The sequence below is a fragment of the Vombatus ursinus genome, unplaced genomic scaffold, assembly GCF_900497805.2.
Source record: "Vombatus ursinus unplaced genomic scaffold, bare-nosed wombat genome assembly UNPS02014792.1, whole genome shotgun sequence".
NCBI lineage: Eukaryota > Metazoa > Chordata > Mammalia > Diprotodontia > Vombatidae > Vombatus > Vombatus ursinus.
In genome coordinates, this window is record NW_020954570.1 from 12,151,886 (window position 1) to 12,296,064 (window position 144,179).

General features: G+C 37.4%; 3 protein-coding genes and 1 pseudogene across 9 annotated transcripts; 3 read left to right on the forward strand and 1 right to left on the reverse strand.

Annotated features, from left to right (window-relative positions):
• Nucleotides 1-5,227: 5,227 nt before the first annotated feature.
• TEX43 (testis expressed 43) lies at nucleotides 5,228-10,062 on the forward strand. Its single transcript, XM_027869174.1, has 3 exons — nucleotides 5,228-5,310; nucleotides 6,080-6,188; nucleotides 9,853-10,062. Exons 1-3 carry the CDS (start codon nucleotides 5,228-5,230, stop codon nucleotides 10,060-10,062), a joined length of 402 nt encoding a protein of 133 aa, XP_027724975.1.
• A 21,311-nt stretch (nucleotides 10,063-31,373) lies between these two features.
• Nucleotides 31,374-94,146, forward strand: LMNB1 (lamin B1). Its single transcript, XM_027869195.1, has 12 exons — nucleotides 31,374-31,459; nucleotides 31,884-32,345; nucleotides 55,157-55,313; nucleotides 56,632-56,757; nucleotides 57,251-57,421; nucleotides 58,794-58,919; nucleotides 75,744-75,964; nucleotides 76,826-77,051; nucleotides 78,741-78,845; nucleotides 81,327-81,446; nucleotides 90,757-90,882; nucleotides 93,537-94,146. The coding sequence occupies exons 2-12, from the start codon at nucleotides 31,999-32,001 to the stop codon at nucleotides 93,576-93,578; spliced, it is 1,767 nt and encodes a 588-aa protein (XP_027724996.1). The 5' UTR covers nucleotides 31,374-31,459; nucleotides 31,884-31,998; the 3' UTR covers nucleotides 93,579-94,146.
• A 17,081-nt stretch (nucleotides 94,147-111,227) lies between these two features.
• Nucleotides 111,228-130,455, reverse strand: CUNH5orf63 (chromosome unknown C5orf63 homolog). 7 transcript variants are annotated; one of them, XM_027869200.1, is made up of 7 exons: nucleotides 130,404-130,455; nucleotides 122,850-122,972; nucleotides 122,060-122,139; nucleotides 119,550-119,791; nucleotides 117,114-117,234; nucleotides 112,105-112,161; nucleotides 111,228-111,595 (listed from the first exon to the last, which is right to left on the reverse strand). In XM_027869200.1, exons 4-7 carry the CDS (start codon nucleotides 119,558-119,560, stop codon nucleotides 111,425-111,427), a joined length of 360 nt encoding a protein of 119 aa, XP_027725001.1. In that variant the 5' UTR covers nucleotides 119,561-119,791; nucleotides 122,060-122,139; nucleotides 122,850-122,972; nucleotides 130,404-130,455; the 3' UTR covers nucleotides 111,228-111,424. The 7 variants fall into 7 exon arrangements, with proteins under 7 accessions (XP_027725001.1, XP_027725005.1, XP_027725003.1 ...); XM_027869204.1 differs by having other exon boundaries at nucleotides 119,546-119,791; XM_027869202.1 differs by lacking the exon at nucleotides 130,404-130,455 and adding an exon at nucleotides 130,320-130,355.
• A 4,100-nt stretch (nucleotides 130,456-134,555) lies between these two features.
• Nucleotides 134,556-135,038, forward strand: LOC114048265 (annotated as a pseudogene).
• The last annotated feature ends 9,141 nt before the right edge of the window (nucleotides 135,039-144,179 follow it).

Consider the following 144,179-nt stretch of genomic DNA (forward strand, 5'->3'; position numbering starts at 1 on the left):
TTATACTGCCTTTTCAGAGGCATAATTGTGGTACAATGGATAGAGCCCTGGGCCTAAAGTTAGGAGGACCTGAGTTCAAATGAAATAATGTTTGTAAAGCACTTAACATAATTCCTGTCACATAGTAGGAGCTATATAAATATTTGCTATTATTATTATTACTGAGATGAAAGTTCATATGTGAAGTAAGGATCAGTTGTTTCACCCCCAATGTGGCATGTGCACTTGATCTTATAAGCTCCTGTAGGTTCAGTTATCTCTTCTATATAGAGATGATTCCCAGGTCTACATATCTAAGGTCTTTTCTTTCTCCTGGGCTGTGAGTCCACAATTCCAACTACCTATTGATCATTTCAAACTGGATATTCCATAGGCATCTCAAACTCAACATATCCAAAACAGAGGTTATCTTTTCCCTGAAAATCTCCACTCTTCCTCCAAACTTCTCTATCTCTGTTGAAGGTATCACCATCCTCCCAGTCATCCAGGTTCACAACCTCAGTCTCATCCTCTTGTCCTCAATCTCATTTATTCCATATATCCAATTAGTTGCTAAATTTTATCTTTCCTATGATTGCAACTTGTTGGTCTTTAATATTCAGGTTATATATCGATTTTGATAACCTTCCTTTCCAAGATTATTTTCCCATCTGTGTCTTGTATTTACTTAAATCTGACAAAGGCAGAGTACTATAGTACCTTTAATTCTCATAAATTATACAGTCCTGAATACAACCCAGTATTGCATTTGCTTTTGTGGCTGCCATATCACACTTCTGACTCATATTGACAAGGCAATTCATTAAAACCCCTAGATCTTTTTCAAAACAACTGCTGTCTATCTATCCTTCTCCTATCTTGCACTTATAAAGATTTTTTTATTCAAATGCAAGACTTTACATTTATCTCTAATTTCATTTTATTTCACTTTATACTTATAACATCTCTTTAAAATATATTGTAAGAGTATCAATAATATCTCAGCTTGGCCCTTCACAGAGCCAAGAGAGCCCTTCACAGCAGGTGAGAGCCTGCTTACCCTTACAAAAATAATGTCTTATTTCATATTATTTCTATTTATGTAGGAACTCTATATTCTAGCCAAACCGGTTCACTTGTTTGCTAATATTGAATCTCAGCTAACTTCCACCTCATGCTTAGAATGTTGTCCCCCCTTCTGAAAATCCTTAGCTTCGTTCCAGATTCATTTTATATACTGCTTCCTACAGCAAGCCTCTTGGATGCTCCTTAAAGGGTTTTGTGTTCTTTCTTTCCTCAGATTTCTCATATTTCTTTGTCTGAGTGTTGTAGCTTCCCCTCCCTGCAAGTAGAATGTAAGTTCCACGAGGGCAGGGTCTGTTTTTCCTTTTGTCTTCATATCTCTGTGCCTAGCATAATGTGTTGTATGTAGTAGTTACTTAAATGCTTTTAAAATTGAATCAATGTGTTTTAGACAAGGAAACTGCAACTAACAGGAACTGCTTGATTGGCCCAAAGTCACACACCTGGTAAGTGGTAGGGCTGATCCATTTTTCCTTCTAGAGCACAACATTGCCTCTATAGAGCACCACCCCCCCTCAAAAAAATTGGCACTGATAGATCTGATAGATTAGGAACAAAAGGAAAAAAAGCTATCAGTTTCTTTAAAAAGTGATCTTACCTCCTTTACTGAGATTAATGCTATAGTCATTTAAGTTTACTTAAAACCCATCCTCTATACCTAAAAACTTTTGTTTTCAGTCATTCACTCCTTTTCTCTAGTTTCAAGAGGAGATATAGACTTATTCCTTACTAAGCACTGATCTTGTCTTGATTCTCTTCTCTCTTTTCTCTAGTGCCTTGCTCTAGCTGTCATGACCACATGTATTTTCATTTTTCTCCTCTTAATTAACTTCTTCTTCCTTGCCTATAAACCTATTTAGGTCTCCATGAGCCTTAAAAAACAAAAACAAAACAATCTTCCCTTAAGCCTACTATTATACTCTTAGACTATTGTTCTATATCTTCCACTAGACTATGAAAAGAATATGATCTATGATCCTGTATTTTCTACTTCTACTTCCTCATTACCTATCTTTTTTATGATAATATTTTCCTCAATTACAGGTAAAAACAATTTTTAATATTTATTTTTTTTAAAGTTTTGAGTACCAAATTCTGAGATAGTAAGCAATTTGATATAGGTCATGCATGGGCAATCGTGTAAAACATTTCCATATTAATCATTTTGTGCAAGAAAAAAAGAGAGAAAGAGAGAGAGGAAGGGAGGGAGGGGGAGAGAGAGAAAGGAAAGAAGTTTTGTTCTATATTCAGACAACATTTGTTCTTTTTTCTGGAGGTGGTTAGCATTTTTCATCATGAGTCCTTTGGGATTGTCTTGGATCATTATACTGCTCAGAATAGCTAAGTCATTCACAATTCTTCATCATACAATATTGCTGTTACTGTGTACAATGTTCTCTTGATTCTGCTTGCTTCACTTTGTATCAGTTTAAGTCTTTCCAGTGTTTTCTGAAATCATCCTGTTTGTCATTTCTTATAGCACAATAATATCCCTTTACAATCATATACCATACCTTGTTCAGACATTCCCCAATTGATGGGCATCCCCTCAATTTTCAATTCTTAGCTACCTTAAAAAGAGCCTCTATAAATATTTTTGTACAAATGGGTTCCATTCCTTTTTTTTTCTGTCTCTTTGGGATACAGACCTAGTAGCCTCACTACCTGTCTTAACCTACTATGATCTGGCTTCTGTATCTAACATAATCAGAACTATTCTCTCCAAGCTTACTATCTCTTTATTGCTATATTCAATTAACTTTCTTTTTTTTGCTTTTTGGTGAGGCAGTCGGGGGTTAAGTGACTTTCCCAGGGTCACACAGTTAATAAATGTCAAGTATCTGAGGTCATATTTGAACTCAAGTCTTCTTGACTCCAAAGCCGGAGCTCTGTCCACTGCACCACCTAGCTGCCCCCAGTTAACTTTTTCAGTTCTTATTCTCCTAAATCTTTATGTCTAACACTGACCTTTCCTCTAAGTTTCTCTCATGTTTTCAACTACCTACTGAGTATCTCCTTGTGAATGCTTCTCAGTCCTTAAACTCAGTGTATTTTTTTTTTTAGGCAATTGGGGTTAAGTGACTTGCCCAGAGTCACACAGCTGATAAGTGTCAAGTGTTTGGTCTGAGGCTGGATTTGATGCAAAGAGAAGTGACTTCTTCTCCTGACTTCAGGGCCATTGCTCTATCCACTGTGCCACCTAGCTGCCCCAAACTCAGTGTATTTCGAATTGAACTCATCATAGCATTTTCCCCCAATATACTTTTATTTATTTCATTAAATATTTCTCAATTATATGTAAAAAAAAATTTTAACATTTGTTTTTTAAAATTTTGAGTTCCAAATTCTTTCATTCCTACCCATTCTTCCTTCCTCCTTGAGAAGGCAAGCAATTGATATAGATTATATATGTGAAATAATGCAAAACATATTTCCATATTAGCCATATTACAAAAGAAAAACAGACCAAAAAAATGAAGAAAGTAAAAGAGTCTGTTTTGATCTTCATTCATTAGATTCCATCAGTTCTTTCTTTGGAGATGGATAGCATTTTCATCATAAGTCCTTCATTGTATTACCGAGATTACTTAGATCATTGTATTACTGAGATTACTTAGATCATTGTATTACTGAGAAAAACTAAGTCATTCACAATTGATCATCCTTACAATATTGCTGTTACTGGGTAAAATGTTCTCCTAGTTCTATTCACTTGTCTTTGCATCAGTTCACATAAGTCTTCCCAGATTTTTCTGAAACCATCCTGCTCAAAATTTCTTATAGCACAGTAATATTCCATCACAATCACATACCCCAACGTGTTCAGCCATTCCCCAGTTGATGAGCATCCCCTAAATTTCCAATTCTTTGCCACAACAAAAAGAGCTATTATAAATATTTTTTACACATAAGTCTTTTTCCCTTTTTAAAAAAAAATCTATTTGGCATACAGTCATCATAGGATTTTGGAGCTGGAAGACATCTTAGAGATTGTCTACTCCAATCCTTTTCATTTTATAGAGGGGAAAACTGAGATCCAGAGTACTCTACCAAAATTCACTACTCTTCCTAACTTATCTATTTCTTTTGAAGGTGGCACCACTGTTCCAGTTACCTTGGTTAGGAATTTTAGAATCACCTTTGACCATTACCTTCTCTTGTCTCCCATATCCAGCCAGTTGCCAATTCCTGTTGGTTCAAAAACTTGAATTATCTCTAGCATCTGTCTCTCTCTCTCTTTTTTTTTTCATTTCCACAGCTACCAAACTAGTTTAAGTTTTTATTGCCTCTAACCTGGACCATTTAAATAACCTCTTAATTGCCCTTCTTGCCTCTAACTCTCCCTTCTCCAATCCCCTGCTACCAGAGAAATCTTCTTAAAGAATAAAATGTTCAGTGACACCCCCTCCCCAATTGCCTATAAGATAAAATTCAAACTCCTCATCCTGGCATTTAAGGCTATCTGGTTCCAGCCAACCAACATTTTCAGCTTTATTTCACATTAAATTAGAATTTACACCAGAGGCAGCTGGTGGAACAGTAGAATTAGGAAGACCTGAGATTGAATCCAGCCTCAAACACTTACTAGCTGTGTGGCCTTGGGCAAGTCACCTAACCTCTTCCTCAAATGTAAAATAGGGATAATAATAGCACCTATTTCCCAGGGTTGTTGTGAGGATCCAGTGAGATAATATTTATAAAAACACATAGCATAGTACCTGGCCAACAGTAGGACTATATATGTTCCTTCCTCTAAGTTGGACTTTTATTCTCTAGTATATTATTCCCATATCTCGATTTGTTTAAATCTACAAAGTCATGCCTTGATTTCTCCAGCTAGAAGTGGTAGCTTCCTTCTTCATATCTTTTCATAAAACTCTTGGGTCACTATGCATTTATCATATTAGAACTTTTATTAGAGTAATTCATGTAAATGTCTTATTTCTTTCATCCTAGACTATAAAATCTCATTCCATCCTTGCTCTAGGGAAGATGTCTTAGAACTTGGAACTCCCCAATTCTGTGGCTATTGACAAGGATTGCTATGGAAACAGAAATCCCATTCCATCAGGGGCTTCAGTGTCATCACAGGAAGAATGTATCAGTGAGCAAAGATCTTTTGGATCAGTCAGTGTTGGAGCTCTGCTCTGGAGGACATCTAGTGATGGCCACAGCTTCAGCAGGAGAAGCAAAAGAAGCTGATACATCTTGTACTCCTGGTGCTAAAAAGGATGAACTGGAGAAATGGTGAGAAAACAAGGGAACTGCTAGAATTACATTGTCCCTGGACAGGATAGAGAGAAGATTGAAGACAGAAATTAGGGAACAATTTAATTGGTCTCTTTGGGCATCTTATACAGAAGGCATTTGTTCTAACTTCTGAAGTAGTATCAGAAAATATTCAAAGAATACCAAGAACTGATTATCCCAAGCTTTATGGATTATACAGAAAATGGCCTAAGGCTTTTTTTTTTGTAACAAGTTATTTCTTCCTTTGGAAAGGAGGAGGAATTACCTTTAGGTAATTAAATTAAAGTTCTTTAAACTATCTTTAGGGAATAAAGCGTGTGGAGTAGAATCTAGGACCCAGGGAAAATGACAAAATTCTCTTCCTTCTTTCACTGCTCCTCCCCTATGATTTTACACCAAGAGACATTGGTTTAATGTGTAAAGTTGACACATCGAGGGCAGCCTTCAAGGGGGAATGATAATATTCAGCTAGAGTAGCCCAGCCTTACCTACTTGTGGTGGAGTGGGGCAAGTAACTGTTTCATTGCGTCTACTTACAGTACACAAGAATTAGGTCTTTTTTCTTTTTTTTTCAAAGTAGCATCTAGAAGAGGCTCCTCATTTTCCTTTATTTGTCTTTCCCCTAACCCCCACCTGAGATTCTACAGCACCAGGCAAGACAAAGTTCAGGAACTTGCCACCAGTTTCACTGAACCTTAGAGCTGATGTTAGATTTCAGTGTATTCAGTTCTCTACATGTCCTTTCTTCTCAATCTCTCTTCTCCAGGCCCAACCAGATACACTTGCCAAGATTTTCTTTAAAACAAGGACTAATTCCCAGGCATTACACGATGAGCTGGAAACAAGACATGAAATTCAGGAAAGTGAATCTAAAGGTATCAGGGCCAGAAATTTTATCCACAAATTTTATGTACATGTGTGTGCATATACGTGTGTGTGTGTGTGTGTGTATATGTGTGTATATATATATTATACCATACATATACATATATTTAATTATATAGTTATAGTTACATCATTGTTATACATTTAGTTTTATATATTCAAAGGCTATTTATAGATAGAATTATATATACATATTTCAATACTCGAACTCTTACAATGAATGATCTAAGATGCATTCTCATTTATCAGTAACTATTTAAAATTTTAAGTTGTGTAAGTAGATGGAAGGGGGACAATAATTTAATTCAATTCAACAGCATTTATTAAGTACCTATTATGTGCCAGGTACTTTCCTAGGCACTGGGAGCACAAAGACAAAAATAAAAGAGTTATTGCCCCTGTGGAACTTAAGTAAATACAAAATTAAACAAAAAAGTAATTTGGGGCCCTGGACAGGAAGAGGGACCACTAACAACTAGGGGAGGATAAGAAAAGGCCGTGTATAGAATGGATCTCAGGACCATAGATCTAAACTGAAAAGGGTCCTTGGAAGGCATCTAATCCAATTCCCTAATCTTTATATTTAAGGAAGCTGAGGCCCAGGGAGGTTAGGAGATGTACCCAAGATCACCTAGCTGCTCAACATCAGAGATGGGATTTGAACCCTACTTCTGGCGGCATTTAAGCTGAGCCGTGAAGGGAGCCACAAGTTTCAGGGGGTGGAAGTCAGAAGATAGTCTGTTCTAGCTGCGGACTACAGAGAGAGCGTGTGAAGACACAGAGGTAAAAGGTGAAACGTCATGTACAAGGAACAGCAAGTAGGCCAGGTTGCCTGGAATGTAGACCTTGTAAATGGAACTATGTAAAATCATCATCAAAAGAGCTATGCAAAATCATAGGACAGAGAAATAAAGTTGAAAGAATTCAAAATCTTGGATTCAAAACATGGCTCTTCAACCATACTACCTGTGTGGCTTTGGGCAAGAACCTCTCTGAGCTTCAGATCTCTACAATTCTTTCCAGTTCTAATCTTAAAATCATTCTAGAAAAGATAGGTTGGAAACAAAGTAGTTTGTATTTTATCTTAGAGACAATAGGAAGTCTTTGAAACTTCTAGAGCAGGGGAGTAATAAAGTTAGACCTGTGTTTAAGAATATCATTTTAGTAGTTGTTTGGATCACAAATTAGAAGATAGAGATCAGAGATGGGGAAGACTATTTGGAGGCTACTGTTATAGTTCAGGTGATGGATAGTAAGGGCCTTAACATTAGGGTGGTGGCCATGTGAATGGAGGGAAGGCAACAGATATGTTGTAGAAGGACAATCAACAAGATTTAGCAACTGATTGGAAATGTGGCCTGAGAAAGAGAGTTAAGAACCGAAAATGACACCAAGTTTGTGAATCCAGGTGGCTATATAGATTGTGGTACCCTTGAAAAATATAGGGAAGTTAGAAAAATGGATGGGTTTTGGGGAAAAGATGAGTTCTGAGAAGCAATATTTAGTAAGACAAGAAAAAGCATTGGTTCTGGGGTTACGATACCTTGGTTCAGATTCCGTTTCTGATAATTGCTACCTTGGACGTGACCTTGGACAGATCACTTAACCTCCTTGGGTTCCAATTTACTCTAAATCTGTACAATGAAAGGGATGAACTAGATACCCTCTGAAATCTTTTACAGCTCTAGATCTTTGATCCTTTGGTTGTTTTGAACATATAGTGTTTGAGAAGCCATTGATATATTCAGTGGACAAGTATAAACAAAGGTGGGACCAGAGCAGTTGTTTCTACCTTTTGTCCCCACATTGAGAAATCAAGCCCACGTAAGGCAAATGCTATGCAGCACCTTAAGACAGGTTCTTAGAAACAGAAGCAAGATTCGTTACGTTGAACAGTACAATATAGCACCTATATTTTTAAGCTTATATTGCACATACTGTTAGAGTACCACAGTAAATGTTATAATGTATTTTCAGGTAAAGACAGACAGTTCAGCCTGTTGAAAAATTTTGCAAATTTTTTTTATTATTTCATTTTTCAGTCAAAGGGTGATTTTTTTAAAAAAGAAAAAGAACATGTAATTTGTTTTCCCTGACTTTTATTTGCTACAGGGATTTTATTTTTCTTCCTAAATAAGGGAAGGGTGGGAGGGAGAAAAGTTGGATTTTCATTGATTAAAGAAATAAAAATTTTATTTTAAAAAATGTAAAGGAGGACCCAGAAGCAAAGATTCCTGTCCCTTTCTGTATATAGAAAATAAATTGTTATATTGCACATATAAATTTACCCAGAATATAAACTGACCTGAATTTTTCTGATTAAAAAAAAAAGTTCAGATTTTGATATAGAGGTCAAGCAACACTTGTTGTGGGGAGGGGAAACAAAGTGAGAAGAACATAATCAAGACAAACTTCTCCCTAGATAGAATACCTTGAGGGCAGGGACTGTTTTATTTTTGTCTTTGTATTCCCAGCATCTGTCCTGGTAACTGGCACATAATAGATACTTAATAAATGTTTGTCAATTAATCTAAATAAACAAAAGTAACATAAGATGTTTTTTAATCATTAGACCACCCAGGTAAGTTTTATGCTTTGAAGAGAATATTTTTTCTGTGCTTGGATAATTAATTTTAAATATATCAAACTTACTAGGAAATTATTTTTTGCTAAGACTATGTTTTGCTAAATCAGGGAAGAGTTATAGATTTAGCAAGGAATCAAACTGATAACTAATCATATTCTTTGATTCAGAATAACAATGCATGAGCGTTTTATGCATAGTATAATAGTAAATATTTATTTATTCAACAATGCCTGACTTACTTTGTTTGCCCCTTCCCTATCCACCTTTGCAGAGTGGTAGGAGATGGTGACAGGAGGTGAGGTGAGGACAGGGACAGCTGGAGCAAGAAACCTTGCTATAAAGGTTGGAGGGGAAGCAGGAGTGATAGTGGCACCAGCCCTCTACCTCTACTGAGTCTGCTTATCTTCCCAAGGGAGGGTATGCCCCAGGATAGCTTCTCCCTGGTCCAGCCCAGCCTTACCTTGCTCTGCCCTCCAACCAGCCCCATGGTGGCTTCACTAGTTGTTTTACGGTCTTTATCCCTCTCCCAAGAGACATATTCCCCCATGTCCTGGGATTTTTCCAAACCTCTTTTTACTACAATTGTCTTAAAAAGTTGACTTAAGATGTTTTTGTGTCACTTTTTGTGAAGCTTGTACCAGGCATCAAAAAGCTAGCTGTGATTCTAGGAATCAGAATGGAAAAAAAATTATTTATTTAGCCTGAAGGAGAGAAGATTTAGGGGGAAGATTGTTATTTTCAAGTACTTGGAAAACCATTATATGGAAGAAAGATTAGACTTGTTATGCTTGGGTTTAGAGCTCAAAACTAGCATTAATAGATGGAAGGTAGATTTCTTCCTAATATAAAGGAAAACATCCTCATAATTATATTTGTCCAGAAGTGGAATGGTATGTAGAAATTCAGTCAGTTGGAGATGTTGTAAAGGGCATTAATACTTTGGTATAGGTTCTATTAGATGACCTCTGAGGTCCCTTTTAGTTCTACATCTATATTCCTAGAAACCTTTGATATATAAAGCAAGTGGTCACTTTATAATATACAAAACCTGTTGTTTCTTTCCTCAGCATGCACAGCTGAATGGGATCTACTCTGGTCCTTTAGAAGAAAGCCTGTTTCTGGATCACTCTGAAAGACTTTGCCATGGGGAAGATCGAAACATTGTTTTAAAGAAAAGCTCCCCCCACATAAAAATAGCTGATATGCCTTTATATTCTCCTCTGTCCAGATACCAAAGTACTGTCATTTCTCATGGATACAGGAGACAACTGATATGAAAAAAGAATGAAATCATAAAGTGTTCAAATAAGTCTGCTTTTTCTGTCATGTTTTAGTTTTCATTGATATTTTATAGTATTTGTCTTCATAATTAGTTATTGTATTAACTTATGAATTATGCCTGAGGTAGGAGGGAGTTAATTTTGGTGACTTTCTCCCACTTTTAAAAAGATGCATAAAGCTTCATAAAGCCTATTAGCCTAAAGCAGGGATGGGGACCCTTTCATAAGGTCAATATTCATAAAATGAAAGCTCCAGGAGGAAACAGATCTTACAAAGGGATACTCCAGGTTGAAAAGACATCAGGAGTGGTGGATGTTTCCGACCAAGGAGGCCTCAGGATCTGAGAGAAGTTTCTAGGATGAGTCAGCACCGTTCAGAAATTTGGGAGCCAGGAACAGGGTCATGAGGGGTGTATATGTGTGTATGTCTATGCATGTGTGTATACATATAAATGTATATGTATATGTCTACTTCTATTAATCCATTGCTCAAAAGCCTTCAGTGCCTTCATACTTCCTACTGAATAAAAAAAAATAGACTAATGCTTCCTTCTCCCTTCTACCCCTTAAGTCACCCCTAACTTCCTTCAAATCGTAGATAGGGTACTGCCTTCCACAAGCAACCTCTCCTAAATCATCTTCCTCCACTCCTTCCAACTAGTTGTCAGTGGAGCAGTGGACAAAGTACTAGGCCTGGAGGAAGGAAGACCTCAGTTCAAATCCAGCCTCAGACATTTACTTACTAGCTGGATGACCCCAGCAAAGTCATTTCTGTTTACTTCAGTTTCTTCAATTGTAAAATGGAGATTAATAGCATCTACCTCACAGGGTTGTTGTAAGGATCAAATAAGAAAGAGAAAATATTTGTAAACTCACTTAGCACAGAGCCTGGCACATAATAGATGCTACATAAATGTTTATTCCCTTTCCTTACTCCCCTCCCCCAAATTATCTTATATTTATTTAGGAGTATTGTGTTGTCCTAACAAAATGTATATTCCTTCTTCAATTTCTTTTTCTGAGATGGTGTTATTTAATTTAAGTATTTTACTTCCTCTTCTGTTAATCTGGGCAATTTATATTTTTGTAAATATTCATCCATTTCACTAAGATTGTCAAATTTATTGACATACAGTTGGGCAAAATAGTTCCTAATTACTGTTTTAATTTCCTCTTCCTTGAAGGTGGATTCACTCTTTTCATTTTTGATACTGGTAATTTGGTTTTCTTCTTTCTTTTTTTTTAATTAAATTAACCAAAGGTTTATCTATTTTATTGGTTTTTTCATTACACCAGCTCTTAGTTTTATTTATTAGTTCAACAGTTTTCTTAATTTCAATTTTATCAATGTCTTCTTTGGTTTTCAGTATTTCTAATTTGGTATTTAATTGAGGATTTTTAATTTGTTCTTTTTCTAGGTTTTTTACTTGTATACCCATTTCATTGATCTTCTCTTTCTCTATTTTATTCATGTAAGCATTTAGAGATATAAAACTTCCCCAAAGAATTGCTTTCGCTGCATCCCATAAGTTTTGGTGTGTTGTCTTATTATTGTCATTCTCTTGAATGAAGTTATTGATTGTTTCTATGATTTGTTGTTTGACCCATTCATTCTTTAGGATTAGATAATTTAGTTTCCAATTTTTAGCCTATCTTTCCATGGCTGTTATTACATATAATTTTTATTGCATCATGATCTGAAAAGGATGCATTTAATATTTCTGCCTTTCTGCATTGAATTGTGAGGTTTTTATGCCCTAGTACATGGTCAATTTTTGTGTATGTGCCATCTACCACTGAGAAAAAAAAGTATATTCCTTTCTATTCCCATTCAATTTTCTCCAGAGGTCTATCATATTTAACTTTTCTAATATTCTATTCACCTCCTTAACTTGTTTCTTGTTTATTTTGTGGTTAGATTTATCTATTTCAGAGTGGGGGAGGTTGAGGTCCCCCACTAGTATAGTTTTGCTGTCTATTTCTTCCTGTAACTCCCTGAACTTCTCCTCTAAGAATTTGGATGCTATACCACTTTGTGCATAGATGTTTAGTAATGGTATTTCTTCATTGCCTATGGTGCCTTTTAGGATGTAGTTTCCTTCCTTACCTCTTTTAATAAGATCTGTTTTTGCTTTTGCTTTGTCTGAGATCAGGATTGCTAGCCCTGCTTTTTTTTTTTACTTCAGCTGAAGCATAATATATTCTATTCCAACCTTTTACCTTTACCGTGTGTGTCACTCTGTTTCAAATGTGTTTCCTATAAACAACATATTTAGGATTATGGTTTTTAATCCATTCTGCTATCCACTTCTGTTTTATGGAAGAGTTTATTCCATTCATATCCATAGTTATGATTACTATCTGTGTCTTTCTCTCTATCCTGTTTTCCCCTGCTATTTATGCATTTCTTTTTCCTTTCTCCCTTTCCCTCCTCACTAGTGTTTTGCTTTTGACCACTGCCTCCCTCAGTCCCACCTCCCTTCTATTAGCCCCTTCCCTTTTCTTCCCCTTTTCCCTCCTACTGCCTATAGGGCAAGTTAGATTTCTATACCTAACTGATTATTATTCCCTTCTTGAGCCAAATCTGATGAGAGTAAAGTCGAAACAATGCTCATCTCCCTCCCTTATTTCCCTCTACTGTAATAAATTTTTGTGCCTTTTCCTGTAACATAATTTACCCTTGTTTGCCTCCTCCTTTCCTTTTCTCCCAGTACAATCCATTAATTAGATCAGATTAATCCACTTACTTAAATCCATTTACCCCACTTAATTAGATTTTTTTTTTATCATTACATCAAAGTCAACTTATACCCATCCCCTCTATGTATACCCCTATAAAATGGTATAATAGCAATACAGTTCTCAAGAGTTCCCTTTTAGGGATGTAAACAGTTTTCTCTTATTAATAACATGTTGTTTTTTCCTGTCCTGTTTACTTTTTATGTCTCTCTTGAGTCTTGTATTTGAAGATCAAATTTTCTGTGGAGCTCTGGTCTTTTTATCAGAAAGGTTTGGAAGTCCCCTATTTCGTTGAATGTCCACCTCCTCTCCTGAAAGATTATGCTCATTTTTGCTGGGTAGTTGATCCTTGGTTGTAATCAAGCTCCTTTGCCTTATGGAATATTGTATTACACACCCTACGATCTTTTAATGTAGAAACTGCAAGGTCCTGTGTAATCCTGACTGTGGTTCCATGGTATTTAAATTGTTTCTTTCTGGCTGCTTGCAGTATTTTCTCTTTGACCTGGTAATTTGGGAATTTGGCTACTATATTCCTTGGCTTTTTCAATTTGGGATCTCTTTCAGGAGTTGATCAATAGATTCTTTCTATGGCTATTTTTTTTTAGGTAATTGGGGTTAAGTGACTTTCCCAGGGTCAAACAGCTATTAAGTGTCAAGTGTTTTGGTTTGAGGCCGAATTTGAACTCATGGTGCTCTATCCACTACCCAATCTAGCTGCCCCCTTTCTATGGTTATTTTACCCTCTAGTTCTAGGACCTCAGGGCAATTTTCCTTGATGATTTCCTGAAATATGCTGTCCAGGCTCTTTTTTTCATCATGGTTTTCAGGTAGACCAATAATTTTTTTTTAATTTTTTTATTAATTTGTTTTTATTTATCAACAATCACTTCCTTAAATAAGCTTTTGAGTTTAAAAATTTTCTCCCCCTCACTCCCGACCTCCTTCCCCAAGATGGCGTGCGATCTGATCTACGATCTACATATACATTCCTATTAAACATATTTTCACATTAGTGATGTTGTAAGGAAGAATTAGAACCAATAGGAGGAACCACCAAAAAGAGGAAACAAAACAAAACAGAAGAAAAAAAATAGCAAATAGTATGCTTCAATCTGCATTCAAACTCCATGGTTCTTTCTTTGGATGTGGACAGCATTTACCATAGTGAGATATCTGGAGATTTCTTAGATCCTTGCATTTCTGAGAAGGGCTAAGTCTATCAACAATAGTCATCGCACAACATGGCTGTTACTATGTATCACTAGTTATGCTCACTTCACTCAGCATTAGTCCATACAAGTCTTTCTAGTAAACCAATAATTTTTAAATTGTCTCTCCTGGATTTATTTTCCAGGTCAGTTGTTTTAACAATGCGATATTTTACATTTTCATCTATTTTTTCATTCTTTTGTTTCTGTTTGATTGATTCTCACTCTCTCACAGAGTTATTAACTTCCACTTGCCCAATTCTAATTTTTAACAAATTGTTTTCTTCCATTAGATTTTGTACCTCCTCCTTCAAGATAAATTTCTGGCAGCTCACCTGGTGTTGAACTGGAATCAGCAACACTGGGGCTCTAGGGGTAGGGATGGTAGTCTGGCCTCTGGAGGTTGCCTGCTTACCCAGGCCTTTCACTTTCTTTGGCTCCTTGCAGGTGGATGTTTTGCTGCTGCTGCGGGATGTTTCTCCACCTGGGGCTTTCGCCCTTGAAGCTGCACTCCCCAGAGTTTTGCTGAGGCACTGGGAGACTTGGCTATGGTAGAATGCTGTGGCACATGGTGGTTTTCTGAGCTGGTTTCCATTGGTTCCCCAGCCTGTACTGAGGCACTCGCGGGTCCTGGTATTGATGCTTGCCTGCTCCACCACCTGGGGTTCAGGATCTCCCCCGGTGTGCTGAGATGGGGCTTTCTACTAGCTTGCTGGACCATCTCCCTTCTGTACTGATCCTCCTCCCCCAGGGCAAGAGGGGCCTTTCCTGTTAATCCGTTAAGCTTTCTGGGCTACTGGACTGCTACACCCGCCTTCTGCTGGTTCAGCTGTTCCAGGGTTTTTTCCTGAGGCAATATTTTCTGGACTTTCAGAGGTTAATAAGGGATGATGAGAGAAACTTACTTCCTACTCCACCATCTTGGCTCCCAGGAAGCAGAACTCATCAAAATGTATACTCTTTTAGGGTTGGCACAGTTTTATTTCCTAGTACATAGTAGGTGCATAATTTTTGTTGAATTCAAGACTGTCCACAGTCTACCTTTCCAATCTCTCTTGGATACTATGTTGTCTAAACAAAGTGGAAAATTCCCTTTCTCTCCATGCCTGGAATGACCTTTTCTCACTCCCAACTCTCACGATTCAAGTCATAGTCATTCTGCAAAATCCTTCAATTCATCTCCATGATGATGTTTCTGATTCTCTTGCTCCAAAGTGACACCTTTAAACTCCATAGTACTTTTTTAAGGTACCTCTCAGATGTACTTTCACAAGATATTTCAAGTATGTATATATATGTTTATGTGTGTATGTGAGAGACAGAGACAGAGAATGTAACATATCTAACAACAAAGAACTAGTCCTTCACCCAAGGAATAATGTGAGGCATTCACCCTTTCTCTCCAAAGGGTCCCCCAGCTCTGGATACATGGTCATGGACTGGATTCAGTCCAGAGAGAGCCCTGCCTCTTGTGGTAGGAGTATCTACCAGCCGGACTGGGCTAGTTTTATTTTGTTTTTTTTTTTTCTTCAAAGATATTGAAAATATACTCAAGACTTAAATGGCTCAGAGGACTAAAGGGCTCAGGCCCTTGACAATTCTTCCTGGTTTTCTGGGTACCAAAAGCCTTCAGGAACTCCAGATCCTCTCTGATGTTGGAACAGAATATCACCTTGGACAACACGGAGGTAGGGGTGATGTGCTGAACTGAATCAACAGGGTGTCTATGCTACCCCTAAGAAAACCAAAGGGAGAAAGGGGGAGGGGAGTAGATTCATCATTGTTTCAGCAAGAAGCCACTCTCTACTGGATTCTTTTAATAAATGAGCTTTGGGGCAGCTAGATGGCACAGTGGATAGGGTACTGGGCCTGGAGTCAGGAGGAGCTGAGTTCGAATCTGCCCTCAGACCAGACATTTGATACTTACTAGCTGTGTGACCCTGGGCAAATCACTTAACCCTGATTGCCTCACCAGAAATAAATGAGCTGCAAGCCTTGGAAAGGAGAAGGTCAAAGAGGCTTCCAAGTTTCCAGAAGAGTTTTCCATATGCCACTACCATTAGCATCCTTAATGCATTCTTTGAATCTCTTCCTGTCTCTCTCTAGAGAGATTTTTCAAATCTTATTGTACCAGAAACTCTCCTTTCCGTTCCTGATCTTCTTGAGCTTAGAAGAAATAAAACCCTAGGATTTTTTAGCAACTTAGGCCTCCACCAAGGCAGTCAGTAGAAGGGCAGTTACATTTGATTTTTTCTTTGTTATTTACATTTCTGTCATGTCTTAATAAAATGCTGTTGCTATTAAATTTATGTTTCTCTTGTATGATCTGGTATTTGTGCTGACTGGAGGATTGGTTAAGTAAGTACTTAATTAATTATCACACACACTAGACCTAGGGTTCATGAAGGGTTCCAGAGTCAATTAGGATACCTTGTAGTTACTTGTCAAGTCAGCAATCATTTATAAAACACTTACTGTGGCCCAATAACTGTGCTATGTCCTAGTGATACAAAGAAAGGCAAAGAGCTTACATTCTAATGGCGGAGACAACATCAGTAACTACATACAAATAAGGTATACACAGCACAAACTGGAGGTGATCTCTGAGAGAAGCACTACCATTTAGGAGGACTGGAAAAGACTTCTTACAGAAGGTGGAACCATGAGGCAGAGATGTAGACGGAGAGCATTACAGGCACAGAGAACACCTGGGGAGAATGCACAGGGTTAAAGTATCCCATGTAAGGAACAGCAGGGAGACTGGTGTCATGGGAGCGTAGAGTCTCTGAAGGAGAAGAAAGTACAAAAAGAATGTAAATGTAGAAAGAGGCTGGGTTATGAAGGACTTTAAAAGTCAAACAGAATTTTTATTTGATCTTGAAGGTCCTGAAGCCACTGGAGCTTATTGACTAGGAGAGTGATGCGGTGAGATCTACACTTTATCATTTTGGCAGCTGAGTGGAGAATGGACAGAGTTGGGGAGACAGGGAGATCAGTCAGAAGGTATGAGGTAATGAGGGCCTACATCCTCATTGGTTGGACGGATGGATGGATGCATTGTCAGAGCAAAGGGGAAAGCATATACAAGAAAGTAGAATTGATAGAATCTGAATAAGCAACAGACTAGATGTGGGGGGGGCAAAAGTAATAGTTGAAGATGATACCTAGGCTGCAAGCCTGAGTGACTTGGAGGATGGAAATAGGGAGTTAGGAAGAGGGGAGAGTTTTGGGAGAAAAGATAATGAATTCAGTTTTGGACATGTTGAGTTTAAGATAGCTGTGGGACATCCAACATAAGATGTCAAAGAGGTAGTTTGCAATGTGAGATTTGAGGTTAGGACAAAGATTAGAGCTAGATAAATAGATCTAAAAATAATTTGCATAGAGATGATAATTGAATTCATGGAAGCTGATAAGAAATCACCAAGCAAGAATATATAGAGGGAAGAGTGAAGAGCGCCCAGGACAGAGCCTTAGAGACACCAGTAATTAGTGAACATGACATAGATCAAGTACCTTCAAAGAAAGCTGAGAAGGAGCAGTTAGACAGGTATGAAACAAACCAAGAGAGAGCAAACCTAGTGAAGAGAAAGTTTTCAGGAGTCCGATTGATAGTGTCAAGAGTGCAGAGATCAAGAATGATTTATCTTACAATCATTCATTACAAAGGACTGAGAAAAGGAGATGAGATTAGTTAAGAGAACACTGGCAGATTAGAGGAAACTTAGCTGAATTCTCTCAACATCCCCCTCAAAACAATTTTAAAATAATACCTCAAATCAAATTTTGGAGTGGCAGAGCCAACAAAAGATAAAGGTGAGACATTTTTCTTGCCTAAGAAAACTTAGGAGGTTAGCAGGAGAAGTTAGTAACATCAGGGTGGAAGCCAGTTTAGAGCTCATACACAGTGGCAATAATAATGGCCACAGCAACAATAGCAGCTTCAGGAGCTCTCAACCCAGAGATGGTAAAGGAGTCAGACAACTGATCAAAAAAAGATTACAGGGGAGCTTTTGCTGGCACTAGGTACAACTGGCACTGATTGGCAATTCGATTGTGTATACACAGTTCTGAGTCACAGTTTCAGGGTAGAGAGGAGCACTGGGGGTTGGTCCAAAGGAGTAGGGGGCCTGGTTGCAGTTCCAAGGCAAAGAGAATGCTAGGTCTTCTGGCTACAAGGGACCAGGGTCCTTCCTGGGTAAGGACCAGAGTGCAGACCAGGGGAGGAGTGACCATACCCTCTCCCAGGATCACACCACCTTGACAGCTCCAAAAACTTGCAGACACTCAGAAATAGCTCTGAAAACAGTAGCACGAAAAAGCCCAAAGGTTGGGACAGTACCTCCCCACACCAAGGTGAGCAGAGTCCAACTTTTACACAAAGTTCAAAGTCAAAAAAATTGACTGAAAAAATAAGCAAAGAACAAAAACAAAAAAACAAAAAAAAAGACAAACTAAAAAAAAATATAATGTGAAAACAGCTACGACTAAAGCCTCAAAGAAAAATACTAATTGGACCCAAGCCCAACATTGGGCATTAAAGCATTAAAGAAGCAAGCATTAAAGAAAGAGATGAGTGGTAGAGGAAAAAAATTGGGAAAAGAAATGAGTGATGCAAGAAAATTATAAAAAGAGAATTAATAGCTTGGTAAAAGAGACACAAAAAAGAACACCTTAAGCAACACCTTAAAAAACAGAATTGGCCTAATAATAAAAGAGGCAGAAAAATTCACTGAAAAAAATAAATCCTTAAAAAGTAGGATAGGCCAAATGGAAAAGGAGGTACAATTCACTGAAGAAAAGAACTCCTTTAAAAACAGAATTGGCCAAATGGAAAAAGAGGTACAAAAGTTCACTGAAGAAAATAATTCCTTAAAAATTAGAATTGAGCAAGAGAAAGCTAATGACTCCATGAGACTCCATGAGACATCAAGAAACAATGACACAAAATCAAAAGAATGAAAAAGTAGAAGAAAATGCGAGATATCTCATTGGAAAAACAACTGACCTAGAAAATAGATCCAGGAGAGATCATTTAAGCATAATGGAGCTACCTGAAAACTATGATCAAATAAAAACCTAGATATCACATTTCAAGAACTTATAAAAGAAAACTTTCCAAATATCTTAGATCCAGAGTGTAAAATAGAAATTAAAAAAATCCAACAATCACCTCCTGAGAGAGATCCCAAAATAAAAACTCTCAGAAATATCATAGCCAAATTCCAGATCTCCCAGGTCAAAGAGAAAATGCTTCAAGCAGCCAGAAACAATTCAAATATTGTGGAGCCACAGTCAGGATCACCCAAGAATTAGCAGCTTCCACATTAAAGGAGTGGAGGATTTGGAATATGATATTCCAAAAGGAAAAGGAGTTAGGACTAAAACCAAGAATAACCTACCCAGCAAAACTAAGCAAAATCCTTCAGGAGGAAAAATTAATATTTGATGAAATAGAGGACTTTCAAACATTCCTGATGAAAAGACCAGAGCTGAATAGAAAATTTATCATTCATACTCAAGAGAAGCATAAAAAGGTGTGACATATGAGAAGTCTAAGAGACATAATTTCTGGGTAACTAACTATCATTTTGTTAATTATGGCTAGTGAACAATTAATAAAAGGATGGTCATTTGGTTTTCTCTCATAAACCAAAGACGAATCATGGAGGCTGATCAATGCTTCTATGCCCTTGGAAGAGTGGGTACCCAATAGGCAGAAATCAACTCTGATTGGTTAACAATGAGAGAGTGAATATTATGAGAAGTGGTCTTATTCTAATGAGGGGCTGGTGACATGACTTTGATTATGTCACTCATGGACAAAGAAAGAATCATCTCAAGCCACACCACTCTTACCTTAGGCAATCTATACAAAAGAATCGATCCTCTACCCAGTCAATGAACAATAAACCATGGTGGGGTAAGAATTCTAGCTAAATGAGATGGTCTGGGTGGAGTAAATTTTGGGGCAAGGTCAGAAATGTCCTTGAGAGACTGGGCTTTGAATGAGGAAATAGGAAGGAAAAACCTTAATTCTAATTTAATAATTGGTTATCAATATGAGAGAAACAATCATTTCACTCAAAGATAAACATGAAAGAATAATTATAAGGGTTTCAATAAAGCTAAACTGTTTACATTCCTATATGGAAAGATGATACATGTAACTCTCAAGAAATTCATCATTATTAGGGCAGTTAAAAGGAGTTTACATAGACAGAGGAAATGGGTTTGCATCAATTATGTTGGGATGATCTCCAAAAAAAAAGAAGGGATGAGAAAGAGGGATGCACTTGGAGAAGAGGGAAGGAAGAAGTAGAATGGAGAAATGAAGCACACAAAGAAGAACTACAGTGAAAGAGAAAATGGTGGTGGGGGGGGAAGGGAAAGGGAGAGGGGGAGAGAGCTTGAACCTCACCCTCTTCAGAATTGGTTTAAAGAGGGAAGAATGTGTGTGTGTGTGTGTGTGTGTGTGTGTGTGTGTGTGTGTGTATACACACTCAGTTGTGTATAGAAATGTAATTTACCCAACAGGGAAATAGGAGGGGAAGGAGATAAGAGAAAGGGAGGGGGAGGGACTGATAGAAGAGAGGGCAGATGGTGGAGGCAATGGTCAGAAATAAAATACTTGTGAGGAGGGATAGGATAAAAAGAGAAAGTGAGAAGAAGAAACAAGAATTACACAGTAACCATAACTGTGAATGTGAATGTTCACCCATAAATGGAAATGGAAAGCAGAATGGATTAGAAACCAGAATCTAACAATATGTTGTTTACAAGAGATACACTTGAAATAGAAAAACACACAGAGTTAAAATAAAGGGCTAGAGCGGAATCTAATACAATTCAGCTAAATTTTTTAAAAAGCAAGGGTAACAATCATGATGTCAGATGAAGCAAAAGCAAAAATAGACCTAATTAAAAGGAACAATCAGGGAAATTACATTTTTCATTTTCCTTTTTTTTTTTTTTGCTTTTTTGGTGAGGCGACCGGGGTTAAGTGACTTGCCCAGGGTCACACAGCTAGTAAGTGTTAAGTATCTGAGGCTGGATTTAAACTCAGGTCCTCCTGACTCCAAGGCCAGAGCTCTATTCACTGTGCCACTTAGCTTCCCCCGAAATTGCATTTTTCAATGAAGGTATAATGAAGATAATAAAGTAACATCAAACATTTTTACAGTAAGTTTGTCTGATAAAGGCCTCATTTCTCCACTGAATATAGAACTGAGTCAAATTTATAAAAATAAGACCCATTCCTCAATTGATAAGTGGTCTAAGAATATAAATGGATAGTTTTCAGAAGAAATCAAAGCTATCTAGTTATATTTCCAGCCCATTCCTGATGTTTCTTTAAGATACTTACCCCTGATGGTAATTGATTTCCCCTTGCTGTCAACCACTGCTGCTCCAGAGGATGCCACCATTGTTGCCTTGGTGCTGGGAGATGCTGCCAATGTGTCCAGGCCTTGCAAGTTTTCATAAGTCCCATAAGTATGTGCCCATCAACCTTCTCACTAGTGAGGACTATCCTGGATCCAGATCCTTCTGATAAAGTGAAAAAGCTTTATTAGTCTCTGGGAACTACCATTTCCAAAACAGCTGCTATCACTCTGCTTCTTTCTTCTGCTTCCTACTCATTTTCCTTCTGACACTTCCACAAAAGTTTGGTAAAGAAAGAAGAAAATGGCTCCCATGACCTGGTCACACAGTAGTCTAGGAGGGTCCCCTTACAGCTCTTCCAGAAGTGATACTTTATCAGTTCTGGTGGTGCTTCTGTTTGGCAGAAGCTGGTTCCTCTTTGAGCTCTCTCAATTACTTATGGTCATAAGGATTAGGTTTTTCTTTTCTTTTTTTTTTTTTTCAATTGAGGAGGCATTTTTTGAGGGGAAAGTAGAGTTAATTCAAAATAATTTGTCTTTAAAAAGATAAGTTTTCTTTAAAAAAAGGAGAAAAAAAAGGAACTGGTTTAGCAACATCAACTAATATGTCAGTCATATCTAATAGTATAAACAATATTCCACACCCATTGTACCCTATCTCTTCAGTGAAAGGAAGGAGGTACATTTTAACTTTTAAAATTATAAACTAGAATATCATAAACATGGACATTTCTATATACAGAGAGGGTTGTCTATGAAACTGTGAATCCATAATATAGCATTCTTTTCAAACTATATATTAAATTTAATTTTGTGGTACCAACTTTTTTTGCTTGTCTCTGTCCCCTTTTCAACTTCTTTCTGCTCTTTTCTGTGTATTTTTAAAATATTTCATTGTCTTTTTTCTTTCCTTTTTTTTTTGTATCATTAGAGCTGTATTTCACCACAACTCTTACCCTTACAAAATGAAAGTCACCCCAACTTCTAACAAATAAATATATTCTAGCAAAATGAATTTGTGTTGAATTGGTTGTGCCTGAAAAAAGTATGTCTCATTTCTTACTTAAGAGTCGGTCACATCTCTATGAGGTAAGAGGCATTCTTCCTCATCAGTCTTCTGGAATTAGGATTGGTCCTTTCACTGATTAGAATTCCTAAGTCTTTTAAAGTTGTTTTCCTTTACAAGGCTGTGATCATTGGGTAAATGCTCCTGCTTCTGCTCATCTCTGTGCTTCAGTTCATACAAGTCTTCCCAGGTTTCTCTGAATCAGTCCCTTTCGTCATTTCTTATGATACAATGATATTCCAATACATTCATATGCCATAATTTGTTCAGCCATTGTCTAATTGATTTTGTTCCCCAATTCTTTGCTACAACAAACAAATAAATAATTTTGTGGGTCTTTTCTGTCTTTGATCTTTTGGGGTTATAAGCCTATTCTGGATTGAAGCATATGTAAACTTAAGTGACTTAAATATTGCCCAGTTACATTATACTTCTAAATTCCTTTCCTGAATAGAAATTCACAAGTTCATCAGAAGTCCAAGTATTATTTTTTTTTTAAGTTTGAATAAAGCATTTTCACATGTGTCGCCAAGCAAAAGTTAGAGAAATAAGGAGAAAATGTAAAATAAATATGTGGTGTTTCCTTTAGCAAAGTAAAGGAGATTATTAGAGAAGAGACTTAGGTTCTTGTCTAAAACTCAAGAAAATCTCAGCTGAAATCCAATTTCAGACAGTTAATAGCTATGTGACCCTGAGCAAGTCATTTAAACTGTTTACCTCAGTTTCCTGATCTGTTAAATAGAGATAATAATAGTGCCTACCTCCTAGGATTGTTTTGAGGATCAACTGAGAAAATATTTGTGAGGTGCTTAGCACAGTGCCTGGAACATAGTAGGCACTATATAAATGTTATTATTATTGTTACTGCTATTATTATTCCATAATATTGTTGATACATAATCTGTTTCAATTTCTTTATATGTAAAGTGAAGTGGTTGAACTAGATAGAAGACATCTATAAAATGTTCTTTATTTTCAGATATTTGAAGACTGTATTTTTCTTCTAAACAACTTCAAGATGCAAAGAATTTGGTGAATCTCTCTAAAATTGTTTTTCAAGTGCTATAAGATATAAACTATTTTAAAGTAAACCTTGAAGTGCCATGTAACTGGTAGTTATAATTATAAAGTAGGTCTTTAACATAGGTTTGATGAATAAATAAATAAATATTAAGTGACAAAGGAAAATAAAGAGATTTTTTAAAAAGGAGATGCAATTTAAATATTTAGATGTGGACTGATGGAGAAAAAGCTGCTTTTGGAATCAGGAAGTGTTGGCTTTACTTTCTCCACCCTCCACCCTTGACATACATTGGATGTGACCAAGAGTAGCTACTTCACCTCTGAGAGCTACAGGTACTACTTCAACATCCTACTTTTCAGAGCAGTTGCTGATCGCCACTAGTAGAGAATTTCCTGGAGGAGTTCCCTACACCAGTGGAGTCAAACTCAATTAGAAATAGGGCCATGACGATCCTTGGCAGCTGCACATTGACTTAGAAAATCAGATATTAATATTATCTATGTTCTAGTGTGGACAGCTAGGCGGCACAGTAGATAGAGTGCCAGTCCTGGAGTCAGGATGACTCATTTCCCTGAGTTCAACTCTAGACTCAGACTGGCTGTGTGACCTTGGGCGAGTCATTTAACCCCACTTGCCTCAATTTCCTCTCTCTAAAATGAGCTGAAGAAGGAAAGGGCAAACCACTGCAGTATCTTTGCCAAGAAAACCTCAAATGGGGTCAAGAAAAGTTGGACACAACTGAAAAACAACTGAACAACAAAAAATGTTCGATTGTATTTTTATTTATTTTGCTAAATATTGCCCAGTTACATTTTAATCTGTTTCCGCAATCAGGGATGTTGTGGCCTACAATTTTGGCTGTGTTTGATACCTCTGTCCTATGCCAAGGAAATAACTGTTCTATTATTATCCCCATTTTATAGTTAAGAAAACTGAGTCAAACAGAGGTTAAAAGACTTTCACAAGGCCACACAGATAGTAAATCTGAGGCCGATTTTGATCTCAGGTCTTCCTGACTCCAGGCCTACCACTAAACTTTTATAGTCCCTGATTTTGTTTTGGTTTTGTTTATTTTATCATGAATGAATAATACCCTGTTACAATAATTAGCTAATTTTAAGCCTAGGAACAATATAATGGCCCCTCAGGTCTGTGTGGTTCTCTCCTCTGCTTCTTTATATTAAACAAAAAGAGTAATATTAAACAAGACATTAGGAGTGTAATCATAACCACTCTAAGCCCCCAGTTAGGAAACTCTTAATTTTAAGCAGAGGTTCGGTTCTCTTTCTTAATTCACATTTATGTTTCTCTCTAGCTAACCTCTGGTCTCTTTGTGATGGAGGCATATCAAGATGTTTTATCACCTTAACCTCTTCAAGGTTAAATGGGGTTGGCTGATTTTGACCCTACCCTTACAAGTGAATAGAATTTGACAATCTGTGAGAACAAAGTGCCTAATTAAGAAATGAACTATATTTGTTTCTATATATGCATGTTCTTAGGACATTGAAAACATTTTATCTTTCATAAAAATTAGTGAACATAAAATTAAAGACATCTTTGTCATTAAGTCTATATCTCATTCTGATGTGTTTGTTTCTTTTCTGTGTAGGCAGAAGGGGTGCGTCAGACAGCAGAGCACAGGAAGAATGAAGGACTCTCTACCCTTGCTGTCCAAGGGAGCCATACCCAGTTGTGCTGATCAGATGTAGTCCTAGGCTGTGGCTTCGGGCAAGAGGGAACATGCACCAGCCCAGAGAGTGTGGTTACAAAGGGGTAGGGACCCTGCTGGCTCTGGACATTTGCAGGACAGAGGAGTCCCTGGTTTCTATTCCAGTGCAGAGGGGAGAGCTGAAGTTTGCAGACACTGGAAGGAACACAGGGAGCAAGAGCACTTGTGGGTCATTGTGGCTGGGGCCCTACCTGTGGCTGTTAGGTAGAGTAGGAATGCCCAAGGTTGGGCCCCTGGACAGAGCTCAGAAAATAACAATAAGAAAGACCTGAAGCCTGAGGCACCATTCCCCACAACTTGGGACTAGAACTCGATTATAATAATGAGCTACTAAAAATAAAATAAAATAAAAATGAGTAAGCAAAAGAGAAAAAACCCAACCATAGACAGCTACTATGGGGATAGAGGAGATCTGGATTCATATTCAGAGGAAGATAGTGAAGCTAAAAAAAGCCACTCCTTTTTCAAAGAGAAATGTCAAAAGGTCACAAACCTAAAAAGAGTTCTTAGAGGAATTCAAAAAGGATTTCAAAAATCAAATAAGAGAGATTGAGGAAAAATTAGGGGAAAAAATTAGAGTAATCCAAGAAAATCAAAGAAATTATGAGAATATCAACCAATTGGAAAAAGAGATTTAAAAACTTAAGGAAGAAAATAACTCCTTGAAAACTAGATTTGGGCAAGGGGAAGCTAATGATATAAAAGACCAAGAAATAATAAAACAAAATCAAAAGAATGAAAAAAATAGAAGATAATGTTATGCATCTCATTAGAGAAACAACTGATTTGGAGAACAGATCAAGCAGAGACAATATAAGAATTGTTGGACTACCTGACAGTTATGACCAAAAAAAAAAAAAAGAATCTTGATACAATATTACAAGAAATTATTAAGGAAAATTGCCCTTAAGTTCTAGAACAAGAAGGTAAAACAGAAATAGAAAAAAAAATAATCCACCGATTACCACCTGAAAGAGATCCCAGGAGGAAAACCTATAGGTATGTCATAGCCAAGTTTTAAAACTCCCAGATTAAGGAGGAAATATTGTAAGCAAGAAGAAAAAAACAATTTAAATACAGCAGAGCAACAATGAAGATCACCCAGGACCTAGTAGCTTCTACATTGAAGCACCATAGGTTTTTGAACACTACATTTTGTAGAACAAAAGAGCTGGGATAACTTACCCAGCAAAGTTAAGAGTAATCTTAAATGAAAAAATGAAATGGACACTTAACAAACTGAACAACTATCAGGCATTTATGGCAAAAATACCAGAATTCAATGGAAAATTCAACATATAAGATCCAGGAGAAATATAAGGTAAACATTAAAGATCATTTATAAGGGACTCAGTAAGGTCAAACTGTTTATTTCTTATATGTGAAAATGTTATCAGTACTTTATGACTGTCATTACTTAGGTAGATTGAAAGAAAGGTTTGGGCTTAGCTGAGTGATGGAGTGATTCTAAAAAAATTAAATTAGATGGGGAGAGGTAAAAAGGAGCAATCACCTCATACAAATAAAGCATGAAAAGAAGAACTGTTTCAAAAGAAGTTGGAGGATGACTGGTAGTGCTTGAACCTTATTCTCATCGAAACCGGATTAAAGAGGGAACAAAACAAATACGTAGAAGGGTATAAAAGTCATCTAAAATTATAAATAACAGGGTGAGGGGATAGGATAAGGGAGGGACTTTTAGGGTGCATAGATTAAGAATTAGGAGTATGTCAGATGATAAGGGAGGGACTCAGAGGGGTGGGTAGATTAAGGAATAGGAAGGCAAGGTAGTGGATAGAAGTAATTAGATGAATGAGAAGGGATAGAGTAAATAGGGCAAGAAGGATGATAAGGGAAAATAAGATAGAGGGAAATACACAACTAGTAATTAATTATAACTTTGAATGTGAATGTGATAAATTTACCCATAAAATTGAAATGGATAGCAGAATAGATTAAAAATCTGAATTTGGCAATATGTTGCCTACAAGAAACACAAGAAAAAAAATGAGATACACAGTTAAATTAAGGGCTAGAGAAGAATTTATTATTCTTCAACTGATATAAAAAAAGCAGGGCTAGCAATCATGATCTCCGACAAAATTAGCGCTAAAATAGATTTAATTAAAAGAGATAAACAGGAAAACTACACTATGTGTCACCAATATTATTTAATATGGTTTTAGATCATTTAGAATAACTATAGACAGTATAAAATATCTGGGAGTATACCTGCCAAAACAGACCTAGGAACTACATGAACATAATTATAAAATACTCTTTATACAAATAAAGTCAGATTTAAATAACTGGAGAAATATTAACTGTTTGTGGGTAGGCAAAGCCAATATAATAAAAATGATAATTTTACCAAACTAATCTATTCAATGCCATCCCAATTAAATTACTAAAAAATTATTTTACTGAGTTAGAAAAAATAATAACAAAATTCCTAGGAAGAACAAAAGGTTAAAAATTTCAAAGAAACTAATGAAAAAATGTAAAGGAAGGAGATTCAGCAGTGCCAGACCTTAAACTATATTATAAGGCAGTAAATATCAAAATTATCTGGTACCGGCTAAGAAATAGAAAAGTAGATTAGTGGGACAAACTAAAAGCACAACTCATAGTAGTAAAGGGCTATAGTAACCTTGTGTTTGACAAATGTAAAGATTGGGGCAGCTAGTTGGCTCAGCAGATACAACACTGGCTCTGGAGTCAGGAGGACCTGAGTTCAAATCAGACCTCAGACACTTGACACAATAGCTGCGTGACCCTGGGCGAGTCACTTAACCATGACTGCCTTGTAAACAAACAAACAAAAATGTACTCAAGACAAATGTAAAGATTTAACTTTTGGAGATAAGAATGTATTATTTTGTAAAAATTATTGGGAAAGCTGGAAAGTAGTCTGGCAGAAATTGGACACAGACATATCTTAAGTCATGTACCACAATAAAATCAAAATGGTTACATCACCTAGATATAAAAGGAGCTATCACAAAAAAATTACAACATGGAACATATTATCTATCAGACTCATGGATAGGAAAATAATATATGAAAAAACAAGGGATAGAGAACATTTGAGGTGTAAAATGCATAATTTTGATTATATTCAATTAAAGAGTTTTTGTACAAATATAAAACCAATGTAGTCAAGATTAGAAGGTAAGCAGAAAATTGGGGGAAAACTTTCATAGATAATCTCTCAGATAAAGGTCTCATTTCTCGAATATATAAAGAACTATCAGATTTATAAGAATATGAACCGTTCCCCAATTGATAAATGGTCAAAGGATATGAACAGACAGTTTTTCAATGAAGAAATCAAAACTATGTATCATCATATGAAAAAATGCTCTAAATAATTATTGATTAGAGAAATGCAAATTAAAACAACTTTGAGATATCTTATATCTATCAGATTGGCTAAAATGATAGATACCTTTCAGTTGGGAAATGGCTGAACAAGTTGAGGTATATGATTGTAATGGACTATTACTGTTATATAAGAAATGATGAGCTGGTTGATTTTAGAAAAACATAGAGTTGGACCTATGAAGGAAGATATTATCCACTTCCAGATAAAGAAATGATAAATTGAAATTTGTATAGGATGGTCTTACATATATAGGTATGTATCAAGTTGTGAAATAAATCAAAACTATAAGTTGAAGAATAAAGAGCCTTTAATTGAGATAATAGGGCAGCAAACCTGCCACCCTGGGGGATGTCCAGTGGATTTTTTCATTTAAAGAGACCCATGAAAAAGTTTTTATAGTTTTAGGAGGAGAAGGGGTAGAGACAGTATGAGGTAGCAAGGCCTGGTCATGAGACCCCAGTGGCTCTTGGCAATCCGGGCAAGGTAAGCCACTTTATTCTGACTCTTTTGCCCTTCATGCTATGAATCCCAATGGAAAGAGGCAAAGATATCAAAAGCCTAGATCCAGATTGAGTCAGGTTCCCCGACAAGGCAAGATCTCAGGAAGGGGGGGACCCAGGGTGTGGTTCAGCTCAACCTAATCCAGAGTAAATATTTTAAGAGTAGGAATGCAAGGACATTACTGAAATTCTGACATTACAAGGAACATTTAAGGGAGTGGCAGTCCATAATACATTTTGTATTAACAATTTCTGTCATTGTATTAACAATTTTGTCATATGTATATAGAGATATATGTATATGTACATATTTGTGTTTAATTTTAACCTTCTCGAGTGGGGATCGGACAGAAGGAGAAAAAATAAAAAGTGTACAGCAGAGAACAAAAGAAAACTTGGAAGCACAGAAAAGCTGGGTAGCTTGGAAAACAATGTGTATATAGGTTTTTGAAAAACATGTTAACAGTTTGAAATGGAAATTCATTGTTTTATATTGAATCCATTCGTTCTCTATGTTCTGCTAAATACATGGAAGTGTTCTCTTTTTTTCTCATTTTGTATTTAAATTTAAAATGAACAAAAAAAAATTTTTAATAAAAAAACTCACTGTAGTGGGTTCTTTTTATAAGGGGAAGAAACCTTTCTTAAAGGAAATATTCATTTTGTACGTTTTCCTAAGTTGTATAGCTGGTGTATTTAAATTGTGGTAGATATACCATTTTGTTTTCAAGCTACCAAAAGGTTGATAATGTGCTTCCAAATTTAAAACTATTATCAAGGGAAAAATTGGTTTGAAAAACTATGATATACATGAATGATTCACATTCTAAGTCATCATATAGCCAAGTAACAAACTCAATTTCTGACTGTACAATTCTCTTTGTTTTATGATCCTAACATTCAACAAAACAAATATTTCCTTATGCAAAGGGCAAAAAGGAGGGTCATATGAACTTCGGTAATTAGGTTTTTTCAAATTATTTTTTAGGCAATTGGGGTTGGGGTTAAGTGACTTGCCCAGGGTCACACAGCTAGTAAATGTCAAGTGTTTGGTCTGAGTCCAAATATGAACTCAGGTCCTCCTGATTTGGGGGGCCAGTGCTCTATCCACTGTGCCACCTAGCTGCCCCCGTAATTAGTTTTTAGAAAGGTATATTAAATTGAATAAGAAACTAACAGGATTGTTATTGTGGCCCCTGTTAAACTTTTTTTTTCAATATATTTTAATTGCTTTATTGATGCTCTTTTCTCTTTTTTTTATCTCTATCACTACGTACTAACTGACCTGCCCACACAAGTACTGTATAGTCAAGTTTGCTTGACTATACAGTACTTGTGTGGGCAGGTCAGTTAGTGGTCTATATTAAAAAATATCAGTTCGTACCTCGTCTACCACTTTTCTCCCAAGAGTTAGGACTCATGCTTCATCATCAGCCTTCCAAAGTCATTATCGGTCACTGAGTTTATCGGATTTTGAAGGCTTTCAACCTTGTTTTTCTTTATGTTATTGTGGTCATCATGCATACATATTTTCTTCTGGTTCTGCTCATTTCACTTCACCTCAGTTCATACAAGGTTGTATTCTAGATATCACATAAAATGTGTATAGTTGTACTAGGTACATGTCAGTTGAAAGAGACATTTTAATATTTATTTTCCAAGTTACAAAAGGAAAGTGAATGATAAAATAAACTCATTTAGAGAGACCAACACAAATACAACCAATAAAATTTGCCACAGCACCTCTATAATTTGTGTCCTTCCCCTATTCCCAAATTGCACATATTTTGTTGGAGATTAATGTCCCACTCGATTTAATAGTCTAGTCTTTCTGTAACCCTCATGGAGTAGTAAAGCATTTAAGTTGGGAGTAGCAGGGACGGGGATACTCTAAAATAATAGGGACACTTCCTCCGACTTGCACAATTGTTTACTGGGGGCTGAGCCGCAGGGCAGCACGTGAGTCTGCCTAGCCAGACTCGGGCCACACTAAGCCCAACTGACACCCCTTCCTCCGATTCAATCTCCTCTCCCTGGTTCCCCTTACTCCCACGGCCTACACTAACTGAAAATCCTGGAACAGCAGCTGGGGGTCGTATTTTGAATTTAGTTGCTTGGCACCAGCTGATTGAAGAGACCTATCTGTCTGGAGCTGGTATTGGCTCCTCCAGCGTCACGCGGAGCTTTTGCAAGCCACGGTGGGGATTCTGAACCAATAAAAAGATCGGCTCCCCCGTCTCTTCCCTGCCCCGCTTTGCAGACCATATCGTCTGTCTTTTTCTGGCAGCGGTCCCCTTTCCTCCTTTACCTGAGAGGTCACAAAGTGCTGCAGATCTAAGGACGAGACGGCGGGCGGTGAGTGCGTGAGAATTACTAAGTCAGCCCTCTATTGTACTTTTCTTTATATAGTGTTCCTGCTTTTTAAGAAATATTTAAATCAGTAATTATTTGTAAACAAGCCTCTCCGTTTTCCGACCTCTGTATCTTTTAAAACTAGTCCTTTGTTACTGTTACATTTCCCGTTCACTCTTCCCTAGGTGTTTTTCTTTGACGCCTGAGCCTTGGGTGTGCGCTATTATATTTTTGTGTTTACTTTTTGCAAACTGGCGTCTGAACCCTGTGTACTAGTTTCTTGGCTTTAGTGGGTTGGCATCCTTGTTATCGCTGCTCGCGTTTATGCGATAAGCTTTGATTGCAAGCTTATTGGTCTCTCCCTCCCCGCCGTTCCCCCGTCTCTCCGCTCCCACTCATTCGCAGTTTCCTCCTCCTCTTTCTTCAGCTGCTCCCTCTTCTGCCCGGTGTTTACTGCCGCAGGGCTAGACAGCCAATACACCACGCTTCTCTACTCCAGCACCACCATCCACTGCAGATTACACCGTCTCACATTGTTGGTAATGGCGACTACAACTCCCTCGGTGCAGAGAATAGGCGGCCGGGCCAGTGGGCCTGCAACCCCGCTCAGCCCGACCCGGTTGTCCCGCTTGCGGGAGAAGGAGGAGCTGCGAGAGCTCAACGACCGGTTGGCGGTGTATATAGACAAAGTGCGGAGCCTGGAGCTGGAGAAAAGCGTGCTGCAGCTGCAGGTGACTGAGCACAACCGCGAGCTTACTGGGCTCAAGACACTCTATGAGACGGAGCTCGCGGACGCCCGCCGGGCCTTGGACGACACGGCCTGCGAGAGGGCCAGGCTGCAGATCGAACTGGGCAAGTTTAAGGCAGAACATGATCAGCTGCTGCTTAAGTAAGTGTTTGCTCAGCACGCTGGAGAAGGATATATGGATCTGGGTTTGGGGTCTGAAGGTAGAGATGGATCTGGGCGGTTGTGTTAAATCCTTTAAGGGATCTGAAGAGATTCGAGATTGTATTTTTATAATCCAGAGATAGAAGGGAGGAGGAGAATAGGCAATCAATTTTCTCTCTTTCTTCCTTTCAGTATTCCCTTGTTGGGGTGGGTGGGTCTTCCTGACAGGATTCTGTACTTGAGATAGAGGGGAAGAAGAGATCTTTTCCTTGTGTTCTCTAACTGAAAAGCTGCAAACTTGACCATCTTTTGTGGTGTTAAAGGAAGGAACCGGCATTTTTGCCATTTTACAAGTTATGGGGATGAGAGGCTAGTAGGAATGTGACTTGTGTTAAAAGGAAGGCTGATCCACAGAAATTTGTAAGGAAAACTATTTTCTTGGGAGATTGGAGGGGGAGGGGTGATTCTGGAGAAGAGGGAGCAAAAATGATGATAACTAAATGTGACAATTGCTCAGTCTTAATCTGTTTGCTACATTGGGATTCATGCTTTGCAGGCGTGGAAAGAAACTAAAACTTACAGCCATCTCATTCACTTTTCTTCACTTCATATGCAGGAGATGGTGGCTACATGGGGCAGCTCTAATGTTTAGAATGGATCTCCCTCTCTCTAAGTCCAGATAGAGCAGAGTAGGTAGGTTTATAACTTAATTTCTAGTCTTATGGTTTTGCTGTCAAGACAGGTACTCTAATGGTGCGCAATAGACATGACTGCCATCTCTAGTTTAAGATCAGTGAAGCTGGTCACAGCTTTGCTGGGGGTGGGGGGTGTAGATGTGGTAGCTATTGAGAAAAGTCTGAATGGGAACAAGAAATTATCATTCTAGTCCCTGAGGGCAGGGCAGGGTAGCACTGGACATTACTCAATTATATTGTTTCCTTTGCTTTTTCCCTGGAGGTGGAATGATAAAAGAACCCCTACCTACTTTGTGTGTAGGTGATAAAAGGACCCTTAGCTGCTATTCAGACCAGCCCTGGAATTTCATGGCCATAATTGAGCATGTATCACTGCTGTGTAGCAGAAATTGTAGATTTCTTTCTGTTAAACAAATGTATTAATATGTATCCAGTTCAGTATCTCTACTTTTGGTGACTTGTTGAATCCGCTCTTCCATGGGCATGTATCTTCATTGTTACATAGTGTATAAAATACTTGTTTTTCCCACCCAGAAATACTGATTTTACTTGTTTCCAACTATCTCATTTGATCCTCACAACAATCCTGGGAAGTGCTATTATTATCCCCATTTTACAGTTGAGGAAACTGAGGCAAAGGGGTTAAATAAGCCTCCTAGGGTCACACAGCTTGAAGGGTCTGAAGCTGAATTTGAACCCGGGTCTTCCTGACTACAGGCTTAGTTAGCTATTCAATGTCCTATAGCTGCTGGGCACTTATGAGCACGGGAAGTCATTTGCTTATATTTACAGAACCTGACTTCAGTTTTCTTTGGTGAAGGGCCAGGCTAGGGAGAAGTGATTTACGTTCTTATTGCTGTCAACTTAGACCCAAGGTTATAACCTCTCCCAACTTTATCAAATCCCCTCCACCTCCTGCTGCTGCCATTGTCACCTCTTGTTAGAGTTAGTTGTCCTTGGAATGGATAGCATTTTCCAGTGAACTCAGTAGCTGAGTGATTTGGTCACTGTGATGCTACTTGGGCTTTCTGTATTGATTTGGGACAATGGACTACACTCTAAGGATGGAAAGAAGCAATGAACTGAAAATGGGCAAGGGCTGAGGGTAGGTTGAACTGTGTGATCTTAGAATTCATAGCCACACTTGATAAAAATATAGCAGCATATTTTTGTTGAATAGCTTTTTCTTTTTAAAGCAAAATTTAACTAACATTAAAAAATGTTTGTGTACTAACTAAATGTAGACAATTATGCTAGTCCAGATTCGGTTCAGAAATTCAGGACCCTGACAAAAAGTAGCAAGGTGGTATAATAAAGTGCTGAATAGGAAGACCTGTTTGAAACCTGCCTCGGATACTTAGCTGTTTGGCCCTGAGCAAGCCCCTTAACCTCAGCCTCAATTTATTCATCTGTAAAATGGTGATAATAAATACAGGTAGTATGAGGGTCAAATGAAGTAATATTTGAAAAGCACTTTATGCCTTAATTCCTAGTCCTAGTAAACCTCACAATACTAGTTTCCATTTCCAGTTAAAATTCTTGCAAGACCAGGTTTGGTGGCTTTGCTTATTTTCTTTTTTTGAAGAACATTTGGAAGCTGAGCTTGGGAGGTACAAGGAAAGAAAGAAAGAAAGTTAGTATCCTTTTAGCTCTTATTTTTAAAGATAAATTTATTTTAAAACTGGTATCTTGTGGTTTTTAATCAACAAGCACAGTGAGATTTTATAGTCTCTACATCTCTCAGTTAATAGTGAGATGGCAAAGATATGATTAATTTTTTGCTTGTGAAAGGCTTCCTGTTTCTCTAATACCTTCATCAAAGAGATTCCCTTGATTTGTATTTAGATGATTTTCATAAAGTTTCTGTAAAGATGAGAGAATAGTCATAAAGGTTAGTTATTAATTTTGTCTTGGTCACCTGGGGGGGGTTCGGGGCACAAGGGGTCAATAAGGTCCAAGCCTTTTTTTTTTTTCATGCCTTTGATATCTTCCCCTGATCTATGAATTTGGTGCCAGGAAGTCTTGAATTTGATTTCTGCCTCATGCGCTTACCAGGTGTGGAACTCTGGGCAAGATACTTAACTATTCTGGGCTCAGTTTCCTAATCTGTACAAGATGGAGTTGGATGTTAAGACCTCTTAAGGTCCTTTCCAGTTCTAAGTCTACAATCATGTGATTCCCTTCTGATATCTTATATATTAGTCCCTCAACACATCCTCACAATTGTATTGCCTTCAGCACTTGTCTCCTTCCTGCTCTCTTTCTGTCTCTCTTTTTCTCTCTTTCTTTCTCTCTGTACGCATGCACACACATACATACATACATACATACATTCTTTGTTCTCTCTGGCTCCTTTCCCTGTCTTTGTTCTCTTTAGTGCCATTTCTATTTCCTTTATAAGTATCTTGGGGACTGTTATGTTAGGGTCTAAGTGTGGTGGTTCCATTATCAATGACAGGGAAAAGTTTAAAAAAAATTTTTCCATTCTTTACCATTTTCCTTTATTTTAATTTCCCTGTTTTTATCCTTGAATGCTCCTGAGATGACATTTGTTAATTACTTTTCTTTAAAAAAAAATTGATTCACTGGACTGTTTTAATAGTCTGTTTTTTTGCAGCACAATGTCTCCCATCCATTCATCATGATTAGGATTCCTTGGAAATGTAATGAGAAAATAACTGGGTGATAATAAGTATCAGATAGAAGCATAATATAGGGAGATGTATGTTCATCAAAAGTATTTCTCCCTGGGATGGCGATCCAGCCCGTTGTCTGGATTAAGAAGGAACTTCCAGTGGATTGTGGAATCCTCTAGAAGCTCCTATTTTCAGAGTTCCTTTTAATGACTGTATGAACCCCAGGACATTGCAGAACCTCTTGCAAGAACCCAAATAGGTTTAACCTATTCATCTACACAGGAAAGAATAGGTGGATGAAGAATGTCTGTGGCCCAAATTTGAATACTGTATAGAGCTTATCTAGCAGAGTGTGTGTGTGTGTGTGTGTGTGTGTGTGTGTGTGTGTGTGTGTGTATTCCATGTCTCTGAATGGGGACTTTTCTCTATAGCTACCACATCTACCCCCCCCCCAGCAAAACTGTGACCAGCTTCATTGATCTTAAACTAGAGATGGCAGTCATGCCAATTGCACAGTATTAGAGTTTCCCAGAGATTGGCATACTCAGTACTCTCAGAACAGCTCCCATGTAGGGGAGTCGCAGAATCAACAAGAAAACATTATTATGTCAAGTCTAAGTATAAGCTTTCCATATTAGTGGAAGTCTAATTTTTTTTTTTGATTTAGCAGTTTTCATAGGAGCTTATGATAGATGGTGCTAACCATGACTGTTCAAAGTTTGTTAGAACATCTGCTTTTAAAATGTTAGGAGACATAGTTAATTTTGGCAGGTGTAAAGTTGAAATCGTAGAAAAACAATGATAAAATTAGTTATGAAAAAGAAATTGCTCAAATTAGGTAATCTTTTAGGGCTTAATTCTGTAGATTTGCAGAATTCTTTTTTTGTTTACATGTTTTCAACTATAAGCTAACTTCTCTTGCATTTTACTTGACACATCAAATTCTGAAAACCTTGCTTCACGTGAAGGAGATTTCATGAAAAGGATAATACAAATTGCCAATCTTGAACAACTATAATATGTTTTTGGTCTTGAATCATAAGAGGAAAATTTTCCCTTTTGAAGAATATAAATGAATATTACTGAAACTCTACTTAGGGAAGCTGTATTTGATGCTTGATCCCAGCTTAGCTATTGGTAGGTGCCCTTTTCCATTCCATGCAAATTAATTAATTATTTCTCTTATTTAAATTTTTTGGGGGGGGTAGGCGATGGGATTAAGTGACTTGCCCAGGATCACGCAGGTCGTAAGTATTATGTGTCTGAGGCTGGATTTGAACTTGGGTCCTCCTGAATTCAGGGCCGGTGCTCTATTCACTGTGCCACCTAGCTTCCTCTCTCTTGTTTAAATTTTAAAAAGGAAAAAGCCAAAGAAGTTTAAGAAGGCTTAAAAGGTTTATTAGGCCTCTGTAATTTAATATTTTCAGATTTATCTTTATTGCTGAAAATGAAAGACAAGATCATAAGATCACAGATTTAGAATTAGAGGGGAACTTAGAGGTCATTTGGTACAAATCTCTCATTTTTTAGATTAGGACACTGAGACCCAGAGATATTAAATGACTAAAAAATTAAAAGATTTTTGTTATTGTTCATTCTTTTCAGTCATGTCCAACTTTTTTGTGACTCCATTTGGTCTTTTCGTGGCAAAGATAGTAGAGGAACTGAGGCAGACAGGGTTAAGTGACTTGCCCAGGGTCACACACTAGTAAGCATCTGAGGCCAATTTTGAACTTGGGAAGATGAGTTTCAGATATCAGGCCTGGCATTCTATCCACTGCACCACTTAGCTACCCCTACCCAAGATTACCTACGGAATAAATGGTAGAGCTGATTCCAACAGAGGTCCTCAGACTCTAGAACCAGCATGTTTTCTGCAACAGCAGATATATAAAAATATCTTTGGTAAAGGAAGTCAGACTTCTCCTTGAGGGCAGCAGTAGGCATTCATCTGATCTCTCCTCCTGGAACCTCCATTTATGGATAGATCAAGCACCTATTCATTTCCTACCCAGCTGTTCTCCTTTGGACTTCTGCATGGCTCCCAGACTTCTTCATCCTGTAAGATCTCATTGGTACCCACTGCCCCTGGTGCTTCTCCCTCCCTTTCACTGGAGAGCAGATACCTCTCCTCCCAGAGGAGTCACCTATCTCTTCATTTCTCACTCATCCATCTCTGGATTTATCCATCATGCCCCTGTGGTGGGTATTTCTACCCACTCCCTACTTTTGTGCTTTCTTTGTATATTTTTGTCCCCCTTTAGATTATAAGCTTCCTAAGGGCAGTATCTGTCTTTTGCTTTTTTGTATCTTTAGTGCTTAGCACTGTGCCTGGCACATAGCAGGAATGTTTTTTGACTGACTTTGGCTTTTATTTTGTTTTAATTGAAAACCAAAGAAATGATGGGTTTAAGCTTTATCCTTTGTGCCTCTTGTAATGGGGTAGGTGATGTATGTAGTTATATGAGAAGTTGATATATTTATATTAGCCTGACTTTTCCATTGAGTTGCTGTATGAAATCAGAGTAATCAAGTTTTATTTATCTATTGAAGGAAATAGGCATAAAAAGCACCTCTTTAATGGATAATTTGTGCCATGTTGCTGGGGTTCACATAGTGAGTAATTATGTGCAAATATTTGATTCTTAGCCTAGTGGGATAAAAATAGGAAAAGTCTGGCATAAGTTAATTGTAATCAAGTGAAAGATTTTTTTTTTAAGGACAGGATTATGACATTGCACTTACAGATATATTAAATATAATTTGAAATTTTTTTCTTTCTTTTTGTGAATCTGACTAATGTCAGAAATTATTTCCTTATACAAAGAATGATAAAAGAGGATTATATGTAAAACTGTACAAGTTACATAAATTTTTTTTTAAAACCTTTGGAAGACATGCTGGTCTTGTAGGCAGAAGGACCTGGATTCAAGTCCTGCCCCTGATGTATGTGACCTAACTTCTCAGTGCTCTAGGCATCTATCTAAGATTATATGTTACAGAACTGAGAGTTTTCTCAGTGTATGTTCCTCATACCATTGAAATCACAGGTCCTGTACTTATTTAATTTAACATGATAGTTCTAATACTGTCCTGTTCATCTGCATCTCCTTCTGAACTTATTCTGTTATTTTCTGTGCATTTAAAAAAAAGTTTCATGGGCACACTTACTTTGTTCTCTTTTGTTCCTTTTTGTTCCCACTTTTGGTTCTTCCCCATAAATTTCATTCCCACCAAAAATTCTCCCTTCTAACTAGTATAGTCAAGCAAAACAAGTCTGTTATTTGTGTATGAGAATATATATCTGCTGCACTTCTAACCCATCACCTCATCAGTCTTCTGGACTTGTGATTGATCATTGCAATAATCATAGTTCTTAAGTATTTCATAGAGGTTTCCCTTTACAGTGTTGTTGTTCAGTTATTTTTTCAGTTGTGTCTGACTCTTTGTGACCCTATTTGGGGTTTTCTTGGCAAAGAAACTGGAGTGGTTTGCTGTTTCCTTCTCCAGCTCATTTGACAGATGAGAAAACTGAGGCAAACAAGGTTAAGTAACTTGTCCAGGGTCACAGCCAGTAAGTGTCTGATTTGGTCAGATTTGAACTAGAAGTCTTTCTGACTCCAGGCCTGGCACTCTATCCACTGCACCTCCTACTTGCCCTTACAATGTTATAGTCATTGTATAAATTGTTCTCGTTTTCACTTTGCATAAGTTCGTGTAAATGCCCCCAGGTTTCTCTAAGTCCATCCCTTTTGTCATTTATACTGGGTTCAATACTATTTTATCATGTTCATATGCCATATTTGTTCAGTCATTCCTCAACTGATAGGCACCCTCTCTGTTTACAGTTTTGTTTTGGTTTGGTTTGGTTTGGTTTTTTTGCCATAACAAAAAAAAATTATACTATAAATATTTTTTTTACTTACGGGTCGAGTCTTCTTTGATCTCTTTGGCATATGTGCCTAGTAAAGGTATTGCTGGGTCAAAGGAAGGTGACTTTCCTTAGAAGATAGCTTAATGACTTTCTTAAATATAATTAACACATAATTCTACTTTAAACTCTGTGTTATCTTCCATGTCATACAAATAGAGTCAACTCATGCACCTGTGCAGTTGTATATGATCATATTTTAAACAGCACGCCTACCACCATATGCTGCCTTTCCCCTCAATTTTTAGATTCCAGTTTTAGTATTAAACACACACACACACACACACCGAGTACAATATTAAAGCTTCATTGTTTCATATTAGGGTCTTTTAATGAATATTTTTTTCAAGGATCATCAGGCTATAGCAGAAGAAAGCCCTTGATGTAAAGATATATAATGTTGCAATTTCCTTGGAATTTCTAGAAAGGATTTAAACTATCATGTCACTTGTCACCCCCACCTTCCTGAGATGTTTGCTAAGAAAATGGAAAAACCAGAAAGAATGAAAGACAGGCTTGATACCTTACAGTTATGTAGAATTTTATCTTTGCTAGGGAGAGCATGCCAGAGAATTTTACATCATAATATGTACAAGTACTCAGGGCATATAGGAAAAAAAAATTTTTTTTCCAACATTTTATTTTCTTAGTCCTCTTAAATAATTGATACAGCTCTTGGAGGTTTGCAAAGTACTTTTACATACATTTTCTCATTTGAACCTTACAACAACTGCTTATGTAGGTACTTTGTATTATTCATATTTTACAGATAGGAAAATTGAAGCCCGGGTTAAGAGATTTTACTAGTGGTCATGGTAGCTAGTGTCTGAAACAAGATTCAGGTCTTATGACTCAAAGCTCAACATTCTGTCACATTTTCTATGTAGTGGAATTGATGTTGTTCCTTTAGCTAGCCGGAGCCTAGAGAGCATGAAAATACAAGGTGGGGGCTTTTTTTTTTTTTTAATGTATCTCCAGTGACATATTTATGTGGTTGGTGCTTAATAAATGTTTGTTGAATTGAGTTGAGGGCAGGGAGGTCATCAAGTTATAGTCTAGGTCACAGGTTCTCTAACCTGACATCTGTAAACTTGTATTTTTAAATATTTTGATGACTATTTCAGTATAATTAGTTTCCTGTGTAATACTGTGTATTTTATATATTTTAAAACACTATTTTAGGAAGAGATCCATAGGCTTCTTCAGATTGCAAAAGGGGTTAAAAATAAGTTAAAAACATTATGTTCTAGTTAAACTTGGAATAGTGGTCAGTGTACTTAGTAGAGTAACTTTAAATGCATCAGGAAGCTGTATTTTGTTACTTCCTGTTAACAGACCTAAGATACAATGTGTAAAGAAGAAATATTAAAGAGAATAGATTAATGGAGACACATTTTATTATTTATTTCAGTTACTTTGAGTGCCATATACAAAACCCTGCCTATTTACCCATTTATTTGCATTTATCTAATCTATTACTGTTATAGTCTTTCACATACATTACCTGACCTTCATAATAACCCTTCAAAGTCATGTGTTATTATTTATCGTTTTTTTCAGTTGAGGAAAGGGAGGTTCAGAATGAATGAATGAAAAAGCATTTTTAAAGTACTTACTATTTGCCAGACACCATGCTAAGCACTGGGGATATGGATATAGCTAGCAAGATGGTCCCTACCCTCAAGGAGCTTATATTCCAATAGGGAATAAGCTTTGGAAAGCTCTAACTTGGGGTGTGGGGAGTATGTCACATGGTTTAGCTCACCAGTCAGAGCCCCTGGTCTGAGTTTTGGTGGGAGGTATATAAGAAGGAGGGCAGACTGCAGGTGCATAACTTGGACACTTCAAGCATTTAGATGATTTTATTAGTAACCTCATTTTCACTTTTGCAACCACACACATTTGCAGCTATGTGCAGTATGAAAAAAATGAGGGGAACAGTGCAGGCAAGTTTGTCTAATGGCTAGTTTCCTACTAGATGCTTCGCTGATCTTGTTCACTCTACTGTGGTAAAGAGCTCCCCATGCATCTGTTGCATGTTTTCATTGCCTTTAAAACTCAAGTTTTGTGTTGCAATTAAGCCCCCACAGCATAGTGCAAGTAGTGCAAATCCTTTGGGCCCTAAGCCCAAGTCTGCAAATGTCAGTGATGCAGCTTAGTGAGAAAATAAAAGTGCTAGATAAACTTCATGCCAGAATGTATGCAGCTGCTGTCAGCCAGGAGACCCTCACAGATCTCAAACAACATTGCAGGAAGCACATGTCAGTGATGGATTATTTCAGGCTGGTGTGTTATCTCCAATGCCATCCACCATCCATGAAGGACGACATGTTGAAGGTGATGTTGAGATCTCACCAGCCTCACCTTCTTCCTACAGCAGCAACTAAAGTCCCAGAAATTTCTTTCTTGGTATTCAGAGGGTGACCAAAGTAGAGAGGTTTACAGCAGTATAGTATACAGTATGACACCCTCACACTATCATCTGATATAGTGGAAGGTAAGATTCATGTTAAAAATGTTTTAGTTTTAAGAATTTTATCTGCTATACAATATTTATGATACTGTAGATTACATGTGCTATAAAAAGTGAATATTGCCAGAAACCAATGTTTTTGGTTTTTTAATTGAGATGTTGGCAGAAAAGGTCACAGAATTCTAGGGAATTACTAGCAAGAAAAAATATTTTGCATGTTCCCATTTTTATTTTGTATACACATTTTATGGGTTATTCGTGGTTACTGTGTTAGCAAAAGTGTATATTATCAGAATTAATGTTTCTTCATAACAAAACAAAAAGTGAATATTGTCAGGAATCAGTGTTTTTGTTTTTTTAATTGAGATGTTATGCAGAACAGTGTTTTTGTTTTTTTAATTGAGATGTTATGCAGAAAAGTATATTTTTAGCCATCTCTAGTGAAAACTTAGTTTTTGGTGGTCACAGGAACCTAACCCCATATTTTGCATAGATTCAGTGTATCAGCATTTATGTTTTTGACTTTTGCACTGTTTTCTAGGAATATTACCCCCATGAAAGTTGAGGATTTATGGTAACTCTACCCATGGTCATACAGCTAATAGCTGGCCAAAACCAGTAGTTGTGACAAGACCTTCGCAACTCGTTTCTTAATCTATACAACCAAGCAGATGTCTCTACTTACACATGACTTTGAAATTTATATACCTAGGCCTGATCTCTGACCACCCATCCTGCTTACTACTTGTGTGATTTTGGGTAAGTCACTTCACTTTCCTGGGCCTCAGTTTCATTACCAAGAGGGGATTGGACAGAATAATTTCTTAGATCTTTTCCAACACAATCTTATGACTCTATGACCCTTCCTCTAGGATGGATTGTAAGTCATATTGTCTACATTTTCACTTGGATGGTTTGGTAAGAGCAGTATTTACTATGTAGGCAAGGCCAATTTTTCCCTAAAAGGTATACCTTTCAAGGTATTATATGATAATTACAATAGTAGCTAGCATTTATATAGCTCTTTAAAGATTGCAAAGTACTTTATGTATTACCTCATTTGATCTTCGCAACAACCCTGTGAGGGAGATGCTATTATTATCCCTTCAGATGAAGAAATAGAGGCACAGGGAAGTCAAGTGACTTTAATAGAGTCACAGAGCTAGTAAGTGTTTGAGTTTCTGACTCCAGGTTCATCACTCTGTACCACCTTGCTGCCTAAATTTCTCTATCTGGTTATGAAGCCTTTTGAGCTTTTGTTTTCCTCTCTGTAACTTTTAAAATATTTTATTGGTTTTCTTTTTTTCATCTTTATTTCTACCTATCATTTCACTCTCCTTTATAACAAGCACAATAATTTACTGCACTGGCCATGCCTGAAAATGTCATTTTTATACTCTTTGTCCATCAGCTAAATGCCAAGAGGTGAGTGGATTGCTTCCTTCTCATTCTTTTTAAAGTCATAAATACAGCTACCACTGTATTGCTCAGAGTTCTGTAGTCATTCAGAGTTATTTTCTTTTGTATTGTATGTTTGGCTTCAGACATGTCTTAGCTGTGTGACCCTGGGCAAGTCATTTAACCTCTATTTGACTCAATTTCCTCAACTGTAAAATGAGTGGATAATAGCACCTACCTTGCAGGGTTGTTGTGCAGATCACATGAGATAATATTTATAAAAAGACTCCGCACAGTGCTTGTCACATAGTAGGCGCTTTATAAATACTTATTCTCTTCTCCTCTCTCTCTCCCTTATTGTATTCATTGTGCAAATTGTCCTCTTGTTTCTGCTCATTTCGCTCAGTTATCAGTCTGTGCAGGTCTTGCTGGGTTCCTCTGAATTTGTTATTTGGTCATTTTTAGGGCACAGTAATATTCCATTGCAATCACGTACTGGAGTTTCATCAGTTATTCCCCAGATGATGGACATCCATTTTGCTTCAGGCTCCTATTTACCTTTGTCTTTAATATTTTGGGTGAAATAAACTTACTAATGCTATCCCTGGGTCAAAGGCACAGTTTAATACCTTTTTTGTATACAATTTTGTATTGTGTATAATTTTTTTATATATATAATTTCAGACTGCTTTCCAGATCAGTCAAACTGACTTACATTTTCACCAGTAGGACATTAGTGTTCCTATTCTACTTTAGTTCCTCCAACTATAGCCATTGTCATTTTCTGTCATATTTGCCAACCCAGTGGATGTAAGGTGGGGATATGTCTTTCAGTTGACAGGAATACTTAACTCTGCTATACAGAATAAAGAATTTAGAGTCAAAAGGAGTGTATGCATGGTATGTATGCAGATGATGAAGGTTAGACAGGTGGAGTGATACACCTCTGATTTCACAGAACTGGTGGAGCTGGAGAGCACTTCCTTCCAGCATGAAGTTACGTAGTAAGATTGAATTAGCAATCAGAAGGATACTTGGCGAGTATAGAATCAAATCAAAGAGAATGGGATAATTTTGTGGAATATTACACTGGGCTGTGGTAAAGTCTGAAAAATTCTTTCTTCCATTGTAGATTATTTTATTGTTTTTAGTACACACACACACACACACACACACACACACACACACACACACAACCCCCAATTGCAGAACACTAGATAACCACTGACAAATTACTTTGTTTTTGTTTTTTTTCATTGTTCCTCTTATTGCCAAATACTTAGGTCATTACAACTTTTTACATGAGAGACAAGTCACAGTGACTACAGTCTATCTTAAAATTGGCTACACTTTACATCCTGTTTGAGGGAAGTAGTCTAAGCCCTTGCTAAGGTTTAGTAACTTCCCTGTTCTTATCAGCATCACATTTAAAAATAATTTCTTAGCTGAGGTATTTCCTGGAAAGAATTCCTTAGGTAGCTAATCTTATTTTTTCATATTAAACCTTGTTATGACCTCAACGTCAGCAGATTATATCTTATTTGAATATAGCCAATATTATACTAGGCATTTATTATACTTACCTCATTTTCCTCATTACCTCTGTTAGTAGGAGGTGTGAAAGAGGTAGCTAGGTGGCACAGTCAATAGGGTACTGAGACCAGAGTTCAAATGCAGCCTCACATATGTACTAGTCGTGACCCTGGCTAAGTCGCTTAACTTCTGTTTGCCTTGGTTTCCTCAACTGTAAAATGGGCATAATTACAGCACCTACCTCCCAGGGTTATATAAGGATCAAATTGGTGCTTAACACGGTACCTGGCACATTACAGAGGTACTATATAAATAAATGCTTATTCCCTTCTCTTTCCTTAAGATAAAAGATAAGTTTCTAGATTTGTTGTTCAGTTGTCTCTTACTCTTTGTAACCCCGCATGGTATCTTGGCAAAGTTACTGGAGTGGTTTGCCATTTACTTCTTCAGTGAATTAAGGCAAACAGAGGTTGAGAGACTTGCCCAGGGTTATACAGCTAGTGAGTGTTTGAGACAAGATCTGAACTCGGGTCTTCCTGACTCCAAGCCCAGCACTCTATCCACTGAGACACCTAGGTGCCCATATTTCTGGATAACCATAAATAAATACCTTCCTTTTTTCCCTCCCTGCTGTATTGACCTCTTGACCCCTAACACTGGTATCTACTCTGAAGGTTTTACCTTGAATAGGTCACAGTGGATTTTGAGGGTCTCTGTGATCCCACTTTAGAACATACTTTTACATGGGGAGGTTTAGGGAAGAAATAGGTGGTTTGTCCAGAGAGTTGCAGAGATTAGAATATTTGGTTATTGAAACAAAATGTGATAAAGAAATTGGGGAGCTTGTGTTTGGAATGAAACCACTATTCAAGGATATAGTAGAAAGAACACTAGGTTTTAAGTTAGAAGACTTGAGTTCAGGTTCAAATTCTGTCGATAGCTGTGTGACCCAAGTAAATTAATCTGTAAACCTCAGTTTCCTCCTCTATATAATGGGGATAATAATGCCTGTACTACCTAGTTCATAGGGATGTTATGAGATCACATGAAATAATAATGTATGTAAGACATTTTGTACATTATATGTTATATAAATGTTGGCTGCTTTTATTTGTTATTATTAGTAATATAGTATTATAACTTGGAAACACCCATTTCTTTTCACCCAAACACCAAATGCATATCAGGAAAGGAAAAGAGATGGGAAGTAAAGATAATAAAAGGTAGTAATAAAAGGTAAAGGTAGTAATAAAACATTAATATTGTTTCCTTGAGAACTGAGTGCTCTGTGTTGGTACCTAAAAGTTTTACAGAATGCTGGTGCAACCATTAACTGCATTAATTGAAATGAGGCCTGGGTTTGAGGAATTTAAAAGTGAAAAGATTTGACTGGTTTCTCTTCATTTAAATTTCTTAATTTGGCAGCAAATGACTCTTCAAATGAGATCTGTACTAGGGAAGGGAGAAGGAAACACAGGCACAAGAACTGCATGTCCAAGGAGACTTGCAGCTGTCTCCAAATCTTTGATGAGATTGGAGCAATGGTGGTAGACCAAATATAGATGATGTGGAAGCTCCAAAGATGACTTCTCATCTTCTCTTTTTATATAGGAAAAGTCCCATCTCTTAACTTTTCAGGTGTTCCAATATGGAGATTGGTAAGGGAGCAATTTGCTACCTATGTTTCTAGATCTACACTTTGGAATCTCAAGCACAGTAACTGGTTGAGGTGGATAAAAGTATGGACCTGCAGTGTTTCCTGATTTACCTGTAGTTAACTAACAATGGGATATGGAGGGTTTTATCTGTATTGATAGGTGCTTTAGAGTTATTATTAGGAAAAGAAGAGGCTGAGGTTTTAGGAACGCAAGCAAAAACGAGGAAATTAACACTTACAGGATTCATTCCAGTTGTTACGTTGGGTACAGAATTTCCAGAGAGTGCCCATATCTGCCTGTATCTGACAAGTGCCAAGAGAATTCTCTATAGTTATTTTCCTACATGAGGAATCAAAGGCATTATAGAGGTGCTTATGTTTTTTCCCCTCCTTTAGGGATTCTATGTGTGAAATGCTAATGCAGATTCTAAAACACAAAAGATCCTTATAAGGAGATAGAGGTCTTATTTATTAATATAGCTATTTGCAAATCTGTGTGTGTATGTATGTAGACTATAGCAAACAGTATTGATTTATATTCTTTGGAGTAAGGAAGTGATAGCACTTGCAATTATAAAATTCTCAGAACAAAACTGTATTTTTATTCATATAAGAAGGGTGATAGAAATCACAATTTAATAGGCCCTATAGCATCTACCTCTGACACCCCACCCCCATCCCGTTTGTTTTAACCATTAAACTAGTTGTAACCTTAATTGTATTATCTAGGATACTTTAAAGTTTCCATTATAAAAATTCGAGGAGTTCCATACAATATTCTTTGTCCCAAGACCCTCATAATGATGGCCCTGTCTGTTTTAAAGGCAGCATTTTCCCAAGTAGTTGACATAACTTGAGAGTGAAATAGTTAAAGTGATAATGTTTCTATTTCATTATTGAATGGAGGCTTCTTCAGCAGTGTCAGTGAGGTGCTCTCATCAGAATTAAAAGTCAGCACTTCTTTCTAGTGATTTATTGGCCTGTAAGAACGGCACTCTGTCCCACACAAATTAATTTCATAATGTGTATCTGTTGCGTATTGCTCTAGAGATCAAATATAAAATCCCTTTGGCATTTAAAGCTCTTCACAAGGGAGTTGGAAAGCTGGTTTGATATATTGACGGTCACTTGAGTGACTGCTCCCCATCGGCTAAGTTAGTCCACTGCTTGCCGTAGGACTGACCCCTTCCTACCTTGCCAATCTTCTTATATGCTACTCCCCATCCAGTACTCTAGAGTTCGGCCATACTAGCCTGCTTGCTGTTTCTCTTTTCTGATAATCCATCTCCCATCTTTATGTCTTTGTTTGCACTTGGTGAGTTCCCCATACCTGGAATATTTCCAAGTCCCAAATCCCTACTTGTAGAACCATGGTTTTCCTTTAAGACTCAGCCCAAGTGCCACCTCCTCTATGAAGGCTTTCTTCTCCCTCCCATCTATGAGGGCCAATCCCTCTTAAGATTACCTTCTATTAACTCTGTGTTTGTTTTATAAGTTTTTCATTATTTATATATTATAGTTAATCATATTATACAATTATATAATGTTATATTATTACATGTTATATGTATTATTTATATGATTACTTTCTATTAACTGTACTGATTTAATAAGTTCTGATTTATGTATGTTATCTGTTAGAATGTAAACTCCTTTAGAGTAGGCACTACATTTTCTTTTTCTTGTTTCTTCCGTTTTAAACACAGTGCCTTGACCTTAGTAACCACTTAATAATGTTTGTTGATTGATTGATAAAGTAGTTCTGTGGTCCATATTTTTCTTTGCAATCTCATTTGTTGTTTTCCTTTATCTGGAGTGGGTCATTGCTTATTTGTTTCATTATTTGTTGGGTTGGTTTTGGATTCTTCTTAGCAATTAAAGATCTTCATATAATTCTGCATTTTCCTTGGTAGGTTGTTATAGGAATAAGTGTAAATTAATATGAAGTGTCAGAATTTTTGTTGTAAAGCTGTGGTCTGATTATGAACATTGATTATCTTTCTATGTAAGTACTATGGGAGGGATTCATATTTATATATTAATGAGTTTTACTATAATATTATATATTTAGTCTGAAAGAATTTGCCTCCTGCTTTCGGGCTTCATTCCTGAGCAGCTCAACTCTTGATAAGCCAGGGGCTTCCCAGATTCCATGAACTGTGACTAGATCAGAAGGACTTGGTGGAAAAGTCATTTCTCTGACACATTCTGGCTATGTGTCGCTGGATAAGTTCCCTAACCTCTCCTAAGTATATAAATTGCAGAAAAGGGTGCTTATCTCCTTTTGTTCAGGGATGAAATCACAAGTCTGGAGTGTGTGTGTGTGTGTGTTTAAAACTTATAATTGAATTTGATGGAGGGAAATGCAGAGGACAATGAAAAAATTCGATGTTAATGGATTTCTGTAGATGAAACAGTGAATCTATTTCATTATTTTTGTATATTTCAAATTAACATGGTATTTCCAGTAAAGACTTAATGATCTATGTCCCCTTCTGAAATGTGCCCATATAGTGGAAATGTGCCTTCAATAAATGTAGAAAAAGCTTTTGACAAAGTACAACACTGTTCTATGCTAAAAAACCTACAAAGTGTAGGTAGAGGGATCTTTTTTTTTTTTAATTTATTTTTAGTTTTCAACATTCACTTCCACAAGATTTTGAGTTCCAAATTTTCTCCCCGTCTCGTCCTTCCCCTCACCCCAAGATGGCATGCATTCTGTATAACCCTTCCCCTAATCTGCCCTCCCTTCTATCTCTCCCCCCCCTTCTCTTATACCCTTCCCCTTCTATGTTCATGTAGGGCAGGATAGATTTCTATACCCCATTTCCTATATTTCTTATTTCCCAGTTGCATGTGAAAACAATTTTTTTTTTTAGACAATTGTGGTTAAGTCACTTGTCCAGGATCACACAGCTAGTGTCAGGTGTTTGGTGTGAGGCCGGATTTGAACTCAGGTCCTCCTGACTTCGGGGGCCGGTGCTCTAACCACTGAACCACTTAGCTGCCCCGAAAACAATTTTTTTTAACATGTTTTTAAAACTTTGGGTTTGAAATTTTCTCCCTTCCTCCCTCACCATCCACCCTCATTGAAAAGGCAAGCAACTCAATACAGGTTATACATGTGTAGTCATGCAAAATACATCCATAGTAGTCATGTTGTGAAAAACCAAGTATATTTCCCTTCATACTATCCCGCCCCCCCATTTTTTTCTATTCTCTCTTTTGACCCTGTCCTAGAGGGATCTTTTTTAAGAAATCATGAAAAACATCTATCTGAAATCAAAAGAGCATCATATGAAATGGGGGTGTACTATCTTTTCTAGTAAATGCAGGAGTGAGGAAAGGATGTCCACATCTTGATATGGTTCTGGAAATGTTAGCAACAGCAGTAAGACAAGAGAAGGGAGTTAAAGATATAAAGATAGGTAAAGAGGAGTTAAAATCCCTGTTTGTTGATGATATGACAGTTTACTTGTAAAGTCCTGGGGAATCAATAATGATACTGATTGAGACTATTAGTAATTTTAGTAAAGGTGCAGTCTACAAAATCCTCAAAAATCAACAACATTTCTATGTAATAGTAACAAGACAAAACAAACAGTAATAGAAAGGCAATTCTTATTCCAAATACCTATAAGATGGTTAGACTGTCTGGGGATCAACCTACCAAAGGTTATAGAAAACTTGTATAGATTCAATTGCAAAGTACTCCTTAAAAAAATAGAGAACAATTTAAATAGCTGGAGGAATATTCAGTGTTCATGATTAGGCCATGCCACTATAATAAAAATGACAATACTACCAAAATTAATTTACACTTTTAATGCTATATCAATCAAATTACCAAGGAGGTACTTTACAAAACTTAATCAAAATAATAATAAAATTAATTTACAAAAACAAAAATATCTAGAACATCAAGGGCAATTATGTAAAGAAGTAGAGCAGAAGAGGAAAATAGCACTTCCAGACCACAAACTACATTATGTGTACCTTTAGAAAGAAGTCTTTCTTGGTCTTTCTGTTGTCATTCTGTTGTTGTATACATTTATTCACTTCTCTTGGAGTTTTGTTGTTAAGGGTGTTTGAGAAGCAACTAATCTCTTCAGTTGTAATTTTCTTTCTAAAAATGTTTCTAACTTTATTATTGAACAACCATCTTTTTTCTTGTATAGTTAAGCTCAGATTTGCCAGGTAGGTCACCCTGATATTTGTTTCTTCTCCTCCTGTTAGAATATTAGCATTAGATCATAGTGCAGCATCTGCCAATTGCTCAAATTGGTTTTCTGGACTCTTGCTGTTCAAAGTTCCTATTCAGTTCTGGTCTTTTATTTAAGCATTAGAAAATGCTTAAAAGTCTTCTATTCTATTAAAGGTTTATTTTTCCCCCTTGTAGGATTTTTTCTCAGCTTTGGCAGGTCAGTTTTTCTTGGTTGTAAACCTTTCTCTTTTGCCTTTTGGAATGTTGTATTTCAACATTTTTAGTAGAAGCTGACAGGCCTTGTGTGAGCCTAATTATGATTCATTGGAACTTGAACTCTTTTCTTAATGCTTAAGGTATTTTGCCTTTGATGGGAGCTCTAAATTTTTACTGTAACATTCCTGGGACCTGGGACTTTTGCTTTTGGGCTTCCTTCCAAGAGTTAATAGGTGGATTATTTCTGTTGTTACCCTCTGGTTCTAATAGTTCTGGTCAGTTTTCATTTTTCATTTCTTGAAATCTGGTATCAAGGGTGGGGTCTATGATCTCAGCTACTGGGCAATCTGAGGATAAGGGGGATCTCTTGAGCTTGAGAATCACATCGAATTTGTGCTGATTGGACTTCTAAACTAAGTTGAGCATTAGTAGGGTGAATAAGAGGCCCCCAGTGTATCCAAGGAGTTGCAAACCAGCCAGGGTTAGAAATAGAGTAGGTCAAAGCTTCCATGTCTATCAGTAGAAGGATTGGACGCATGAGAAGCCCATATACTTTCAGTCTAGGTAAGATAGAGAGATGACTTTCAAAAGAAGGAAAGCAGCATAGAAAGAAGAGAGAGGAAATAAGTGAAATATAGTGTACAGCCCCCACCTCCACCCCCCTTTTGTTTAATCATGGTTTTCAGAGAGTCCAGTGATTCTTTTTTTTTTCCTTGCTTTTTGGTGAGGCAGTTGGGGTTAAGTGACTTGCCCAGGGTCACACAGCTAGTAAGTGTCAAGTGTCTGAGGCCAGATTTGAATCCAGTGGTTCTTAAATAGCCTTTCCTCGGCCTATTTTCTAGGTCAGTTGTTTTTGATAATTTCCAACTTTTTTAATCTTTTGATTTTGTTCTAAGATTTCTTACTGTTTCGTAGAGTCTCGTTGATTTCTATTTGGTCTCTTCTGATTTTTCAGAGATTCCTTCCTTGTTCACCACTTACTTTAAGCTTTCACACTTTTTCTTCTAACTTATTCCCCTAATTCTTTCCTCAAAAGGTTTTTTTTTTCCCTTACTCTATTTCTTCTAGGTTGTCAAGTAGTCCTGTGGCAAATCTGTTTTTTCTTTTGAGTCTCTGGATATGGATTTAGTGGATATGGAGTTAGATTTGTAATAATTTTTTCATATTAGTTAGTGTCTTCTTTATTTTACTCACCTCTCTAGCTTTAGTTGTAAATTGTGACTTTGTGGCAGGTGCTGGGTCCCCACCCCCTCCTGGGCTTTTGGAAGGAATATTCACTCTACTTCTACTCACCCTGGGACTCCTGGGTTCTTGTGTTGACCTCTGCTTCTGGGAAACCAGGTCTCTATTCCACTTCTGCCTCCTGCCCTGGATCTTTGAGCTTCACAATTCTTGATTTTGGGGGCTTTGTCTGGTAGTCAGGATAAGAGTACTACCTAGGTCAGAGCCATTGGAACCTGGGCTGAGTCTCAGCACTGCAGTGCCAGGGTGGTTGCTAACCTTGATAACCCAACCCTGAGGTTAATTCAGCAGAGCCCTCTGCTCTTATTGGTTCCCAAGGCAGGCTTGCAGGCTGTACATATCATCCTAGTGCTTATGCCTGCTTGGCTGGAGGAGCCCCTTTTCCTATTGCCCAGGGCTGACTAGGTGAAGACCTGGTGTGGAAGAGATCACTTTTTTTTTTTTTTAAAGGCAATCAGGGTTAAGTGACTTGCTCAGGGTCACTCAGCTAAGTGTCCAAGGCCAGATTTGAACTGGGGTCCTCCTGACTCCAGGGCTGGTGCTCTCTCCACTGCACTATCTAGATCACCTTTTGTAATTTCTTTATGGATTTCTTAAGCAATATTTGTTCTGGTGTGAATTTTAGGATTTTTCTAGAGTACCTGTATAGGAGCTAAGTAGGTCTGCCATTTGTTAAGGAAGTCTGTTGGCCAGAATTCTCTCATACGTTAGAGTTACTGTGGGAAGCATTTATGTAAGAAATGAGAAACAAGGTCCTCTCACAGCCATAATTTCGGGGCTTCAGGAAATGTCAACAATTATCTAGTTCCATTTGGAATAAAGTACCCTGATTTTAAATTGTTAATGTGCATAGTGTTGTTTATTTTTTTTTTAATAGTTAGGAATTTTTCAAGCAGTCTTCAGTTAAGTCTTGTGACTTACAAATCCAAGATTTGAAATATTATTTAAGCAAATTTAAGCATTTTACGTCTAAGATAATTTTTGGCAAGAGAAGCTACTGTGTGGTAGAAAATTGAGCAAAAAATAAAATATAAGTAAATTTCCTATTTCATGACATTTATTTGTCAGTTGGTTACTTTAATGTTGAATAACAAATCAAGAAATAATTTTTTACATGTTTAGTTTAGATATTGTTTTGATTTTTCAAATTTTTCAATATGACAGAATTTTACTAGAAATCCATTTCCTAAACTCATGCACTAATAGTAGAAATGTACTAGAAAAGGATGTCTGGAAATTTAACATTGTGGGGGAATTTTATACAGCACTAGTTAAGAGTACAAGTAGTTTAAATGAGCTTTACTGTTTCATAAAATTTCTATTATATAATATGCTAAATGTATTCAAATCATTCTTAGGTTTTATATAATTCAGTTTTATGGGGAATAAATTTAGGAATACAGTAAAATCACATTAAATTGTACCATACTAATTTGAAATTGGTTGCAGCAATACTTGTAATAGTATATGCATAAGTTGACAATTTCTTCTGTGATATTTTAGGTTCTTATTTGTAAATAAGAAGATAATCCAAAACCATTGTGCATTTCCAAGCAAGAGTTTAAGAAATTGAAAATTTTTTTCAATTATGGGTTCAGGATTTTTCTCTAGTAAAGGCCTTTCTGTTTGTGGCATGAGAAGCAGTGTTCCCTATATGTTAGAGAGATGGCCTTCAGACTAGGAAGACCTAAATTGAAGTGCTGCTTCTGATATGTAGTGTCTTTGTGACCATGGGGAACTTATCCTCTAAGTGTGCCAGGTTCACTCCCCAGGTTGCACTATCAGTTGCAAAGAAGGTGCTAATATGGTATGATGAATTTCCTTATCCAGAGTTCCCCATGCCAATAAAATTACGGATCTGATTTCTAATCCCCTATGGTGGTGGTATACTGTATTTTGAAGAGGCATCGCAGTATTGAAAATCACTGGATTTTCAGGGTCAGAAGATTTAATTTCAACCACTCTGATGACCTTGCACAAGTAATTGAAGGAAACTGATTCACCATCTACCTCACAGTTGCCTTCAAAGTACATTGTAAACCTTGAAGGTTCACTTATGAATATGAGCTTTTATTCTTATGTCATTTATGCCTATTTTAATCATGTTTTGTTTACCATTTGAGTCTATGGATAGTACTTGAATGTGGTTTTTTTTAATTTTTATTTTTTTTAAGAAAAAATCTATGTTTTTACTTGGTCAATCTAGCCTCCCACTTTTGTTTTCTTAAGAGTGTGTGTGTGTGTGTGTGTGTGTGTGTGTGTGCACGCGCGCGCGAGTGTGAGTGTTTTGGGTGGGGGGAGGGTGGGTAGTATATACTTCTTTTGGCATCTTAATATAGAAAATGGGCTAGAATTCTGAGTACCCCTTCTGGCCATTCAGGACTCATGGCATACAGAGCTAACCTTAGAGTCAAGAAGACCTGGGTTTAAGTCCAGCCTTTAACGTATGGCAAGTGATTTAAAGTCGCAATGTTTCAGGCAGCTCTCTAAGATTAAAAGTTGTAAAGTAGGTGCAGATGTAGGATGGTAAAAGGAGTTTCTGCCTGGGAAGTGTCCTCCTCCCCATCCCTAAATAGAATGGTAGGTCCAATAAAAGACAAAATAGCACAACCTTTTTGAAGTAGACTGAATTTTTAAAAGTGGTCCTTTGGTGACTTGTCTGGTTTCAGCAGGATATGTTCTTCCTTTTTTAAAAAGCAACAACATACGTTAACTCAGTTTTTTTAATTGCCTTTTTGGGGAAGGTGGAGGCATATAAAGTAGGCAGTACAGAGTCATTTTAGAGTGTTCTGAGACTGTGTCACAGCTTTCTCAAATTTGTTGTAGTTATGCCAAGAAGGAATCTGATCTCAATGGTGCCCAGATTAAGCTTAGAGAATATGAGGCTTCGCTGAATTCCAAAGAGGCTGCCTTGGCTACAGCACTGGGAGACAAGAAGAGCCTGGAGGGTGACGTGGAGGAGCTAAGGGACCAAATTGTGCAGGTGAGATAAACTGAAGTCCTGCATTCAGGACATGACAGTAGGTTAACTGTCCTGTCGTTGTTAATTCTTTGTAGTCTGCCCTTGGCCAGAGTTGGATTTTAAAAAAAAAAGTCTTGAGGTTATTAACAAAGAAAAATACAGTTAACTTAACAGTTATTCATGGACTGATCATCCAGTTTATGGATTAAGTAGTTTTTTTTTTTCCTTTTCGTCTTTCCCCTAAGGTGACCTTGTGATACAATGGGAAGAGCCTGGGATTTAGAGTCAGAGGACCTGGGTTCAAATCCTAACTTTGCCACTGTTTGACCTTGGGCAAGTTACTTAATTTTTCTGGGTGTCATTTTTCTTATCTATAAAATGTGGGGATTAAATTATAAGAGCGTATAATATCCCTTCCAGCTCTAATTCTATGACTCTAAGACTCCACAGGCGCTAACTCCATTTTTATCCCTTCTTATCCTCTTTATTCATTCCTCCTCATTTCCATCTCCTGGCTTCTCTGACTTCTAAAGATCTTAGCAAAAATCCTACCTTTCTGCAAGAAGCCTTTGCTAATCCTCCTTAATACTAGTGCCTTCCCCCAAGCTTGTCTCTGTGTCTTCTTGGTACATTGGGTTTTTTGTTTGTTTGGAGTTTCTTTTTTTGCACGTTCTCTCCCCCATTAGACTGTAAGTTCTTTAAGAGCAGGAGCTGTTTTTTGACTTTTCTCTGTATATGCTACTCTTAGCACAATGCCTGGCACAAAGTAAATGTTTAATAAATGCTTGTTGACTTGACTTGCTTACTTTTCAAAAATCGAGGTAAATAGAGTCATAATTACGCTGCTCTGATAAAAGGAAAAGGATAAAATAAATGACCAAAATTAAAAACTTGAATTTCCAATTCAGTTAAAAAAATTTCCATTCAGAAAATATTTCTTAAACTCCTTCTGTGTGCCAAGACATTTTTGAATATTTAGCTGTATTCAAGAGATGAATGAAATACTGTGTCTGCCTTAATGAAGTTTACAGTCAGGAGGAGGATGAATTTTATTTATCTTTTCTTTCTCATTCTCCATTAGCAGAAAGTAAGAATTCACTTGATGTTGCTTTTTGCTTTTATGGCTAAGCTTGGTATAATTGGAGTGGACATTTAAATATTCAGTTCAGTAAGATACCAACATTATAACAAATATATGATTATGGTATGTAAAATTTAGTAAGTTTGATTTGACTCACAGCTTCAGATTTTCTTACCATAAACTATGATATGACTATTATATACAGAGATTCTTTTTTCCATCTATATTTATTACCACTAATTATATTACTTTTTCTAGCTGGAAGCTTCCTTAGCAGCTACCAAGAATCAGTTAGCAGATGAAACCTTACTCAAAGTGGACCTTGAGAACCATTGTCAAAGCCTTACTGAAGACCTGGAGTTTCGAAAAAATATGTATGAGGAGGTAAAAATATAACTTAAAACTTTAAAGTCAAAACGAAAAATACTCTTACAGAGGTTGATCTTTTAAAATTATGTTTACTTACATTGGAGAATTGCCCTTTACCCATCTGAAAAGGGGTGATGTAGATAAATTGCTCAAGACCACTGCTGCTGACCAGACAAGGAACTGAAATTACTGTAATCAAAAATGTGATCTTTTTCATACACTTTCTGAAGACTTTATCAGAAACAGCTTGTTGCTGATTGGTTTCTTTTACTGATGCTTTCTTTTACTAGAAATGATGGTCATTCACAATTTTGCTTTAGTAGTTAATCCTAGTGTTTAGTACCCTGATGATCAGTCAGTTTTTTTTCCTTGATAGCTGAAAAGTGGTTAATGAGTACCAGGCATAAGTTAGGCATGAGAATGCTAACCTGTGCAATTTCACATTACTTTTGTGTCTGATGTTCTGATGGAGGGAGATGAATTGTTGTTGTCTTTTCTCTTTTCCTAGGAGATCAATGAAACCAGAAGAAAGCATGAAACGCGCTTAGTAGAAGTGGATTCTGGGCGCCAGATTGAGTACGAGTACAAATTGGCTCAAGCAGTCCATGAGATGAGAGAACAGCACAATGAGCAAGTGAAGCTGTACAAACAGGAGCTGGAACAGAGTTATCATGCCAAAGTGAGAAAATTTTTTATTGGAGTGGACTTGTGATTTCATTAGTACAGTACGGGGAACTTCTGATAAGGAACCTTCTGTACTAATGCAGGTCGCCACTTGCTCAGCAACTTAAAGTCTTAAAGAGTTGCCTGAGGTTGCAACTACAAGGTTAAGTCATTTGGCTGGGTCACATAACCAATCTGGCAGAGACAGTACTTGAACCTGGGTCTTCTTATCTTTGAGGCAGGCTCTCTATCCACTGCTCCATATAGGATGCCTTGCCTTTTTAAAAATAATTGTTTAAAAAATTTCTAATCACTACACAGGGTACAGCATAAAGTCATTGCCAGAATTTTTAGTTGCAGCTAAGTTTTACATTTCTGAAATGAATCACAAATTTGAATTGGTAGACAAATTATTCCTCTTCTATGCAGTTGCAGATTTTCTTAGTGTCATATAAACCAAGCAGTGTTGGGAATCACCAAAAGAACCGTATTTTTAATTCAGACAAAGACCTATGTGGCCAGTATGTCCCCTTGACCTCTCTCATCATGATGCAGCGGGTAGAGTACTGGACCTCGGATAGAGAAGACCTGAGTTCAGATGTGGCTTCAGAAACTTTCCAGTTGTGTGATCCTGTGCAAATTACTTAACCTACTCTGAGGATATATATGAGGCATACACCTCATTTTCCTTAACTGTAGCACCTACCTCCCAGGGTTGTTGTGAGGATTAAATGAGATAGTATTTATGAAGTGCTTAGCACGGTGTTTGGCACATAGTAGGCACTTAATAAATGCTTTTTTCCTTTCTTCCTTATTGTGGAGAAACCTAAGTCTTTCAAAGTTAATTGGGGATTTTTGTTTGTTTTAACAAAGGCTATTTATAGAACTTCATGCTATAGTAATATGCCTTATATCTGATTTTAAACAAGCTTAAACTTACTATCTCTTGATTATTCTTGGTTTATAGAATCAGGCTAGTTAATTAGTTAATTAACCTAGTAGGTTAAGGATCTGATATACTTAATATTTTTTCTGTCCAAGTAACCCACACCAGAATTGATATTTCCCAGTTATCTAATTAGAAGTTTACATGAGATGTTAAAAATTGAATGGAAAAAACACAATATTAAAAGCTTTGGGGCCATCACTAGCCTTATCATTAACTCACTGAAACTGTCCACGTAGCAAGTAATTTCACGTCTAGGGCCAGTTTAGACTGTTAGTTCTCAGTTTCAAGATCAGGAAGCTTCATGATGCTTTTCCTGTATTTAAGCAACTCTTTACTAGCAGAATTATTTATGAAATGTCTCTTGTTGACTCATGCTTCTGCTTTTGTTTAGTGCTTATTTACGTGATGAAACTGACTTTATTTTATTTATTTTGTTTAGCTTGAAAATGCTAGATTGTCCTCAGAGATGACCACATCCACTGTCAATAGTGCCAGGGAAGAACTGATGGAAAGTCATATGAGGATTGAGAGCCTTTCTTCTCAGCTTTCTAACTTACAGAAAGAGGTAAGCTAGTATTTGCTGTTCAGAATAAAAATCATCTGACATGGTCTTTATTATTTATTTATTCTTTTGCCTTGTTTATGTCTTTGCCCTAATAACAATATTGCTGTCATCTTGTGTTTATATAGCACTTTATACTTTTCAGAGAACTGTTTCACAAAGTATCTTATTTGATCCTTCTAACAAGCCTGTAAATTAGGAAAGGAAGGCATCATTACCCCTGCTTTAGAAATGAGTAATCCAAGGCTAAGTTAAATGACTTGTTCAGGGCTACGTGAGCTGGAACCAAAATCCAATAATTTCTTCATTATTTGATTCAGTCCTCAGATTTGTCTTAACTCTTCTCTATTCTTCTCTCAAACCTCATTTCTCTTACATCATTCAAGAAAGTCATTGTGAAGAATAATTACAAATGAGAAAAATGTTATATCTTACATGTATAATGTGAATGAGCTTTTTGAGCGTGAGATGAGTTAAGGTCAAGGAACATTTTTGTTAGAAATTTTCAGTTTCTTAGATGTTATTATAATAATCAAAGTTTATTTAACCAGACCCTTACTGCAGCAAGGCACTTTTCAGATGTCCTTCATTGATTCACCATCCTGTCCCCACAGAAACTTAATCAAACCTTTTGATCCCTCCTCAAACCTTGAATGAATCCCCATCCTCCTAGCTGAGAACCTTCTTTGCAAACACTGAGTCCATTTGTTGAGATCTCCTTTACCTCCCCCCTTCCTCATCTCACATCACTCAGATGCCTTCTGCTGCTGTCTTCTCTTTCACTCCCGTCTCACTTGAAGAAGTGCCCTTTTTTTTTTTTTTTTTTTAACCAAGGCAAATCCCCCTACATGCAAAAGTGATCCTATTTTATTCATCTTTTCTAGTAGGTTGTCTCCTCTGTCATCCCCACTCAACTTGTTAATCTTCAATCTCTCTCTGTCAAGGCTGCTTCTCCACTACCTACAAACATGCCGTGACTTACCCAGGTTCCAAAAACCTTCACTTGACCCACTTATCCATAGTAACTATCATATTACATCTTTCCTCTCTTAATGGCTCAAATCCTTGAGGAGGTGGTCTACAACAGATACATTCACTTTTTTTCCTCTCACTCTTCACAACTCTCTACAATCTAGCTTCCAGCCTCATCATTCATTTGAAATTTCTCACTCCAAAGTTATTAATAATCTCTTTATTGCCAAATCTAGTGATCTTTTCTCTATCTTCATCCTTTTTTCCTTCTCTGTAGCTTTTGACATTGTTGATGACCCTCTTCTCTGTGATACTCTCTTCTCCAGGTTTCAATGACACTTCTCTTTTCTACTTCTCCTTCTACATACCTGCATATCTGACCCCTGCTTCTAAATCTCCTTTGCTAGATCTTCGTCCAGGTTGTGCGCCTAACCGTAAATGTTCCCCATGGCTCTTTCCTGGGTCCTTTTCTCCCTGTATACTATTTCCCTTGGTAATTTCATCAGTTCCCACAGATTCTATTATCACCTCTGTGAAGATGATTCTAAAATCTACTTGTTCAGCTCTTATTCTTTCCTAACCTCTAATCTTTTATATCTCCAGATATTTATTTCCAATCTTAAATTGATTGTCTTGTAGACATGTTAAACTCATTGTGTTCAAAACTGAACCTATTATCTTTCCCCCCTAATCTTTCTCTCTTCTTACAGTGGAGTTTACGGCCATCCTCTCAGTAACCCTGGCTAGCAGCCTGGGTGTCATCATCAGCTCCTTACTATCTTTCATCTCCTATATCCAATCCATTATCTAATTCTGATTATTCTGTCTTTGTTAACATCTCTCATATTCTCTCGTATATTCCCTGTTTTCTGCTCTGATATTGCCACCACCCTAGTACGGGCCCTTATTACCTTCTACCTGAACTCAGTTTTGATGAAATGACTTTATGCTGTATCCTGTGTAGTGATTAGAAACTTTTTAAACAAATATTTTTAAAAGGGCAAGGCATCATGGAGTAGTGGATAGAGAGCCAGCCTCAAAGATAAGAAGACCCGGGTTCAAGTACTGTCTCTGCCAGATTGGCTATGTGGCTTCAAGGCAGTCTAGTCTGTCTGACACTTAGTTGTCAAATTGATCTTTCTAAAATGCAGGTCTGACCATGTCAGTTTTCCCACCCTACCACCCCCCAACCCCATTCAGTAAAATGCAGCACCTTCATATTACCTCTAGGATCAAATATAAAATCCTAAATCCTCTGTTTGGCATTCAAAGCCCTTCGTTACCTGTCCCCTTTTATGTTCTTACACTTTACTCCCTTCCATGTCCTCTGTGATCCATGACACTTAACTTCCTTGCTTTTCCTTGCACAAAACACTCCATTTTCTCCCTTTGTATGTTTTCAATGTCTTGCCCTCCTCATGGAGGAGGAGAATTCTCTCCTTCTTCATCTCTGCTTCATGGCTTCCCTGACTTCCTTCAAGTCCCAGCTAAAATCCCACTTTCCATAAGAAGTCTTTTCTTTTCCCCCAGTTGATTATTTCTGATTTATTCTGTATATATATCATGTTTGATTATAGTTGTTTGCATGTAGTCTTCCTCATTAGACTATGAGCTCCATGAGAACAGGGATTTTTTTTTTTTTAGTCCCCAGCACTTAGCACAGTGCCTGGTACATATTAGGTATTTAATAAATGCTTGTTGATTTGACTTTTTACATGTTTGACAAAGTGATTTTAAACTACTTTTATCCCTACAATTCCATAAGGTATTTGGTGTAAGTAGTAGTATTCCCAAGAGGCAGTATGATACTGTGGTTAAGAGTCAGGAAGTGGGGAAGAGGAGGAAGGAGATTGAGCATTTATACAGCACCTACTATGTGTCAGGCACTGTGCTTAGTGCTTTACAAATACTATCTCACAGTCTGACAAGGTAATGCTATTTATCTTCATTTTATAGTTGAGGAAACTGAGGCAAACAGCGGTTAAGTGACTTGCCTAGGGTCACATAGCTGGTGAGTGTCTGATGCCAAATTTGAACTCAAGTTTTCATGACTTTGAGCCCAACACTCCAAGCTTCCTCAGGAATACCTGAGTTTTAGTCTTGATCCTTGCATATACTCTATGACCTTGGGAAGGTCATTTAATTTCTCAGTACCCCAGGCAACTGAGGCCACTATGGGGAAGTGAAGGCAAAGACCCAAGAACAAATCCAGCCTCAGACAATGGCTCTCTGTGTGACCTTAGTCAAGTCACTTAATCTGTATTTGCCACAGTTTCCTCTGAGGTAGACGGTTGTTGTGTGGATCAAATGAGATAATATTTGTAAAGCACACTCACCATAGTGCCTAACACAAAGTAGGCATTATACAGATGCTGATTCCTTTCCCTTTTTTAAAACTAAATTGCAGAATAGTTATCAATCTTCCTTGTTGAAGGAGTTTTCTCATCTCCAGTTTCCTATAGCAATGAAGTCACAATGTGTGTACCAAAAAAAAATAGCATTCCCATTTTATAAATTAGAAAACTAAGACTCAAAAAGGTTAAGTGACTAGTTCAAGGTTATGTAGAAGTCCACATAACAATTTGTTTTTTAGACAGTTCCTACTGGATATCTCATAGGTATCTCAAACTTAACCAGTCCAGATAGATTTTGTTATCTCTATTTCCTTCCTATCCTTTTCCCCACCTTTTTTCTTCACTCTTCCTCACTTCCCCCCCCCCCCACCAAATTATTTTCCAGATCTTGCTATTTCTACCTTCACAACATGTCATACATCTGTCTTCTCTACCCACATAAGTACCACCTTAGTTCAATCACTCATCACCTGTCACCTAGATTATTGCAGCTGCCTCCTAATTGATCTTCTTTGACTCGCATCTCTCACTGACCTAGTCCTTCTTATACCTTGCTGCCAAAGTCATTTTCCTTAAGTGAAGATCTGACCATTTGATACCCCTACTCAATCAACACTAATGGCTTCCTATTGATTGCCTTTAGGACCAAGATGACAAAGTAGAAGGAAGCACAGTTCTATTCCTCCATTAAACAAACCAATTACTAAATAAATACCTTAGCTCTTTTTTGTAAGCAGTATTATATGATCTAGATCCTCTTAGGGATGAAAGTGAAAGGCTTCAGAACTCAGCTGTAAGAAATCTCATAAAATTCAAAAACAAAAGTAAAAATGAAAGACTTGGAGCTAAAAACTAAAGTGTGGAGAGATCCCTTGGGGGACTAAGTTGAAACTGAAAGACTTCAGTGCAAAAGAAATAACAAAACAGCACCTATGGTTAAGGAAAAAAAAAAATCTGTGTAAAGAGTAAAAGTCTCCACTCAGAGTGACAGTTCATTTTAGAGGGAGAAAATAGATTGAGGAATAAAAAGGCCTTAATGCGGTGAGGTAAATAAAAATAAGGAGGCTTCGGTTAGGCTTTTCCTACCAGGCATGAGCAACCTCAGATTGAACTGAAATTAGAGAAAAGACCTCTCTTTCTCCTCTCTTCTATATCTGCAGTTGACGTCTTTTTCTTTAGATGAGGAGAGGAGAACTCTGGTGTCTGGGGTAAAGGAGAAGGCACTGGTTGAAACCCTAACCTGAGGGCAGAATCTGGACTAAAGACCCTTCCTATCCCTTAATGAATGAGAGGAATTGCCTCTTATTCTCCCCTCTTCATTCTCTCCTTTCCCTCCTGTATTCCTGATGAGTAAAATGTATTTCTGCACCCCTCTCTGTGTGTATGTGTGTTCCTCCTTCCTTTGACCAATTCAGATGAAAGTGAAATTTAAGTGTTACCTACTCCTGTTACCCATGTTACCCAAATTATATAATTGTCCTCACTTATCTTCCCTCTTTTACCCTCTAGTTTATAATCCTTTCTCCCTCTCTTTCCTTTCTTCTTTTAAAATCATCAACGTTTAAAAAACAAATTTAAATAAAATGTCCAGGCCTTCTGTCTTACTAGACTCCCTCTGTGATCTCTGATGACGATAGGGATCTGAGGGGATACATATATCATCTCCCCATAAAATAGTTCATCTTTTTTTGGTCCTTTGTAATTGCTTGCTCATATTTACCATGTTTTTTATGGGTTTTTTTTTCTTGTTTTTTTAAAATCCACAGGGATTAGCAATGGTTTTTGGCAATGTTGGTAGGTGCTTAATAAATGTTTGTTGACTGACTTGACTCTAGTGTTTGTATTTCAAAGTTGCTACTTATCTCTGGTCTTTTTATTGGCAATGGTTGGTAATACTCTTTCATTATAGGTCCATTTTTTTTCTCTTGTATGACTATACTCAATTTTGATGAAATTATTCTTGGTTGTAAGCCTGTATCTTTTGTTTTCTGAAATTTTGTATTCAAGTTCCCCCCACTCCTTTAAGGTGGTGACTGCTAAATCTCGTATGATTCTGATTGTGGATCCTTGGTGTTTGATTTCTTTCTTTCTGGCTGTTTTTTTTTTTTTCTTTGACCTTCAAACTCTGAATTTTGGCTGTAATGTTCCTAGAAATTTTTATTTTGGGGTTTTTCAGGTGGAGCCTGGTGGATTCTATTTTCGTTTTGTTCTCTGCTTCAAGATTGTGGACAGTTTTATGATATCTTGAAATATGATTTCTCGGCTCCTTTTTTGGTCACGAATCTCAGGCAGTTCAGTGATTCTTAAATTATATTTCTCTGTTTTCTAGGTCACTTGTTTTTGCTATGTGATGCTTTGTACTTTTTAACATTTTTTCAGTCCATTAACCTTTTTAAAAATATTTCTTCTATTCTTTTGAAGTCATTAACTGCTATTCAATTCATAGTAATTTTCAGTTTGTTATGGGTGTAAGGTTTTGCACCTCTTGGCTTCCAGTGTTTTCTTTTAGAGCTCTCATTACACTTTTTTAAAAAAGCAATCTTCATTTTTAAAAAATAAAATCATTTTAGCTCTTTTTTGTAATCTCTTCATTTCTTTTTTTTTTTCCTTGTAGATCTTTTAAAGTCATTCTCTTCTGGGTAGGTATCTTGAGTGTCCTGGTTAATATAATAGCTCTCTGTAGTGAGATTTGGTGTCGTTGTTGTTGGCTCGTTCTTTTAGCTTTACTTCCTGACTTTGGACTTTGTGTTAGGGCCAGGCTCTGTGCACTTTGGGCAGGAATGACTGGGGTATGTTTGGTCCTATTTTGGGTCTTCTTGGGTCTTGCTGCTGCTTCCTTAGGGAATTAAGCGTTATGTTGTTCTAGGATCTCAGGAACAGTTCAATCTGGGGACCTGCAAGTTTTCAGCACAATTGGCCTGATCCAGGGCAAAGTCTGAGCTCTAGAAGTAATTCTTGACCTGCATTTGGGACTAGAAAGCACAACTGTGGGCTTGCCGCTTGGTTGGACCTCCATTAGACTGCTAGTAGACTCAGCCGCTTTTAGCCAGCTGGAAAAATTTTGCAGTTTCAGAAAAACAACTGCTAGCTCCCCTGCCCTGGTTATGTCACTGAACTGTCTGTGGTCAGAACCACGTTGCTGCTGCTTCTTTTTATTTAGTCCTTGCTCAACATCTAGCCTATAGCCCAAGACCGCTCCCCACCCTGAACTGATACTCCTAGTCATAGGTCCTTTTATCAGTCCACACTGGATCTAGGACCTGACTGGGTCATAGGGAAGTGATTGACAGTGTTGATAGTATCTGTTTCTGCTCCCTACACAAGGTCAGGCCTCTCTGTGCCATAACCAGTACCTCTTCTTGGTCTAGTCTTCAGTGGTAGGCAGGACCTTGTTCAATCCCTTGTTCATTCTCTGTCCGGGAAGGCTGTGTGGTCTTTTGTGACTAGACCTTGGCCCCAGTGTCCACAGTTTTCTCTATTTCTTACTCATGTGGACTGGAAAAATGACTCCCTATGACTTCTTTCTTGGATTTTGCAATCAGAACTTGGTCTGGTGCATTTTCCAGATCTTTGTGGAATAGTTGTGGTGGAAAGGTCAGTTGTACTATTTCCTTTTATTCCCTAGCTTGGCTGGTTTCCCCACAACTTGTTATGAAAGGCACAAACGACTGAGAGATCCTGTGCCATATCCACCTTGTAAGAGTGACCATCATGTATCATCCATCTCATAATAGGCAGTTCTTGGGAAAGGGTGATGTTATGACCTTGCAACATCCATCCAGTAGCAACTAGTACTGAGTAGCAGGTGAGTAACTTCTTTTATTTGTTTATTAAAAACATTTTTTTCAATTATCAAGGTTTTATTTTTTCCTCCTCCTACCTCAGTTTCCACTGGAGAAGAAAAAATAAATAAAAACAAATCCCTTGTGAAAAAGCAAGAAAAAAATAAAATGTGCTTCAGCCTGGACTCCGGAGTTCGTCTCTCTGGACAGGGATAGCATTTTTCTTCATGAGTCTTTTGGAATTGGGATGGATCATTGTGTCAATCAGTTACTAAATCATTTGCAGTTGGTTTTCTTTACAATGTTGCTATTGTTATGCAAGTTGTTCTTCTGGTTCTGCTAACTTCACTTTTCATAACTCCATATAAGTCTTCCTAGGTTTTTTCTGAAACCATCTGCTTTATCATTTCTCACAGCATAATAGTATTCCATCACACTCATAGACCCTAACTTATTCAGCCATTCCCCAATTGATGGGCATCCTCTCAGTTTCCAATTCTTTGCCACCATAAAAACAGCTACTATAAAAATTTTCGTACATAGAGATCCTTTTACTCTTTCTTTGTTCTCTTTAGGGTATAGATCTAATAGCTATATTGCTTGCTCAGAGGGCATGCTCAGTTTAATGACTTTTGGGGCATAGTCCCAAATTGCTTTCCAGAATTGTTGGACTACTTCACAAATGCACCAGCAGTGCATTAGTGAACCTGTTTTTCCACATCCCTTCCAACATTGTCATTTTCCTTTCCTGTCATCTTAGCTAATGGGTATGAGGTGGTACCCCAGAGTTGTTTTAATTTGCATTTCTCTAATTACTAATTGTTCAGAGCATTATTTCATATAATTACTTGATAGTTTTGAGTTCTTCCTCTGCAAGCTGCCTATCATATCCCATGATTAGTTATCATTTGGGGGATGGCTCTTGTTCCCATAAATTTGGCTTATTTCCCTATATATTTGAGAAATGAGCCCTTTATCAGAGAAACTTGCTGCAAAGATTCCCCCCCTAGTATCATGCTTCTAACTTTAGCTGTATTGTTTTTGTTTGTGCAAAAACCTTAATTTTTTGTTATCAAAATTATTGATTTTACTTCTTATGAGCCTATGTTGTATTTGGTCATGAACTTTTCTCCTATTCATAGATCTGATAGGTAATTTCTTCCATGCTTTCCTAAATTGCTTATGATACCACTTTTTATGTCTAAATCAAATGCCTATTTTTCAGCTTAACTTGGTTTGTGGTGTGAGAAATTGGTCTATACCTAGTTTCTGCCACTTTGGATCGCTGCTTTTGCTGTATGCCATAGGTTTTTATATCTTATCTCTTTATTGTCATTCTATTTAATGAAATTATTGATTGTTTCTATGATTTGTTCTTTACTCATTCTTTAAGATTAGGTTGTTTATTCTCCATTTAATTTTTAGTCTATGTTTCTGTGGTCCCTTATTAAATATATTTTTATTGCATTGTGATGTGAAAAGGATACTTTGAATGTTTTTGCTTTTCTGCTACCTTCATATTCCTAGTATATGTCCTAATATATAATATGACCTAATATATAATGTTTGTAAATGTACCATGAAGTGCTGATAAAAAGGTGTATTACTTTCTATTTTCATTCCATTCTCTCCAGATATCATCTAGCTTATATAAAATTCTATTCACTTCCTTGATATCATTCTTATTTATTTTTTTTTGTTAGATTTACCTAGTTCTAAGAAGGGAAGATTAAAGTTCCTTACTATTATAGTACTACTATCTATCTCCACCTGTAAGTTATTTAACTTTTCTTTTCAAAATTTAGATGCTATAGTTGTTGGTGCATATAGGTTCAGTATTTATATTGATTTATTGTCTATGGTACCTTTATAAAAATGTAATTACCCCATTTATCTCTTTTAATTAAATCTATTTTAGCCATAACTTTGTCTCAGATCATAATTGCTACCCCTGCCTTTTTTGCATCAGCTGAAACAATAAATTCTTCTGCAACTCTCCATTTTAACTCTGTGTGTATCTCTCATTCTTAAATGTGTTTTTTGTAAACAACATCCTGCTGGATTCTGATTTTTAATCTATTCTGTTGTCTGTTCCATTTTATGGGTGAGTTTATCCCCTTCATATTCAAAGTTATAATTATTTGTGAGTTTCCCTCCATCTTATTTCTCAGCCTCTCTCTGCCCTGTTACCTTATCTTCTCCCCTCACCCTCCTCTTCCTTATTCTACCCACCCCTCTAAGAGTCCCTCCCTTATTCTTTTCCCCCCAACCTCCTAAATCTTAAACTACACACCCTTCTAAAAGTCCCTCTCCTATCCTCTCCCCCAGTCCTCTCACTTCTCTACAAGCTCAGAAGATTTCTACACCCCTCCAGATGTACACATCTTGTGATCAGATGAGAGTAAGCCCTCCACTTCCACCTGCTTCCTCTGACTCAGTTCTTCGTTTCATGCCTCATTTATATCAGATAATTGCTCTTTTTTACCTCTCCCTACCCAGTTTTATTTTTTAGAATCAACCCAAAATACATAACTCAGCCCCAATCTTTCTTTCAAACTACTTTAGTAGTGATGACAGTTTTAAGAATACTGATAACATTTTTATATATAAGAAGTAAAGAGTTTGACATTAATGAGTACCTTATAATTAGTCTTTAATGTTTTCCTTATATTTCTGGATCTTTTATATCAAATTTTTAATTGAATTGTGGTCTTTTTGTTACAAATACCTGAAAGTGTTTCAGTTCATCAAATGTCCATTTTTCATTCAGGATTATACTCGACTTTGCTGAATAAAATCATTCTTGGTTGCAAACCCAGCTCTTTTGCTCTTTGAAATAGAATGTTCTAAGACCTATGGGCTTTTGGCATGGAAGCTACTAGGTCTTGTGAAATCCTGATTGTATCTTCTCAGTATTCAAATTGTTTTTTTCTTGTTGCTTGCAATATTTTCTCTTTCACTTGGAAATTTTGAAACTTAGCTATTTTCTATACAAGGGCTTCTTAAACTTTTTCCACTCGCAACCCATTGTGGCAGCGTTCATTGGCCTTGTATGGCCTCAGGCATGTGCAGTGCAAAGTACCCAAGCTTTGTGTTCAGAACCAAGGCTACAGTGAAGTTGTGTGATGCAACAGAGGCAGGTGCTGCCAGAAACACCTCGAATTCATTACGCATTTGATTTTTAATTAATTTTTGGTCATTGCATGTTCAGAAACCTTTTACTGTTGCTAAATGTTTTGCAACCCCATATAGGGTCACAACTTAAGTTTGAGAAGCACTGTTCTACATAAAGAGGAAAATAAAGAAAGTTACATGATAATTTCATTATATATTTAAAAGGAATAGCAAGTTGTACATAATCTGCAGTTTCATGTGTGATCATCTTTTTTTTTTTATTATACTATGTTGTGGAAATGCTTGTTTTATTTTATAAATTAACTAAATAAATTTTAAGAAATAGATACAGCTCATTATTTTAAGAAAAGTTCTATTCCTAAACTTTCTAGTGTTTTTAATAAGAATGGGTGTTGTATTTTGTCAGAACCTTTTTCTGCATCTGTTGAAATAATCATATTATTTTTGTTGTTATTGATATGATCAGTTGTACTTACAGTTTTCCTTACAAGCATTCCTAGTATAAATACAGCCTGGTCATAATGTATGAACTTTATGATATATAGTTATAATGGCCTTGCTTGTATCTTATTTAAAAGTTTTGCATCATATTTTCTTCTTTGACTCTTAGGTATTTAGACTATGTTTGTGTTTAATCCTTTCTTTACCTATTTTTTCAAAAGTTTATGTAATGTTGGAATTAATCGTTCTTTGGATTTTGGTAGAATTTGCTTATAAAATTTGGTGCTGGGTTGTTTCTGAGGTTTTTTCCTTAGGACCTCTTCTTATGGATTATCAATTTCTTTTTCTAACATAGTGCTTCTTAAATATTTTATTTCTTCCTCCTTTAATCTGGGAAGTTTACATTTTTGTAAATAATTATCCATTTCATTTAGATGGTCAGTTTTATTGGCATATAGTTGGGCAAAATTACTCCTAATAATTGCTTTTATGTCAGTTGTGAGCTAACTTTTTTCATATTTTATATTTGTAAATTGGTTTTCTTTTAAAAACACACACACACAAACACACACGCAATATAGCCATCTATTTTATTGTACTTTTTTTCCTAAAATCTAGATCCTCCTAGTTTTATTTATTAGATGAATTTTTCTTAACTTTTAATAATATCACATTTGATTTTCAGAAATTTTTATCTTGGTGTTTAAATGGAGGTTTTTAATTTGTTGTTTTTCTGGTTTTGTTAGTTGTATATCCATTTTGTTGATCTGTTCTTTCTCTCTTTTATTGATGTAAATATTTTGAGATACAAATTTTCATGTAAGAACTATTTTCCTGCATCCCACAATGCCTCATTGTTCTTATCTTTAATCAAATTGTTGATTGTTTCTTTGACCTACTCATCCATCCTTTAAGATTAGGTTATTTAGTTTCCAATTAATTTTTCATCAATACTTGAAAGGCCTTTTATTGAATGTAATTTTTATTGCGTTATGGTCAGAAAAAGATGCATTTAATATTAATGTTTTTCCACATTTGTTTGTGAGGTTTTTATTTACTAATACATGGTCAGTTTTAGCGAAGGTGCCATGCACAGTTTTCTGTTCAGTATGTTTCAGAAGTTTTATCCTATCTAGCTTTTTAAAAATTCGATTGATCTCATCTTCTTTGATTTGTGACTAGATTTATCTAGGTCTGAGAATGGTAAATTGAGGTTTCCCTACTTTTAAAATTTTACAGTCTATTACTTCCTGTAACTCATTTAAATTTTCCTTCCAACAATTTGGATGCTATGCCATCATAGTAATTCATTGTCTGTTGTTCCTTTTAGCAGAAAAGTAGTTTCCCTGATTATCTCTTTCAATTAGGTCTGCTTTTGTTTTGTCTTAGATCATGATTGCTACCCTTGCTTCTTTTTTTTTTTTACTTCAGTTGAAGCAGAGTAGATTCTGCCTCTCGCCCTTACATAAATTCCGTGTATCTTTCTGTTTCAAGTGTACTTTTTGTAAATAATATTGTTAGATTTTGGTTTCTGATCCATTCTGCTATCCTTTTCTGTTTCATGGGTGAATTAATCCCATTCATATTTACATGGATGATTGTTAACTGTATTTCCCTTCATCCTATTCTCTTATCCTTCTCTAATATAGATATATTTATATATATATTTATTTTTTATTTATTTATTTATTTTACTATGCTTTTACTATCCTCCTCAGTAGTCTGTTTTGCTTCTGACAACAGCCTCCCTTTATTTGCCTTCCTTTTTACAGTCCTGCCCCAGCCTCTTAACTCCTTTCCCTCCTACTTCCCTGTTGGGTAAGATGAATTTCTGTACCCAAATGTGCATGTCTGTGTATTCTTCCTTCCTTGAACTAGTTCAGATTAGAGGGAGGTTCAAATGTTGCCTGCTCCACCATCCCCTCCCCCCATTCTCTCTTCTGTTATATAAACTCTTCCTTGTGTGCCCCATTTATATGAAATAAATTTCCCCATTCTTCCTCACTTTTCCCCCCTCTCACAATGTATCCTTCTTTTTCATCCTTCCACTTTGCTTCTGAGATCATCCCAACATAATAGAATTATATGCAGGTCCTGTAAGTTGTTGTTATTTGTCCTTTGTTTTTTAAGAGTACCATTGACGTCACAGAGTGATATTGAGTTGAGTATGAGTTGGATTTAATTGAGGCCGAGTTGCACAAAGTCGTTAGCCTCACTCTCTCTTCCAGAGTCTTTGAAGTCCAATAGCAAGATAAAAGCCAAAACAGTTGGCGATGGCCTGGGATGCAGTGGATGACCTTGGTGTCTTCAATGTCTGACCAAGTTCTAAGTGCTCCACAGTGCCTGCTTCAACTGCTTTCATGGCCATTGGAACACATTGTTCTCATTAACCCATTCCACCAGGGGAAGTCTTCACATGCTTGGGGAAGACGTCTCCCTAAGTCACCATCAGGTTTTAGGCCTGTTGGTTATACTCATCCTGTTTTAGCTCGTCCGCCAAGATGGTCTTACCAAGGTGTGACTGCTGTGCCTGATGCAGCTTTTTGCAGCCACAGGTGAGAGTTGAATGATGGCTGGATACCAGAGGTGAATGAACAGCCCTGAAAAGGCTTATGATAATAAAGGTCTGAGGAATTATATGTATTATCTTTCTATATGGGATTGAGGGTACCGTTTGATATTGTAAACAGATTGAGGGTAAACAGTTTAACTTTGTTTAGTCCCTTATTTGTGACATTTCTCATTCATATTTACCTTTTTATGCTTCTCTTGAGTCTTATTTTTGAATGTCAAATTTTCCATCTAGCTCTTGTCTCTTTATCAGGAATGCTTGAAAGTCTTCTGTTTCATCAAATGTCCCAGCCCTCCCCACCCATCCCCCCTCCTTTTTTTTTTTGCTTATTAGATTATACTCAGTTTTGTTGGCTAGGTTATTCTTGTTTGTAATCTTACCTTCTTTGTTTTCTAGAATGTCATATTCCATGGCCTCTGATTCTTTAATGTAGAAGCTGCTAAATCTTGTGTGATCCTGACTGTGGCTTCATAGTATTTGAATTCTTTCTTTATCTGTGCTTATTGTTTTTTCTTCTTGACCTGGGAGTTCTGGATTTGAGTTACAATATTCCTGGGAATTTACTTTCATTTGATATTTGTCTTATAAGATGACTGGTAGAGTCTTTCAGTTGCTACTTTACCTTCTAGTTCTATGATGTTTGATTTTTTAAAAATTGTTTCTTGATGTCTAATGTAGCCATTAGCTTGCCAAGGGCCATTTCTGATTTTTAAGGTGTTATTTTCTGCAGTAAGATCCTGTGTCTCTTATTGTTTGGCCACTTCAAATTTTTAAGGAGTTATTTTCGTCAGTATTTTTTGTTCTTCTTTTACCAAGATAGTCATTCTCTTTTCATAATTTCTTGCACAACTCTCATTTCTTTTCCTATATTTTTCTCTAGTGGTCTTATTTGATTTTTTAAAAAAATTTTTGCTCTTTTATTTATCTCTTTCTTTAATTCTTCTAGGAATCTCATTGGATTTGTGTCCAGTCTGCATTTTTCTTTGAGGATTTGCTTTTAGATGTTTTCAAGATATTGTCTTCTTCTGTGTTTGTGTCTTAAGCTTCCTCAATACCATAGTAGGTTTTTATAGTTGGGTTGTTTGTTTGTTTGCTTATTTTTTGCTTATTTTATTTTGCTTATTTTTCCAGCCTCCTTCATAGAGTACTTTGTACTCTATGTTAATGTTGTCTTCTGCTCACTTCTGGGAAGGAGGAGGCAGATTTCCAGCCTCAGTTTCTATCTTTTCTGTCATTCTGCTTTTAAAGCTCACTCTGAGGCCGATAACTTCTCAGTACTCCAAAAGTGGTGTGATTGGGGTTGGGAGAGTTTGTTTATTGCCCTCCTGGTCTCTCTGCAAATTCTTGACCTGGTTTTGGTTTGCATCTATTAGTTTACGTATGTTTGGTTGAGTTTCCACAGACTGCTATTGGACTCAGGTCACTGTTAGTCCACTAGGAGGTTATGCAGGTTCAGAGGGACCAAATTCCTAAATCTCCCCTGGTTTTGATCTCCTACCCTCTTTTATTCCACTATAGGCTTATGTGTAGGGCTAAAAGTTAGAGTTGAGTCTTCTCTGTACTTAATCTCAGAGCCACATAGCTAAACTTCTGGAACTTGTTCCTTGCTTCTTCTATAGGGAGGGAACCTGCTCTTTCCTGATAATGACTGTTCCTCTCACCCTGGACAGTGACCCAGAATTGGGTAATGGGTGACAGAACTGGCAGATGGCTCCTGTTCTTGCTCTCGCTGCTAGTGCAAAGGTCTTCTAGGATCTCCTTCTACATAGGGTTTTCAGTCCCCTAATTATCCCTGGGTGCTGGCCTGCTTGCTCCCCACTTTTGCTGCTGCCGCTGTTGCCACGCCGCTGCTGCTGCTGCAACACTGTGCGCCTGAGAAGCCCCCATTCCAGTTTCTCTAAACCTTTCTATCTTCCTAAGCTGCCCTGGGCTGGTAAAATGACTCAAACTGTGACTTTGGGGGGGGGGGGGCCTTTGTAAGTTGTTGTGGAGGAGCTAAGCCAAAAATGCTGTCTGTCACTCCACCATCTTGAGAAAATTCATACATTGGCCATATCCAATTACATGTATCATTCTGATTTTTAGTGGATCACCTCTCTCTCAAGAGGTGAGTTTCTCTGAAATCACAATTGATCATTGCATTTATCAGAGTTTTTGGGTCTTTCAAAACTGTTCATTTTTACAACGTAGACAAAGGGTAAGTATTGTAGGAAAGATCTGACATAGGCTGGTCTCCTGTTAGTTTAAGTTTTGTATTAGAATGAAGTGAAACACTTGTAGAAGATCCAAATGTTAACAAAAGGAAATTTACTTAGGCCATAGCAGGGTGAGGATATTCAACAAAGATATTTAGCAAGTTCGTATAGTGGATTCAGCACACCGAGTTAATTAAATATCAAGGACAGATTCAATACCTTTAAAGGCATAGCCCACATGGAGGGAGGTTTGGTGTAGCAAGCTTTCTGATAGCACGGAAAACTATGTTTGGATTTTCTTTGTGGCATCTTATACCTTCTTCGTAGTAGAAAAGTAAATGTTGCTATAATTTTACATCAATTTTTGGACAGAAGTTAAAAAAAAAAGGAACCCATTCCCTTTTGCTCCAGTGTTTGGATTTGACCCTTTAATCAGTCTTTTCAAGTTTGTTCTTATCATTTTCTGTTGATGAAAAGATTGCTCTGTCATGGGGAAAGTTGTAAGATTACTACTGAGCCATGTAGGTTTTCATAGATGAATCATCTGCTGTAACACGTGTGATTTTTCATTTTTCATTTGATTGAGTTGGCAATTTATCCAATCAACTACAGTAACTTCTGCTTTAAAACTAGGGTAAACTACTTTTAAAAAGAACAAAACTAAAATAAATAAATATTAAAAATTAAAAAAGAAGACAAAGAAGAACAAAACTGAGAAAATCCCACATGGGACGCCTTATACTTGCTCTTCTTTGGGAATTGGTGTTGGTCACATGAGTCACCCAGGAAACCTCCTGGTAGTGCTTTCCTGATGTGTCATTATGTTAATCCGTATTAACAGAAGAAACTTAGGTCAGGATAGACTAGTTTCCAGTATGAAGGATTTGATTCAGAGTTTTTTGGGTTGTTTTTTTAAATACATACACACACACACACACACACACACAACTAGTATTCAGAATTTGTTTTTAGTTTCCAAATATTTCACATATTCTCTTCTTTACTTTTATCAATACCTTAGAGGTATCAAATTATCTAGTGTTTTATTCAATTTAGGTTTGGTATGATTTCCAATCGTTCTAATACTAAGGGATTTCTATAAATGAAGAATATAGGGAGCTCTAATTTACAGAAAATTTGTAAGCATATTACATTTTATTATATTTTGGTCCATGTAATGTACATCTTAAGGACATAGGGCTTCATTTTCTTGAAAATAAACTTTCTTTGATTCAGTCCACTCAATATGTGTAATACAGTATCTTTCTACCTAGATTTACTTGTGTGTATGTAAAATCTGTTTTCCAACTTGCTAGTGATTGATTTTGTAGATTAGAATTTCTCTGGAAAACTTATGTTTTTCTTTGTATTTACAGTACAGAGCATGCTTGGATAGGATGCAAGAACTGGAGGATTTGCTTGTTAAAGAAAGAGACAACTCTAGACGACTGCTGTCCGATAAAGAAAGAGAAATGGCAGAAGTAAGGAATCAAATGCAGCAGCAGTTAAATGAATATGAGGAACTTCTAGATGTAAAGCTGGCCCTAGATATGGAGATCCGTGCATACAGGAAACTGTTGGAGGTTGAGGAAGAAAGGTAGGAAATGAAGTGCCCCAGGAATATTGTCTTCCTTCCTCTTCCTACCCTTTTGTGATTTTTTTTTCTTAAAAAAAGAATTTATATTTTTCTTTCAGCATTTAAAGTTGGTCTTATTATTTTTTGCCATTCATTTTTCTTCTAAAACTTTCAAAGAAAAAGAATGATAGATCATAATTCTCTCTTATAAGTAGGAAATGTTGCAGAAAAACAGCACACTTTGCTGCTACATTATGTCTTCCAGGATGAGATTTCCTGTGAGACTCTTAGCTATGTGACAGGAATGAGGTTTAAGGCATTATGGAGACTATGATAAAAAAAAAAAAAATTCTACTAATATGTTCTGGTCATGGTTAGTGTCAACCCTTGCAGTAAGGGAATTATGATGCAGAATTATTTAAGGGAAACTTTAAAACATGAGACAAGATAGAAATATAACATTTGGCTTTTAGCAGTGTTGATTTTTTACAAAGCCAATTCTTATCAATGTATGCTTCTATATAAAAACTATAAGAAATTTTCAGTAATTATAATATACAGTCCCAAGTGGTAATTTAACATGTTAAATGCTAGCTTCATGTAATATACATAAAATAAAATGATTATTCTACTGATTTTGATAGTACAGGTGACAGGAAAATTCTCGATTTTTTTTATTTTCATTTTAAAAGTGGGGCTATAAATGTGAACTAACTTTTTTTTTGGAGCCAGAGGTACATCTAGGGTGGTCTTCATCTAGTATTATATAGCAGAAAGTTATCAGTACTTCACTTTAGAAAGCTAATAAGCTTCTATTATTCTTGGGAATGGATAATATACATAATGAAAGCATTTAGTGAATCTTTCACCCTTTTTATATAGGTTGAAGCTTTCTCCAACCCCCTCTTCTCGTGTAACAGTGTCAAGAGCATCCTCTAGCCAAAGTGTGCGTACAACTAAAGGAAAGAGGAAGAGAGTTGATGTGGAAGAATCAGAAGCAAGTAGTAGCATCAGCATTTCTCATTCAGCCTCAGCCACTGGAAATGTTTGCATTGAAAAGATAGATGTTGATGGAAAATTTATCTGCCTAAAGAACACTTCTGAACAGGTAAAATAAAATTGTGTACCTACCTTCTTCAGAAAGCCTGTTTGTTTGGGATAGTGTCTTTGACCTTGTATAACTTTCTTCTCTTCTTTGAATAAGCTTTTGAAATTAGTATCCCTTTCCTCTCACAGATTCTTTCTCCAGTACTGTTTAAGTAGCTTCTGTGTTTAAAGTGACTTATCCATTGAAGTTCAAATTAAATACAAATGTATGTATCTGCTGTTTTAAAAGTTTTGCTCTGGCAAATTTACCATATTAAGCTGTGTCTTTGTAAACACTTTATCAGTTTTATGTGTATTCTAAGAGAGGTCTTTATCCATGATAATGGGATTCGTGATGAGAAAAGCTGGTGAGTTTAATGAGTTAAAAATTCTTTCGGTAGTTTAATACCAGGAAAAAAAATTATGAGTACAGACTAGATCCTTGCAGAGATGTTCTTTTCCTTTAACAAATAAGGTTCTAAATGTAGACCAAAAGCAAAAACATTTCTTCCTGATAGAATTTGAGAAAACACTCTTTAAAAAAATCTAGTTTTTATACTAGGTTATCAACAGTTTTTCTGAATTTCCTATGACAGTTTTAAGATGGCTGAATACGACAGATAAATCTGTATTTAAGACGTTTGCTTCTTCATCACCTCAGCAGTATGCAAACCAGGACTATAATAGGGAGTCTAACATTGTGAGAAGAAATAGAATGGAAATTACCAAAAATATAACTATTATGGCCAGCATTCAGTGTGCTGCCCTCTTGCATATATTTTAGGGTCAAGGGCAGATACAAGCCTGGTTTATGTAGCAGTCATCTTTTGCCTGCCCACCATGGATTACTTAAAAATATTATATTGGTAGATGAGTAACCACCTAGGCAGAGTAGGTCGAGCTAAACCTGTAAAGAGAGTATGGAGATCCTTATTATAGTCCCAAAAGTCAGAGACAGTGTAGCCACAACTAACCAGTTCTATTGTAGTAATCTTAGGTAAGAGGAATGAGTTACAGGTTCAGATAAGAAAACATTTTTTCCTTCTTAAACTTATGTTCAAGTTTTAAAGGTCTTGAAACTGTCAGATATTTGATATTTGTAATTGTGATTATAACAGCCGAGATAATGGTCCTGTTATAAGTTTAAGGACCTACCTGATTTATACTGTAAACTTTGAGAGATCTCTGATTTTTGTGTTTTGTCATTGACTCGGCTCTTAACCCATGTGCATCTTACGTGATCTTAGAGAATTTTTATGTATGAAAAAATGCATCTACAAAATGCAACCCTAATTGAACTGGTCCTTTGATGACAAGAGCATAGTCTGTTACGAAACTCAAAGCTTTTCCATCTTAATAGGACTTAAGAGGTCTTATACACTGAGAAACCAGGGTCATTTTCACACTAGAACAATACTTATTTGATTTAATCATACCTGGTGTTTGGGGTTTTTAATCTTTTTTTTTTAATAAACTTTATTTTAAAATTAAAACTTTTAATTGTGAATTACATGCAGAAGTTCATCTTGCCAAATGAGAAGTCCTTTTTTTCAGAATGTGAACCTTGAAAACCACAAGCAAAGAAATAAAATAAAGAAGCTTTCTTTTACTAAGTTAACCAGATTGTTTGAGTAGATTTAGAAGTTTACTAAGTTATCACCTACCTTTGTGTATATTTGAAACAATCTTATTTCATTCATTCTGTGCCTAGGATCAACCAATGGGAGGCTGGGAGATGATCAGAAAAATAGGAGATACATCTGTCAGTTATAAATATACTTCAAGATTTGTATTGAAGGCAGGCCAAACTGTTACAGTAAGTGATTTTTTTTTCTTGCTGGAAATAAGCTTAACTTATTGTCTTAATTAGATCAAGGTGGGGGTGGAGGGGTTAGCTGTGATTTCATTATGGTACGGAGCTTTCAGTAATGAAGTTCCATCTACTGATTCAGATCACCAACTTCTGCTCTGCCATTTATAGTCTGAAATTTCTCTGGGGCACTTGCCCAGGACCACAGAGCAAGTGTGTACCAGATACAGGTCTTGAATCTAGGTCTTCCTGATTCCAAATACCTCCATCCACAATGTTAAATTGCCTAATGCTATTTAATATTTCTTATTATTAGAAATCCATTTTTTCTTTAAAAAAGGTAAGCATTATAAGGTCTTGGATGACATTTTTTCTTTTTTTTTCCAGTTACTTAGAGAAATTTCTAAAAATAAGTATTTCTGTACTCGCTAATAGTGATATTTAACTCACAGGATGAGTCACTAAATTTGGATTTTCCTTTTTGTTTTGTGAATAAAAAGAACTATTTGCTTTTACTACTACTGTAACTCAAATTTCGTTTGGGAAACCATGCCTTGTTGAAACAAATATTAAGATAATTAATTTTCTCAGTCTCTAAAACTCAAGGGCATGTCTTAAAAGTCAGATGTGATATTGCTTTGCCTGTTGGCTGTTTGTGCTTGGCATCAAAATTTTAACTGGATTTGGAATTAAACCCTGAAACATTTTTATCTTAATACGTTCTGGAATATGTCAGTCAGTCAACAAGCATTTTTAAAATTCAAGGCACTATTTTAAGCACTAGCAATAAAAAAGACGGGCAATGCTGAGTGAAGACTTGCATGAACTGATGCTGAGTGAAGTGAGCAGAACCAGGAGAACACTGTACACAGTAACAGCAACGTTGTGAAATGATCTACTATGAATAACTTGGTTCTTCTCAGCAATGCAAGGATCTAAGACAATTCCAAAAGACTCATAATGGAAAATGCTGTCCACATCCAGAGAAAGAACTGTGGAGTCTGAATGCGGATTGAAGCATAATATTTTCTCTCTTTTTTTTTTTCTTTCTTGTGGTTTTTCCCTTTTGTTCACATTTTTCTTTCACAACATGACTAATGTGGAAATGTATTTAGTATGATTGTACATATATAGCCTATATCAAATTGCATGCTGTCTTGGGGAAGGAGAGGGAGGGAGAGAAAATTTAGAACACAAAATCTTACAAAAGTGAATGTTGGAAAACTAAAAATAAATTAAAAAAAAAAAGATGGGCAAAAACATTGTCCCTGCCCTCAAGGATTTAATTTTATAATGAAGACAGTATGCAAATCAGCATACATATGCATATACATACATATCATCTATATATAAATACACATATGTATACACACATACACACACATTCACACACACGGAGAGTAAATGGAAGGTAATATCACAGTATACTATACCTCATAAATACTATCAATATACTTTTTAGAGAAATTTTTTGCATCAGATGGAAAAAAAAAAAGGTTTTCTCCTTGTTCCAGGAAAGGCCTCAGGCCAGTCCTCTGGTAGTTAGGTTTGGTACTGAACAAAATGAAACATTTGTAATTGGGAGAGGGGTATCTTGTTCTTTGGAGAACTGCCCATGGAGAGTGGAGAGTTTTTCACCACTGATTGACCTATTTATGTTCAGCTTTTATGTACCTAGTAACTAGTTTACTTATCTTCCTTTAGGCAAAGATCGCAAGGTTTTCCTGATCATGTTTAGCAAATTATCTAACCCTGGTATTGCACGGGTAGCCAGCTTTCCTAATCACATTGTCCTTGTGATTAATAAGGGGGAAGTTGAAGGGTGATAGTCTGGGCCACCTGCTAATTGACTGCCCTTAATGTCACCTCTCCCACTTGCTCCATATGAATCTGCCCAGCCACAACAGATATAAAGATGGAGACCTGGAGCTCTATGTTCTTTGTCAGGGTATGCATCCCACCCCACACCTGTGCTGCTGCTTGTGCATGTGCCAGGACTAAAGGGCTGGTAAGCTACCCTTCCTCACTTGTGATGTAGAGGACTCACATCTTTATCCTTTCGTGCCTGGGAAATAATGGTGGCAGCCCAGCAAAAGAACTTGGTTTGGAAACATCCAAGGGGAACACTTCCTGGGCATCAGAATACCCCTGTAACAGTGGACTTCCCTTCTTCCTCCCTTCCCCACAGTGACAACTCAGAGAAGGTACTTGAGGTTTTTGACTTATTGTAGCTATCTATATTTTATAAGATCATAGGATTTTAGCATTGGAAGAGACCTATGTCAGCCTCCTTATTTTCCATGTAAAAAAACTGAGAACAAGAGGTGAAATGTCTTGTGTATGTTCATACAGATAATATAATCCAGCTATGTAATAACTGCTTTTGTGGTGGTTTTGATCTTTGACTCTAAGTCGGATTATCATCCCATTAATATCATGAGAAAGGTATGGACTTTGTGTATAATGGTGTTCTTTCTTATTTCCCAGATTTGGGCTGCAAATGCTGGAGTCACTGCATCTCCTCCCACTGACCTTATCTGGAAGAACCAGAACTCTTGGGGTACTGGTGAAGATGTAAAGGTTATATTAAAAAATTCTCAGGGAGAGGTAAGATAATTTAGAACAAGAGTTCTTAATCTTTTTTTGTGTCATAGTCCACTTTACAGTCTCAAAATAACACGTTTAACAATTAACATTTATTAAGCCCTTACTATGTGCTAAGTATTTCTGTTAAGTGCTGAGGATAGAAATAAGAAAAATAAAGGCAGTCCTGACATCAAGGAGTACAGCACACAAAAGAAAGCTGAAAAGTGGGGGAAGGGGCATGAGGGTAAAGAGGAGCATGGTGGAGTTCAGTCCAGTAAGTGTAACTAATAGGAAATGAAGAGCCAGCTGGTCTGTGAACCCTCTTTTAATGGAGGCTTTGGGAGTTCTTTCTTTGCTTCCTGGTCTTCCAAAGGGGCAGAAGGTACTGAGGGTACTCAAGAGTTGGGAATACCAAAGCTATTGAATTCTTGCAGACTAATGAGTTTACCAGAAGTATGATGATAGTGGAGTCCCAAGTCCCAACAAAAATAAAGGATTACGAAGGAAACCAATTATATTGAAATACAGTTACCAGGATATTTTTTCTTTTTTTTTTTGTTTTTTTTTGTTTTGTTTTGTTTTGTTTTGTTTTTTGGTTGGGCAATGGGGGTTAAGTGACTTGCCCAGGGTCACACAGCTAGTAAGTGTTATATGTCTGAGGCCAGATCTGAACTCAGGTCCTTCTGAATCCAGGGCTGGTACTCTATCCACTATGCCACCTAGCTGCCCCCCAGGATATTTTTTCAAAAACAAATTCCTAGACCCCAGGTTAAGAATCCCTGCTTTAGAGGCAGTGTTGTATAATGAATAGGGCATTGGGTTTAGAATCAAAAAGATCTGGGTTCAAATCCCTCCTCAGACATTTATGAGTTGTGAAACCTTAGCAAGTCATTTAATTTCTCTGTGCTTCGGTTTGCGTATTGTATAAAATAAAGGCCTCTAAGGTCCCTTCAAGCTTTAAAATCTATAATGCTGTGATTTTTAATTTCATTAATACAACTGCAGTAGGATTCTCCCTTGAAAAGTTGTTGGTTCAGACATGCAAATAAATGAGCAGATAATATTATTAATTACAATTAAGCTAACAATTCAGAACCACAGCAGCTTATTCATGATAGTTGGTGTTTATATAACACTTTATGGCTTGCAAAGTATTTAATCTCATTTAGTTCATACAGTTAACCTCTGTGAGGTCAGTATAGCAGATATTCTTTCCATTATGTAGATTAGTAAACTGGGGCAGAGAAAATACCCAAGGTTATATATAGCCAGCCAGTAACACAACTGGGATTCAGACTTAAGTTCCATGACTCTGAATTTAGTCTTCTACACTAGAGTTGTGCAGGCGCACATGCCTCACTATGGCCCAAATTATTAAAACGTGTAATTGTGAAATATTTAACAGATTTTTTAAAAATTACAATAGGATGTGGTAAAATTTACATGGTTTTCTAAGTCAGTATGCAGCCACAGCAATCCTTATGTAAGGTTTGGTGGTCTCCGTTTCTCTTTGGGTTTGACACCATTGTTCTATGGCATCCAAAGCTTAAATTATAAAATTGTGATCACATTTTAGGAATCAGAGTAAATATATGAATGGATCCTGAATATATATAAATGAGTCTATATATAAAGCACATATAAATGAGTCTATTTTTGTTAATGTCTTAAAAAAGACTTACTGTAAGCTCATCTGAATTTGATTGCTTCATAATAAACATACTAAATAGGAAAGGAAAGTGAAGTAGCATCAGAATCATATTGATATTTCTCCCTCCATTCTTTTCCTCCTACCCTTGACGAACAATATTTTTAAGGCATCAGCCTTGAAATGAAACAATTACCAATGTGATGAGCCTAATTTTTAAAATTTGTGGCTCTGTGCCATATCTCTATTTTCCTTCAAGCTAAGTCTTATGTCATATATAGTAATCTGGATCCAATCAGTAAACATTTATCAAGTGCCTGCTGTATGGTGGACACAGTGCTAAGTGCTGGAGATACAAAAAGAGGTAGGAAATAGTCTTTGCCCTCAAGGAGCTTACAATCTACAAGGGGGGAGACAACATGCAAACAAATATATACCAGCAAACTATATACAGGATAAATAGGAGATAATTAACAGGGGGATGTGCTGGAATTTAAGAGGGTCAGGGAAGGCTTCCTCTACAAGATGGGATTTTTAGTTGGGACTTACAGGAAACCAGGGAGGTCAACAATCAGAGCAGAAGAGGGACAGCCAGAGAAAATGCCTGAAGCAGAAAGATTGAGTGTCTTGTTGGTGGCACAGTGAGAAGGCCAGAGTCAAAACAATGATTCCTTTTCAGAAACTGGGGGTTTCTTAAAAAGGCAAGTTAGGAATTGTACTGAATTTCACTACAGAATGCTGAGTGGTGGTGGTGGTATTTTATCCCTTAGGAGGAAGAAGTCAGGACCTTGATCTGATTCTTTTGTGTTTGTCGGTTTTATACACAGGCATTAGGTTAGTGTTCTTTGGTGCTTCTCACTTGACTACATGCAAGTAGGGTAAGACCAAATGTAAGCATTTAAGTGTCAAGCTGGGAAACCTAGTATATATATTAATTTTTTAAAAAAATAAATAAAATAGTAAATGTAAATTAAAAAACCATTATATCTGAGGCTGTTCTTTGTATAACAAATCTGAAGCACTAGATAACTGGATACTGAGGCAATATTCAGTAAAACAAAATGCCAGTATAGTAAGTCATTTCATTCTTTAGAGTTCATAGCATCATAGATTTAGAGATGAAATTGTAGCTCCCTCATTTTACCCATGAGGATACTGAAACTTGGAGAGGTTTAGATGATTTGTTCAAGGTATCACAGGTAGTAAATTGTAGAACTGCAATTTAAACCTGGTCCCTCTGACTCCAAATATCTTATTCTGGCCTTCCTACCATGGATATTGAGAAAACCACATATTAACATTTTCTATGTTTTATTGTATTTATATGTTGTTAAATATTTCCCATTTACATTTTAATCTGGTTCCTACTGGGTCTTTGATACTTCTGCTTAGTTCTTTTTAACTGGACTCAAATTAAAATGAGAAATTATTCCACAGAAAGTCCTGATCATCTTCATTCCAAGCAACTACCTGTGATTTGGGCCAGACATATTTATAATAGTCAATAATCTATCAACAGCACTGATGAAACATCTGTGTTCAGTCAGTGTGCATAAACTATGAATATATAATAAAATATGTATATACAATGTATATGCATATATGTATATGCATGTATACATAAATATGTGTACATATATATTTATGTACAGTCCTAATCTTCTGAATTCCAGGTCTGCAGACCAGTTGTCTGTTGGGCATATCCGTCTGCCTTAATGTATCAGAGACATCTCAAAATCAGCATATTAGAAACAGAATTCATTATTTCCCCTTTCAACCCCCTAAATCCATCCCTTTTCCAAACTTGCCTATTTATGTTGATAGCACTATGATCCTTCTAGTCACCTAGGCTAGCTCATCTTTGACTCTTCTTTTTCCATCAGCTCTCATACCCAATCACTTGCCATTGTTTCTACCTTTACAATATCTTTTGCATCCATCTCCTTTTCTCTTCTCATTCAGCTTCTACCATAGTTCAGAGACTCTTGACTGGAATATTGTAGTAGCCTTATAATTTATCTCATTTTCCATCTCTTCCATTCTTCAATCTCTCTCTAAAAGTTGCCAAATTAACATTGTTAAAATACAGATTTTAACTATGTCACTGTACTACTCAAAAATTTCATTTTGTTTAGAATAAAATTTAAATTTAAGATGTAAAAATCCTCAGCTTAGTATTTAAAGCCCTTTACAAATCTACCTAGAAAATTTTTAGCTTAAACGTGATGTGCGCTTCTCCTGTCTTCTCCCCAGTAAATGAAATCGTGAAATAATTCATAATTAACAATTTAGGACCAAGGACATTTTTAATAATAGCTACTATTTATCTTATTTATCAAAATTACCATGGTGTTTTTCCCCCAAAATTTTAAGTAACAAATAAAATGGGGATTCCATATACATAGCAGAACAGCAGAAAAAGATTATACATGAAACTGCAAGTTTCCAATTTGTATAGCTTGCTTTTTTTATATATTTAAATGTTACTGCTATGCCTCCTTTTTTCCTACTTCCTATTTTCTATTATTTTCCTTGAGATTCTTGGCCTTTTTTCTATTCAGGTTAATTTCATTATTATTTTGTTTGGGTCTATAAAATAATCCTTGGAATGATTGGTATAGTATTGAATAAGCAAATTAATTTAGATATTATTTGTCATTGTTACTGCATTGGCATGAGTAGTTAATATTTCTTCAGTTACTTAGGTCTGTATTTTTGTAAGTTGCATTTTGTAGTTGCATTCATATAGTTGCTGTATGTGTCTTGGTATCCATCTAAGTAATTTATACATTCTGTAGTTATTTTGATTGGAATTTTTTTTTATCTCTTCCTGCTGTTTTTTGGAGGTTTTAATACTGATTTATGTGTGTTTATTTTATATCCTTCAACTTTACTAAGAGTATTGTTTCACTTAATTTTGCTTGCCTTTCTGAAAGATAGAATAATAAAGATAACCTTCATTATAAATATAGAACAGTGTATGAAACTGAGAAATGTATACTTACCAAAGTCTATTGGCAGGGAGGTAATCCAACCTACTGTCAACACTGAAGAGGGCTTTTCTGTTAATAGTGAACTCTTTGAGATATTCCTGGTTGTGGATGGCATTGTAAGTTATTACATCAAGCTCCAGAATTCTCCAGGAGAGATCTGTAATTACTCGAAGAAGTTTATTCTAACCATCACACAGACCAAGAGGATGAAGAATGTTTACTGCCCAAATTACAACATTCATTTCTATAATTACTCCAAGAACTTGTTCTTTAGTGTCTGTGATGGGCAGTGCGGATGGATAAATTGCACCCAGAGTTAAACAGGAAGAGGAGAATGGGCTGCATTGACTTTTCAAAATTGCAAAATTCCTTGAATGATCCCAAGCTTTATTTTCAAAAGTCCATCTTTTTAATTCTAGTAATTCTATCAATGTTGCTTCTATATGGTAGCATGACATAGGATACAAAAATTTTTGAAAATTTAAAACTGAATATTACTCAGAGTTTAATGGAAAGGTACATAGTGTGAGCAGGCTGCAACATTCAACCAGTAAACAACCTCAAAGAAGAGAAGTAAAAGTCATCAGGATTCCTTTCAGTAGGGAAGGAATGACATGATGTGAGATGATGCACAATGTTAGATAATATACTATGAGACCCTTTGATATAAACTTGTTTGCCTTCTGTTGCGCTGTAGGCACAACCTTGTTTTTATAAACAAAATATCTTTTTGTACCAAGTCAGCATCTGCCTATGGCGATTAAAAATACTTACAGCTAATAAATTTCTTAATGTCAAATAACAAGTCTCTTTTGTGTTAAGATTCAAATTTACCACAATTATCCTGATAGGAGAGCACCCTCAGACCATTGTTCTTATTTCCTTCAAGACAGATTTTGATTTAAATTATATCCAGATTTATAATTGCAAATGATAACATTTTAATTTCTAAGGCCCAGTACTCTTAGTACTTCAAAAGAAAAAAGATTATTATCTGTAAATTCATGTATTTCCTGAAACGTGTGGTGACAGTTCCTAATTCCTTCATAAAATCTTTTCCTCTGCTTCCTTAAAGAGCTGGATGAATTACCAATCCCCTGCCTCTTTTACCTTTCTTTGAGACTTATTAGATAAAGAGCTGCCCCATTCTAGCTCCTAGGAGTTTCAAGCTACATATACTAGGAAATAGATATAGAGTTTTACAAACAGTTTAAAATCACACCTGGTATCAGGTTAGCCCAAAGTGTGCTAGGCTAAAATATTATTAGATTCTAAGTTGAATGGCTGCTTTTGGCCCAGGTAAAGAAGAGACCTAAAGAATTTATTGTAGGCAGCTAGGTGGCGCAGTGTCAGGAGGACCTGACTTCAAATCTGACCTCAGACCAAACACTTGACACTTATTAGCTGTGTGACCCTGGGCAAGTCATTCAACCCCAATTGCCTTAAAAAAAAAAAATCTATTGTTATACTGGCAGGGTGTGGCCAGTTTCCCCAGAGCTTTCACTGAGTGAGTTGAATTAAATAAGTGAATTATTGAACAGCATAAGGAAACATTAAGATTTTTGTGTAATAACCACAGATCACAATAACCAATATTACCATATAACCCCAAAGAATTAAAGAACAGTTAACAATATTTCTAATAACAATTATAAAAGTTAGGTACTTTTCCCAACACATTATAAATCACATAACTGGGATAATAATGGACTTTTATTAAGGGGATTTGTTCTGTGAAGTTTGGATTCAGTCAAAAGGCTACACTTGAGGACCTAGAGGGACCCATGTAGCCTAGAGGCAGCAGTTTCCCACTCCAGGTCTAGATCTTTATCAGTTAAAGCTGCCGCTAGAGCTCCATCCAAAGGAAAAAAAAAACAACTTGGTGTTTTAACAGAGAGAGATCCCTTCTCTGATTCCCCTTCCCAAAGTGTAAACTCCTGGGTCTCACCCGCTTTTTCAGTTCTCCTTTCCGAGCAAATACAGACCATATCCCATATCCTAGAGACAAAGACAAAACAGACAAAAACATACAGCAATCGAAGTTGAGAATAAAAACTGCTTGCTCCAGAGAGCTTTCTACCCTGCTTTTCTACTTTCCTGTTTGCCTCCTGCTTCTGCTCAGAGCAGATTCCCCCCCCCCCCCAAATCACATCCTACATTTAACATACATAATTCCCCTGACACACTTCTGCCTGAAAACTCCAAGAGGCCTTCTTCTTGGGCAGAATTTTAACCTAGTTTGCTCTCCAAGATTCATAGTTTTTATACTTGGTATTCTCACAATTTGCCTGTTTCATCTTATTGAAACCTTTACTTGCAAGAAATTTCAGGCCACACCTGTTTATTAGTTCTTTAAAATTAATGAGGATTGGAATGGCCAGGCTTCTGATCCCAAAGTGGATCCCAGAATTTCCCAGGTGGCTCCCCACATCTCTGTCAGCACCCCAAACACTCGATATAAAATAGGACTTCTTTTCAAAACCCTCTTCAGCAGAGGCTTTCATTTGCACACACTCTGTCCTCATAAACCTGGAGTCCAGAGAACTCCATGCAGGTAAGAGTGAAAATTAGAGAGCTGCAGCATAAAAACAAGTAGACACAAAACATATAAAGTTACCCAGATAAAATTTAATTACTGGTAAAAGGGAGAGTCAGATCACAGCCAGAGTCCTAACAAAGAACTCTTCTCGTGAAGAACTTTCCATGTGGACCCCAGGCATATAGGGGAGTTTTTGTTAAGAATCTAGAGTTCCAAGACTTTGGTCCCTTCATGGACAGCCATGACTGGCAATTTGAAAGGGTTCAAGAGACGTAATTTCTGGGTAATGTAATAATTTTATTAACAAGGACAGCACGTTTATTAATAAAAGGCTGGTCATTTAGCTATCTCTCTTAAACCAAAGACAGTCATGGTGGCAGGCTCAAACTTTATATGCCTTTAGAAGAGTGTTAACCAGGGTTGGAAATCAACCCTGATTGGTTAACAATTAATGAGAGAAAGAATATTGCAGTGAGGGTCTGAGAGTGACATATCATCCTTGGACGAGAGACTATCTCTATACCCAGCCTTAGGCAGTCTCTTCAAACAGTTTATGCCCCACCCAAGCCTGAGCAGAACACAATGGCTGTTCCACTTGAGTGGATTAACAAGAAAGTTAATCCAATCTCATTAACACCTATGTCTTTCAAGAGACTGAAGTTTTTAAGACCAGGACTTTAGTTACTAATAATTATTTCTCTCACACCCAAGGGAAACAACCTAAAGTAAATCATGTTGTTAGAAAATTGAAATCAATTCTTAGCTTACCAGTACATCATTATTATGCATCTTCTCACATCACAGTCTTTCCCTACTGAAAGGAACCTTAAAGACCAATCTATATCTCATTAAGAATTCTATCTATTACTATCCAATAAATGGTTATCTAGTCTTATGAGATCATGGCATCACTCTCCTAGAAGGTCCTGGAACAGAAGATGAATGACCACTTGTCAGGTGTCTTGGATCGACTCATTAATTTAAAAGCCATACTTAGTTCCATTTAGGAGAGATAATGATGGATTTAAATTTGTTGTTCAGTTGTGTCCAACTCTGCATAACTCCATGGAGTTTTTGTCCATGGAGCTTTCCTGGCAGAGATAATTGGAGTGGTTTGCCATTTCCTTCTCCAGTGTATCCCTGTTTTACAGATGAGGAACTGAGACAAATAAGGGTTAAATGACTTGTAGTAAGTGTCTGAATCCAGATTTGAACCCAGATCTTCCTGACTCCACTCCAGTGCCCCTCCTTGCCATTGTACCACCTAGCTGCCCTGGATTTAAGTTTAGGTAGAACCATTATGGGCTTAAGTTGTCTGACTGAAAATTTATATGTATCTATTGTTCTTCACATGCTGTTGGTAGCATATTTTAAATAGGGAATAGTTTGCCATGTAGATATCAAATACTCTTGAGTTTTCATTATAACTAGGTCTTATTTCTTTCTTATCAGTGGAATTCAGATAAAAATTCCTAATTCTCCAGGGCTTATAATTCTAGAGATTTCTAAGAATAGGTCATCTTTCTTCCTAAGAGAGTCTTGTTTTCTCTCATGATTTGAACCAAAATCTTAAATCTCACTCCCAACTAATGAGCCTATTTATTCTAATGTATTCTTTGGTATTTTATTTTATAATCTGTACAGCCTATCCAGTTTCTCTTCACTGTTTTGCTTGGATAAAGGGTTATTCGCTTTTTAAAAAAATCCTAATGCAAGTTGCTATAGCTATGCTTTTATGTTTAATGTTCAGCAAATTATCATGCAGGTGGGTAATATAATTGCTTTTTGTAATTGAATAAAAGTGTTGGATTGCTGCTTAGCTTCTTAAAGACTCACTGAAAGGATCTTAAAACTGCTTCAATAAGTAGACAAGAAGATAAATATAATATGGATTTTCCTATTCTCATGTGGTTTTAATTTCTCCCACTGAGTTCTTTATATTTTAAGATAATAGTAATTGTCATTATTTTACTAGCCAAAAATCTAATTTCTTTGGTCCTGGATTTATCAGTCACTTTTGCTGTTTCTGTCAATATGCTCTCTCTCCCCCTCAAAAGAAGTTGCCAGGTATGACCAGCCTGCGTGAATGAGATGTTATGCCATGAATGGGATGTTGTTATCTTGTAATAATAAACCTACTTTTATTTTCAGGAGGTTGCTCAAAGAAGTACAGTCTTCAAAACAACTTTACCTGAAGAGGAGGAGGAGGAGGAGGAGGAGGAGGGAAAGAAAGAAGTTACTGAAGCAGTTGAGGAAGAGAATGTTTCTCACCAGCAGGTATTACTGCATTCATTTGCTTGAAATTTTGTTAATAAAATATATTAATTGTATTAAACATATTTAAAAATAAGTCAGAAGTGTGTTTAGCTAATTAGAAGCTGCTCAATTCTTTGTAGCCTTTTGAAAATAAATTGGGAAGAATAAACTATATTCAAGTATCAAGAGGAAAAATTATTAGCTTCTTATTAATCAAGAGAGATTTTTAGCTACTTTAAAAATAAAGAAACTCAATATTATCATTCTGATACATTAAACTGGAACATTGCTTTAGAACAATCACCTACATGAGAAGCCAAGGGTCTGAACCTAGCATAGAAGAAATGAATGAAACACAAGATAAGAATCAACAGAACTTGTTGATGTGGAAAAGACGATGGAATGCACCAGAGAGAGGGAATATCAAAGATGACTTTCAGGTTTCTAGCCTGGGGGACTGGAAAAATTGTGATTCCAATGGCATAAATGAGAAAGTCAATAGAAGGGAAGCCAATTTGGTGGGGAGACAATTTTTTTTTGAAATGATGACAGAACATGGCTGGAGAATATACAGAGGGAAAGAGGAAAAGGCCAAGTGTTGAGTGTTGAGGTACTCAAAGAGATAGGAAAAAGAAGTATTATTGAAGGAAGTAGAAGAATAGTTAACAGAACTGGGAGAGCCAGAATAGCACAGTGTCCCAGAGTTCTAGGAAGAAAAAGGTGATCAGCAGTGTCAATTTGAATAATCAAGGCGAATAACAGCTGGGGAAAAACATCTCTAGTGAGGGCAGTTTAAGGAGAATGGAAGGATAAGACAAAAGCCAGATTTCAAGGGTTAAGAAAAGAACAAGACATGGAGGTAGTGGCAGATATACATCACGAGTTGGGAGAAGTGTAGCAATGAAATTAATAAAAGATAGAATAGCTAGAGGGAGCCGTGGGGTGTCCAGTACAATTTTGAGGCATCAAGGGATGACCTAGGCATGTTTGAAAATAATGGAGAAAGAGTTGAGGGAAGAAAATTGGATGTGTTACCAAGACTGGAAGTAAGATAATTGAGAGAGCAAGGTATCAGAGACTCATTCTACAAGTATTAAGCACCTACTATGTGCCAGGAACTGTGTTAATGTTGAGGATGCAAATACAATGAATGAAACAATCTCTGCTCAAAAAGCAAAAGGGAATTCACTGAAACTCATAGTTTGAAGAGTTAATCTTAGAAAAGAGAAAGGAGTAGCTTTTCTTCAGAGAAAGGAAGGAAGAATTAAAAGTTTTAACGTAATAGAGATAAGAGGGCTGAGGAAGCTTAAGCCAGGTGGCCTTGATTTTCTCTACAAAGTAGGCTAACAGGTTATTGGGCTGCAGGGAGGGGGCAATAGGAGCTTATGGATGCAATATTTCAATAGCTATTGTGGGGAGTGTTTTAGGGAACTTAAATGAGATAAATAGAAGGATTACTTAGTAACAGCACCAGCTCATTGAAAAGTTTGTAACATTAATTTATAATGGGGCCAGTCTTGCTTTGTTTTAGGACTTTTCTCCTCTAGTAATGTTCCAAAATCTCATAAGAGAAATGTAAAAGGAGAATAGTAGTGGGAGAAGAGCATCAAAAACCCAAAATTGGAAACTACCAATAAAAAAAGAAGAGAGTAGCTTGTCAGTGAGGGCAAGATTAAAATGACTTGTGCATTCCAGGCCTGGTAAGTAGTAAGGTGTACCTAGGACAGTGGACTAGGTAAAGTAGGTAGTAACAGTAAGGACTTCACTAGGTTTAAGGTAATGGCAGCGTGAGAGCTAATAGGTAAGAAGGTTGTGGGTGGAGATGAGAATATCAGTGTTGAGATCTTGGTTGATGAATCAGTGCCATACCCATGATGAGATTCAGGATATGACTCTTATTAGTGAATGGTTAGTGTAGAATGGGGGTTGAAGAGGTTGAGGGTGAGAAACTATGTTAAGTCAAAGTGCCATATGGGTCATTGACGTAGAGTAATAGTTGGAAATGGAGTGAAGAGGAAAAATGTGAGTCAGGTGCTGATAGCAAGAAAAGGCCAGTCCTGGAATATGTTAAATTGATAATACAGTCCTCAGTCAAGGAGGAAGGTTTACACAATGACCAAATTAAAAATTGGTCATTATGTTTTCCTTTTTAATTTGGTCATTGTGTAAACTTTCCTCCTTGTTCTACTCATTTCACTATGCATCACTTTATTAAAATCCTCTCAGATTTCTCTGTCACTAATTCTATTCATTCATATTCCCTATTTTCAAACATTCTATAATTGATAGGCACCCACTTTGTCGCCAGTGCTTCGCCACAATAAAGTACTGATACATATGTATACACACACGTGTGTGTGTGTGTATTTATATATATATACATATATATATAAAAATATATACACACATATATACACACACATATTAGTCACAGGACATGATTAATGTGTTGGCATTAGTAAAACCATTGCTATATATGTGTTAAGTTTTTATTTTGGTGTTCAATTTTTAAAATTTGTTCATGTTATTGGAAGGTCCCTTATAACCTTTGGTTCTTAGTTTCCAGTTTATAAACTGGGACAGGGCTGAACTTGATTACTAAGGCCCACTCCAGCTTCTAAGATTCTGTGATTCTCTTTCTTTACAATAACTTTTTTTTCTTCTTTGCTAACCAGGGAGACCCAGGAACATCCAAGAGAAGCTGTGCAATTATGTAAACTGTTGAAATATCTTTCTCAAAATAAAAAACTGCAGTAATACTTATGTACATACACTCAAAACCTTCTCAGAAGCACAAAGTATTTTTATATTTCCTTTATGTGAATTTATAAACTGGAAGCCTAATGGCCTTAATTTCCTTTTTGACACTGAAAAACATGTTTTATAAAAGAAATCCTATCCATAACTTTTCTGTAAGATGTGAATTATTGATGATGTGAATTTTTTTTAAATCCCTCAAATTTTTCTGCCATTTTTGTGTTACTGGAATTTTCTTGGTCTTTATTTTTGAAAGCTTTTGTGAGAAGAAGAAATAAACCACTATGTGTCTGGGAGTTATTTGGAGATTTCTCCATATAGACTGTCATTGGGCTATTATTGATAATTCTCTATTCTGTATAATGGTGCTGTGAGGGAGAGGGAAAGCATTTTCAATATTTTGGACATTTTTGTACTGGATTTTTTTTTTGTAATAAAAAGGTTACAGATTTTTTTGATAGAAAAAACAAAACTTTGTAAGAAAGTAATATTGCCTAATCATCATGTGAACACTCTCAATAAAAGCTACAACAAAACTTGTTTTACTTGGTACTTTTTATGTTCTTAGATTCTTAAGCAACAAGGTTGGGGATGGGGTGGGAGAAAGGGAGGGAAAGAAGGATTTCCATATTAAAATATGTTAGTTATGTTCTTTAAAATAATGTGACTTGTTTAAATTTTCCTGTGTGATATTAACAAATAAAAATATTGCAAACCACAGTAATATTGGGACTTCAGTAAATTATCTTTAATCTACTTAGAGATAGAATATTTGTGGAAGAAAATATTGTATTTTATGTTTGTGGCACTCACCTGTTAAAGATGAATTTATTAATTAAATTATTCTAATTTGATTTAAGTATCTTTGTTAGAAAATCCAAAGGGACAGAAATATATTCTGCTTTTGGAAATTTCTCTCTCACACCATTTTCACTCACCTTCTGTAGTTTTTCCAAATGAAAACAAAATTCCCCAATATGATAAAAGAGTAACAAAATTCACGTAAGTTTGGTTCTTCAGCAACAGAATATTTGTTAAAATACCTTGGGGAATTATTTTCCTAAAACCATTAAATCCCATTTTAACCACTTGCTCCCGTAATGTTCTCCTTTTTTTCTTGAACAGATTGAACTCAAAAGATAATTCAAATTAATTGAAGACCTCTTCCTTTCCTTAGTCTAATCATTATCTTAATCACTTAAGAGAGGAATCCTTCCAGATGGTCCAACTCTCCTTTTAGGAACTGATGATAGTGTTTAAAAATTTTTTTGTTTTGGCATTGATAATGAAAGAAAGACTGATAATTTTCTCATTCAGGGGTGACCAATGACCCTGGTAAACCAATTCAGCAGATGGGCTAAACCAGGTTGAGGGTAACTAAGGGGTCTCAAACCTGTTGGTGAGTTAGGAGGGTGCCTACCCCAAGCATGTGAAGACTTCTCCTGGTGGAATGGGCAAATGAGAACAATTTGTTCCAACAGCTATGAAGACAGCTGAAGCAGGTGCTGTGGAGAGCTTAGAACTTGGTTGGACATTGAAGATGCCAAGATCATTCACTGCATCTTGAGCCATCACCAGTTGTCTGATTTTGTCCTGCCACTGGACTGTGATGCCTCTGGAGGGGAGAGAGTGAGGCCAATGATTTTGTGTAATTCTGCCTCACTTAAATCCAATTTATGCATGAATCAAAGGACATTACCCATGCCATTTTTTTTTTTTACTGTCCTAATATTTTGTGATCTGTAGGCTAATGAGGGAAGGAGAGATAGGGTGAGGTGGGAAGAGGTATCAGTATGCTTCTACATGTTTTAGGGGAAAAACTTTTAACTGATGCAGAGTGGAATGAGGAGACCCAGGAGAACAATGTGTAGTATAACAACATTGTAAAAATGAACAATTCTGAAAGACTTAAGAACTCTGATCACCATAATGATCAGCTATGATTGCAGAGGACAAATAATTTAGAATGTTGCCCACATTAGATACGCTAAGTGAGATGAGCATTTTTGGACAGGGCCAATGTGAGGATGTTTTGCTTTGCTACACATATTTGTTGTAGGAGGTTGGGAGTAGAAGTGAGAACATGTGACTTAACTGAAAAAATAAAATTTTAAAATACTAAAGTAAATCCATTAATTCTTGTTATTTTAGCCATTAGTTTCAGTTTTGCCACCATTATCACCTGACCACTGTCCCTTAAACTGAGATAACTGTGGTGCAGTGGAAAATCAGGTATGTCACCATGGACAAGTCACGTCAGCTTGCTTTGTTATCCATAACCGAAAGTGTTGTTATCAAATGAGACCATATGTAACCGATTTTACAAATCTTAAGAGCACCACATATGGCCCAAACTATGTGACTTTCACTGATTCCATTCAGTTTTTCTAATGTAAATTTCTAATTTGCTTGTCTACTTAGCAATAGTCTAAATGATACCCTGAAGTGAGACTGGGTTCTATAATGCTATCTGCCATTTGAATGAAATAATTGCCTCACTTCTCATTATTCTCATTATTCACCTAGTCACAGTCTCTGCTCTTCAGCAGCACTTTCTGTTTCTTACAGTTCCCACACACAACTTTCTAGGTGTTCATGGACTGCTTCGGGTAAGGGATGGTTTATTGACTAATACAAAGCATGCTCCACATAACACATTGCAGTAGCATCATTAATACATTGTAAGTTCACTTCTGTAAGTAACTTCTGTTACTCATGGTAACATTGTTTGAGCTATGAACAGACATAAATTATATAGTCTAATCATAGAACCACCTGTTTTCTGTAATATTTTCCTTTAATAATACCTTAGCATTTAGGAAACCTTAGAGGACATCTAATCCAATCAACAAAATCTCTTCTAGAATGAACCCATCATCTAACCTTAGTGTGAAGACCTCTAGTGAGAAGTGAACACTTCCTTCCAAGGCAACTCACTTGATGTTTGGATAGATTTAATTGTTGGGAAATTTTTTCCTCATCTCAGATCTGAATTTACTTCTTTGCAGCGAGAACAAGTTGAATTTCTCTTGTATGTGATAGTCCTTCAAATATTTGAAGGTAACTCCTGTCTCTCCTATCTTATCTTCTCCAGGCTAACCATCCCCAGTTATTTCAACAAAATTCTTACATAGCATAGACTAGAGGCCCTTCACTGTCGTGGTTGCCCTCTGAAACAAAATGACCTTCCTAAAATGTAGCACCCAAAAATAAACATAATATTCAACTCCATTTTCAATAAGTTGTTCTTGGTTTCAATTCCACAGGAACACTATATTCCCCGGAATAAGCTGATCACCTGAAATCTCATCACCTCATCAGTTTTTGATAGCCAACATCTTCTCCATCTTCTCAACTCCTCTTCTGTTGCCTCTCCTCTCTGGTTGGAGGGCTGGAGGGTGGAACATTTAACAATTGCCAAAGCCTTCCTTTAGAAAGGGCTCACAACCTTCCTGGTAATTCCATATTCTTTCAGCAGCTCTACCTTGTTACAACTTCATGCTGGACAGTCCCTGTTGCTCCCTTTCTACCCCAGTTTTCGGCTTCCTTTTAGTGCATTGTCTTCATTAGGTTATAAGCTCCTGGAGAGGAAGAACAGAAAAATGGCAGAAAAATTTGAGGGATTTAAAAAAGTTTTTTTTAATTTGTATCCCTAGCACTTAGCACAGTGCCTGGGACATAGTAGATACTTAATATATGTTTAATTGAATAATATAGATAAAATCAAACCAGTACAGAGTACAGATAGGCTCACTTTTACTGGACACTATCCTTCCTGCTGTAGCCCAAGATCATATTAATTCTCTTGGCTGCAATATCACACTATTGGCTCATATTGAGATGGTAATCCTCTAAAACCTTGAAATCTTTTTTTTAAATATTTATTTTTTATTTTTTTCTCTCTCCCCCTTCTCTTATCCCCTTCCCCTTCTATTTTCCTGTAAGGCAGGATAAATTTCTGTACCCCATTTCCTGTATTTCTTATTTCCCAGGTGCATATGAAAACATTTTTTTAAACATGTGTTTTTAAAACTTTGGGTTCCAAATTTTCTCCCTTCCTCCCTCCCCACCCACCCTCATTGAAAAGGCAAGCAACTCAATATAGGTGATACATGTGCAGTTATGCAAAACACTTCCATAGTAGACATGCTGTGAAAAACTAACTCTATTTCCCTTAATCCTATCCTGCCCTCCCCTATTTATTCTATTTTTTCTTTTGACCCTGTCCCTCCTCAGAAGTATTTGCTTTTGATTATCCCCTCCCCCAATCTGCCCTCCCCTCTATCAACCCCCTGCTCTCTTGTCCCCTTCCCCCCTTATTTTCCTGGAGGGTAAGATAGATTTCCATACCCCGTTGTGTGTGTTATTCCCTCCTTAAGTCAAATCCTATGAGAATAAGATTCACTCATTCCCTTTCACCTTCCCCCGCTTCTCCTCTACTGTAAGAGCCTTTTCTGGTTTTTTTTTGTGAGATAATTTACCCTGTTCTTCCTCTCCTTTTCTCCTTCTCCTAGTATAATCCTCTCTCACCCCTTAATTTTATTCTCCAGATATGACCCCTTCATCTTCAACTCATCTTGTGCCCTCTATCTATCTATCTATCTATCTATCTATCTATCTATCTATCTATCTATCTATATACATACATATAATTTTTTCCCTCCAACTACCCTAATACTGACAAAGGTCTCATGAGTTACAAATATTATCTCTCCATGCAGGAATGTAAACAGTTCAACCTTAATAAGTCTCTTATGATTTCTCTTTCCTGTTTATTTACCTCTTCATGTTCCACTTGAGTCTTGTATTTGAAAGTCAAATTTTCTATTCAGTTCTGGTTTTTTCATCAAGAATGCTTGAAAGTCCTCTATTTCACTGAATGACCATTTTTTCCCCTGAAGGATTATACTCAGTTTTGCTGGGTAGGTGATTCTTGATTGTAATCCTATCTCCTTTGCCCTCCAGAGTATTATATTCCATGCCCTGAGGTCCCTTAATGTAGAAGTTGCTAAATCTTGTGTTATTCTGATTGTGTTTCCACAATATTTGAATTGTTTCTCTCTGGCTGCTTGCAATATTTTCTCCTTGACCTGGGAGTTCTGGAATTTGGCTACAATATTCCTAGGAGTTTTCCTTTGGGGACCTCTTTCAGGAGGAGATCGGTGGATTCTTTCAATTTCTATTTTGCCCTCTGGTTCTAAAATATCAGGGCAGTTTTCCTTGATAATTTCTTGAAAGATGATGTCTAGGCTCTTTTTTTGATCATGGCTTTCAGATAGTCCAATAATTTTTAAATTCTTTCTCCTGGATCTATTTTCCAGGTCAGTTGTTTTTCCAATGAGATATTTCACATTGTTTTCTAATTTTTCATTCTTTTGGATTTGTTTTACAGTGTCTTGATTTCTCATAAAGTCACTAGCTTCCAATTGCTCTATTCTAATTTTTAAAGAAGTATTTTCTTCAGTAATCTTTTGGACTTCCTTTTCCATTTGGCCAATTTTGCTTTTTAGGGAATTCTTTTCCTCATTGGCTTCTTGGACGTCTTTTGCCATTTGGGTTAGGCTATTTTTTAAGGTATTATTTTCTTCAGTATTTTTTGGGGTCTCCTTTAGCAAGCTGTTGACTTGTTTTTCATGATTTTCTTGCATCACTCTCAATTTTTCCTCTACTTCTCTTACTTGCTTCTCAAAATTCCTTTTGAGCTTTTCCAAGGCCTGGGACTGATTCATATTTTTCTTGGAGGCTTTGGATGTAGGAGCTTTGACTTTGTTGTCTTCTTCTGGTTGTATGTTTTGATCTTCTTTGTCACCAAAGTAAGATAACATAGTCTGACTCTTTTTGCACTGCTTACTCATGATCCCGGCCAATTACTTGAGTTTTAAACTCTTTGTTAAGGTAAGAGTCTGCTTCCAATGTGAAGAATGTACTGTCCCAAGTTTCAGGGGTTTGTACAGCTGTTTTCAGAGATACTTCTAGGGACCTGTAAATTTTCAGTTCTTCCAAGGTGGTATGATAAGGGGTGAGGTGTTTCCTCTCCATCACCACAATAAACTCCACCACACCAGCACTCCTCCTCGCCCCAGGACCACCCCTCAGAACTGTGACCCAGATCCAAGCACAGGCAGAGCAAGAGATTCCTGCCTCAGCCCTGGCAAAGAGATCCCTGCAATCCCCCTCTGATCAGCCACTCGATTCCCCCTCAGTCTGTGGGCTGGAAGTTCAGGAGGCAGCCGCTGCCCCAGAGGCCACACTCAGGACTTGTGGCTGAGACCTAACCCCTTCTCTCACCGCAGTCACAGACTTTTCCCATTGACCTTCTAAGTAGTTGGTGTTCATGGGTTGAGAAGTCTGGAAACTGCCACAGCTGCCTGCGATTCAGTCCTCTGAGGCCTGCTCCAGGGTTGCTGTGGCCTGCGCACTCACGCTGCACTGTGTTCCTCTCCCAGCCGGCGCGATATACCTTTCTGATCAACCATCCAGGTTGTCTGTGGCTGGAAATTTGCTTCACTCTGTCTTTTTGTGGGTTCTGCTGCTTTAGGATTTGTTTAGAGCCATTTTTTATAGGTATTTGGAGGGGTTTGGGGGAGAGCTCAAGCAAGTCAATGCTTTAGTTCCACCATCTTGGCTCCGCCCCCTGCTGTTTCTAAAACCTTGAAATCTTTTTCCTATCAATTGCTATCTAGTCAAACCTTTCCAATCTTATACTTGTGAAGTTCATTTTTTGAACCCAAACATAAGACTACATTTTGTCCCTATAGAATTACATCTTATGCTAATTAAATTGGCCCAATGTTCTAGTATGTCAGATCTTGTCACTGAGTGTGTGAACTATCCCTCCCTGATTTGTATTATATATAAATTTATTAGCTATGGCATTCATGCTGCAACAGGTGGCCTGAATTAGGTCAGTTCCGTGGTAGTTCAAGTCAGAAGTTGGAATATAAGTCATATTCCAGCCATGTAAATTGTTCCACTAAATCTCACTGATGATTTGAGATAAACATTTGCCTTCTTGCATTAGAATTAGTTTACTTTGCTTATTGTCTTTTCTTGTACATTTGTTTATAGACAGCTGAGGCCATGAATTTTATTATGGGCTTCTTTCTTGGATCTTATTTTCTGTGAACTTCTGGGTATTTCTACTCTTTTTTCCTTATCAAGAATGCTCTTTATTTTTAAACTTCACCTCCATAACAGAGGTCAATATCTCTTTCACTGAACGATTAAATGTGCAAATCAACACATTCCAAGCACAAATTAAGAGGTGTAAAAAGGACAAATATGTATATTTGATTTTTTAAATAATATTTATACACATATTTGGCTATATATATAAATGTACACATTTGTGTGTGTGTGTCTGCATATTTTTTCTTCTCTTCTTTGTCAACTTGAAATAAAGAGGACTACCAAAATAGCAATAACAAAGGTCTTTAATCAAGGAAAGGAACTACAATTTGGACACCGCACTGCACCAGAATGCAAGAGCACCCAGAAGGGGCAGGGTTTAAATACACTTCAACAGGAAGGGTAGCCAATAAGGGGGAGTTAAGTTGTTTTGCAAAATACCCAAAGCCTGGGGAGTGATAACTAGTCGGAACAGCAGGTTCCAGGAGCAGCAAGTTTCCAAAGATATCACAAGACCTGTTCCAACCATGAGTTCAATGAAGTCAAGGAAGCCCTTTCTGATGACTGCATTCCACATTCTCTCCCTTTTGGTAAAGATGAATTGTGTCACTGACCAAAGGAGACATTATACACTGCTAAACCATGTTGGTGTTGGTCCTCCTGAAGGCTGAGTGTAATCTAAGGCTACGCTCAGTCCATGTCCAGCATCTTGGGGGGAATGGCCTACCACTGCTGTAGTCGGCTTTTTCTGGGTCAGAACTTGAAATCCCCAGTAATGGGCTGGGCTGAGCTGGGCTGGGCACTCAGGAGTTGGGGCCCTCTTTAGATGAGACATGTGTCTGGCTGTCAACTCCCTTCAGCTCTGTGGTGGAGGGATTGATCAGGAGGACTTGGTAAGGTCTTTTCCACATAGACTGAAGCACATCCTTGCACAGGTATTTTTTCCAATAGACCCAATCTTTGGGTTCTAGCTGCAAGGTAGACTGGACTAGGGCTGGGTCCCTAGAAAGTGACTGAGAAACAAGATGGTTAAGGTCTTGAAGGTTTTAAGTCCCCTGAGTAGGAAAGGGAAACTTTGGTGGTGAGGGGGTCACAATGGCGTGAAAAGAGGAGCATTAGGCACCTACTGACAATCTCAATGAGTAAAAGGAAAAACTTCTCAAAAGAGGTCACTGGTGGCAGATAGGTGGCGCAGTGGATAGAGCACTGGCCCTGGAGTCAGGAGGACCTGAGTTCAAATTTGGCCTCAGACACATAATACTTCCTAGCTGTGTGACTGTGGGCAAGTTACTTAACCACAATCGCCTCACTAAAAAAAAAAAGGGGGGGGTCACTCTAAGGTTCAGAAGCACTAAGGGAAAGGCTCTGGGCAAAGGCAGACTCAAATTATCCATAAATCTGGCAAGCTGAACCTTAATAATCCCATTGATATGCTTTATCAGACCCGAGGATTGAGGGTGGTTAAGTGCAGTATAGATGCTGAAGTACTGGTCAAGGGATCAAGATCTGGGAGACAACTGAACCAGTGAAATGGATTCCTCTGGGACTATGAATTTTTGGGGGGATCCCCAGGTAGGGAAAAATCCTTTCTAGCAAACACTTGGCGAAGGCCATTGCAGTGGCTTACCTGCAAGGAAAAGCCTCCACCCACCGGGAAAACATACAGACCATGACCAATACAAATTTATACCCAGACGAGAGCTGGAGCTGAATAAAATCAATCTGCTAAAGATTTTAGAAGTGGCAATCTGTTATTAAGTTTTAATCTACCCTAATCATCCCATTCAAAAACACATTTAAATATAATTCAAATCTGGGTGTTCTAATGGCAACATTTAAGATCTCAGAATATAGTTCCAATTGTTTTCAGCTTACTCGTAGCTCTCCATAACTTTTCCCCATATACTTCTAAATTAAGCTGCAATTTAAAAAAATTTTATAGTTCCCAATAAAATAGACACACGAAGTTTCTCATATCCTTACCACTTAAACAAACCCAAAACTTTCTTCAAACCTTTCTGTCAACATACTCAAACTTTTTCCTTCCCTTAAACTTCCTTTTATTTTGTTTCAAATCTGTTATTCCCTGAAAGACAGAAGCACTAAAAAATTCCTTAAGATGCTTTCAGCAATTATTTTACAAAAACTTGGTCCATTCAAATAACAATTAAGTTCTGGTATGTTATAGAAGTAACGCAAAGAATTTTTCTAAATAAATATCAAATACATTTCAAGTTGCTTTCTTAAATAAGCTTCTCTTTTTGGGGGCAAGAAGCAAAATAGTCCTCAAAAATTCAAATACATAATCCATTATTTTAAAAATAGGTAAGAGTTTCATATAATTTACGGCAAAATTTTAATTTGTTTTTTTCAAAACATATACCAATTCAAAAAGTTATTCTACTTCACTTTAATTTGTAAAACTCTCAAGTATTCAATTAATCATAAACTCAGTTTCTAATTTAGTCTACAATGTAAAAACATTATACAACTTTACTTCCTATATGTCTCTGCTTCCACACTCCCCAAAGCTTCCTTAGATTTCAGGAATGTAAAGGGAAAAAGAGACTTGGTCTAAAGGCTTAAAGACCTAAAAATAAATAAAGATACAGAGAGATAGATTTGCCAGCAAAATGTTTTCCTTCTAACCTCATGTGCACAATTTCAGACTGAGACAGTGGCCCCAATATTCCCTTACTAGCAAGGCTTTTCAGTTACCAATCTTTTGCACAAGCATGTTGCTATTCTCAATTTGGTCCTTACTAGTTGTCTCCAGAGGCCATATTGTCTCTCACATACACACATAAATACACATAATATACTTAACACAAATAGCATTCCACAAAGACAGACAAAAGTCAGTACAAAACATATACCTGGCAGCCAGCCCTATAGGAGGACCTGTCAGAGTGGCCACATATCTAGATACTTGCAAGTTCTGGGTCCATAACTACGAATCCAGCAGTTGTCTGTCCCTTTAGGGAGAACTATTGGAATGGAACCAAAATTGCTCATGATTCCTTTAACAAGCCCTCAGTCAAAGAGCCAGGAACTCAACCAAAAGAAACAGGAGCTCAGAAATTCAAGAGATTACATACTTCAGCCAGACCACCAAACTGAATCCAGACTGGACACAAGGGGTGTTGTGCTGGTACCAGGCACCTGAGGTGGAAAATGGTAGCTGGACAGGCAGGAGTCTTCAAATCCCACTTCTGACACCAGATATGCCAACCTGAAATAGAAGACTACCAAAGCAACAATAACAAGGGTTTTTAATTAAGGTAAGGGAACTGTAATTTGGGACACCACACTGAACCAGAGTTCAAGAGTGCCCACAAGGGGCAGAAGGGGCAGGGTTTAAATACACTTCAACAGAGAGGAGTGCTTGGGAGGGGCAGCCAACAGTGGGGAGTTAAATTGTTCTGCAAAATACCCAAAGGCTTGGGAGTGATAACATCTGGTTCAGAACAGCTGGCTCCAGTAAGATTCCAGAGTTTTCACATGCTCTAACCATGGGGTCAATGTGGTCAAGGTAACCCCTTCTGATGACTGCACTCAGTATTTTCCTCTACCCACATATATCAAGTCTCAGTGCAGTCTTCTGATAACAGGATTTGGGGCAGGCATGGGGCTTTGTGGCAGGTCCTTGTGGGTCAAGGGTAGGTTCTTCAGTTTCTCATGTGTGAAATGAGCACGATAGGAAAGGGATAGCAGTTGGGGGTGGGGTGGGGTATCTACACACCACAAAAGCACAATGAGTGGTTGGCTGATTTGTTTTTTTTAACTGTGCTCTCTCTCTGTCTCTGTCTCTCTCATTCTGACCATAAAATTTGATCTAGAACAAACCTCAGAGGTCATCTAGTCCAATTTATTTTATAGATGAGATGTGGCTATTTTCTATTACACAGGTTATTAAACTAGATTAGACTTCAGAGGGTCCTTGAACTTGGATGGAAAAAAATTACATCCTTATTTTTACTAACCTCTAACTGAACTTAAAACAAAATAATAAGGGCCAGTATTAGAAAAACAAAACAGGATGAGACTCCTACAATGTCATAGGAAGCTGGGGGTTTTTTTTGCTCATTTTGGAATTGATTTGTTTTTAGATCTCATCTAGGACTCTTACGCCCCACTCAAACATTTTTTGAAGTTATACTTGATATCTGGTGCCACCAATTAGGGTATACTCCAAGTATTAGTAAACCCTTATGTACATCAATATTTGCAAGGTGGCCATATTTTGCCAACAACATTAGTGGAGGACTACAGTATCATTCAATAATGTTTAATCAATTACCAACAAACAACACACAGTTGACCAAGTAATTTAGTCACATATGATATAGTTCAATAGCATTTACAAGTATCAAACTTCTGCATGTATAAGCAACATTCTAATAACTGCTATAATAATTTAAAAAGTATTTACAGACTCTCTAACACTGGGCTTAGGCATGAACTCCCAGCCCTGTACTAAGAAAAATCCTCGGGGCAGCTAGGTGGTGCAATGGAGAGAGTACCGGCCCTGGAGTCAGGAGGACCTAAGTTCAAATCCAGCCTCAGACACATAACACTTACTAGTTGTGTGACTCTGGGCAAGTCATTTAACTCCATTGCCTAGACAAAAGAAGAAAGAAAAATCCTCTCTCCTGGGTGACTCTCAATCAGATCTCATGAAGCAAACAAAGAAGATACCCAATAACATAAGGACAGGGACAACCACAGTATCTATGAAAAACAATATTAAATTTAGCAAATCTGTTATTTAACAGAATAAATCTGGAAAAACACAAACAGAAATAAGGCTGGGGCATGGTACACCTCACCGTTTTGTTCTTCTCTTGGATGGTTTGTTTCTCTCCATATCTAAGTTTGGGAGTTTTACCTAATTTATTGATTTTTCCTTTATTTAGTCACTGGTTTCTTCCCCTCTTCTTCCCCTTTAAGATAAGTGGTTAGTTAAAAATCTTCCCTCCTCTCCAATGTCTTTTGTTTGTTAGGGTTATTTTTCCCTGCCTTTTTCTAAGAATTCTTTTTCTTTGTTGTCTTCATTGATTCTCTTCCCATTCTGTTTTATGACTGAAAGTTTTAGTCTCTTTCTTGGTCTATAATCTCATTTATTAATCTCATGTTCTTCATGGAGTTAAAGCACCATGTATGAGTTCCTTCTTACCAATTTTTGATATTATCTTTATAGATCTTGTCTTCATTCCCCCTCTTTTCTGTTGCGCCTCATTTTTAGAAGCATTAATTCACTGGAGAAGTACTGTGTCTAGAAGAAACATCCCATTGTGCTCCAAATTTCACAGTTCAGTATTGTTCCTGATCTTTTAATGATTACTCTCCTTGGTATTGGCTATACTTGGTCATTTCTGGGTCCATTTTCACGCATGTGCTGGTTGACCCTCAGAGCTCCATTTTCCCTTCTCCTGAAGCATGATTTTGTCCATACAGTCACAACCCTCTCTTAGAGAAGGTCAACTATCCTGTGCACCAATTCCACCTACATCAAACCCCTCAAGGTCCCCATCTCCAACAGCCATAAAACTCTTACCACATAAAGAGTGTTCTTCAGTTGGAGGGGCCTATCAATTGGGGAATGGCTGAAGAAGTTGTGGTATTTTAATATAATGGAATACTATTGTGCTATAAGAAATGATGAGCAGGATAATTTCAGAAAAGCCTGGAAAGACTTATATGAACTGATGCAAAATGAAGTGAAAACCAGAAGAATATTCTACACAGTAACAGCAAGATTAATAAAGTATGAATGACTTAACTATCCAAGACAATTCTAAAGGATACATGATGAAAAATGCTATCCACAGCTAGAGAAACAACTGATGGGAGTCTGAATGCAGATTGAGGCATAACATTTTTGCTTTATTTTTTTATGTTCTTCTTTTGTTCTGTTTCTTCTTTCACAACATGATTAGTGTGGAATTATGTTTTACGTAATTACACATATATAACCTATATCAAATTGCTTACTATCTTAGGGGAGAGATGGGGAAGGAGGAAGGGAGAAAATTTGGAACACAAAAATTTTTTAATATTTTATTTTTGCCAAGTTACATGTAAAGGGAATTTTTAACATTAATTTTTTAAAAAAATTTTGAGTTCCAAATTTTCTCTCTCCCTCCCTCACCTCTCCATTTCTGAGACAGTAAGCAATTTTATGTAGGTTTTACATATCCTATCATGCAAAACACATTACCATATTAGTCATATGGAAGAAGACACAGACCCAAAGGGCAAAAAAAAAAAAACACAAAAAGAAATCCAGAAAGTAAAAAAACAGTATGCTTTGATCTGCATTCAGACTCCATCAGTTCTTTCTCTGGAGATGGATAGCATTTTTAATCATGAATCCTTTGGTATTTTTCTTGGATCATTGTATTGCTCAGAAGAGCTAAGTCATTAACAGTTGATCATTGTACAGTATTGCTGTTACTGTATACAATGTTCTCTTGCTTCTGCTCACTTCACTTTGCATCAGTTCATATGAGTCTCTCCAGGTTTTTCTGAATCAATCTGCTCATCATTTCTTATAGCACAATAGTATTCCATTACAATCATATACCACAACTTGTTCATCCAATCCCTAGTTGATGGACATCCCCTCAATTTCCAATTCTTTGCCACCACAAAAAAAGCTGCCATAAATATTTTTTATACAAATAAGTCCTTTTCTTCCTGCCTCCCTCTCCCCCGCCTTTTTTTTAATCTCTTTGGGATGTAGACTTAGTAGCTGTATTGCTGGGTCAAAGGGTATGCAGAATTTTATAGCCCTTTGGGCCTTGTTCCAAATTGCTCTCCAGAATGGATGGATCAGTTCACAACTCCCCCAACAGTACATTAGTATCCCAACTTTTCCACATTCCCTTCAACATTTATTATTTTCCTTTTCTGTCATGTTAGCCAATCTGATAGGTGTGAGGTGGAACATCAGAGTTATTTTAATTTGTGTCCCTCTAATCAGTAGTGATTTAAAGCATTTTTTCATATGACTAGAGATAGATTCATCTGAAAACTGCCTGTTTATATCCTTTGACCATTTAACAATTGGGGAATGACTTGTATTCTTACAAATTTGAATCATTTCTCAATATAGTTGAGAAATGAGGCCTTTATCAGAGATACATGCTGCAAAAATTGTTTCCTAGCTTTCTGCTTTCCTTCTAATCTTGGTTGCATTGATTTTGTTTATGTAAAAACTTTTCAATTAATATAATCAAAATTGTCCATTTTATATGTCATTTGGTCACAGATTCTTCCCTTCTCCATAGATCTAACAGGTAAATTATTCTTTGCTCTCCTAATCTGCTTATGGTATCACCCTTTATGTTTAAATCATATACCCATTTTGATCTTATCTTGGTATATACAATGTAAGATATTAATCTATACCTAGTTTCTGCCATACTATTTTCCAGTTTCCCAGCAGTTTTTGTCAAATAGTGAGGAATTCAAAATTTTAAAAAAAATGAATGCTAAAAATTGTCTTTACATGTAATTGGGAAAAAGAAAATGCTATTACACTTTTTTAACTAAAAAAAGAGAGAGCACTCTTCAGAGCAACCCCTTGTCTCATTTCGGTTGAGACGACTTCCTTTCATTCCCCATTTCAATCCCTCCTTTATACTCTATTTCCCATTCTTCTTCAGCCCCTCTTCTTGCTACCTCCCACCTCTCCCACATCTATGAGGCCTTCAACTGAGAAATTTTGTCTTAAAAAATTCACAGAGTCATTTATAGGAAAGTTGTGAGGTGTAGTCCATGATGCTTTAGTTCTGTTCCTCTACCTTCTGTTTAATATCTTTATCTCCTTTGTACATTTTGTTGCTGTTGAGTCATTTGCAGTTATGTCTGACTCTTCATGACTCCTTTTGGAAATTTCTTGGCAAAGATACAGAGAGTAGTTTGCCATTTCCCTCTCCAGCTCATTTTACAGATGAGGAAACCGAGGCAAAAAGGATTAAGTGATTTGCGCAGGGTCACACTGCTAGTAAGTATCAGAGGCCAGATTTGAACTAAGGTCCTTCTAACTCCAGGCTACAAATTTATATTGCATAATCACAACTGGGCTGTCAATGAGGAAAGGCAATCCTTTCATGCCCATCCTAAATGAGTCACTATCCCATCACCAGAGTGGCTTTTCATCCCTCTTCAAATGTCACATGGCTTCCTCTCCCCACTTCCCTCTCAACTGAGAACCTTCAATGAAAAAATTGAGGCCAGTCACCAAGAGATCCCTATTATACACTCCATCCTCCACTCATCTCACATCACTCAGATGCCTTCTCCTTTACTCCTCTCTCACGTCTTACTAGGGAAAACTCCTCTCCATGTACAATTGATCCCATCTAACTCTTCTCCAGAAAACTGCCCCCTTTATCATCTTTACTTTTTCATTAGTCTTCAATTTCTCCCTGTCCATTGGCTTCTTCCTTACTGCTTACAAACATGCTCATGCCCCATCCTCAAAAAAAAAAACCAAAACCCTCATTTGACCTACTCCTCCCCTCTACCAATAATCCTGCATCTCTCTTCTCTTTTGTGGCTAAACTTCTAGAGAAAGTCATCTACAATCAGTGCATCCACTTCCTTTCATCTCACTCTTCCTAACTCTACAGTCTGACTTCCAACCTCATCATTCAATTGAAACCACTCTCTCCAAAGTTTCCAATGATCCCTTAAATGTCAAATCTAATGGCATTTTCCTCTCTGCATCCTTTGACATTGTTGATTACCATTTTCTCCTTGACATGCTCTTTTTTTTAGATTTTCATGACACTGCTGTCTCCTAGTTCTCCTCTTACCACTACTTCTTAGCTGATTCTTCATCCAGGTCAAGCCTGCTAATTGTCCTAACCTCTCTCCTGACCTCCAATCTCACATCTCAAACTGCCTACTGGACATCTCAAACTGGATATCATGCACACATCTTAAACTCAAACACATCCAAAACTGAACTCATTATCTTTTCCCCCAAGCCCTCCCCCCACTTCCAAATTTTCCTGTTACAGTCAAAAGCACCATCATCCTTCCAGTCAGCCAGGCTTGAGACCTAGGTGTCTTCTTGACTCTTTACTCTTTCACACCCCCATCTCCAGTCAGTTGCCAAGTCTTACCCATTTTGCTTTTGTTATCATTTCTTTCTTTCTTTTTTTTTTGAGGCAATGGGGGTTAAGTGACTTGCCCAGGGTCACACAGCTAGCTAGTAAGTGTCTGAGTTTGGATTTGAACTCAGGTCCTCCCAACTCCAGGGCCGGTGCTGTATCCACTGTGCCACCTAGCTGCCCCATTTTCATTTCTTATATACATCTTTCACCCCCTTCTCTCCCCTGACACTGCCGCCACCCTGGTTCAGGCCCCAATTGCCTCATCCCTGGGCTACTGCAATACTCTGCTGAGTGCTCTCCCCTAAAGTCCTCCACTCAGCTGTCAAACTGATTTCCCTAAAACATAGGACAGATCATTTCACTCCCTACTCAGTATTATCTCCAGTGGCTCCCTCTCAGGATCAAATATGAAATTCTGTTTAGCTTTTAAAACCCCTTATAACTTGGACCCTTATTACCTTTCCAGTCTCAACACTCCCCCTATGTACTCTTCAATCCAGTGACATTGGCCTCCTTGCTGTCACACTCATAGGACACTCTTATCTCCTGACTATGAATTTTCACTGGCTATCTCCCATGCTTGGTATTCTCTCTCTCTTTATATCTGTCTCTTGGCTTCCCTGACTTCCTTCAGGTCCCAATAAAATTCTACCTTCTGTGAAAAGTCTTTCCCAATCTCCCTTAATTCTAGTGCCTTCCCACTGAGACTATCTCCAATTTATTCTGTTTACAAATTATTTATTCATAGTCGTTTATCTGTTGCTTCTTCCATTAGATGTTTTTTTGGCCTTTCTTTGTATCCCTAGTGCTTTAGTACAGTGCCTGGCACATAAGTGATTCTTAACAAATATCTGTAGACATCAGTTTTTTTGCTTTGTTTTGTATCCCAAATCTGTTATTCTTTTGCTGGACTGGAGAAACTTGCCATCATTTATTAATTTTTTTCTAAGAGGCTAATTATTTCTGCTTTGAAAACTATGAATTCTGACTTTTTCCCCTTCCTAAATTTGTTTTTCTTATGGATTTCACTTCTTTTTCGAATCCTTCTGGAACTTCTTATTGTTTTATTGCCTTTTGGGATTTCACAGGGTTCTATGCTTCTTTTGGCATTGGTTCGTTTTCCTTTGTCTTGTACTCTCTTTTAGGGTTTCGTACTCATCCTTCCTTCTAGTTTTAGGATCCTTTCTGGTTATTCATCTGCATGCCATCTAAACTTTAAATGTTTTTAATATATTGTTTTTATATGAACTATATTTTCTACTATATCCCTTCCCCACCCAATCCCAGACAGCCATCCCTTATTAAAAAAAAAAAAGTATAAAGAAAAAAATAATTCCACAAAACTAAAAAACATATCAAAAAAGTCTGTAATTATATGTAGTTTTACACATCCATGGTCCTCCATTTCTACAAAGCTGTGGGAGGAGTGGTCTTATCTCTTCTTTGAGGCCAAACTTGGTCATTTCACTCTTAGAAGGTAGTCCCGGTCACATTCTTGAGGAATTTTACATTTACATAATATGGGAAAACCACTTTGGTATGAGTCTACTTCAGTTATTTTGCTGTTCAAGTTTCTTCAGCTGTTTTTCAAGCTTTGATAAATTTACTTTATGCATCATCAAGAACTGACCATTCAAATGAAAGACGGGTATGTCAAACTTGTATCTATCATACCAAGCTGAATTCTCTGGAAGAGTGATGTCCACCTCTTGCAAAATAAACTGGAAGAAATAAAAATGGAAAATTACAAAGAATGACCTTTATGGCTTACTGCATGATAGCCAGCTACTACCAACTGGCATACATCTGATGCTGAGTGGTTTCTTTGGTTAACAGGGTTAACAGGGCTCATAGTTTCCTGTCAGAACAAAATATGCCCTGAATAGATCATCTCCTGAAAACCAGTTCAGAAGTGTTTCTGAATATAAATTCAAGAAATGTGAAGATCTGAAACATAAAGATATCAAGGCGAATAAGGATAAAGATTTTTAAAAATCACTAACGTTGCCCCCCTACCAGTTCATTTTAGCTTACTTTTAATAGCGAGAGTCATAGGACAAGAAAATTAGTACTCTTAAATTTAATGAATTTTAAGAAAATCAGCATCAAAATATGTAAAAAAATAACAAAGGAAATTAGGGGGGAATTATTTAATGTCCTTTTTCAAAGAAAGAAATTCATATAAGGTATACATTAAAAGCATATTGTATTTTATGTATACATATATTACCCTGTTTTTTAATGGCTTGAGGACTTCTTTTGCTTCATCACAAAGAGGACATGGATCCTGAAACAGAAGAGAAAAATAAAGCTATTATACAAAAAATCCAGTCCTCTTCTCACTGTGCCATGGTGCCTTCTATCATCATTCCTTCTACTCTACGTTCAGCTATCAGACTTACACATGTCCCCCCTTTCATTTCTGTGATTGTCTGCCTAATGAAATTTTCAAGAGATCAGTTTTTTCTATTTTTCAATCTTTTGATTTTTTTTCTCAATATTTTTTGATCTCTCATGGAATCATCAATATGTTTGGTTCACTCTAATTTTTCAAGAACTCTGTTACTAGCATATAAGGATCTACAGTATCTTTTCTAGTAAGCTGTTAATTCTGCCAAGTCTTTGCTTTAGTGCTCTCATTTTTTCCCCCAATTCTTTTCTCTACAGCTCTCATTTCTTTACAATATGATTTCTGAAAGATTACTTCATTTCTTCCAGGAATTTTAGTTTATTCTGGAACAAGGTCAGAGAGATACAGATACAGGTTTGCTCCTTTCTGCTCTCTTCATAATATATATCCTCATGCCCTGTCTGCACTGCATCTGCCACTGATCTTTGCCCTGGTACACTGCCCCAGCCTCTAGCCTTGTCCTGTCCTGCAGGCTCTACACAGCTCTGCCTGGCTCAACCTCCTCCCTGAAAATGATGCACTTTGGTTTCTCCTTGGATTTGCTGATTCCTACTCATTCTACTGAACTTCCTTAATCTATGCTGGAATAATTGTGAGAGAAAACTGGGCTGTATTGCTTTCTCACCTTTGCTCGTCTCTCCCTTCTCCTTCCTTAAAAAAACAAAGTAAAAACAGATAAAGCTTACCTAAACTGTAGCATAAAATACATAATAATTTCTAAGAAGAACCTAAACCCTTCAAAGACCTCATGAAAATAACTGGCATGATTTCTAAGAATGAATGTCATTCATATTCAATTTGTTTTAAAGATTGATTAATTTATAGCAGTCTAGTGAAAAGCCTTATATGGCATTTTGTCGAAAGCAGAGGTTATTTTCTACACACAGCATTACTTATTTTTAGACATTACATATATTCCAGATTATTTTATTTCATTTTTAAAAATTAAAAGCATTTATTTTTTCTATTCTATCACCTGACTTCACCTAACCCTACTGTAAGAGAAAAAAGAAAAACAAAACTGATCCAGCAATACCACTACTAAGGCTATAGTACAAAGAGATGAAATAAAGAGGGAAAGGGCCTGTATGTACAAAAAGGTTTATAGCAGCTATTTTTATGGTGACAAAGAACTGGAAACTGAGGAGGTACTTATAAACTGGGGAATGGCTGAACAAATTATGGTATATGAATGTTTTGGGCTGCCATTGTGGCATAATAAATGACGAAAGGCAGAGTTTCAGAGAAATGAGTGAAGACTTGTATGAACTGATACTGTTAGGGGTTGGCCTGACACCTCTAGTTCTCCTTCCCAGGTTAAAGAAAACTCAGTTACAGGAATAGAGGTGGGGAAAAGGTACTGGTGGGGTCAATAATCCCATAACAGGCAACTGGTGACACAGTGCCTGGAGTCAGGAAGACCTGAGTTCAAATCCATTCTCAGATACTTAGTATCTATGTAACCTTGGGCAAGTGACTTAACCTGTTTGCGCAGTTTCCTCAATTGTAAAATGGGATAATAATAGTACCTACCTTGCAGGCTTGTGGTGAGGATCAAATGAGATATTTGTAAAAGCATTTAGCACACAGAAGGTACCATATAAATGCTTATTCCCTTATTCCCTTCCCCCACTATAACACTGATGCTGGGCGTAAGCTTCCTGTCTATATCACTAATGAGGTCAGGGAAGCTATAGAGATAGGCACGATGACTTTGTTCAGCTCTCTATAACCCACAGTAAGCTGCCAAGTGCCACCTGCCTTCCTCACAGGTAACACAGGGTTGCTCTAAGGGGAAGTGGTATAACAAAATCTCCAGTTTCTTTTATCTCCGTAACTAGAGAAGAAACATCTTTCACCTCCCTGGAGACCCAACATTGTTTGGTGTCAATCACATAGGATAGTTCAGGAGACTAAGGATTTCCATTTGGCTCTACCTATGGTAACCTGCATAGTTGCTGAAATGACCCATATAGATAATGACTCCCAAGAGCCCATGATACCCCTTCCCTCCATGATTTCCCCTTAATGATCCAAATGGGGCAGGAGCTTTATTAGATGCCTCAGTCTTAGATAGTGATGAAGTACCCTACAACACTAATGATGAATTTCCCTATACAGTTTTATTAACACTCTCATATGCTGGCCATCAATTGCTTTCTTATCAATCCCATGTTTCAGGAATCACAACTCAAAGCTCGCTCTTGGAGAGGCTATCATAGCTGCTATCATCTTTCTCTGTCACCTAATAGGGGAGTGCTTATTTGTAATGACAACAGTATTTGTTCAGGCCACAAGAGTCCCAACCTATGGAAATTTCACTAGCTCTTCAGTCTAGACCTATCTCGTTGTGTGGAAGAGGAGACCCAGAATTAAAGTCTGAAGTTGTTCTGGTAGGACTCTGCCTAAAAGGTAGGATCTAATTGTCCCTGGAACAGTCTGATAATAGGTTATGGCAGGTTGTGTGTATGTTGGGGTAGGGACAGATCAATTCTATCAAACCCATTTCCTTTAGAAACTTTACCACATCCCTTGCAGATCCCCATTGGGTAGCTGGCTGAAACAGGAACAAAGGAACAAAAGGTCTTCTCAATCTGGAGAATTTAGCTGACTTAGCTGACTTTTTAAGTTCCCAGAGAGCTCCCCAAGCTTACGGAAACTCAGCTGTGGAGAGAAACCCACCATTAAACCCAACAGTATATACCCTCAGAAGCCACTGTTCTGGGTGAACTTATGATGTAACCTGACCAGTTCCTTGGTGGTAAAAGGCTGCCCTGACCCCTGCTCCCTCAGTGAAGAAAATCCTGAGAGCAATAATAAGATAGTACAGGCTTTTTTTTAAGAGCCACCAGTATGAGTTCCTAAGTATCTTCCTGGCTCTGATCTCAGTGGGATGCAGTAGAACCTCTGGGTCAGAAATCATACAGGTTTCCCATTCTCATTAGAATAGATTCCTTTACTTGCACTGGAACCAGCTCCATCAGCTGCCTCTCAGGCTTCACTGCACAGTGCTTAAAACCTGAAAGCTCTGTCTCCAATTGCTGAATGCACTTTTTTTCTTTTTAAGGGTTATCAAATTTATTTTATGTTTTGTTTTAATTTTTGGATATTTCAGCTGAAAATTAGGTTGTAACTGAGTGTAGAAGAGACATATACATTGGGACCAACTGAAAGTTAAAATGTCAGTTTCTTTTGGGTCTCATTACAACCATAATCTCTCTCTTGTGACTTTGATTTCACAAAAAAAACCCCAAACAAACAAACAAACAAAACACACCATAAGCTTTTGAAAAATGACAACAGTCACTTTTGTTGTTGTTTTTTTTTAAATTAAATAACGTAACACTAAATGGATTTTTCCCAATTATGGTAAATCTTTTCTATTTAAAACCAAGAACCAGAATTACATGTAATGGTGATAAAACAGAGGTCTTTTCAATTAATTTAGTGATAAAACAAGGATGTCTATTATCACCACAATTATTTGACAGGGCTAGAAATACTAGCTATGACAATATAACAAGAAAAAGTAACTGAAGAATTAACATAGGCTCATAACTAAGAACTAGTATAAGCATAGTAAAAATTTTGTGTTTTGCCAGATGATAAGACAGTCTACCTCGACAATCCTACAAAGCCCAATAAAAAAGGAATTTGAAATAACAACTTTAGCAAAATGAAGCATACTAAATCAACTCACATGAATCAATAGTCTTTTACCTACAAATCCCAGCTGGAAGAAATAAAAAGAGAAATTCCACTCAAAATCACACTTGCCAAATTCCTTAAAAGGAACTATACGAATACAACCACAAAACACTTTTTGCAGAAATAAAGATAGATCTAGATAATCTGAGAAATATTAATTCCTCATGCTTGGGCTGTCAATAAAATAATACTACCTAATCATAAATATAGTTTATATAATATAATATATGTATATAATGTATATTAAGAACAATTGGTAAAAATAGCCCTACAAACTCCATTTGTTGTTCAGTTACGCCCAACTCTTTGTGACCCCATTTGAGGTTTTCTTGGCAAAGATACTGGAGTGGTTTGCCCCTCCTTCTCCAGCTCATTAATATATAACATAACATACTAATAATTAATAATATACTATAACTTATATAATAAATTAAATAAATGATAAATAAACATGATAATACTACCTAAATTAATTTATTAATTCATTCCTATGACAAGCAATCAAACTGTCACTTTGACAGGCACAGGACTGAAAAAATCAAAATATTACTTTGATAGGATCTAGAAAAAATAATCACAAAATTCATGTGAAGGGAAAAAAAAGTCAAGATTCTCAAAAGAAATAATTGGAATACAAAGTGAGAAGATGACAAGAGCCTAGAAGTACCATATATCAAATTATACTATAAAACAGTGATCATCAAAACTATTTGATACTGCGTAAAGCAGAAAAGTTGGTCAGTGGAACAGATTAGGCAAATGATATACAAAAGCAAAGGTATTTACCTAGTAGCCTAGCGTTCAATATACTCAAAGACTACAACTAATGAACTCATTATTTGACAAAAACTGCTGAGAAAACTAGAAAGCAATCTGCCACAAATTAGATTTGGATAAAAATCTCATGAATTTACTTTTTCAGAATTGAGGGACATGAGATATATGAGCAAGAAAATATTGCTCCTAATATACTGACTGGCAAATTAAGATACAAAAACTTCAGAATGGGGAAAATTTACTCTACTCTGCTCCTTCTTTATGCTCTAATTTTTCATTCTAGAATGTGTCCATATTTTCTCTATTAGTATCTCTACCAAAATGCTAATTGATTAGTTGTTTACCTTTGTGAACAGGGTCAGTACTGGAAGGGTTTTCTTGGAGGCATAACTTTTTCTGAACAATAATCCAAAGGAATGTTGGACTCTCTGTACTCTGTTGCACCATAACCAAATCATCTTGACTCTGTTAAAATAAAAACAAAACAGTAAAGCTATGTTTTCCATGTATTGCTCTTTATAATTATGAACTGTGAGGTACCACAAACTTATCAGGATCACAAGAAGTAAATAAACTTGCTTCTCAGATGCTGGTGGTGTCACAATGGCCCATTGAAAAATCTATAAGATGCTTTACATGTTTATGGTGTCCCAAAAAAAAGTGGAATGGGAAAAAGATGATTCACTTATAATGATGAAATGAACAGAAACAGGAAAACAATTTATACTATAATAGCAACATTCATGATCAGTTTTGAAATTCTTAAGTCTTACTTGTTTTACATAATGGTACTTTAACGACAATCTGTTTTGAGTAGGTTTTTTGCGCTTGATTCTCCTTAATTAGCTCCCCAAGCACAATAATTTAACCCTCTCCACAGTGAAAGGCAAAAAAAAAAAAAAATCTCTCCTAAGCCTTTATTGTTTGGGTGCTAAAAGCAATATTATTCACTAGAGTTCCCTGCCATGGGAGCTAGCCTAGCTTTTCCTAAGAACCTGTCCCACGAAGATTAGTCTATACACAAATGATAACCTAACATAAATGTATTAGGAAGTTTCTACTAGAAATATGCAGCAAGAACCATAGTATTAACCATAGCATTTTTAAAGCACTAGGTTTTTGAAGATCCTTTAATCCTGACATTTTCCATGTCATTCTGTTTATTCTAAGTATCAAGCATCCAGGCTCTGTCCCTATAAAAATAAAGAAATCATTTCTTAAAATGAATATATGATGTTAACTTAAGATAGTACTCACTTATGATTCACTTCCAAAATGAATGATTTCTCCAGGGATGCATATTTCTTGGGGGGCACCCTCCTCCCCAGCAGTGAGAGGCGGGGGAGAAGGGGAATTTGATTCAATCAATCATTTACTCTCTCTCACTCAAAGTAACTAACAAGATTCCCTGGCTCTGATATCTTTGTCAGGTGAGAACACTAATATTGAGTCAATTAATCAAAGGTATTACATTAGGCAAAAACCTCATTAATCAATCTGGAAGGAGGGAAACCTGTAAAATGAAATTAAACGACATTACATAGGAAGTGCATTGGACTTGGTTGAGAAAAGAAACCCAGCATTCCACCCACTGACACCCAGTGTCAAGCCAGCCCTTTGATGGAAGCAGCTTCATCCAAGCCCCTAAGAAGGAATTCCTTGAGGCTAGGGATGGGGGTGGGCATCCTTTCCCTCCCTTGACCAGAGGATAATCTTACAAATTTGAAAAGTTGGAAGCTTCTGAACTTCCTACGGATGTATTAGCAATGTCCTCATAACACCACTGCCTAACAGCATTGTCTGTATTAGGAACAGAAGACAAACTGGACACAATAAGGAAGGTCAATTTCAGAATTTTACAGGGATCCTGGCACAAAGCTGTATTATGCCTAAGAAAATCTTTGTGAGGACCCCACAAAGAGGGAAAAAAGACTACATCGAGGAGTTGTGTTATTCTTTTGTCATATGTGCTTTCTAAGCTTGAACCCAATTTCCCTTGGATTCAGTATGGATTTGTGGAAGAGTATGGAGTTTGGATAGCTAGTTGGTACAGCAGATAGAGTGCAGGTCCTGGAGTCAGGAAGACCTGAATTCAAATCTGGCTTCAGACACTTCCAAGTCACTTAACCGTGCTTGCTTCAGTTTCCTTATCTGTAAAATGAGCTGGAGAAGGAAATGGCAAACCACTCCAGTATCTTTGCCAAGAAAACCCCAAATGGGGTAACAAAGAGTTGGTCGTAACTGAACAACAACAACAAATGGAGTTTGTAGGGATTTTTTTTTACCAATTGTTCTTAATATACATCTTAGTAAATACCTTTAACTAAAAGCTGATTAACCTTGACTGGCTAATTGACATCAATGAAAAATAATGGGTTAAGAATGCTGATGAAGACTTGTGAATAATAACATTAGACAGATGTCCCCAGCATCTCAGGATTACCCCAAGACCACTAAGGGGAAAATAGTCAATTGATCTCTGGGAATCCAACCTGCTAGTATGAACAGGAGAATAGTCTCAGAGCCTAGACTACACTTAACTTAGTTTTACTTTATAAAATATTGCCAGAGAAACAGTATTCATCATTTAGCCAAAGGTTTATTTCCAAAGGCGTTGTACGTATTTTGAACTTCCATTCTACACTAAAAATGATGCATTTCTACTTCCTATGTTAAGTTCCTATATTGACAATGCAAAAGATGTCACAAATTCAACCAATGGTCCTGAACTTAGATTACTCAGAGAGCGTCAGAGTAAGTAGCAAACACTACTTACTCACTTCAGTCTCATCTCTTACTTCAATGGGGCACCTCAAGTAGCCAGATCACACTATAGTTGATATCTGAGTCCATTCTTACGTCTCTGTAGGGCGGAGATGTTACCTCAGTGTTCAGTGGGGAAGCCCACATGATGGATTTGTAGGCTGCAGCCACAGCACCTCCCTCCCAAATGCATCCCTTCTCTTGCAATCTTGCTGTGAGTTAGAATATCAGAGGTGAGTACTAGTTAATTAGATACGAACTATATGAAAAAGAAAAAAGAAGGAAAAAATAGAAAGAGGTTCATTAGATCATAGATTTAGAGTTAGAAGGGACAACAGAGGCCACTGAGTCTAATCCTCTCATAAAATGCTAAAAAGCTAAGGAAATTGAAGTCTGGGGAGGCTATATGATTAGCCCAAAGTTATATAGATAGTAAATCTCAAAAACAGAATTTGAATCCAGCAAAATCTCATGCTATGTATATGTATATATACATATATATATGTATATATACACACATTTACCTTTTTTGGGAATAAATCACATTACTTTAAATTACTCAACAGCTTATGGAATAATATATCTTACAGTATCTGAACTATACCCAGGGGTGTGCTGGAGCCAGCTCTAACCAACTTTGAGAGATCGTTAAATTTTCAATGTGAGCACTCACACTTCGGAAATCAACAATCGCTACAAATCATGAAATGATTTATTCCTTTATTGATTTCTAGACTTTAAAAAGTGTTAATACCCGCCTCAGACACATAACACTTACTAGCTGTGTGACTTTGGGCAAGTCACTTAACCTTAATTGTCTCACCAAAAAAAAAAGTGTTAATAATGCAGATTAAACTTAAGAACAGGCGATACAGTTTTTTTGAGGAGCCTAGTTTTAAAACATCGACGAGCCCACCCCAAATTGCTCTACAAACTTTGCATGAGCTCAGCAGAAATGCAATAGAAGGTTCAGTGAACAAAGTCAATCACCAAATCACATTCTGGTGATAATAATAATAATAATAATAATAGTTATTACTATCAATGATAATAACTGGCATTTATATAGTTCTTTAAGGTTTTCAAAGTGCTTTACATGTCTTATTTCATTTGAGCTTCACATCATCTTTGACAGAACCCATTCCTGCTTAAATGGTGATGAAAAACAGTAATGGAAAATGACTGAGTGGATTTTGTAGAACACACTGGAGTTCTCTAGCCAATAAATGGCTTAGAGATAAAAGTCTAGTAAAATGTTCTTTTAGGTCAGATACTGAAAAAGAATAGCGAAGAATTCTGAACTAGCCACTCTTCCGTAGGCAGAATTTTAGCAGATGCTTGCTTAGGTTCATTTTGACTTTATTCAGTCTAGATTGCTAGGATTTGCAGTCATGTAGAAATGTCAGCAGAACTAACCCACGGCACAGCAGCTGTAGGGAAAAGAAATTAATTTTATCATTTGCATAGGAAATGGGATATAGTTCCAGATTGTGGGGGCCTTGAAGGTTAGGCAGAAGAACTTGGACTTTATCAAAAGTCACTGGATGCCACCAAAGGTTTTTGGACAGGATTGTGACATGAATGAATCATTGGTCTTAAGAGTAATCTGGACTTATACAGAATGGATTTCATGGGGACAGGGGAAGGCGACCAATTAGGAAATTGTTTCAATGATCAAAGTGTCCAGGTTAGAGTGGCAGCAGTAAAATAATCTTTAACCTCTACTAATAAACCAAATGGAAGAAGATGTAGCTAACATATCTGAAAATGACCCATCAGATGAATGCCAGGTGCAGTGGAAAAAGCACTGGAATTCGAGTCAAAGAATCTGAGTTTGAATCCAACTCTGTGACCTACTATTTATGTAACCTTGGGCAATTCACTTTAACTCTCTGGGTTTCAGTTTCCTCAAATGTAAAATGAGGGGCTGGATACCAGATTTTGATCTATGATTCACCCTGTTGCCTAAAAGTAAATTAAAGAACATGTTAGTGGACAGTAGGCCAAGAGATAAAAATAATTATATTACAATTACATATGACAAACATAACTTAAAAATTAAATTAAAAATAATTCTGTGGTTTATTCTCATCTATCTTTAATGTAAGATAATTAAAGTTTAAAGTCTCTAACAATGAAAGTAACAGGACTGAATTTTTTAAAAAATCTAAATGTTTCTAAAAACTTGCATAAGAATAAATGAATTAGTGTAGAAGGAGATTAAGGAAAACATCATGTTTAATTTGAATTAGAAATTCATACTTCACTTTTTATATTCTCCATTTAAATGTGGTTGATCCAGCTGTGAGGTATGAGAAGTGATGGTATGAGAAGAAACAGCATTTTGAAGCCATATGTTTATTCAGAGTACTCAGGCTTCATTAAGTAATGAGGCAGGCACCAAATGTCTGGTTTGTAATAAATGAAGGTAGAAAGTAAAACTCATCTTCCTACCTATTGTTTTTCCCTACAATGCTTATATTATTTTTTGTTTCTAAGAGGGGGGAAAGCATTATTAATAACTTACCTAGGACAGATGATCTGTGGATGTCAAAATACAGTGAAACTCAAATCAAAATGGGGGCCACTATACCATACATGAGGATCCTGTGGGCAACATACTGAATTAGAAAACCACATATCAACATTATCTAAGTTTTATTATATTTTTATTTATTTTGTTGACTATTTTCCAGTTAACTACATCTTAATCTGTTTCAGGCAGCACCAGGGAGCCTTGAAGGCTGCAATGAGACTATCACTGACACCTCTAGCCTAGATGACTTCTAAGGACCCTTTCAGCTCTAAGTCTATGATGATTTGATTCATGCTACACAAGGATCAATTAAAAGAACCAGAAATGTTCAGCCTGCAGAAAAGGTTGGGGTGGCTGGGAGATAGGGGAGAGATGGACATGATGACTCTTTAGGGCAAGGCAAAATCCACATTTAAAGTGAAAGTGAAATGGGTTTATTGGTCTTAACTCAATTGCTCCATCCTTACTACAGATCTTCTGGAAAACTATTTAGGTTGGATTTTGGAAGATGGTCTAGATAGAAGAACGGCAGAAGAGGTATAAGAATGCAGGGCACTCAGCCTCACCTCTCCTTTCTATGTTTTGTTTTGCTTTTCCTTTGGCAGGGTTATTTTTTGTTTCTTTGACAGGGTTATACCAATTTAAAAACTTAATTTTAGTAAGTGGATTTTGGAATCCTGCCAACCTTCTTGTATCCTGATTGATAATAGGCACTTATTTGGCAGGCTGGCACATATGAAATGGAAAGGAAGAGCAGTGTGTCCCCTGGATCGTCACTCACATGTGTTCGGAATCTTTAAGTCTCAACTGGGGCACTTTCCAGAGCATTGCTTCTGAGGTGACTACTCAGCGACGCAGTTGGTGCCCACGGCAGTTACAGGCAAGTTTCATTAACAGCAGACGTCTGAGAAGAAGAATAACACATTTCCTATATACTCCCCCTGCAACCCAAAAGACTAAAAGACTAATTTTTGTTCTAATGCTTGTTAATATTAATGGCAATGGCACAAGGTGAGTAAAATGAAATGGGGTAGTCAGGTGGCAGAGTAGAGAGAGTGCTGGGCTTGGCAGTAGGGAAGAATTAAATGATTACCTGAGACACTTACTGGTTGTGTAATCCTGAACAAGCCATTTAACCTCTTCATCTGTAAAATGGGGATAATAGCACCTACTTCATAGGTTTATTATGAGGATCAAATAAGCTGCTTGTAAAAGCACCTTGCAAAACTTTAAATGTTATATAAATGCTAGTTGTTGTTACTACAATTACCTCCCCTCCTCCGGTACACTATCCCCCAAAATCCATTAGAATATTGATTTTGCAGCTCGATCAAAGCCAGAGCAGGCTATTCCCATTTCAGATCACACAACAATGCTCAGTACAATTATGGTGTAATGGCCGCAAAACTGTTCTTGAATGCAACAAGAACTGTAACTATATGGGTGGATTCTGTCACATGGTGGAACAGAGTTTAAAAAGCACTTAAATTCCTTCAACCCACAAAAAACAAATTTTTGAATGAAAACTGGATCTGGCTCTGGGGAAAGAAACCAAGCAGACAGAGAATGATAGTGATTTCACATTATCCTCCATATCCTGAACAATTCATTCCATTTGAAGAAGCTTAGGCTACTAATGCTACCATGGAAAACAGGCAATTCCATTAAAATATCTTAACTGTACAGTACAAATTTATTTAGTAAATTACCTGTATGCTCCTACATCTTCAAAGCAGCTTTTTGCAATTGCTAAACCACTCATATGAGCTGTATTTTACCATGTTCGTGCTCATTCCAACTCATACCGGTAAAAAAAAAAAATTAGAAATTGTACAGGCATCTCACTAGATAGGGATGGAGAGATCTGAATAATGTAGCCTTGACTTTAAGTCATACTCTCTTCTTTGACTTTACTGTCACTAACTGTTAGTATATGAATATAAGCAAATGGACTTGGGGCTTTGTATTCTAAACCCAGATGTGCCAAAGACTTGTAATGCAAAAACATCCTAGCCACTAGGGAATCATAGACTCAGGGCTGGAAGAGACAGCCATTGTGCATCTGGGCCATTCTGCTGCTAGTCAAAAGGCCCACACTTTAAACTCTGCCAGTCATCTAAGAACCTGTGCAGGGATGTGCCTGAGGCAGCTCACCAAGGCCAACTGTTAAATTTTCAGTGTGAGTATTTACACCTCCAAAAGTGGCAAAATGCTACAAATTCGGCTTGATTTAGTGAATATTCATAAGTCTTAAAGTGATGAAGAAAAAGCTAAAAATGCAGATTAAATTTAAAAGTGGATCTTGAGTAAATTGTTTCCCCCCAGAGAGCCAGTTATTAAACATTTATCACCATTGAATCTATCTTTTCAAAATATCTAGAGGAAATTCTACAGTCTACCTTTGTACTCTACTCAACGTGCAACAACCCTCATTGACATATTAGAGTTTCAAGGCATCTTAGAAATCACTAAATCTGATTTCTGGGCCACATGACTAACAAGACAGGATATTAGCCATTTTCTATGATTCACACAACTCCTCAAGCCTCTCCAAAACAGAAAGTACGCACCAAAGATAAAGCAACTTCATCTATCCCCATGGACAACAGGAACCCAAAAGAATGGAACAACTCCATGAATTAACATCTGATTTTCATTCACTCAGCACCCCTTCCCCAACTGCAGACCATGGCCCTGGCAGCAAAGTTGCACTAGTTACCCTGACAAACAACAGCCCTCACACTCTGACATCCATTATCTGTCAAAACAGTTTATTGAGGAAATACTCTTAGCACTGCAGAAATATTCTGTGTTGCAAAAAAAACTCCGCAGGACAGCAGAAATTATATCCTAACAAACATACATTAATAAAATAGAAAAAGAGAATTAATGAACTGAATATACATTTTTAAAAATTAGCAAGGCAAAAAAACATAGAAAGCCGACAAAGAAACAAACCTAATAAACTCAAAAGAGGAGACATTAAAAATTAGAGGAGGAAGATGTATGGAAAACAAAAAACCCACAGAAATATAAAACTAAAAGCTTTAAAAAAAAACTATAGAATTGACAAACCTTTAGCTAATCTGGTTAAAGAAGGCAGAAAATTAAATCAATAAAATAGCAAATGAGCAGGGTGAAATCACAACAAAAACAGAACAAAAATAAGCAAACCTATTATGCACATTTATATGATCACAAAATGGAGAATATAAAAGAAACAGAATACCGTCAAAAACAATACTTAGCGTCAAAAACAAAACTAACCCCATTTCAGAAGAGGAAATAGAATTAACTAGAAAGGAACTATCAAAGAAAAAAACTCTTGATCCTGATGGATTAACACGAAAAGTGCATTAATCTCAAATATTTCCCTAATATATCAATCAGGTTGGAACAAATTCACATTTTCAAAACAATCATTACAACAAAACTGATTATATGTTCAACAAACTGCTGTATCCCTGAACAACCATAAGGACTCTACTTCATAACAAACAGGATTCTAGTTAAAGAACATTCTATAACCTCTTCAGTAGAGCTCAATCACACACTGTCTTGTATTGGAGTTCTGTGTTCATATTTTATGTTAGCTATTAGTTCCCCAAGGGTACTTAAGTCGTTTATCTCTTTCAAATGGTAAAAGAAACAGAGAAATAAAGCTGGGGGCAGTGCTAGTAGTATTTTTCCTCAAAAGGCTCTCATTTTATCTCATTCCTGTGGCAGCATCCATTTGTTTTGTATTGGCCTATGGAGATAATGTTATCTTCATTTATACAGCAATACGCATATATTGAATCCTAGTTCCAGATATGGGAAATCTTACTCAGATCTTCCAGAATTTTCTAGCCTACTTACTAGAATAAATGGTGGTGGCACCATTAATTCATTCAACAAGCATTTATATACCAAACTTTCAAGGCTAGTGTCTATCAATCTTCAGGACATTCCCCTTTACTCAATGAATTCAATGCCAGGTTCACAGTCTTTTATCTCCTCCTCAACTCCTGTTCTTCAATATACTTAAACATACACATTGAAGGGGGAACTTCAATATACACATTGATACACCCTCAAGTACCCTAACCTCATACTCAAATGTAATGACACTCCGTCATATACCCTCACTGCTGTCTCACCCCTCCTCCCCCCATATCAAATCTGTTGCCAAGGTCTATTGATTTTATCTTCAGACCATCTCTCATAAACTAAACCTTCTCTCCTCTGACAGTGCCACCATCTTGGTGCAGGCCCTTAACAAACTCATATCTGCACTTTATAAGACTGGAATAGCTCAGTGTTGGTCCCCCTGCCGCAAGTCTCTCTTCTCAGCTGTCAGAGTGGTCTTCCTAAATACAGGCCTGACCACATCACCCTCCCTACTCAAAAATTCTAGTGACTTCTCATCAGCTCTAGGATAAAATATAAAATACTCTGTTTGGCATTGAAAGCCCTTTATAACTGGCCTCACCCCTCATGTTTCTAGTTTTCTTATACCTTACATCACCCCCCTCCCCCAACCCCTCTCTCTACTCTCTGATCCTGTGACACCAGCCTCTGTCTGTTTCATGAACAAGATGCTCCATCTCCTGACTCCAGGCATTTTCCTGCCATTCCTGGAATGCTCTCCCTCCTCATGCCTGCCTCCTGCCTTATCTAGATCCCTTCAAGTCCTTGCTGAAATTCTACTTTCTAGAGGAAGCCTTTATGGATTCCCCTTTAATTGTAGTGCCCTCCCTTTGTTGATTATTTCAAATTTATCCTATATATAACTAGTTTGTATACAGTTGTTTGCATGTTGCCTCTCCTGTTAGATTGGGAAGGCCTTGACAGTAGGGGCTGTCTTTTACCTTTCTTTGTATCTCCAGAGCTGGCCCAGTGCCTGGCACATAATAGGTACTTGATAAATGTTTGACTGACTGACTTTTACATCAATGAAAACTCTATCCTTAGTAAATTATTTTTTAAAAATTATTATTATTATTTTTTTTGGCTAGGCAATGGGGTTAAGTTTACAATTTACATTTAGGAAGCTGAGGTTCAGAATATGAATATCAAGACAATTGTGGAGCCAACAGCTAAAGGGGATTGATTTTCAATTAAGTGCTTTATCTCTCAGGTCACATTTATACTTTTTCAGATCAAGTTTTCCACATTATTAAACAAGGATGATAATTCTAAACTAGTTCCACTTGTTTGTAGAGAGGGGAAAATATAACATCTCATGAAAATAAAGTAGTAAAAAAAAGATTTTAAAATATGGGTCTCAGATACAAAAAGCTCTATTTATAACCTGGGCTGGTTCATCCCTTTCTTAGGTGGTCTCATACCTCCCCTGCTGCAGTGCCTTGCCATACTGGTGTCTGAGCAGAGAAATCAGAGAGGCTTTAGCCCTGTTGGAGCTCAGAATCCACAAGCTTTAATGGAGATCATGCACCCCACAAAACTCAGCCTATATGGTAGCAGGGATTGCGGGAATGCACCACCACAGAAAGTACATTTCTTATTATTTTTACTGTTATTAGTTAGTCTGGCATAATAGAAAAAATACTGGCATTGGAATTATCAGAACTAGGCTAAAATCCCAGCTCAATTATTTGCTACCTTTTCTTATGAGCCTCTGCTCCTTTAACCTATGAAAGATTTTGTCCTGCTAAACCCTAGTCTTGTATCACTTCTACTATTCACAGCCTTTGCTACTGCTGAGCAAAACTGGAGAAAAATCATAAAACTTTGCTGACTGGGTCTACTACAGGTTTATGTTAGATAACTTCCACTGGGCCCTCACTGTGTAAAGGCAATCCTTTTATACTTCTCTAACTGATTCACTATTCCATTCATACAATAGCTTTTTTTTTCTTTTTTTGTGAGGCAATTGGGGTTAAGTGACTTGCCCAGAGTTACACAGCTAGCCAAGTGTTATGTGTCTGAGGTCGGATTTGAACACAGGTCCTCCTGACTCCAGGGCCGGTGCTCTATCCACTGTGCAACCTAGCTGCCCCCATACAATAGCTTTTACAAACCTTTCCATACCTCATCAAACCTCTCCCTCCTCCCACCCTTTCAACCTTGCCTCATATTTCACTGAAAAATCTAAACTATTCACAGAGGGCTCCTTCTTCTCCCCCAAATCTCATCTCGTATCACTCAGATGCCTTCTGCCACTATCTCCTCCTTCACTTTTTCACATGAAGAGAAGTCCTTGACAACACAAATCCAGGTGATTCCACTTCTCCAGCTGATGCTCCCTCTACCATATCTCTCATTTATCAACAATCTTCCCCTTGTCTAAGAGAAATTGGTTGCTTCCTTACTGCCTACAAACATGACTGTGTCTCCCCAGTTTTCAAAGAGCTCTCCCTGGATCTGTGTCCATCCCCACTAGCTATCATCCTATATCCTTCTTGTCTTTGTAGATAAACTGCTTGAGAAGGCCATCTACAGTAAGGGCCTCTACATCCTTCTGTCTCACTCTTTAAACTGATGCAGAGTGAAGAGAGCAGACCTGAGAAAATTTATAAAATAACATAAACATAATATAAAAACATAAAGGAAAAAACTTTGAAAGACTCGAGAACTGAAAAAATGAAATGGCAAACCATGATTCCAGAGGACCAAAGATGCTATCTACCTTCTGACAAAATGTGATGGACTTAAAATGTAGGAGATATGTTTTTGGACATGGTCAATGGGGGAATTTGTTTTGCTTGACTATACTTATTTTTATAAAGGTTTCCTCTTATTTTAATAGATCAATGGGGGGGTAATGATAAATGTTTGTATGTATGGGTTGACATTTATCATTTTTTAAATAAGGCTGAATATTTGTGGAACTGGTGAGGCTCTAGGTTTTTCTTCATGCTGTTTGGCATGGGGTGGGAAATTTGAGGGTATGAAATAGGCAGCTCAGTCAAGACGAATACATTGCAAGGAGCATCCAGCTAGCTGCCTTGCTATGCTTACGTTGCTAAGCCTGTCCAGTGTATCCTTTGCTTCCTCAAAGCAAGCATTTGAAATAATTTTGCTACCAGTTCCTTAAATTTATAAGTGAATTTGTTTGGTGTAGTCAACAAACTGACAGAAAGGTGTTTTTTTGTTCGTTTGTTTTCCAGCAATCTGCCAAGTTTGATCATGTATTACCATTTTGTAGAAATTTAATTAAACCTAGAAAGGTACATTACTGAATCAATGATGGAAGTAGGAAGCTAGAGGATGAATAAGAGAACTATGATTTCTATTATGATTTATAAGGAGGTTTTTCCACTTTGTTCACTTTTTATACCATTTCTGTATCTAAATATCTCTATATACATATACAGGCAGCTAGATGGTGCAGTGGATAGAGTGCTGGGTCTGAAGTCCGGACGGTTCATCTTCTTGAGTTCAACTTTGGCCTTAGACACTGGGGCAAGTCACTTAACCCTGTTTACTTCAGTTCCTCCTCTGGAAAAAGAGCTGGAGAAGGAAATGGTAAACCACTTCAGTTTCTTTGCCAAGAAAATCCCAAGAAAGATATAGGATGATAGCCAGTGGGGATGGACAGATCAAGTTTGATTTTTTTTTGAGGACTGGGAGACCATGGGCATGTTTGTAGGCAGTAGAGAATTTCTCCTAGACAGGGAAAGATTGATGATGAAAGACAGAGATAGTAGAAAAGGGCATCAGCTGGAGAAGACGGAATGGAAAGGAATCACTTGTGCATTTAGCCTATCCTAATTCCCTGAGTATCTGGTGGAAACCTTTTTTAGTACAAGGGTAACATATACGTGTGTGTGTGTGTGTGTGTGTGTGCTTATACGCATACGTTAAGTACATACATAAATAATGTCTCCGTTCCAAAATGATTAATTAAGTTATGGCTCTCACTTTAATTAAGTTCCCCCACAGTGATAATTCATAATGGAAATTAGCAGAGAGGGCAGTGGGAAGACTGGAGAATGGGCTTTGCTTTCCAGCCCCATCCCTTCTCACCTCCGTCTCCTCCTCTTAGCCCGAGGATCCACAGCCTTAAGGCGGCGCAGAAGAGACCCCGGTTCTGCAGCGAGGGAAGCGGGATTCCCGGGGGGCGTCTCGGCTGGGGTGGCAGGGAAAAAGCGGGGGGAGGGGAGGAGTACGTACTGCGTGGTTTCGGAAGCTGCAGTCTGGCCTCCCTTCTGGTCATCGACGGAGGAAGGACCAGGGAAGGTTAAAAAAGAGGACGAGAACTCAAAGATCGGGGGAAATGAGCACGAGCCAGTCCTGGAGCACTCACACGATTGGAGCTGTGCAAGGGAGCCAAGGCCAGGCGGGGCTGCGGCCATCTTTGCACCCGCACCTCCCAAGCTAAAGCACTCACCTTTGCCTTCTGGTTTCAAAGTCGCCCCTTGGTTTTGCTTCCTTGTTCCCAGGGCAGCTTGCGGACTCTCTGGTTGCTGCCCCTAGTGGTCACACATAGGAAATGAAGTATTGTTGGACCCAAGTCTCCTGGAGGGGACAAAAAACAAAAAACGTCAGCCTTTGAGGTTTGAGAGATATAAAGGCCTTGAGACATTATCTTTTCTGTTCATTTTACAGATGAGGAAACTGAGGCCCAGAGAGATGAAGTGGCTTGGCCAGGGCCATGCAAATAAATAAATGGCAGAGCTGGCATTTGAATCTAGGTTCTCTAGTGTTATTTCCACTACAGGCTGCCTTCCCTTCGTTGTTCTCCCTGGGATTTCAGTTCTCCCCATTATTTACCTGTCATTGCTTGAACTGGCAAAGCCTCTCACATCTCCTTGCAATTATTTCTCTTCTCCTTATTGCCCATGGTTTAGATTTCAGATTTTTCACTTAAGATGGAAAAACCTAAGACCAAACCAAAATTATAACACTGAATAATAAATGGTGATAACCTTTCTGTTTTGAGTATTTATTAGTTTTTGCCCTGTTTGAGATTATGCTGGCTTGGAATAAGGGCAGACACTAAGCAAACAAGGTATAGGAGAGAGAGCACAGGTCTTTGAGGCAGAAGACCTGGATTGAGTACCACTTGATACAGTTATTTTGAGGATCAAATGAGATAATTATATAAAGCTCTTTATAATGTATCAAGCTGTTTGCTAACCTTAAAGTGCTAAATGCTAACTACTGTTATTGTTGCTTTATATTATTACTGTCTGGAATACCCTGATCTATAATACAGAATACAGAACATGCATCCAGTAGTCATTTTATTTTTTTTTTTAATTTTTTTTCCAGTAGTCATTTTAAAGCCACAGGCATGCACAGGCACACAACACATGAGGCAGCCCAGTCTAGTGGATGGAGAGCAGCCTGGGAGCCAAGAAGACCCATCTGTGCTGAAGTTCCACCTCGTAAGTAAGGTGAATTTTAGTGTGTGTAAGGAGGATTTTGTTATTCCTTTTTAGATAATAGTTCCAGGATCACATCAGATTGCACGCCATCTTGGGGAGGGAGGTGAAGAGGGAGGGGGAGAAAAATTTAAAACTCAAAAGTTTATGGAAATGATTGTTGATAATTCAAAATAAATTAATTTAAAAAAATAATTCCAGGATCCTAGGTAATATTTCCCACGAATTATGGTTGAAAACTTCTACCACACAGGGGTGACATAACGAATGCGTGCACTGTGCTAGGTCATGGCAATATTGCTAAAGTTAACCTGTGAGCTTAATGTTGGCAATTTGCCTTCTTTGTGTGCTGCCCTATAAAGCAGGTGGGCACTGGTCAGTAAGTGGGGAACCCATTTTGTGATTTGGGTAATGCATAGAGGAATGCATGTACCTTTCTTGATCGGCTCCCATCAAGGCTTAGGGGGAATCTCTGTTTGCCTCAGTCAGCCCCCATTGAGGTTTAGGGGGACGATAGGAGCCGTAGCTCCTACCATTATTGCCCGCTCCTTGGAGAAGAGTGATTAGGGAGTGCTGTAGGAATTGGTGCTCCCATTATCAGCAACCCTCTTTTGAGAAGACTAGACTAGAATAAAGTAAGCTTATTTAACCCCTCCGAAGCTGTCTTCCTGTTTGACCAGATCAAAAGTGAACCTGTGCAAGAACACGTTAGTATTAGGAGCCTCCTGTGTTCTCCTGCACAACCAATGGTATTACTTGTGTGTTTACCTGTGAAACACGCCTCTAACACACTCTAGACAACTCTAAGCCATAAGTTGTAGAGAAGATACTGACCAGCAGTGGTATAAAGAATTTCTTCATCTGGGAGTTCTCTATGCTAGTGAAATCACAGGTCCCATCCATGTTCTTATATATGTGACTTAATATAAGTCTAAATAGTTGCCATGTGTTTGTTGTGGCAACTCTTCTGCATGGCTTGCTTTATGCACTTCAAGGCATGTCCTGTGATTTCTAGCTTCTGTTCTTTGTTCACACGGTTACTCTGTTGCCTGGAATATCTTCCTGCTCCCTTTTATCGTAACATCACAATTCTAGAACTGGAAGGGACTGAGAGGTTATGTAGTCTAAACTTCTTACCTACCTATGAGTAAACTGAGGCCCCAAAAAGTTAAGTGACTCACTCCGGGTCACATGGGTAATAAGTACCCATCCTTAAAAGCCTGACTCAAATGTCAAATCTTTCAAGAAGCCTATCCTAATTCCCAGAGTATCTGGCTGAAACCTTTTTAGTGCAACAAGGATAAGAATTTTGTGCATTTAAACTTTATATCCATCTCCCCATTTTACCTAGGGCCTAACACAGTGCTCTGTGTGTAGCAAGCATTAATAACTTTAATTTGACTAGATGATCTCTAATGTTCCTTCCAGTTTTAATATTCTGTGATTCTGATCTAAATATGTTACATTCTAGCTCACTGTGGTCGCTCAATCAATATTCATCAATTAAAAAAACTCAGGCATGAATCCCCAATAAAACAGAAAAGTTATACTTAGAGTCCATAACTTTGCTACAGAGCCCCAGTGGTAGCTAGAGCAGAGGCCATACCTCTGGTGGTATACAGATACAACAGGCCCCAAACTGACATTTTCTCTGGATATGAACTATGTCCCACAGAAGAACAATCTTGGGAGATCGGGTTGGACAGGAGAGTGTGCCTGGGACACTAGAAGGCCCCTGAGCCAGCCAAAATGATGATACTGACAGACAGCCTAAGGCAGGGGTGGGAAGAGGAGGGTAGCTGCAAAGTCAAGGGATACCTTAATAGAGGCAAAGCCAGATATTACCTGACAGGAATATATTCAAACTTTACCTGTGATGTTTGAGGGGAGAAGATGAGAAGACCCCTATGCTAATTTTGTTTTTAATACTGTTCAGTGCAAAGCAGATCAGCCTATTGAGTTCCTCCCCCAGGTCAAGCAACAGGTACAGAGACTGATATAGATAAGGCACTGTGGATCCTAAGAATGCTGGAAAAATTTCACTAGAGAGATTGTACCCTTGTATATCTGATGTCATCAGATCTATGCAGACAATATAATTAATTATATAAATAATTATATAAATTAATAAGCACTGACTTTTGAACTGAAAAGAAGGAAAGTTGTGTGTGTGTGTGTGTGTGTGTGTGTGTGTGTGCAGTGCTTGTAAAGTTCGTATAATAGTCTTGTTCTATACTACATTTGGGCAGCTAAATGGTGCAGTGAATAGAGTGTGGAGCCTGGAATCAGGAAGACTCTTCCTGAGTTCAAATCAGATACTTACTAGTTCTATGTAACCCTGGGCAAGTCACTTAACCCTGTTTGCCAGTTTCTTTATCTGTAAAGTGGGCTGGAGAAGGGAAATGTCAAACCACTCCAGTATCTTTGCCAAGAAAACCTCAAATGGGGTCATGAAAAGAGTTGAAAATGACGATGACAACAACAACATACTGTGTTTACTGCACCATAAGGAAAAAAAATCCTCCCTCCACATTTTAATTTAGTGCAAAAAATCAGATTTCCCTCAGTGTTTTGTTGTCTGTTATACCTGCTGAAACTGTTGTACCTCTTGTACCCCAAGCATGTGAAGACTCCCCCGGTAGAATGGACGATGAGAACAATTTGTTTCAACGGCCATGAAGGCTACCAAAGCTTAGAGTACTTAGAGCTTGGTCAGATGTCGAAGATGCCAAGGTCGTCCACTGCACTTTTGTCTTACCATTGAACTTTGATAACTCTGGAAAAGAGAGTGAGGCTGATGACTTTGTGAAATCCAATTCAAGATATCACCCTGTGATGACATTGGTCCTCTTGGAAAACAAAAGACAAACAACACCTGCTGAAACTACAGTGATTGACTATTGCAGTAGCATTTCAGTTCCCTTTTTTTTAAATTGGAAGTGTTCAAGGCAGTAGTTGCAGGACCACGAGTTGGGAGGGAGAGAAGGGGAAGGACTAAGAGACCAGAGCAGTGAAAGTCCTGGGAGCTTGGAGATGAGGCCTCCATCAGCCACTGGAGAACAAAGGCGGAGCCCTGGAGGTCACCCCTTGCACCTGGATTCAGTCATCCTCAAACCCCTCTTGGGGATCCATTCCCCCCCTTGGTCCCAGGAACCATGGGTAGCCTGAGGCACCACTTCCAGAGGTTTCTGGAGCAGAAAAACATTGTCACCAATGTCCTGGGGAAGCTGAAGGAGATCTCCAGTATCAAAAAGTACTACCTGGCTACATGTTCCATTGCCTTTCTGGCCCTCTATCTCATATTTGGCTATGGTGCCTCCCTACTCTGCAGTCTCATCAGATTCATCTACCCAGCATATGCTGCCATCAAGGCCATTGAAAGCCCCAACAAAAATGACTATACCATCTGGCTAACCTACCGGGTGGTATATAGCATATTTGGCCTGGCTGAGTTTTTCTCTAATATCTTCCTTTTCTGGTTCCCCTTCTACTATGCAGGGAAGTGTGCCTTCTTGCTATGGTACACACTTCCAGTGGCCTGTAATGGCTCCCAGATTCTGTATCATCGCCTGATCTGCCCCATCTTCCTGAAACACCAGGCTTCCATGGACTGCCTGGTAACTGACTTGAGTGGATGATCCCTGGACGCAACAGCCAGTTTAACCTGGGAAGCAACCAAAGCAGGCATGACTTACTTCCAGAAGAATAAATGACTGGACACCCTCCTCCCAACCCCCTCAGCATCAGGGACCATGGTCCCCAATCCTGGACCATGTCTAGGAGCTGGCCCCTCCCAGTTGGTCTGCAACCAACTCCATGCTCTTGGGCTTTAGGGCATTAGAGAAGTCTCATCAGGCTGGAAGATGGGGTGGGCATGGGGGGGGACCTCTGCCCATTTAGGTTCCACCAGCACCCACTAAAGGCCTTGCTCGTGCTTAAATTGTTCTAACTTAACCATCTGCCTCTGGCCTTCTCCACTGACCACTGGTCTCCCCACAGGACTCTTGATGTGTCCTGGCTATTCCAGCTGCCCATATATTTTTTTTAAAAATTTTTTGTCCATGTATTTAAAAAAAGGAAGTACTACACAGAAAATGCTCAAGAATTGTTTTTTAAATGTTGTCAAAAATAATAAAAACACTTTATTTTTTTTAATCTATGAAGACACAGAAACCTTTGCAAACAATAGCTGTGGTGAGACTGCTACTCCAGAGCTTCAAGGGTCAATATAATTCACAAGGCTCAACATCAGCACGCTCCAAACCTTCTAGAGTGGGGGCCACAGGATCAAAGCAGGATAACAGCCCCACTCATGCTGAACTGCAGGCATAGAGCCTGAGACAATCAGGCAAGAGGCGCAGGACTACACAATTTATTCTCCTTGAGGAGACAGAGGACTAACGGAATGGGGAGGGCCCACAAGCCCAACATAAGAACACCTCTATCAGGTAATCATCAGAGTGATGGATTCATTTTTCGTTATAATTGTGGATTAGATGGTCACACTTATGTTGGATGTACTGGCAAAGGGAATGCTGCCTTTGTCATGAAGAAGTTAAAATCTTCTGATCCAGCTTTGGGAAACTGAAGCAGGGCCAGAGGAAGAGGACATCCAGGACCCCAAGGACAGTAACATTGACTTTATCATGAATTCCTTATGGGTGTATTCCACCTGGACTCATGTAGGCCCTCATGTAGAGGTGATGGTAAGAATTAAAGATGTGGACTACAGTGCTGCTCTAGACAGTGAATCTCAAGACATCATCATTTTCCAATATTTTTATGACAAATATTTGGGTAAAATACCTTTAAAGTCTATGATAGGGCTTAGACTTGGTAATTTGAGTGATAAAGAACATTCCTACCTGGGATGCATTGAGATGAGCTTGAAAATTCCCAAGGAAGTTGTTGGCAACAGAAAAGTGGACACTCTGGCTCTCCAGTGGACATTCCAGACTCTCCAATACTCACTAAGTGTCAACACTGCTTGGAACTAATCCTAGTGTTCAAAATTCTAGCAGGATACTGCAAGCGACAAACTGGGACCCAATATTTGCACACTTTGGCCATCCAGGCAAATTGTGCAAAGGCTTACAAGAAGATAGAGGCAAGAGTTTTCAATGGACATCAGGGGAGTCCTAACCATCTACCTTCTGTGCTGGATCCTGAGGTATTTGACTTTGGAGTCTCCTCAGGACCTCAAGAGTAGAAGAATAGGTTGAGGCTGGAACTCAGTAGGAGAACAGGTGTGTTTTCATTGCATGAGTGAGATATGGGACGTGCTTGAGGTGCAACTCACAGAATCTAGCTTACTGATTCCAAACCATTCAGAGAAAGATCTAGGAAGATTCTTATAAGTATGATGGAGGATCTCAGAAACTATCTCAAAGAAATGCTGGTTAAGGGCATTATCACAGAAACCAGCCCTTCTTATGCATCGCTCATAATGCTGATGCCTAAGAAAAACAGAAAGATACAATTGCGTGTTGATTACTAAACTTTGAACAAAAGGACTAAAGTGGACCAGTACACTATGGTACAGGTGCAAGATGTCCTGGATTCTTTGCTAGACAGCCAGTAGTTTTCTATTTTGGACTTGCATAATGGATGCTACCAGATTTCTATGTCTGAGAAAGACAAAGAAAAGACTGCTTTCATCTGTCCATGGACTTAAAAGTTCACTGGCTGTTGGAAAGCTAACCCATTTAAAGTAATTGAGAGACTGGACAACTTTCCTGTTTACAAAATAGCCCCAGAGAATAGAGGGGGGCCCTATAAGGACTATATATTGCAGTATTGCCTATAATAGATTTAGTCAGAGCAAACTGATGGACACCCACCTAGAAAGAGATTGAGAAAAAGTGACTGTCCACCCCCTATGCAAAGACTTTCTGACCTAGAGATGGGCACAGAAAATGATGTATCCAGTGAAGGAAACTGTACTGTTGCAGGGCAGGAGAATTGAACCCAGAGGCAACCCCTTTCCTGCCTAAAACTGCTATAGAGACTCATGGGGTAGAGAATCAATCCACAGAGCTTGAAAATACTGATAGCTAATGTGGAATGGTGGTCAGCCCGGGTATAGACACACAAATCTATAATGATCCTGATAGTCAGCCCATACCAACTACTAGCTCTTGTATAGAAGCAGAGAGATGAGTCAGTGAGAAGAGAACTAGACCTGTTAGACCAGTCACTAGGCTAACTTATGATATTACAGGTAAACCTGAAAATTTAGTTGCACATATCTCTAGGCAGCAATACTAGAGATTGCCCATGTGAAAAGTGCCTTGCATGTAATTGCATATGTTTCCTGCTGTAATGTGAATCACTGTATGTTTAAGTGTGTTTGTTTTCTATTTTGCTATTATGCTCATTTGACTATGTTTGGTGTCAGGTTCATGCTATAGCAAGATCTGTTCATTGTTTTCCTACTGCTTATAGTGAAGTTGAATTTTATATATAGGTCTACTGATATTGTACCTAACAATCTTGCTTTGTTAGTTAACTGTATTCAGTGCTTTTAATTGATTGCTGTGTACTATGGATATTTATATACTTTCCAAATGTACAGATGTTATGTCCTATATGTAGTTAGGTATGTTGGCATTGTAATATCTTCCCATGTGATGCTCTGTATAGTGCTATGTCTACTGCATATACATTTAATGTGCATTTGTTTGTTTCGGTTTCAACAGTGTGGGCACCTGAGAAACCAGGAAAATCATCTATGTTATTTTAGTGTGCTTATGTTTATACCATTTACTTACAGGTTTTGGACTTGCTCCATTAATCTTTGCAAGGGACCACAAGGTGTTTTGGTGCAGGGGAGGAATGTAATCCCACTCCCAAAGCCCATTGGTATGGGACTCTCCTTATTTGTAGAGCTCAATGCCCTGTGCCTGTTTGAGGGGTGGGGGAGTTGGTGAGAGTAGGAAAGAGGCGAGTTCTTAGTTCTCTTCAAGATCTAGTTTCTTCAGATCTCTTCAAATCTCCTCAGGCGCTTCTACCTTCGAGCTTCAAGAGAGAAGATAGATGAGACCAACCCCACTTCAGGTTGCCAAAGGAAAAGACTCTGGGAAGACGTGAGAGGAACTGATATTCTTCAGCATGTCTTTATCCCCAGCTTACTACATTACATTACACTAAACTCCTTAGGTGAGATATAGGACTCTCTTAGCTGAGCTGAGTTACCTCACTCCCAGTAAGAGAGCTCTTTCTCTCTGTATTGTCTGGTATATATTCTCTCTCTCTCTCTCTCTCACTCTCACACACACACACACACACACAGATTTCTGTTTTGCTATTACTTGAATGTGGCAGCTAGGTGTCGCAATAGACAGGCGCTGGCCCTGGAGTCAGGAAGACCTGAGTTCAAATCCAGCCTCACACACTTACTAACTGTGTGACCCTGGACAAATCACTTAACCCTGTTTGCCTCAGTTCCTCATCTGTACAATGAGCTGGAGAAGGAAATGGCAAACCACTGTGGTATCTTTGTCAAGAAAACCCCAAATGGAGTCACAAAGAATCAGTAACTGAAATGACTCAACAACAACAAAAACATTAATAGACCATCCAATTTTAAACACAATGTTTATTTAATAATAGCTAGAAAAGAATAGCTCTTCTTCTCTACACAGAAATGCTTCTGGTCTCTATGGTATATTCCACATAAGGGTGTATTGATTCCCATGGCATTGGGATATCCCTTAGTCCTGATAGGTACCAACTCCTCATAATATGGCATTTTATATTTTAGGTGATCAGGAAGTTGTATCAACAGCTCAAACCCTTGTGCCCTAGGACAATGAAAACTTCAGGACAGCTTCTCTGACTCTAAGGGAGTAATTAGCTCAGCCATGTAGCTGAGATTTTAGTAGATAATGTGCCTATCATATTTGCTACTAGAAATCATTGTATAAGAGGGATACCCCACAATCACCACGCTAAAAACTTACTTTTTTCTTGTGTATTCTCTAGTTTGAGCAAATTAGTCCAGTTTTGTTGTTGTATTCGTGATTTTTTTTCTGTCTTGTTCTTACATTTTCAGATATACATTTTGTTTTATATTTCCTTGTTTATCCAGTCTAATCTGTACTTTTTTCTTATTCCAGCAAAGTCTTGCTTTTCCTATTTCTGTTTATTTTTGTTGTGGATATTGATATAAAGAGGGATTAAATGATTCTTTCTGGCCCTAAGGTCCTTAGTGATAATATCACTTCTCTCCCACTTAGTTAAAATATAAACATTTTAAGATGAATAACAAAGTTTATACATACTTCAAGGATCTATGCAGAATGAATGTCATAATCCCCTCACCACTCAGTAGATAAATAATGATTTCTGTGGCTGAAAATTTCACCACCTTCTAATCTATGTCATGATAAGCCTCTCTACACTTTAGGTGGTCTTTGGGAGCATATATGCAGCCTAAGACTTTAGCCAGTCTTTCCAAATAGGATCTAGGAAGCTCAAAAGTGGGGATAGTGGTAAAGAGGCCAGGAAGGGAAGATCCAAACTCAATCCTCCTCTTCCTCATCCTACTTCTCCCCCCTTTACAGGCCCAAGGGTCTGGTTCCTCAAAGTGCTTGCCAGTGTGACTCAGAACCCCAGAAATGTGTCTAATTCTTTCCACTAATTAGAAAAAATTTCTTGTGTGTACTTTGATCAATTCAGCCATGCCATGAAACAGCACTTCACTCTTTCCATATTAAGTAAAGACTTGTTCCAACCTAGTTTACAGCTTTCTTTGATTCGGTAACTTAAAGAATCATTCTCACTTGATAAAGGCATCCTGTAATTAACATTAATTGCTGTTTAGGGGTGTGTAACACTCCTTTTCTGCCACTGTAAACTGAGGTTCTGCAGTAGCTGAAAGGCAAATTAGTCTCCACCCTTAGACTTGGCAATCTTGTCTCATCCTATCCTACTTCACGCTCTCTCCTGCACGAGCTTTCTCAGCTCTAGGCAAACGTGGGGGCCACCAGAGGACACCATTACCCTGGAAATCTTTCCCCCTCGTTGTTGTTCAATCATTTCAGTCGTGTCCGACTGCTCGTGACCCCATTTGGGGTTTTCTTAGCAAAGTTATTGGGGTGGTTTGCCATTTCCTCCTCCAGCTCATTTTACAGATGGGGAAACTGAGGCAAACATGTGACTTGCCCAGGGTCACATAGCTAGTGTCGTAAGCCAGATTTGAATTCACCTAGCGCACTCCATCCACGGCGCCACCTAGCTGCCCCTCCTTTTCCCATCAGTTCAGCTCAAAAGCATTTTTCCTTTCCATTTCTAGGAATTTCCTTATTATTACACGAGGTTTCCTAGCTTTCCTTTTCTCTTCACTTTCACTATACCTTTCAAACTCAAGTACTTGTTCAGGGTTAAACACTCTCCTCCTTCACTTTCCCCTCAGCTGTGCCTCTGCCTTTGCAAGAGCCCAAGCAGCTGGCAGCTGGCGTGGCTGTGCGGCTGTTTCAGAGGATACAGCCAGAGCTGAGAGTTGGTCGGAGTCCAGTGTCCCAAGCCTGAGCTTGTTGATGTAGCGTGAAGTCCGAGTCTTAAACTCACTCACCCTCCCCGTCGTCCTGTCTAGCACCTGTGCGGACCAGTCAGAGCTAGGGGACTTGTTCCTGCTACTTTGTTCCCAGACAAACACATACTGTACCCTCCCCTTTACCATTGCCAACCTTATTGTTCACAAATTTTGCTGCTCCACCACGCTTGACTACTAGATTTGTCTATTCGTTGTTTCCAATTTGTGGTATTAAGGAGAAGTTCGGAAGGCCAGTGGCTCAAAATTTGTGCCCGGGGCCAGGGAGAGAAGGGGATTCGCGATTGTTTTTTGTAGGAACCCCGAGGGGGGGGGGTGGGCGAGTTGGAGGAGCTGTGGTTGTTTAGCAACAACCTCAGGGACTGTCCCAACTGCAGGAGCAGCTGCAGACAAAACTGCTACATACCAAGCAAAGTATCCTGCTTCTTCCTCATCTTAGCATCTCTGACTATACAAAGGAAGATGTGAAATTGTCGGAGGCAAGAAAAGAAGGGGAAGAAAGAAATCACTTAAACTTTCTCTACTTCTCCTTTTCTCCTCTCCTGAACCGCAGGCGCCTCCCCACTTCCCTTCTTTTTATTTAAATGGAGCATTCCCAAATGTTTTTTGGTCAACAAAGATGCTGGTTATAGAATAAATCTACTTTTTCGATCGGAATTTGCCTTGGAGGGTAGGAGTGAAGACACGAAAGAAGAAATTAGTGGCGTGAAGTTTATGGAGTTGGAAAAACTCATCCTGGTTTGACCTAGCCTTCTTTGCCCCTGGATCTTTGCCAAAGTGGATGCAGTTGGAGGTATGTCCGGAAAGAAAAACATGGTATCATTAGTAAACTGCCCCCATGTTGTGTGGGAAACAAGGATGGGGGAGGGGATGGTGGTAATGAGTATTGTTTAAATTGTTTCTTCGAAAGTTTTTGTTATTATTTGGGACTTAGCAAAAAATTTCGAAAGTGTTTTTTTGTTTTTGTTTTTGTTTTTGTTTTTGTTTTTTCGGAAATGTAGAACCATATTCCACTCCCCTAATTGTGCGGTTATGTTTATCGTGGATAATACACCAATACTTGGATAGGGGTAAGAGGAAAGAAATACTGGCTGACTCTACTAGAATGTATTTTCCTTGCTTAACATCTTTTTTAGATCAGTTTCCTTTTCTTCTGGAAGACTTAGCATTATCCTCTAACCTTTTCTTCCTTTATTAGTGCAATATATTAAAGATGTAGTGAGCTGCAATAACACATTTTTAGCAATAGGTAGAAGGGTTGTCAGGAATAGCTTTAAAATGTAAATACAGATGTCCTAGGATGCATGTTCCCATGGGACTCCACTCCTTCCCCGTGCAATTTATTTGATTCTTTGTGAATGTTGCCATAGTTGTTTTTTTTTTAAATCTGTCCTAAATTGATTTAATATTTTTGGTAATTTCTTATTGATACCTCTTGAATAAAACCCTGTGTCCACTTGCTGGTACTAGCTCTCTGTCTTTGCCCATGTCTGTCTGTCTGTCTCTAGCTCTACGTCTGTCTGTCTTTCTCAACATTTTGGAGCTTCCAGTGGCACTTAAGAGTCAACAAATTAAATACTCACACCAACTCTTTAAAAATCCACGATTTCCTTTGTGGCCCATACTGATATGGAGCACAACCCTTCCAAATCTCAGTCATTAAGAATTCCTTTGAACAAAGCATTGTAGCCAAATATACCATCCTGTGGCCAAAAATGTAAGTGTTACATTTGTTTCATTTTCTGGGGGGAAAAAAGTACCTTTTAACTTGTAAAATGCATATAAATTATCTAATATGACCTCAAGCAAGTCATTTAACCTCATCTGTAAAATGAGGAGTTTAGAATCTGTATGACAGGAAGGATGATAATACCCTTAGTGTCCTTTGTATTTAATCTGGGTTTTGTAGCCTTTTGGTGTTGTATTTTTTCTTTTTGCTTTCTGTACTTTATATCAATTCATACAGGTCTCTCATGCATTTCTCTGAGTTCTTTATATTTGAATTTCCTTAAGCTGTTGTAATATTACATTAAATTCATATGTTGCACACTCTGTGATCTACTCCAGGGTACCCTGTGGGCTTGCCCTCCAAAAATATAGCCCATGAGCCCAGACTCGAGAGTTTTCCTTTAATGATTTAATTGTATGTAGACACATTTGTTTAAAGCAAAGGTGATTATTAAGGTAGCATAGTACAATAACTAAACATAGAACAACAATTAAAAAATTTTCCCTCCATAAACTTCCCACAGATATACACAGCATCTTTGTAAAGATTTGTAAAGCACAGATTTAGAATGCAGTGGTAGTAAGGCACACATTTAGTCAACACATGAGGCCAGGTTAGCTCATGCCTCCAATATTCTAGGACTTAAATATCTTTTCCTTTTGTAGTCTTCTCAATTCTCCTCTTCACTTTGTTCCCCCTAAGCACAGTGTATCCATTGCGAGGGTTACTCAACTGGATGCCCAGGTTCCAGTCCTCTCCACAGTTTGACTCAGTTGAAAAGGGCTAGTTCTCTTTTGAGTCTAAAAGTCAACTCCTCTCCTCCTTTTTTTTTCTTTTAACAAAATAATTCTTTGAGAATGGCTTTTAATTTTACACATTCTTTTGAGCCATTGTTTTTTTTAAAGCACTTTTAGGGATGTCAGATCATGAGTTTTGGTGATTTGCAATCATAGCAATATATTGAACATTGTTTGATGAATTGATTTTAAATTTATTTTTCATTTGGCTATTAGTTTCCTAACGCCAATGTCAGGTATTCAAACAACTATCAATTATGCAAATTTTTACAATTTTGCTTCCTTTCTTATCTTTTCTGCTACCAACATTTTGATGATTTGACTATGCTTTGAAAGGATGACAATTGGAGCAGAAAGAAAAAAATTAAATTCTATTATACAACTTGGTAGTAGCTTGGGTTGAATGCCTAGGATTTGGATAAGACCTTAGAGATCATCTGGCCTAACCCTTTCATTTTACAAATGAGGAAGCTGGGGGCCTAAGAGGTGGTTTGCCCAAAGCTGAAACTAGAACTTAGTTGAGCTGATTCCTAGTCCGGTGTTCTCTGCACTTCGTTTTAATGTAGTAGTTTATGTATGAGATTTGAGTGGAGAAAACTTTTGAAAGTTAGTTATATAGGTTATCTGTGAATTTTGTTTTTTTTCATTCTCTATTACCTCTTATAATCCAGAACTGATTTTGTTGATGGTGATTGCCTTT

What these genes read in the sequence shown, in the direction of transcription:
- TEX43 (XM_027869174.1), top strand. Translation starts at nt 5,228, where the DNA reads ATGGCCACAGCTTCAGCAGGAGAAGCAAAAGAAGCTGATACATCTTGT. An exon ending in AAGGATGAACTGGAGAAATG is followed by an intron (nt 5,311 to 6,079) that starts GTGAGAAAACAA and finishes TCTCTTCTCCAG; the next exon opens with GCCCAACCAGATACACTTGC. An exon ending in TCAGGAAAGTGAATCTAAAG is followed by an intron (nt 6,189 to 9,852) that starts GTATCAGGGCCA and finishes TTCTTTCCTCAG; the next exon opens with CATGCACAGCTGAATGGGAT.
- LMNB1 (XM_027869195.1), top strand. Translation starts at nt 31,999, where the DNA reads ATGGCGACTACAACTCCCTCGGTGCAGAGAATAGGCGGCCGGGCCAGT. An exon ending in CATGATCAGCTGCTGCTTAA is followed by an intron (nt 32,346 to 55,156) that starts GTAAGTGTTTGC and finishes AATTTGTTGTAG; the next exon opens with TTATGCCAAGAAGGAATCTG. An exon ending in AGAATGTTTCTCACCAGCAG is followed by an intron (nt 90,883 to 93,536) that starts GTATTACTGCAT and finishes TTTGCTAACCAG; the next exon opens with GGAGACCCAGGAACATCCAA.
- CUNH5orf63 (XM_027869199.1), bottom strand. Translation starts at nt 130,368, where the DNA reads ATGGCCGCAGCCCCGCCTGGCCTTGGCTCCCTTGCACAGCTCCAATCG. An exon ending in GCAGCTTCCGAAACCACGCA is followed by an intron (nt 117,235 to 130,186) that starts GTACGTACTCCT and finishes TTATTTTAACAG; the next exon opens with AGTCAAGATGATTTGGTTAT. An exon ending in TACTGACCCTGTTCACAAAG is followed by an intron (nt 112,162 to 117,113) that starts GTAAACAACTAA and finishes CTTCTGTTTCAG; the next exon opens with GATCCATGTCCTCTTTGTGA.